This window comes from Balaenoptera borealis (genome assembly GCF_965194805.1).
Source record: "Balaenoptera borealis genome assembly, chromosome: 6".
NCBI classification, from domain to species: Eukaryota; Metazoa; Chordata; class Mammalia; order Artiodactyla; family Balaenopteridae; genus Balaenoptera; species Balaenoptera borealis.
In genome coordinates this window covers 98,019,251-98,163,429 of record NC_138863.1, presented here as the reverse complement: position 1 = coordinate 98,163,429, position 144,179 = coordinate 98,019,251, and positions in this window count along the sequence as shown.

Here is a 144,179-nt window from a genome sequence, read left to right as displayed (position 1 = left end):
GAAAATTTCTGGGGTCAAAAATCGACCAAAAAATTCAGAAGAGGGCAACCTTCGAAGAAGACAATTTCAAGAGCTGTATTGTACTCACGGTTTTTTCTTTTAAGAGAAAAGAAAAAGGCATAGGAATATGATGAATTTTAAAAATTTTCATGACATGCATACCCATATTACAAAACCCTATCAGCTCACAGCAGTCAGAATGGCCATTAGGAAAAATGCTGCAAAAAATAAACGGTGAAGGGAGTGTGGAGAAATGCGTACCCTCGGTTGTAAGGGGGGGGCATGTAAAGAGCCACTAATGAAAACACAATGTAGGTGCTTTGAAAAGGGAAACATTGAACTACCAGTCCATCAATCACAACCACTGCTTGGCCTATCACCTGAGAAAATGAGAATCAAAAAGTCACAGGCTGGGAAACCTGTATGCCAGCAATATTTACCATAGCCAGCACTTGGAAGAAATGAAAATGTCCATCAACCGAGGAATGCACCAAGAAGAAGTGGTCCACGTACACAATGGAATATTACTCTAATAATAAATATAAATTAAATTTAAAAACAAACAAAAGCAAGGAGACATCAACATTTGTGGGTTTATCCGGGCACATTGCACTCTAATTTATAACCGAAAAACACCACTGGCCGGTAGGTCTGTTTCCCTAGTACCAGCAAGGGGAACGTAGAAAGGCTGTCGCTCTCTGGCCGTTACCTGCAAAAGCAGGTTTAAAGCCTGAGCTAATGGTCACTTCATATGAACAAGTACTGCAGGGCTGTAAATGAAACCTGCCCTCAAAATGTCTTGAGGGAGATAATGGCCAAAATATTTCAAATGGTGACACATACTTTAAGAAAACACTTTGAAGAAATAGGCTCTCATCACAGCTGGAAAAATAAAAAGGACATGTCTTACAGCTCAATTTCAACGCATTATGAGACACATGCAAATTCAACCACAAAGAGGTATCAGCTCACACCACTCAGAATAACCATCAGCAAAAACTACAAAGAATAAATGCTGAAGGTGCTGGGAAGAAATGCATACCCTCCGCTTTAAGTGGGACGTAACCTGGAAAGAGCCACTAAAGAGAACAGAATAGAGGTGCCTTTAAAAGGTAAACATTGAGCTACCATATGATCCAGCAGACCTATTCCTGGACCTATAACCTAAGAAGACAGAATTGGAAGGACACAGGTACGCAAATCTGCATTGCATAGTATAACAATCGCCAAGATATGGAAGTAACCAAAAAGTCCAACGACAGATGGGTGGACAATGAAGAACTGCTACATGTACAGATGGAATATGAGCTAGTGAAAAAATGAAACAATGCCATTTGCAGCACCATAGATGAGTCTAGAAGTAATCACGCAACTTGGTGTAAGTGAGAAAGCGAAAGACACATATCCTATCATATCACATATAGGTGTTACCTAAAAAATGATACAAACAAAGGTATTTCCACAGAGAAACACTATCATAGATTCATTAAAAAAACTTATGGTTCACCAAATGGAAAGATGTGAGGATTGGATACATTACCGTATTGAGGTTAACAGAGTGATACAAACATATGTGAAATATATAATCACCAAAGACCTACGCAATACCAAGAGAAGACTACTCAACATTGTGTCGTAACCTACATGGGAAAAGGATCCGAAGAAAAATAGATATATGTATATGTGTGAAAGAACCACATCTTGCACACCTAGAACAAACAAAACATTGTAATCAAGTTTGCTGTGATAAAAAATAAAAATTAAGTTAAAGATACCAACAAGAAGTAATGAGACATAAACTTAAAGGGCTTTTTCCTCGCACATTCCATTCTAATTTACAACCTAGAACACCACTTCCAGTAAGGCTCTGTTGCCCTAGTAACCAGATTTGGTAAAGGAGAAATGCTGCCGCCTTGTGGCCGATTCCCGCAACAGCAGCTTTTAACCCACAGCTAATGGTCACTTACCATTCACAAGGACTCAGGGCTGTAAAGGACACCTGCCCTCAAAATTGTGCTGAGGTAGGGAATGGATAAAAAAAATTCAAAACAGGCAAAATGTTCACGAAGCTAGTATGAAGAGGTAAGTTGTACTCACTCTCTTTTTAAAGAAAGGAAAATGGATAAAAGCTCAACCTCAGGAAGTATTAGACTCATGCAATCTAATCTACAAAAAGTTTTCAACTCACACCCGTCGACTGACCATTGGCAAAAAGTCTACAAACAATCAATGCTGAAGAGGTTTTAGAGAACTGTGTACCCTCTAGCTGCTGGTGAGATGTAAAAGGGTTAAACGCTAATAATGAGAACAGAAAGGAGCTGCATTGAAAAGGAAAAATTGAGGTACCATTCAATCCAGCAGGCGCACCAATGGGCCTCTCACCTGAGAAGACCAGAATGAAGAAGACCCGGGCTGCAAAAGCTGCACTGCAGCCTTATTCACAATAGACAAGACAGTGAAGCAACCAAAATGTCCATCAACAGATGAAAGGAAAAAGCAGAAGCGGCCCATGTACACAATGAATACTAGCCATGGAAAACAATGAAACACTGCTCTTTGAGACACCATAGATGATCTTGGAGATAATCACAGAACATGAGGTAAGTCGGAAAGCAAAAGTCCTATATCCTATGATATCACTTATACGCGTTCTCTAATAACTGACACAAATGAACATATTTCCACTGAGAAAGTCAATCACAGACTTATTAAAAAAAACTATGCTTATCTACAAGGAAAGGTGGGGGGAATGGATACATGAAGATTAGCGTTACCATATGTATACAAATACATATTATATACATATATCAAAAAGACCAACCATATAGCAAGGAAGGTTTACGGAACACTGTGTAACAATTTACACGGGAAGAGGATCTCTACATAAATAGGTATATAGAATATGTAGATGAACCAGAGTATGTACACCTTGGACAAGCAACATTCTAACCATTACCCCAATTGAAAAAATTAAAACAACCAACTAGGAGTAATGAGACATAAACTTATGGGGGGTTCTCCTGGCACATTCCATTCAAATTTACAACCTAGGCAAACGACTTCCAGAACGGCTCTGCTGCCCTAGTACCCAGATTTGGGAATGGAGAAATGCTGCATCCTTGTGGCCATTTCCCACAACAGCAGCTTTAAACCCACTGCAAAAGGTCGCTAAATATTCACCAATTGCAGGTCTGTAAATGACACCTGCACCCAAAAAATACTGAGGTCGAAAATCGACCAAAATATTCTAGAGTGCAACCTTCCAAAAAGAAAATTTGAAGAGGTATATTATACTCACACTTTTTTTTCTTTTTTCTTTTAACAGAAAAGAAAAAGGCGTGGAAAAATGATGAATTGTAGGAATTTTTACAGACATGTAAACCCAAATTACAAAAACCTATCAGCTCACACCAGTCAGAATGGCCATCAACAAAAATGCTGCAAACAAGAAATGCTGACGTGATTGTGGAGAAATGCGTACCCTCGATTCTAAGGGGGACGTGGTAAGAGCCACTAATGAAAGCACAATTGAGGTGCCTTGAAAAGGTAAACGTTGAGCTACCATACCAGTCAATCAATCATACCCACTGCTGGGTCTATCACCTGAGAAAATGAAAATCAAAAATCGCAGGCTGGCAATCCTGCACTCCAGCAATATTTACCATAGGCAACACTTGGAAGCAACGAAAATGTCCATCAACAGAGGAATGCACCAAGAAGAAGTGGTCCATGTACACAATGGAATATTAGCCATGGAAAACATTGAAGCACTGCTCTTTGAGGCACCATAGATGAGCCTGGAGATAATCACAAAACATGAAGGAGGTCGGAAAGCAAAAGACCTATATCTTATATTATCACGTATGGCATTATCTAATAACTGACACAGATGAACATATTTCCAAAGAGAAAGACACTCACAGGCGTAGAAAACAAACTATGCTCATCTAAAAGGAAAGGAGGGGGGAAATTGAGAAATGAAGATTAGTGTTACTATACATATTCAAATACATATTATATACATGTATCAAAAAGATCGAACATATAGCAAGGGAGGTCGACGGAACACTGTAATATTTTATATGGGAAGAGGATCTGTACATTAATAGACATACATAATGTCCAAATGAACTAGATTGTGTACACCTAGGACAAACAATATTCTAAACTTTACCCAGATTTAAAAAATTTTAAAAACCAAGAAGAAGTAATGAGACATAAACTTATGGGGATTTCTCCAGGCAAATTCCATTCTAATTTACAACCTGGACAATGACTTCCAGAAAGGCTCTGCTGCCCTAGAACCCAGATTGGGGAATGGAGAAATGCTACCTCCTTGTGGACGTTTCCCACAACAGCAGCTTTGAACTCACTGCAAAAGGTCACTAAATTTTCACCAACTTGCAGTTCTGTAAATTGCGCCTGGCCTCCAGAAAATTTCTGGGGTCAAAAATCGACCAAAAAATTCAGAAGAGGGCAACCTTCGAAGAAGACAATTTCAAGAGCTGTATTGTACTCACGGTTTTTTCTTTTAAGAGAAAAGAAAAAGGCATAGGAATATGATGAATTTTAAAAATTTTCATGACATGCATACCCATATTACAAAACCCTATCAGCTCACAGCAGTCAGAATGGCCATTAGGAAAAATGCTGCAAAAAATAAACGGTGAAGGGAGTGTGGAGAAATGCGTACCCTCGGTTGTAAGGGGGGGGCATGTAAAGAGCCACTAATGAAAACACAATGTAGGTGCTTTGAAAAGGGAAACATTGAACTACCAGTCCATCAATCACAACCACTGCTTGGCCTATCACCTGAGAAAATGAGAATCAAAAAGTCACAGGCTGGGAAACCTGTATGCCAGCAATATTTACCATAGCCAGCACTTGGAAGAAATGAAAATGTCCATCAACCGAGGAATGCACCAAGAAGAAGTGGTCCACGTACACAATGGAATATTACTCTAATAATAAATATAAATTAAATTTAAAAACAAACAAAAGCAAGGAGACATCAACATTTGTGGGTTTATCCGGGCACATTGCACTCTAATTTATAACCGAAAAACACCACTGGCCGGTAGGTCTGTTTCCCTAGTACCAGCAAGGGGAACGTAGAAAGGCTGTCGCTCTCTGGCCGTTACCTGCAAAAGCAGGTTTAAAGCCTGAGCTAATGGTCACTTCATATGAACAAGTACTGCAGGGCTGTAAATGAAACCTGCCCTCAAAATGTCTTGAGGGAGATAATGGCCAAAATATTTCAAATGGTGACACATACTTTAAGAAAACACTTTGAAGAAATAGGCTCTCATCACAGCTGGAAAAATAAAAAGGACATGTCTTACAGCTCAATTTCAACGCATTATGAGACACATGCAAATTCAACCACAAAGAGGTATCAGCTCACACCACTCAGAATAACCATCAGCAAAAACTACAAAGAATAAATGCTGAAGGTGCTGGGAAGAAATGCATACCCTCCGCTTTAAGTGGGACGTAACCTGGAAAGAGCCACTAAAGAGAACAGAATAGAGGTGCCTTTAAAAGGTAAACATTGAGCTACCATATGATCCAGCAGACCTATTCCTGGACCTATAACCTAAGAAGACAGAATTGGAAGGACACAGGTACGCAAATCTGCATTGCATAGTATAACAATCGCCAAGATATGGAAGTAACCAAAAAGTCCAACGACAGATGGGTGGACAATGAAGAACTGCTACATGTACAGATGGAATATGAGCTAGTGAAAAAATGAAACAATGCCATTTGCAGCACCATAGATGAGTCTACAAGTAATCACGCAACTTGGTGTAAGTGAGAAAGCGAAAGACACATATCCTATCATATCACATATAGGTGTTACCTAAAAAATGATACAAACAAAGGTATTTCCACAGAGAAACACTATCATAGATTCATTAAAAAAACTTATGGTTCACCAAATGGAAAGATGTGAGGATTGGATACATTACCGTATTGAGGTTAACAGAGTGATACAAACATATGTGAAATATATAATCACCAAAGACCTACGCAATACCAAGAGAAGACTACTCAACATTGTGTCGTAACCTACATGGGAAAAGGATCCGAAGAAAAATAGATATATGTATATGTGTGAAAGAACCACATCTTGCACACCTAGAACAAACAAAACATTGTAATCAAGTTTGCTGTGATAAAAAATAAAAATTAAGTTAAAGATACCAACAAGAAGTAATGAGACATAAACTTAAAGGGCTTTTTCCTCGCACATTCCATTCTAATTTACAACCTAGAACACCACTTCCAGTAAGGCTCTGTTGCCCTAGTAACCAGATTTGGTAAAGGAGAAATGCTGCCGCCTTGTGGCCGATTCCCGCAACAGCAGCTTTTAACCCACAGCTAATGGTCACTTACCATTCACAAGGACTCAGGGCTGTAAAGGACACCTGCCCTCAAAATTGTGCTGAGGTAGGGAATGGATAAAAAAAATTCAAAACAGGCAAAATGTTCACGAAGCTAGTATGAAGAGGTAAGTTGTACTCATTCTCTTTTTAAAGAAAGGAAAATGGATAAAAGCTCAACCTCAGGAAGTATTAGACTCATGCAATCTAATCTACAAAAAGTTTTCAACTCACACCCGTCGACTGACCATTGGCAAAAAGTCTACAAACAATCAACGCTGAAGAGGTTTTAGAGAACTGTGTACCCTCTAGCTGCTGGTGAGATGTAAAAGGGTTAAACGCTAATAATGAGAACAGAAAGGAGCTGCATTGAAAAGGAAAAATTGAGGTACCATTCAATCCAGCAGGCGCACCAATGGGCCTCTCACCTGAGAAGACCAGAATGAAGAAGACCCGGGCTGCAAAAGCTGCACTGCAGCCTTATTCACAATAGACAAGACAGTGAAGCAACCAACATGTCCATCAACAGATGAAAGGAAAAAGAAGAAGCGGCCCATGTACACAATGAATACTAGCCATGGAAAACAATGAAACACTGCTCTTTGAGACACCATAGATGATCTTGGAGATAATCACAGAACATGAGGTAAGTCGGAAAGCAAAAGTCCTATATCCTATGATATCACTTATACGCGTTCTCTAATAACTGACACAAATGAACATATTTCCACTGAGAAAGTCAATCACAGACTTATTAAAAAAAACTATGCTTATCTACAAGGAAAGGTGGGGGGAATGGATACATGAAGATTAGCGTTACCATATGTATACAAATACATATTATATACACATATCAAAAAGACCGACCATATAGCAAGGAAGGTTTACGGAACACTGTGTAATAATTTACACGGGAAGAGGATCTCTACATAAATAGGTATATAGAATATGTAGATGAACCAGAGTATGTACACCTTGGACAAGCAACATTCTAACCATTACCCCAATTGAAAAAATTAAAACAACCAACTAGGAGTAATGAGACATAAACTTATGGGGGGTTCTCCTGGCACATTCCATTCAAATTTACAACCTAGGCAAACGACTTCCAGAACGGCTCTGCTGCCCTAGTACCCAGATTTGGGAATGGAGAAATGCTGCATCCTTGTGGCCATTTCCCACAACAGCAGCTTTAAACCCACTGCAAAAGGTCGCTAAATATTCACCAATTGCAGGTCTGTAAATGACACCTGCACCCAAAAAATACTGAGGTCGAAAATCGACCAAAATATTCTAGAGTGCAACCTTCCAAAAAGAAAATTTGAAGAGGTATATTATACTCACACTTTTTTTTCTTTTTTCTTTTAACAGAAAAGAAAAAGGCGTGGAAAAATGATGAATTGTAGGAATTTTTACAGACATGTAAACCCAAATTACAAAAACCTATCAGCTCACACCAGTCAGAATGGCCATCAACAAAAATGCTGCAAACAAGAAATGCTGACGTGATTGTGGAGAAATGCGTACCCTCGATTCTAAGGGGGACGTGGTAAGAGCCACTAATGAAAGCACAATTGAGGTGCCTTGAAAAGGTAAACGTTGAGCTACCATACCAGTCAATCAATCATACCCACTGCTGGGTCTATCACCTGAGAAAATGAAAATCAAAAATCGCAGGCTGGCAATCCTGCACTCCAGCAATATTTACCATAGGCAACACTTGGAAGCAACGAAAATGTCCATCAACAGAGGAATGCACCAAGAAGAAGTGGTCCATGTACACAATGGAATATTAGCCATGGAAAACATTGAAGCACTGCTCTTTGAGGCACCATAGATGAGCCTGGAGATAATCACAAAACATGAAGGAGGTCGGAAAGCAAAAGACCTATATCTTATATTATCACGTATGGCATTATCTAATAACTGACACAGATGAACATATTTCCAAAGAGAAAGACACTCACAGGCGTAGAAAACAAACTATGCTCATCTAAAAGGAAAGGAGGGGGGAAATTGAGAAATGAAGATTAGTGTTACTATACATATTCAAATACATATTATATACATGTATCAAAAAGATCGAACATATAGCAAGGGAGGTCGACGGAACACTGTAATATTTTATATGGGAAGAGGATCTGTACATTAATAGACATACATAATGTCCAAATGAACTAGATTGTGTACACCTAGGACAAACAATATTCTAAACTTTACCCAGATTTAAAAAATTTTAAAAACCAAGAAGAAGTAATGAGACATAAACTTATGGGGATTTCTCCAGGCAAATTCCATTCTAATTTACAACCTGGACAATGACTTCCAGAAAGGCTCTGCTGCCCTAGAACCCAGATTGGGGAATGGAGAAATGCTACCTCCTTGTGGACGTTTCCCACAACAGCAGCTTTGAACTCACTGCAAAACGTCACTAAATTTTCACCAACTTGCAGTTCTGTAAATTGCGCCTGGCCTCCAGAAAATTTCTGGGGTCAAAAATCGACCAAAAAATTCAGAAGAGGGCAACCTTCGAAGAAGACAATTTCAAGAGCTGTATTGTACTCACGGTTTTTTCTTTTAAGAGAAAAGAAAAAGGCATAGGAATATGATGAATTTTAAAAATTTTCATGACATGCATACCCATATTACAAAACCCTATCAGCTCACAGCAGTCAGAATGGCCATTAGGAAAAATGCTGCAAAAAATAAACGGTGAAGGGAGTGTGGAGAAATGCGTACCCTCGGTTGTAAGGGGGGGGCATGTAAAGAGCCACTAATGAAAACACAATGTAGGTGCTTTGAAAAGGGAAACATTGAACTACCAGTCCATCAATCACAACCACTGCTTGGCCTATCACCTGAGAAAATGAGAATCAAAAAGTCACAGGCTGGGAAACCTGTATGCCAGCAATATTTACCATAGCCAGCACTTGGAAGAAATGAAAATGTCCATCAACCGAGGAATGCACCAAGAAGAAGTGGTCCACGTACACAATGGAATATTACTCTAATAATAAATATAAATTAAATTTAAAAACAAACAAAAGCAAGGAGACATCAACATTTGTGGGTTTATCCGGGCACATTGCACTCTAATTTATAACCGAAAAACACCACTGGCCGGTAGGTCTGTTTCCCTAGTACCAGCAAGGGGAACGTAGAAAGGCTGTCGCTCTCTGGCCGTTACCTGCAAAAGCAGGTTTAAAGCCTGAGCTAATGGTCACTTCATATGAACAAGTACTGCAGGGCTGTAAATGAAACCTGCCCTCAAAATGTCTTGAGGGAGATAATGGCCAAAATATTTCAAATGGTGACACATACTTTAAGAAAACACTTTGAAGAAATAGGCTCTCATCACAGCTGGAAAAATAAAAAGGACATGTCTTACAGCTCAATTTCAACGCATTATGAGACACATGCAAATTCAACCACAAAGAGGTATCAGCTCACACCACTCAGAATAACCATCAGCAAAAACTACAAAGAATAAATGCTGAAGGTGCTGGGAAGAAATGCATACCCTCCGCTTTAAGTGGGACGTAACCTGGAAAGAGCCACTAAAGAGAACAGAATAGAGGTGCCTTTAAAAGGTAAACATTGAGCTACCATATGATCCAGCAGACCTATTCCTGGACCTATAACCTAAGAAGACAGAATTGGAAGGACACAGGTACGCAAATCTGCATTGCATAGTATAACAATCGCCAAGATATGGAAGTAACCAAAAAGTCCAACGACAGATGGGTGGACAATGAAGAACTGCTACATGTACAGATGGAATATGAGCTAGTGAAAAAATGAAACAATGCCATTTGCAGCACCATAGATGAGTCTAGAAGTAATCACGCAACTTGGTGTAAGTGAGAAAGCGAAAGACACATATCCTATCATATCACATATAGGTGTTACCTAAAAAATGATACAAACAAAGGTATTTCCACAGAGAAACACTATCATAGATTCATTAAAAAAACTTATGGTTCACCAAATGGAAAGATGTGAGGATTGGATACATTACCGTATTGAGGTTAACAGAGTGATACAAACATATGTGAAATATATAATCACCAAAGACCTACGCAATACCAAGAGAAGACTACTCAACATTGTGTCGTAACCTACATGGGAAAAGGATCCGAAGAAAAATAGATATATGTATATGTGTGAAAGAACCACATCTTGCACACCTAGAACAAACAAAACATTGTAATCAAGTTTGCTGTGATAAAAAATAAAAATTAAGTTAAAGATACCAACAAGAAGTAATGAGACATAAACTTAAAGGGCTTTTTCCTCGCACATTCCATTCTAATTTACAACCTAGAACACCACTTCCAGTAAGGCTCTGTTGCCCTAGTAACCAGATTTGGTAAAGGAGAAATGCTGCCGCCTTGTGGCCGATTCCCGCAACAGCAGCTTTTAACCCACAGCTAATGGTCACTTACCATTCACAAGGACTCAGGGCTGTAAAGGACACCTGCCCTCAAAATTGTGCTGAGGTAGGGAATGGATAAAAAAAATTCAAAACAGGCAAAATGTTCACGAAGCTAGTATGAAGAGGTAAGTTGTACTCACTCTCTTTTTAAAGAAAGGAAAATGGATAAAAGCTCAACCTCAGGAAGTATTAGACTCATGCAATCTAATCTACAAAAAGTTTTCAACTCACACCCGTCGACTGACCATTGGCAAAAAGTCTACAAACAATCAATGCTGAAGAGGTTTTAGAGAACTGTGTACCCTCTAGCTGCTGGTGAGATGTAAAAGGGTTAAACGCTAATAATGAGAACAGAAAGGAGCTGCGTTGAAAAGGAAAAATTGAGGTACCATTCAATCCAGCAGGCGCACCAATGGGCCTCTCACCTGAGAAGACCAGAATGAAGAAGACCCGGGCTGCAAAAGCTGCACTGCAGCCTTATTCACAATAGACAAGACAGTGAAGCAACCAAAATGTCCATCAACAGATGAAAGGAAAAAGAAGAAGCGGCCCATGTACACAATGAATACTAGCCATGGAAAACAATGAAACACTGCTCTTTGAGACACCATAGATGATCTTGGAGATAATCACAGAACATGAGGTAAGTCGGAAAGCAAAAGTCCTATATCCTATGATATCACTTATACGCGTTCTCTAATAACTGACACAAATGAACATATTTCCACTGAGAAAGTCAATCACAGACTTATTAAAAAAACTATGCTTATCTACAAGGAAAGGTGGGGGGAATGGATACATGAAGATTAGCGTTACCATATGTATACAAATACATATTATATACATATATCAAAAAAGACCGACCATATAGCAAGGAAGGTTTACGGAACACTGTGTAACAATTTACACGGGAAGAGGATCTCTACATAAATAGGTATATAGAATATGTAGATGAACCAGAGTATGTACACCTTGGACAAGCAACATTCTAACCATTACCCCAATTGAAAAAATTAAAACAACCAACTAGGAGTAATGAGACATAAACTTATGGGGGGTTCTCCTGGCACATTCCATTCAAATTTACAACCTAGGCAAACGACTTCCAGAACGGCTCTGCTGCCCTAGTACCCAGATTTGGGAATGGAGAAATGCTGCATCCTTGTGGCCATTTCCCACAACAGCAGCTTTAAACCCACTGCAAAAGGTCGCTAAATATTCACCAATTGCAGGTCTGTAAATGACACCTGCACCCAAAAAATACTGAGGTCGAAAATCGACCAAAATATTCTAGAGTGCAACCTTCCAAAAAGAAAATTTGAAGAGGTATATTATACTCACACTTTTTTTTCTTTTTTCTTTTAACAGAAAAGAAAAAGGCGTGGAAAAATGATGAATTGTAGGAATTTTTACAGACATGTAAACCCAAATTACAAAAACCTATCAGCTCACACCAGTCAGAATGGCCATCAACAAAAATGCTGCAAACAAGAAATGCTGACGTGATTGTGGAGAAATGCGTACCCTCGATTCTAAGGGGGACGTGGTAAGAGCCACTAATGAAAGCACAATTGAGGTGCCTTGAAAAGGTAAACGTTGAGCTACCATACCAGTCAATCAATCATACCCACTGCTGGGTCTATCACCTGAGAAAATGAAAATCAAAAATCGCAGGCTGGCAATCCTGCACTCCAGCAATATTTACCATAGGCAACACTTGGAAGCAACGAAAATGTCCATCAACAGAGGAATGCACCAAGAAGAAGTGGTCCATGTACACAATGGAATATTAGCCATGGAAAACATTGAAGCACTGCTCTTTGAGGCACCATAGATGAGCCTGGAGATAATCACAAAACATGAAGGAGGTCGGAAAGCAAAAGACCTATATCTTATATTATCACTTATGGCATTATCTAATAACTGACACAGATGAACATATTTCCAAAGAGAAAGACACTCACAGGCGTAGAAAACAAACTATGCTCATCAAAAAGGAAAGGAGGGGGGAAATTGAGAAATGAAGATTAGTGTTACTATACATATTCAAATACATATTATATACATGTATCAAAAAGATCGAACATATAGCAAGGGAGGTCGATGGAACACTGTAATATTTTATATGGGAAGAGGATCTGTACATTAATAGACATACATAATGTCCAAATGAACTAGATTGTGTACACCTAGGACAAACAATATTCTAAACTTTACCCAGATTTAAAAAATTTTAAAAACCAAGAAGAAGTAATGAGACATAAACTTATGGGGATTTCTCCAGGCAAATTCCATTCTAATTTACAACCTGGACAATGACTTCCAGAAAGGCTCTGCTGCCCTAGAACCCAGATTGGGGAATGGAGAAATGCTACCTCCTTGTGGACGTTTCCCACAACAGCAGCTTTGAACTCACTGCAAAACGTCACTAAATTTTCACCAACTTGCAGTTCTGTAAATTGCGCCTGGCCTCCAGAAAATTTCTGGGGTCAAAAATCGACCAAAAAATTCAGAAGAGGGCAACCTTCGAAGAAGACAATTTCAAGAGCTATATTGTACTCACGGTTTTTTCTTTTAAGAGAAAAGAAAAAGGCATAGGAATATGATGAATTTTAAAAATTTTCATGACATGCATACCCATATTACAAAACCCTATCAGCTCACAGCAGTCAGAATGGCCATTAGGAAAAATGCTGCAAAAAGTAAACGGTGAAGGGAGTGTGGAGAAATGCGTACCCTCGGTTGTAAGGGGGGGCATGTAAAGAGCCACTAATGAAAACACAATGTAGGTGCTTTGAAAAGGGAAACAATGAACTACCAGTCCATCAATCACAACCACTGCTTGGCCTATCACCTGAGAAAATGAGAATCAAAAAGTCACAGGCTGGGAAACCTGTATGCCAGCAATATTTACCATAGGCAGCGCTTGGAAGAAATGAAAATGTCCATCAACCGAGGAATGCACCAAGAAGAAGTGGTCCACGTACACAATGGAATATTACTCTAATAATAAATATAAATTAAATTTAAAAACAAACAAAAGCAAGGAGACATCAACATTTGTGGGTTTATCCGGGCACATTGCACTCTAATTTATAACCGAAAAACAACACTGGCCGGTAGGTCTGTTTCCCTAGTACCAGCAAGGGGAACGTAGAAAGGCTGTCGCTCTCTGGCCGTTACCTGCAAAAGCAGGTTTAAAGCCTGAGCTAATGGTCACTTCATATGAACAAGTACTGCAGGGCTGTAAATGAAACCTGCCCTCAAAATGTCTTGAGGGAGATAATGGCCAAAATATTTCAAATGGTGACACATACTTTAAGAAAACACTTTGAAGAAATAGGCTCTCATCACAGCTGGAAAAATAAAAAGGACATGTCTTACAGCTCAATTTCAACGCATTATGAGACACATGCAAATTCAACCACAAAGAGGTATCAGCTCACACCACTCAGAATAACCATCAGCAAAAACTACAAAGAATAAATGCTGAAGGTGCTGGGAAGAAATGCATACCCTCCGCTTTAAGTGGGACGTAACCTGGAAAGAGCCACTAAAGAGAACAGAATAGAGGTGCCTTTAAAAGGTAAACATTGAGCTACCATATGATCCAGCAGACCTATTCCTGGACCTATAACCTAAGAAGACAGAATTGGAAGGACACAGGTACGCAAATCTGCATTGCATAGTATAACAATCGCCAAGATATGGAAGTAACCAAAAAGTCCAACGACAGATGGGTGGACAATGAAGAACTGCTACATGTACAGATGGAATATGAGCTAGTGAAAAAATGAAACAATGCCATTTGCAGCACCATAGATGAGTCTAGAAGTAATCACGCAACTTGGTGTAAGTGAGAAAGCGAAAGACACATATCCTATCATATCACATATAGGTGTTACCTAAAAAATGATACAAACAAAGGTATTTCCACAGAGAAACACTATCATAGATTCATTAAAAAAACTTATGGTTCACCAAATGGAAAGATGTGAGGATTGGATACATTACCGTATTGAGGTTAACAGAGTGATACAAACATATGTGAAATATATAATCACCAAAGACCTACGCAATACCAAGAGAAGACTACTCAACATTGTGTCGTAACCTACATGGGAAAAGGATCCGAAGAAAAATAGATATATGTATATGTGTGAAAGAACCACATCTTGCACACCTAGAACAAACAAAACATTGTAATCAAGTTTGCTGTGATAAAAAATAAAAATTAAGTTAAAGATACCAACAAGAAGTAATGAGACATAAACTTAAAGGGCTTTTTCCTCGCACATTCCATTCTAATTTACAACCTAGAACACCACTTCCAGTAAGGCTCTGTTGCCCTAGTAACCAGATTTGGTAAAGGAGAAATGCTGCCGCCTTGTGGCCGATTCCCGCAACAGCAGCTTTTAACCCACAGCTAATGGTCACTTACCATTCACAAGGACTCAGGGCTGTAAAGGACACCTGCCCTCAAAATTGTGCTGAGGTAGGGAATGGATAAAAAAAATTCAAAACAGGCAAAATGTTCACGAAGCTAGTATGAAGAGGTAAGTTGTACTCATTCTCTTTTTAAAGAAAGGAAAATGGATAAAAGCTCAACCTCAGGAAGTATTAGACTCATGCAATCTAATCTACAAAAAGTTTTCAACTCACACCCGTCGACTGACCATTGGCAAAAAGTCTACAAACAATCAACGCTGAAGAGGTTTTAGAGAACTGTGTACCCTCTAGCTGCTGGTGAGATGTAAAAGGGTTAAACGCTAATAATGAGAACAGAAAGGAGCTGCATTGAAAAGGAAAAATTGAGGTACCATTCAATCCAGCAGGCGCACCAATGGGCCTCTCACCTGAGAAGACCAGAATGAAGAAGACCCGGGCTGCAAAAGCTGCACTGCAGCCTTATTCACAATAGACAAGACAGTGAAGCAACCAACATGTCCATCAACAGATGAAAGGAAAAAGAAGAAGCGGCCCATGTACACAATGAATACTAGCCATGGAAAACAATGAAACACTGCTCTTTGAGACACCATAGATGATCTTGGAGATAATCACAGAACATGAGGTAAGTCGGAAAGCAAAAGTCCTATATCCTATGATATCACTTATACGCGTTCTCTAATAACTGACACAAATGAACATATTTCCACTGAGAAAGTCAATCACAGACTTATTAAAAAAACTATGCTTATCTACAAGGAAAGGTGGGGGGAATGGATACATGAAGATTAGCGTTACCATATGTATACAAATACATATTATATACATATATCAAAAAAGACCGACCATATAGCAAGGAAGGTTTACGGAACACTGTGTAACAATTTACACGGGAAGAGGATCTCTACATAAATAGGTATATAGAATATGTAGATGAACCAGAGTATGTACACCTTGGACAAGCAACATTCTAACCATTACCCCAATTGAAAAAATTAAAACAACCAACTAGGAGTAATGAGACATAAACTTATGGGGGGTTCTCCTGGCACATTCCATTCAAATTTACAACCTAGGCAAACGACTTCCAGAACGGCTCTGCTGCCCTAGTACCCAGATTTGGGAATGGAGAAATGCTGCATCCTTGTGGCCATTTCCCACAACAGCAGCTTTAAACCCACTGCAAAAGGTCGCTAAATATTCACCAATTGCAGGTCTGTAAATGACACCTGCACCCAAAAAATACTGAGGTCGAAAATCGACCAAAATATTCTAGAGTGCAACCTTCCAAAAAGAAAATTTGAAGAGGTATATTATACTCACACTTTTTTTTCTTTTTTCTTTTAACAGAAAAGAAAAAGGCGTGGAAAAATGATGAATTGTAGGAATTTTTACAGACATGTAAACCCAAATTACAAAAACCTATCAGCTCACACCAGTCAGAATGGCCATCAACAAAAATGCTGCAAACAAGAAATGCTGACGTGATTGTGGAGAAATGCGTACCCTCGATTCTAAGGGGGACGTGGTAAGAGCCACTAATGAAAGCACAATTGAGGTGCCTTGAAAAGGTAAACGTTGAGCTACCATACCAGTCAATCAATCATACCCACTGCTGGGTCTATCACCTGAGAAAATGAAAATCAAAAATCGCAGGCTGGCAATCCTGCACTCCAGCAATATTTACCATAGGCAACACTTGGAAGCAACGAAAATGTCCATCAACAGAGGAATGCACCAAGAAGAAGTGGTCCATGTACACAATGGAATATTAGCCATGGAAAACATTGAAGCACTGCTCTTTGAGGCACCATAGATGAGCCTGGAGATAATCACAAAACATGAAGGAGGTCGGAAAGCAAAAGACCTATATCTTATATTATCACTTATGGCATTATCTAATAACTGACACAGATGAACATATTTCCAAAGAGAAAGACACTCACAGGCGTAGAAAACAAACTATGCTCATCTAAAAGGAAAGGAGGGGGGAAATTGAGAAATGAAGATTAGTGTTACTATACATATTCAAATACATATTATATACATGTATCAAAAAGATCGAACATATAGCAAGGGAGGTCGATGGAACACTGTAATATTTTATATGGGAAGAGGATCTGTACATTAATAGACATACATAATGTCCAAATGAACTAGATTGTGTACACCTAGGACAAACAATATTCTAAACTTTACCCAGATTTAAAAAATTTTAAAAACCAAGAAGAAGTAATGAGACATAAACTTATGGGGATTTCTCCAGGCAAATTCCATTCTAATTTACAACCTGGACAATGACTTCCAGAAAGGCTCTGCTGCCCTAGAACCCAGATTGGGGAATGGAGAAATGCTACCTCCTTGTGGACGTTTCCCACAACAGCAGCTTTGAACTCACTGCAAAACGTCACTAAATTTTCACCAACTTGCAGTTCTGTAAATTGCGCCTGGCCTCCAGAAAATTTCTGGGGTCAAAAATCGACCAAAAAATTCAGAAGAGGGCAACCTTCGAAGAAGACAATTTCAAGAGCTATATTGTACTCACGGTTTTTTCTTTTAAGAGAAAAGAAAAAGGCATAGGAATATGATGAATTTTAAAAATTTTCATGACATGCATACCCATATTACAAAACCCTATCAGCTCACAGCAGTCAGAATGGCCATTAGGAAAAATGCTGCAAAAAGTAAACGGTGAAGGGAGTGTGGAGAAATGCGTACCCTCGGTTGTAAGGGGGGGCATGTAAAGAGCCACTAATGAAAACACAATGTAGGTGCTTTGAAAAGGGAAACAATGAACTACCAGTCCATCAATCACAACCACTGCTTGGCCTATCACCTGAGAAAATGAGAATCAAAAAGTCACAGGCTGGGAAACCTGTATGCCAGCAATATTTACCATAGGCAGCGCTTGGAAGAAATGAAAATGTCCATCAACCGAGGAATGCACCAAGAAGAAGTGGTCCACGTACACAATGGAATATTACTCTAATAATAAATATAAATTAAATTTAAAAACAAACAAAAGCAAGGAGACATCAACATTTGTGGGTTTATCCGGGCACATTGCACTCTAATTTATAACCGAAAAACAACACTGGCCGGTAGGTCTGTTTCCCTAGTACCAGCAAGGGGAACGTAGAAAGGCTGTCGCTCTCTGGCCGTTACCTGCAAAAGCAGGTTTAAAGCCTGAGCTAATGGTCACTTCATATGAACAAGTACTGCAGGGCTGTAAATGAAACCTGCCCTCAAAATGTCTTGAGGGAGATAATGGCCAAAATATTTCAAATGGTGACACATACTTTAAGAAAACACTTTGAAGAAATAAGCTCTCATCACAGCTGGAAAAATAAAAAGGACATGTCTTACAGCTCAATTTCAACGCATTATGAGACACATGCAAATTCAACCACAAAGAGGTATCAGCTCACACCACTCAGAATAACCATCAGCAAAAACTACAAAGAATAAATGCTGAAGGTGCTGGGAAGAAATGCATACCCTCCACTTTAAGTGGGACGTAACCTGGAAAGAGCCACTAAAGAGAACAGAATAGAGGTGCCTTTAAAAGGTAAACATTGAGCTACCATATGATCCAGCAGACCTATTCCTGGACCTATAACCTAAGAAGACAGAACTGGAAGGACACAGGTACGCAAATCTGCATTGCATAGTATAACAATCGCCAAGATATGGAAGTAACCAAAAAGTCCAACGACAGATGGGTGGACAATGAAGAACTGCTACATGTACAGATGGAATATGAGCTAGTGAAAAAATGAAACAATGCCATTTGCAGCACCATAGATGAGTCTAGAAGTAATCACGCAACTTGGTGTAAGTGAGAAAGCGAAAGACACATATCCTATCATATCACATATAGGTGTTACCTAAAAAATGATACAAACAAAGGTATTTCCACAGAGAAACACTATCATAGATTCATTAAAAAAACTTATGGTTCACCAAATGGAAAGGTGTGAGGATTGAATACATTACCATATTGAGGTTAACAGAGAGATACAAACACATGTGAAATATATAATCACCAAAGACCTACGCAATACCAAGAGAAGACTACTCAACATTGTGTCGTAACCTACATGGGAAAAGGATCCGAAGAAAAATAGATATATGTATATGTGTGAAAGAACCACATCTTGCACACCTAGAACAAACAAAACATTGTAATCAAGTTTGCTGTGATAAAAAATAAAAATTAAGTTCAAAATACCAACAAGAAGTAATGAGACATAAACTTAACGGGATTTTTCCTCACACATTCCATTCTAATTTACAACCTGGAACACCACTTCCAGTAAGGCTCTGTTGCTCTAGTAACCAGATTTGGTAAAGGAGAAATGCTGCCGCCTTGTGGCCGATTCCCGCAACAGCAGCTTTTAACCCACAGCTAATGGTCACTTACCATTCACAAGGACTCAGGGCTGTAAAGGACACCTGCCCTCAAAATTGTGCTGAGGTAGGGAATGGATAAAAAAAATTCAAAACAGGCAAAATGTTCACGAAGCTAGTATGAAGAGGTAAGTTGTACTCACTCTCTTTTTAAAGAAAGGAAAATGGATAAAAGCTCAACCTCAGGAAGTATTAGACTCATGCAATCTAATCTACAAAAAGTTTTCAACTCACACCCGTCGACTGACCATTGGCAAAAAGTCTACAAACAATCAACGCTGAAGAGGTTTTAGAGAACTGTGTACCCTCTAGCTGCTGGTGAGATGTAAAAGGGTTAAACGCTAATAATGAGAACAGAAAGGAGCTGCATTGAAAAGGAAAAATTGAGGTACCATTCAATCCAGCAGGCGCACCAATGGGCCTCTCACCTGAGAAGACCAGAATGAAGAAGACCCGGGCTGCAAAAGCTGCACTGCAGCCTTATTCACAATAGACAAGACAGTGAAGCAACCAACATGTCCATCAACAGATGAAAGGAAAAAGAAGAAGCGGCCCATGTACACAATGAATACTAGCCATGGAAAACAATGAAACACTGCTCTTTGAGACACCATAGATGATCTTGGAGATAATCACAGAACATGAGGTAAGTCGGAAAGCAAAAGTCCTATATCCTATGATATCACTTATACGCGTTCTCTAATAACTGACACAAATGAACATATTTCCACTGAGAAAGTCAATCACAGACTTATTAAAAAAAACTATGCTTATCTACAAGGAAAGGTGGGGGGAATGGATACATGAAGATTAGCGTTACCATATGTATACAAATACATATTATATACACATATCAAAAAGACCGACCATATAGCAAGGAAGGTTTACGGAACACTGTGTAACAATTTACACGGGAAGAGGATCTCTACATAAATAGGTATATAGAATATGTAGATGAACCAGAGTATGTACACCTTGGACAAGCAACATTCTAACCATTACCCCAATTGAAAAAATTAAAACAACCAACTAGGAGTAATGAGACATAAACTTATGGGGGGTTCTCCTGGCACATTCCATTCAAATTTACAACCTAGGCAAACGACTTCCAGAACGGCTCTGCTGCCCTAGTACCCAGATTTGGGAATGGAGAAATGCTGCATCCTTGTGGCCATTTCCCACAACAGCAGCTTTAAACCCACTGCAAAAGGTCGCTAAATATTCACCAATTGCAGGTCTGTAAATGACACCTGCACCCAAAAAATACTGAGGTCGAAAATCGACCAAAATATTCTAGAGTGCAACCTTCCAAAAAGAAAATTTGAAGAGGTATATTATACTCACACTTTTTTTTCTTTTTTCTTTTAACAGAAAAGAAAAAGGCGTGGAAAAATGATGAATTGTAGGAATTTTTACAGACATGTAAACCCAAATTACAAAAACCTATCAGCTCACACCAGTCAGAATGGCCATCAACAAAAATGCTGCAAACAAGAAATGCTGACGTGATTGTGGAGAAATGCGTACCCTCGATTCTAAGGGGGACGTGGTAAGAGCCACTAATGAAAGCACAATTGAGGTGCCTTGAAAAGGTAAACGTTGAGCTACCATACCAGTCAATCAATCATACCCACTGCTGGGTCTATCACCTGAGAAAATGAAAATCAAAAATCGCAGGCTGGCAATCCTGCACTCCAGCAATATTTACCATAGGCAACACTTGGAAGCAACGAAAATGTCCATCAACAGAGGAATGCACCAAGAAGAAGTGGTCCATGTACACAATGGAATATTAGCCATGGAAAACATTGAAGCACTGCTCTTTGAGGCACCATAGATGAGCCTGGAGATAATCACAAAACATGAAGGAGGTCGGAAAGCAAAAGACCTATATCTTATATTATCACGTATGGCATTATCTAATAACTGACACAGATGAACATATTTCCAAAGAGAAAGACACTCACAGGCGTAGAAAACAAACTATGCTCATCTAAAAGGAAAGGAGGGGGGAAATTGAGAAATGAAGATTAGTGTTACTATACATATTCAAATACATATTATATACATGTATCAAAAAGATCGAACATATAGCAAGGGAGGTCGACGGAACACTGTAATATTTTATATGGGAAGAGGATCTGTACATTAATAGACATACATAATGTCCAAATGAACTAGATTGTGTACACCTAGGACAAACAATATTCTAAACTTTACCCAGATTTAAAAAATTTTAAAAACCAAGAAGAAGTAATGAGACATAAACTTATGGGGATTTCTCCAGGCAAATTCCATTCTAATTTACAACCTGGACAATGACTTCCAGAAAGGCTCTGCTGCCCTAGAACCCAGATTGGGGAATGGAGAAATGCTACCTCCTTGTGGACGTTTCCCACAACAGCAGCTTTGAACTCACTGCAAAACGTCACTAAATTTTCACCAACTTGCAGTTCTGTAAATTGCGCCTGGCCTCCAGAAAATTTCTGGGGTCAAAAATCGACCAAAAAATTCAGAAGAGGGCAACCTTCGAAGAAGACAATTTCAAGAGCTGTATTGTACTCACGGTTTTTTCTTTTAAGAGAAAAGAAAAAGGCATAGGAATATGATGAATTTTAAAAATTTTCATGACATGCATACCCATATTACAAAACCCTATCAGCTCACAGCAGTCAGAATGGCCATTAGGAAAAATGCTGCAAAAAATAAACGGTGAAGGGAGTGTGGAGAAATGCGTACCCTCGGTTGTAAGGGGGGGGCATGTAAAGAGCCACTAATGAAAACACAATGTAGGTGCTTTGAAAAGGGAAACATTGAACTACCAGTCCATCAATCACAACCACTGCTTGGCCTATCACCTGAGAAAATGAGAATCAAAAAGTCACAGGCTGGGAAACCTGTATGCCAGCAATATTTACCATAGCCAGCACTTGGAAGAAATGAAAATGTCCATCAACCGAGGAATGCACCAAGAAGAAGTGGTCCACGTACACAATGGAATATTACTCTAATAATAAATATAAATTAAATTTAAAAACAAACAAAAGCAAGGAGACATCAACATTTGTGGGTTTATCCGGGCACATTGCACTCTAATTTATAACCGAAAAACACCACTGGCCGGTAGGTCTGTTTCCCTAGTACCAGCAAGGGGAACGTAGAAAGGCTGTCGCTCTCTGGCCGTTACCTGCAAAAGCAGGTTTAAAGCCTGAGCTAATGGTCACTTCATATGAACAAGTACTGCAGGGCTGTAAATGAAACCTGCCCTCAAAATGTCTTGAGGGAGATAATGGCCAAAATATTTCAAATGGTGACACATACTTTAAGAAAACACTTTGAAGAAATAGGCTCTCATCACAGCTGGAAAAATAAAAAGGACATGTCTTACAGCTCAATTTCAACGCATTATGAGACACATGCAAATTCAACCACAAAGAGGTATCAGCTCACACCACTCAGAATAACCATCAGCAAAAACTACAAAGAATAAATGCTGAAGGTGCTGGGAAGAAATGCATACCCTCCGCTTTAAGTGGGACGTAACCTGGAAAGAGCCACTAAAGAGAACAGAATAGAGGTGCCTTTAAAAGGTAAACATTGAGCTACCATATGATCCAGCAGACCTATTCCTGGACCTATAACTTAAGAAGACAGAATTGGAAGGACACAGGTACGCAAATCTGCATTGCATAGTATAACAATCGCCAAGATATGGAAGTAACCAAAAAGTCCAACGACAGATGGGTGGACAATGAAGAACTGCTACATGTACAGATGGAATATGAGCTAGTGAAAAAATGAAACAATGCCATTTGCAGCACCATAGATGAGTCTAGAAGTAATCACGCAACTTGGTGTAAGTGAGAAAGCGAAAGACACATATCCTATCATATCACATATAGGTGTTACCTAAAAAATGATACAAACAAAGGTATTTCCACAGAGAAACACTATCATAGATTCATTAAAAAAACTTATGGTTCACCAAATGGAAAGATGAGAGGATTGGATACATTACCGTATTGAGGTTAACAGAGTGATACAAACATATGTGAAATATATAATCACCAAAGACCTACGCAATACCAAGAGAAGACTACTCAACATTGTGTCGTAACCTACATGGGAAAAGGATCCGAAGAAAAATAGATATATGTATATGTGTGAAAGAACCACATCTTGCACACCTAGAACAAACAAAACATTGTAATCAAGTTTGCTGTGATAAAAAATAAAAATTAAGTTAAAGATACCAACAAGAAGTAATGAGACATAAACTTAAAGGGCTTTTTCCTCGCACATTCCATTCTAATTTACAACCTAGAACACCACTTCCAGTAAGGCTCTGTTGCCCTAGTAACCAGATTTGGTAAAGGAGAAATGCTGCCGCCTTGTGGCCGATTCCCGCAACAGCAGCTTTTAACCCACAGCTAATGGTCACTTACCATTCACAAGGACTCAGGGCTGTAAAGGACACCTGCCCTCAAAATTGTGCTGAGGTAGGGAATGGATAAAAAAAATTCAAAACAGGCAAAATGTTCACGAAGCTAGTATGAAGAGGTAAGTTGTACTCACTCTCTTTTTAAAGAAAGGAAAATGGATAAAAGCTCAACCTCAGGAAGTATTAGACTCATGCAATCTAATCTACAAAAAGTTTTCAACTCACACCCGTCGACTGACCATTGGCAAAAAGTCTACAAACAATCAACGCTGAAGAGGTTTTAGAGAACTGTGTACCCTCTAGCTGCTGGTGAGATGTAAAAGGGTTAAACGCTAATAATGAGAACAGAAAGGAGCTGCATTGAAAAGGAAAAATTGAGGTACCATTCAATCCAGCAGGCGCACCAATGGGCCTCTCACCTGAGAAGACCAGAATGAAGAAGACCCGGGCTGCAAAAGCTGCACTGCAGCCTTATTCACAATAGACAAGACAGTGAAGCAACCAACATGTCCATCAACAGATGAAAGGAAAAAGAAGAAGCGGCCCATGTACACAATGAATACTAGCCATGGAAAACAATGAAACACTGCTCTTTGAGACACCATAGATGATCTTGGAGATAATCACAAAACATGAGGTATGTCGGAAAGCAAAAGACCTATACCCTATGATATCACTTATGGTGTTATCTAATAACTGACAGAAATGGACATATTTCCAAAGAGAAAGACACTCACGTGCTTAGAAATCAAACTCTGCTCATGTAGAAGGAAAGGTGGGGGCAATGGATAAATGAAGATTAGTGTTACTATACATATATATATACATATTATATACATATATCAAAAAGCCAGACCATATATTAAGGGGGGTCTACGGAACACTCTGTAATATTTTACATGGGAAGAGGATCTGTACATGAATCGACGTATATAATGTATAAATGAACCCCACTGTGTACACTTAGGACAAACAATATTCTAATCTTAACACCGATTTAAAAAATTTAAAAAACGAAGAAGAAGTAATGAGACATAAACATATGGGGCTATCTCCTGGCACATTCCATTCTAATTTACAACCTAGGAACACGACTTCCAGAAAGGCTCGTGCCCTAGTACCCAGATTTGGGAATGGAGAAATGGTACCTCATTGTGGCCGTTTCCCACAACAGAAGCTTTAAACCCATTTCTTAAGGTCACTAAGTATTCAGATAACCATAGTCCTGTAAATGACACCTACCCTCCAAAACAATCCTGGGGTTGAAAATTGACCAAAAAATTCAAATGAGGGCAACGTTCCAAGAAGACACTTTCAAGAGGTATATTGTACTCACACTTTTTTCTTTTTTTTTAAACAGGAAATAAAAGGTGTGGAAAACTGATGAATTTTAGAAATTTTAATGACATGAACACCCATAGTACAAAAACCTATCAGCTCCCAGCAGTCAGAATGGCCATTAGGAAAAATGCTGCAAAAAATAAATGCTGAAGGGAGTGTGGAGAAATGCGTACCCTTGCTTGTAAGGGGGGGCATGTAAAGAGCCACTAATGAAAACACAATGTAGGTGCTTTGAAAAGGGAAACATTGAGCTACCAGTCAATCAGTCACAACCACTGCTGGGCCTATCACCTGAGAAAATGAAAATCATAAAGTCACAGGCTGGCAATCCCGCACTCCAGCACTATTTACCATAGCCAATACTTGGAAGCAACAAAAATGTCCATCAACCGAGGAATGCAAGACGAAGTGGTCCATGTACACAATGGAATATTACTCCAATAATAAATATAAATTAAATCTAAAAAACAAAACTAAAGTAAGGAAACATCAGCATTTGTGTGTTTTTCCGGGCACATTGCACTCTAATTTATAACCGAAGGCCACCAGTGGCCGGAAAGTGTGTTTCCCTAGTTACCAGAGTGGGGAACATAGAAAGGCTGCCGCCTTCTGGCTGTTACCTGCAAAAGCAGCTTTAAAGCCTGTGCTAATGGTCACTTCATGTGAACAAGTAATGCAGGGCTGTAAGTGAAACCTGCCCTGAAAATGTCTTGAGGGAGGTAATGGCCAAAAAAGGTCAAAATGTGACACATACTTTAAGTAAACACTTTGAAGAACTAAGCTGTAATCACAGTTTGATAAATAAAAAGGACATGCTTTAAAGCTCAGTTTCAACAGATTATGGGACACATGCAAGTTCAACCACAAAGAGGTCTCAGCTCGTACCTGTCAGAATAACCATCAGCAATAAAACTACAAACAATAAATACTGAAGGTGTTTTGGAGAAATGCATACCCTCAACTTTAAGTTGGACGTAACCTGGAAAGAGCCACTAATGAGAACTGAATGGTGGTGCCCTTAAAACGTACACCCTGAGCTACCGTATGATACAGCAAGCCCACTCTTTGGCCTATAACATAGGAAGATAGATCTGGAAAGACACAGGCAAGCAAATGTGCATTGCAGCAGTATTACAATAGCCAAGACATGGATGCAACCAATAAGTCCATCAAGAGTTGCGTGGCCAAAGAAGAACTGGTTCATGTACAGATGGAATATTAGCCAGGGAAAAAAATGAAACAATGCCATTTGCAGCACCATGTATGATTCTTGAGGTAATCAGGCAAATTGTACTAAGTCAGAAAACAAAAGACACATATCCTATAATATCACTTATAGGTCTTAGCTAAAAATTGATACCAATGAAGATATTTCCACAGAGAAATGCAATCACAGATTCATTAAGGAAACTTATGTTTCACCAAATGGAAAGGTGTGAGGATTGGATATATTAGGATATTGGGGTTAACATAGATATAGAAACACATGTGAAATATGTAATCACCAAAGACCTACATAATACCAAGAGAAGATTACTCAACATTGTGTCATAACCTACATGGGAAAATGATCCAAAGAAGAATAGATATATGTATATGTTTAAAAGAACCACATCTTGCACACCTAGAAGAAACAAAACATTTTAATCAAATTTGGTCTGATAAAAAATAAAAATTAAATTAAAAAAAGAACAAGAAGTAATGAGACATAAACTTAGGGGCTTTTTGCTGGCACATTGCATTCTACTTTACAACCAGAACATGACTTCCATTAAGGCTCTGTCATCACTAATAAAGCAGCTTTATAAGCAATGTTGAAGATAGCTTAACAGAAGTCTCACTAATTATTGATAGTAGCAAGAAAACAAAGTAAAGTAAAAATCTCACTGCAAAAAGTATACATAGAGTGAGGATAGTAGATCAAACACTTATTACACTTCTGTAAAGAATAAAAGACAACAATAGTATGTTTTTTTTAAAAAGAAAGGGCCCAAATAAATCTGAAATGAAAGAGATGATGTTACAACAGACACCACAGAAATACAAAGTATCCTAAGATACACACAGGGTAACTCAGGGCCCAGACTGGACAGAGTCCACTCTCCAGTCCCCTTTACATGACTTACAGGAGCCTCAGGAACTGAGGAGGGGGTCCCTGAGGAGAGGCTCAAGATAGAATATGGTAGGTATTAACATGGCTCCATTCATCTTAAACATGCCTGAACTACATTCACACGAGATGATTTTGTCCTGTATGTACATCGGCACCTCTAGTTGGAACTGCAGATCTTTGGCTTCATCACCTCTACTGAGAGCATTAGCTTCACCTGCTGTGGACCGTCTCCTATAGGATTTCTAGAACCACAAAACATCGAAGCTTCACAGGACCCAGAGTCTGTGCGACTCCACGCAGAGTCTCAGAGTCTCAACTCCACTCAGATACTCCACTCTTGGAGGACACACACAAAGTAGTGTGCACATCAGGGCCCAGGGGAAGGAGCAGTGACCCCGTAGGAGAATGACCAGAACTACCTGATAGTTTTAGAGGGTCTCGTGCAGAGGCAGGTGGTGGCTGTGGCTGTGGCTCACCGTGAGGACAACGACACTGGCAGCAGAAGTTCTGGGAAATACTCCTTGGTGTGAGCCCTCCCAGAGTCCGCTATTAGCCCCACCAAGAGCAAGGTAAGCTCCAGTGCTGGGTTGCCTCAGGCCAAACAACCAACAGGGAGGGAACCCAGCCCCATGGATCAGCAGACAAGCGGATTAAACTTTTTATTAAAGTTTTATTTAATCTGCAGACAAGCGGATTAAAGCTCTGCTCACCAAAGCAACACCCAGCTCTACCCACCACCAGTCCCTCCCATCAGGAAGCTTGCACAAGCCTCTAAGATAGACTCATCCACTGGAGAGCAGACAGCAGAAGGAAGAAGAACTACAATTCTGAAGCCTGTGGAAGGAAAACCACATTCACAGAAAGACAGACAAAATGAAAAGGCAGAGGACTTTATACCAGATCAAGGAACAAGATAAAACCCCAGGAAAAAAAAACGAAATGAGGTGGAGATAGGGAACCTTCCAGAAAAAGAATCAGAATAAAGATAGTGAAGATGATCCAAGACCTTGGCAAAAGAATGGAGGCAAAAACAAAAAGAATAAAATATCTAGGAATAAACCTACCTAAGGAGACAAAAGACCTGTATGCAGAAAATTATAGGACACTGATGGAAGAAATTAAAGATGATAAAATTGATGGAGAGAGATACCATGTTCTTGGATTGGAAGAATCAACATTGTGAAAATGACTCTACTACCCAAAGCAATCTACAGATTCAATGCAATCCCTATCAAATTACCACTGGCATTTTTCACAGAACTAGAACAAAAAATTTCACAATTTGTATGGAGACACAAAAGACCCCGAATAGCCAAAGCAATCTTGAGAATGAAAAATGGAGCTGGAGGAATCAGGCTCCCTGACTTCAGACTATATTACAAGGCTACAGTAATCAAGACAGTTTGGTACTGACACAAAAACAGAAATATAGATCAATGGAACAGGATAGAAAGCCCAGAGATAAACCCACACACATATGGTCACCTTATCTTTGATAAAGGAGGCAAGCATATACAGTGGAGAAAAGACAGCCTCTTCAATAAGTGGTGCTGGGAAAATTGGACAGGTACATGTAAAAGTATGAAATTAGAACGCTCCCTGACACCATACACAAAAAAAACTCAAAATGGATTAAAGACCTAAGTGTAAGGCCAGACACTATCAAACTCTTAGAGGAAAACATAGGCAGAACACTCTATGACATACATCACAGCAAGATCCTTTTTGACCCAGCTCCTAGAGAAATGGAAATAAAAACACAGATAAACAAATGGGACCTAATGAAACTAAAAGCTTTTGCACAGCAAAGGAAACCATAAACAAGACCAAAAGACAACCCTCATAATGGGAGAAAATATTTGCAAATGAAGCAAATGACAAAGGATTAATCTCCAAGATTTAGAAGCAGTTCATGCAGCTCAATAACAAAAAAAACAAACAACCCAATCCAAAAATGGGTAGAAGACCTAAATAGACATTTCTCCAAAGAAGATATACAGATGGCCAACAGACACATGAAAGAATGTTCAACATCATTAATCATTAGAGAAATGCAAACCAAAACTACAATGAGGTATCATCTCACACCGGTGAGAATGGCCATCATCAAAAAATCTAGAAACAATAAATGCTGGAGAGGGTGTGGAGAAAAGGGAACACTCTTGCACTGTTGGTGCAAATTGATACAGCCACTATGGAGAACAGTATGGAGGTTCCTTAAAAAACTAAAAATAGAACTACCATACGACCCAGCAATCCCACTACTGGGCATATACCCTGAGAAAACCATAATTCAAAAAGAGTCATGTACCAAAATGTTCATTGCAGCTCTATTTACAATAGCCAGGACATGGAAGCAACCTAAGTGTCCATCGTCGGATGAATGGATAAAGAAGACGTGGCACATATATACAATGGACTATTACTCAGCCATAAAAAGAAATGAAATGGAGGTATTTGTAATGAAGTGGATGGAGTTAGAGTCTGTCATACAGAGTGAAGTAAGTCAGAAAGAGAAGAACAAATACAGTATGCTAACACATGTATATGGAATCTAAGGAAAAAAATGTCATGAAGAACCTAGTGGCAAGATGGGAATAAAGACACAGACCTACTAAAGAATGGACTTGAGGATATGGGGAGGGGGAGGGGTGAGATGTGACAGGGTGACAGAGTGTCATGGACATATATACACTACCAAATGTAAAATAGATGGCTAGTGGGAAGCAGCCGCATAGCACAGTGAGATCAGCTCGGTGCTTTGTGACCGCCTGGGGGGGTGGGATGGGGAGGGTGGGAGGGAGGGAGATGCGGGAGGGAGGAGATATGGGAACGTGTGTATATGTGTAGCTGATTCACTTTGTTATAAAGCAGAAACTAACACACCATTGTGAAGCAATTATACTTCAATAAAGATGTTTAAAAAAAAACGTAAAAAAAAATTAAAAAAAAAAGAATGGAGGCAAAGATCGAGAAGATGCAAGAAATGCTTAACAAAGACCTAGAAGAATTAAGGAACAAACACCTAGAAGAATTAAAGAACAAACAAACAGAGGTGAATAATATAATAACTGAAATGAAAAATACACTAGAAAGAATCAGTAGCAGAATAACTGTGGCAGAAGAACGGATAAGTGACCTGGAAGACAGAAAGGTGGAAATCACTGCCATGGAACAGAATAAAGAAAAAGAATGAAAATAAATGAGGACACCCCAAGAGTCCTCTGGGACAACATTAAATGCAACAACATTCACATTATAGGGGTCCCAGAAGGCGAAGAGAGAGAGAAAGGACGCAAGAATATATTTGAAGAGATTATAGTCAAAAACTTCCCTAGCATGGGAAAAGAAATAGCCACCCAAGTCCAGGAAGCGCAGAGAGTCCCAGGCAGGATAAATCAAAGGAGAGAAATGCAAAGACACATAGTAACCAAATTGACAAAAATTAAAGACAAAGAAAAATTATTGAAAGCAACAAGGGAAAAATGACAAATAACATAAAAGGGAACTCCCATAACAGCTGATTTCTCAGCAGAAAATCTACAAGCCAGAAGGGAGTGGCATGATAAATTTAAAGTGATGAAAGGGAAGAACCAACAACCAAGAGTACTCCACCCAGCAAGGATCTCTTTCAGATTTCACAGAGAAATCAAAAGTCCTACAGACAAGCAAAAGCTAAGAGAATTCAGCACCATGAAACCAGCTCTACACCAAATGCTAAAGGAAATTCTCTAAGTGGGAAACACAAGAGAAGAAAAGGACCCAACAAGACAAACCCGTAACAATTAAGAAAATAGTAATATGCATATCAATAATTACCTTAAACATGAATGGACTAAATGTTCCAACCAAAAGACACAGCCTCTCTGAATGGATACAAAAACAAGACCTATATATATGCGGTCTACAAGAGACCCATTTCAGACCTAGGGACACATACAGACTGAAAGTGAGGCGATGGAAAAATATATTCTATGCAAATGCAAATCAAAAGAAAGCTGGAGTAGCAATACTCATATCAGATAAAATAGACTTTAAAATAAAGAATGTTACAAGAGACAAGGAAAGACACTACATAACGGTCAAGGGATCAACCCAAGAAGAAGATATAACAATTATAAATATATATGTACCCAACATAGGAGCACCTCAATATATAAGGCAACTGCTAACAGCTATAAAAGAGGAAATCGACAGTAACACAATAATAGTGGGGGACTTTAACAGCTCACTTACACCAGTGGAGATCATCCAGACAGAAAATTAATAAGGAAACACAAGCTTTAAATGACACAATAGACCAGATAGAGTTAACTGATATTTATAGGATATTCCATCCAAAAACAGCAGATTACACGTTCTTCTCAACTGCACACAGAACATTCTCCAGGATAGATCACATCTCGGGTCACAAAAAAGCCTCAGTAAATTAAAGAAAGCTGAAATCATATCAAGCAGCTGTTCCGACCACAATGCTATGAGATTAGAAATCAATTACAGGGAAAAATCCGTAAAAAACAAAAAAAACATGGAGGCTAAACAATACGTTACTAAATAACCAAGAGATCACTGAAGAAATAAAAGAGGAAATCAAAAACTACCTAGAGACAAATGACAACAAAAACACGATGATCCAAAACCAATGGGATGCAGCAAAAGCAGTTCTAAGAGGGAAGTTTATAGCAATACAAGCCTACCTCAAGAAACAAGAAAAATCTCAAATAAACAATCTAACCTTACACCTAGAGGAACTAGAGAAAGAAGAACAAAACCCAAAGTTAGTAGAAGGGAAGGAATCATAAAGATCAGAGCAGAAATAAATGGAATAGAAACAAAGAAAATGAAAGCAAAGATCAATAAAACTAAAAGCTGGTTCTTTGAGAAGATAAACAAAAATGATAAGCCTTTAGCCAGACCCAAGAAAAAGAGGGAGAGGATTCAAATCAACAAAATTAGAAGTGAAAAAGGAGAAGTTACAACAGACACCACAGGAATACAAAGCATCCTAAGAGACTAGTACAAGCAACTCTATGCCAATAAAATGGACAACCTGGAAGAAATGGACAAATTCTTAGAAAGGGATAACTTTCCAAGACTGAATCAGGAAGAAATAGAGAATATGAACAAACCTATCACAAGCAATGAAATTGAAACTGTGATTAAAAATCTTCCAACAAACAAAAGTCCAGAACCAGATGGCATCACAGGTGAATTCTATCAAATATTTAGAGAAGAGCTAGCACCCAACCTTCTCAAATTCTTCAAAACAATTGCAGGGGAAGGAACACTCCCAAACTCATTCTATGAGACCACCATCACCCTGATACCAAAACCAGACAAAGATACTACAAGGAAAGAAAATTATAGACCAATATCACTGATGAATATAGATGTAAAAATCCTCAACAAAATACTAGCAACCAGAATCGAACAACACGTTAAAAGGATCATACACCATGATCAAGTGGGGTTTATCCCAGGGATGCAAGGATTCTTCAATATACACAAATCAATGTGATACACCATATTAACAAATTGTAGAATAAAACCATATGATCATCTCAATAGATGCAGGAAAAGATTTTGAGAAAATTCAACATTCATTTATGTTAAAAACTCTGCAGAGTGTGGGCATAGAGGGAAACTACTTCAAGGTTATAAAGGCCATATATGACAAACCCACAGCAAACATCATTCTCAATGGTGAAAAACTGAAAGCGTTTCCTCTAAGATCAGGAACAAGACGAGGATATCCACTCTCACCACTACTATTCAACATAGTTTTGGAAGTCCTAGCCATGGCAATCAGAGAAGAAAAAGAAATAAAAGGAATACAAAAAGGAAAAGAAGTAAAATTGTCACTGTTTGCAGAAGACATCATATCATAGATAGAGAATCCTAAAGATGCCACCAGAAAACCACTGGAGCTAATCAATGAATTTGGTAAAGTTGCAGGATACAAAATTAATGCACAGAAATTGCTTGCATTCCTATACACTAACAATGAAAGAACAGAAAGAGAAATTAAGGAAACAATACCATTACCACTGCAACAAAAAGAATAAACTACCTAGGAATAAACCTACCTAAGGAAGTAAAAGACCTGTACTCAGAAAACTATAAGACACTGATGAAAGAAATCAAAGATGATATAAACAGATGGAGACATATACCATGTTCTTGGATTAGAAGAATCAATATTGTGAAAATGACTATACTACCCAAAGCAATCTACAGATTCAATGCAATCCCTATCAAAATACCTTTGGCATTTTCTACAGAACTAGAAAAAAAAATCTTAAAATTTGTAGGGAGACACAAAAGACCCTGGATAGCCAAAGCAGCCTTGAGGGGGAAAAAAAAGCACTGGAGGAATCAGACTTCCAGACTTCAGACTATATTACAAAGCTACAGTAATCAAGATGATATGGTACTGACACAAAAACAGAAATATAGATCGATAGAACAGGATAGAAAGCACAGAGATAAACCCACGTACCTATGGTTAACTAATCTATGACAAAGGAGGCAAGGGTATACAATGGAGAAAAGACAGTGTCTTCAGTAAGTGGTGCTGGGAAAACTGGACAGCTACATGTAAAAGAATGAAATTAGAATGCTCCCTAACACCATACACAAAAATAAACTCAAAATGGATTAGAGACCTAAATGTAAGACCAGCCACTATAAAACTCTTAGAGGAAAACATAAGCAGAACAGTCTATGACATAAATCACAGCAAGATCCTTTTTGACCCACCTCCTAGGGAAATGGAAATAAAAACAAAAATTAAAAAAAATGGGACCTAATGAAACTTAAAATCTTTTGCACAGCAAAGGAAAACATAAGCAAGATGAAAAGACAACCATCAGAATGGGAGAAAATATTTTCAAATGAAGCAAATGGCAAAGGATTAATCTCCAAAAAGCAGCTCATGTAGCTCAATATCACAAAACCAAACAACCCAATCCAAAAATGGGCAGAAGACCTAAATAGACATTTCTCCAAAGAAGATATACAGGTTGCCAACAAACACATGAAAGGATGCTGAACATCACTAATCATTAGAGAAATGCAAATCAAAACTACAGTGAGATATCACCTCACACCAGTCAGAATGGCCATCATCAAAAAATCTACAAACAATAAATGCTGGAGAGGCATTTATTGGAAAAAAAGGAACCCTCTTGCACTGTTGGTGGGAATGTAAATTGATATAGCTACTAGGGAGAACGGTATGGGGGTTCCTTAAAAACTAAAAATAGAACAACCGTACAACCCAGCAATCCCACTACTGGACATTTACCCTGAGAAAACCATAATTCAAAAAGAGTCATGTACCACAATGTTCATTGTAGCTCTATTTACAATAGCCAGGACATGGAAGCAACCTAAGTGTCCATCAACAGATAACTGGATAAAGAAGATGTGGCACATATATACAATGAAACATTATGCAGCCATAAAACGAAACGAAATTGAGTTATTTGTAGTGAGGTGGATGGATCTAGAGTCCGTCCTACAGAGTGAAGTAAGTCAGAAAGAGAAAAACAAATACCGTATGCTAACACATATATATGGAATCTAAAAGAAAAAAGTTTATGAAGAACCTAGGGGCAGGAAAGGATTAAGGACACAGATGTAGAGAAAGGACTTGAGGACACGGGGAGGGGGAAGGGTAAGCTGGGACAAAGTGAGAGAGTGGTATGGACATATATACACTACCAAATGTAAAATTGATAGCTACTGGGAAGCAGCCACATAGCACAGGGAGATCAGCTCGGTGCTTTGTGACCACCTAAAGGGGTGGGATAAGGGAGTGAGAGGGAAGTGCAAGAGGGAGGGGATATGGTGTTATATGTATACGTATAGCTGATTCACTTTTTCATACAGCAGAAACTAACACACAATTGTAAAGCAATTATACTCCAATAAAGATGTAAAAGAAAAAAAAAAGAAAGCCCAGAGACAAACCTACACACCTGTGGTCCACTAATCTATGACAAAGGAGGCAAGGATATACAATGGAGAAAAGACAGTCTCTTCAATAAGTGGTGCTGGGAAAAATGGACAGCTACATGTAAAAGAATGAAATTAGAACACTCCCTAACACCATACACAAAAAATAAACTCAAAATGGACTAGAGACCGAAATGTTAGACCGGACACTATAAAACTCTTAGAGGAAAACATAGGAAGAATACTCTTTGACATAAATCACAGCAAGATCTTTTTTGATCCACCTCCTAGAGTAATGGAATAAAAAACAAAAATAAACAAATGGGAGCAAATGAAACCTAAAAGCTTTTGGAAAGCAAAGGAAACTACAAAGACGACGAAAAGACAACCCTCAGAATGGGAGAAAATATTTGCAAACGAATCAATGGACAAAGGATTAATCTCCAATATATATCAACAGCTCATGCAGCTCAACAGTAAAAAAACAAACAACCCAATCCAAAAATGGGCAGATGACGTAAATAGACATTTGTCCCAAGAAGACATACAGATGGCCAAGAAGCACATGAAAAGCTGCTCAACATCACTAATTATTAGAGAAATATAAACCAAAACTACAATGAGGTATCACCTCACACCAGTTAGAATGGGCATCATCAGAAAATCTACAAACAACAAATGCTGGAGAGGGTGTGGAGAAAAGGGAACCCTCTTACACTATTTGTGGGAATGTAAATTGATACAGTCACTATGGAGAACAGTATGGAGGTGCCTTAAAAAACTAAAAATAGAATTATCATATGACCCAGCAATCCCACTACTGGGCATATACCCAGAGAAAACCATAATTCAAAAAGACACATTCACCACAATGTTCATTGCAGCACTATTTACAATAGCCAGGTCATGGAAGCAACCTAAATGCCCATAGATAGACAAATGGAAAAGATGTGGTACATATATACAATGGAATATTACTCAGCCATAAAAAGGAATGAAATTGGGTCATTTGTAGAGACGTGGATAGATCTAGAGACTGTCATACAGAGTGAAGTAAGTCAGAAAAAGAAAAACAAATATCGTATATTAACGCATACATGTGGAACCTAGAAAAATGGTACAGATGAACCGCTTTGCAAGGCAGAAATAGAGACACAGATGTAGAGAACAAATGTATGGTCACCAAGGGGGGAAAGTGGCAGGGTGGTGGTGGTGGGATGAATTGCGAGCCTGGGATTGACATATATACACTTATATGTATAAAATAGATAACCAATAAGAACCTGCTGTATAAAAAAATGAATAAAATAAAATTTAAAAATTAAAAAATAATATTTAAAAACAGAAAACAGAAAAACAAGTTCTGTCCTTCCCATAGATGTATTTATATGAATGAATTATTTCCATGCTTATATCTATAAATACAAAAAGAGGAATAAAACCTACCTTGAACCAAAAAAGAAAAAAAAAAAAACAGAACCCACTGGTCATACAGAGGAAAACCCTATCAGGGCACTTGCTCCAGTGGTAAACAATTCTGAAGTTGGTCAGAGGTGGGGAATCGTCTCCCATGCAGCCAGCAGCTCCCCCGCAAGGAGCGTCCTCATTGCAAAGCTGGGGGACCGTGAGGAGGCGTCTCTGAGTAAACGTGAGCTGAGCCCCAGGCCAGCTGCTGCTGAACTTTTCCCACCCTTCCCAGGTAAAACACCTGAATGTGTGCAAAGACTTTAAAGCCTAGAGGAAGGGGCTTGGAGTCACACCAGCGACAGCACGCAGGCCGACTTGGTGCCTGCAGGCCAGCCAGGACAGTCCTGGCCCCGGGCGCTCTTCTGGAAGCTTTCCATTTCCCTGCCTGAGGTACCCCTCCTGTCCCGGTGCCCACTGCTTTTTTCCTTCCTCACCTCTGCCTGGGGAGAAATTCCAGCAGCAGGTATGGGTGACACATCCTCTTCTTTAGCAGGTGGCAGCCCGGCAACTCCTGCAGAAAGTCCAGCAGAGCCCCACTCACACGGGGCCACTCATAGAGCCCTGGGCCCTACTCCCTCCCAGCAGCACAACCCCGAGACTGCTGACGGGGCAGAGAATATGGCGTCAGGCACAGCTGCAGAGGCTTTTGCTGCCTGGAGGGGTGTTTATATTGACCTCAACCCAGGCACACCTGGGAAGGGCTGGCCGGCCGGGTCAGGCTGCCCAGGTCAGCCAATCCTCGCCCCTCAGGGGCTCAGAGTTGCAGATAATGGGCCTTGCTGCACCGGCCAGATCCAAGGAACAGGTGTAGGGTCCCGAGAGTCAGGATAGACAAGGGGCGGCAGCCCTGGCTTGTTTTCTAATCATTTTATCTGGTCCATGAGTGGAAGACAACTTCAAGAAGACCCTCTTCTAATGAGAGGAACCCAGGAGTCAGGGAGAGGAGGGGTGGTGGGTGGAGACAGAGGCCTGGTGCCCCGGCTGCAGTGGAAGCCCCTGGAAGACCAGGTGGAAGGAGGCCACACAGAGTGAAGCCTAGGGTCACAGACATGTCGGAGCTGCTGTTTGTTAGTTCAAGCCCTGCTCTGAGGTGCTCTGTGTCAGCTCTGAGCGACAGGTGTGCTGGCGGTGCTCTGCGATGAGGGCTATGTGCAAGGTTCCTGTGTGCCCATCTCTGCCGGGTTACCTGTCCAAGGGAGCTCCATATCCAGGGAGGGGCCTGCCCACGAGAGCCCCGTGAGCTGCTGGGTACCTGCCCAGGTGAGCTCCATATCCTGGGAGGGGCCTGCCCACGAGAGCCCCGTGAGCTGCTGGGTACCTGCCCAGGTGAGCTCCATATCCTGGGAGGGGCCTGACCACGAGAGCCCCGTGGGCTGCTGGGTAGCTGCCCAGGTGAGCTCCATATCCTGGGAGGGGCCTGACAATGAGAGCCCCGTGGGCTGCTGGGTACCTGCACAGGTGAGCTCCATATCCTGGGAGGGGCTTAACCACGAGAGCCCCGTGGGCTGCTGGCTACCTGCACAGGTGAGCTCCATATCCTGGGAGGGGCCTGACCATGAGAGCCCCGTGGGCTGCTGGGGACCTGGTAAAGGACGCCAGGACAGTCAGTGAAGCCACAGAGGATATACATCCAGTAGTTCCTAATTCCTACACCCTGCTGGTCATTCTACCATCCACCAGGACATGGTATTCTGTATTAGACTTCAATGATGCCTTCTTCTGTATTCCATTAGTCTCAGAGTCACAAGAAATTTTGGCTGTGAGTGGCAGGACTCAACATACAACAAAAACAATACTGCTTGGCCGTCCTGCCCCAGGGGTTCAAAAATTCCCACACCATCTTCGGGGAAACGTTAGCTAAAACCCTAAAATATCTACCTCTGGAGAAGTGAACCCTCCTTCAATATGCAGACGACATTCTGGGCTTCCCTGATGGCGCAGTGGTTGAGAATCTGCCTGCCAATGCAGGGGACACAGGTTCGAGCCCTGGTCTGAGAAGATCCCATATTCTGCGGAGCAACTAGGCCCGTGAGCCACAATTACTGAGCCTGCGCTTCTGGAGCCTGTGCTCCACAATAAGAGAGGCTGCGATAGTGAGAGGCCCGCACACCACGATGAAGAGTGGCCCCCACTTGCCGCAACTAGAGAAAGCCCTTGCACAGAAACGAAGACCCAACACAGCCATAAATAATAAATAAATAAATTAAAAAAAAATATGCAGACGACATTCTGATCGCCAGCCCTACTAAGGAGGCCTCTGGACTACCTAGCCAATAAAAGATAGAAGGTGTCCAAGAAAAAGGCTCAAATATCACAGACTAAGGTGACCTGCCTGGGCTTCATTCTCACAGAAGATCGGAGAAGCCCATCCCAGGAAAGGGAAGAAGCCATTTGCAGCCTCACCCTTCCTAAAACTAGAAGACAGCTTAGGGGTTCCTGGGGAGACCGGGGTTTGCTGCATCTGGATCCCTAACTACAGTCATACCTGGGCCTCTATATGAAACACTGAAAGGAAAAGATGATGATCCTTTTGAATAGAATCCAGAAGCGGCCTTTCAAGAATGGAAAGAGCAGTCAATTCAGACCCTTGCCCTGGACCTCCCTAATTTAGCTAAACCCTTTGACCTTTACATTCCTGGTCGAAGGCGAATCGCCCTTGGAGTTTTAGTGCAAAAACTGGGACCACTTGAAATGGAACAACGCAAGAATGCCCTCCAGGCATTGGCCAGCCACCTCATCCGACCAGGATACTGGGGGTATCTAAAAACCTGGAAATGAGCAGCCCGCAAGGCCAGCTCCCTCCTAAGGGTAAAGGACGCCACTTGGTGATCCTAACCACCCACCATGCCCTGAAGTTGCAGGGATCGCTCCGTGGGCACAATGACCTCGAGTGAGGAGGCCCTCCAACTCCAACCTCCAGAGAGACAACCTGGGGCAACAGGCCCCCATGACGACTCGTGTGACCATCACTTGACCTGGAGCTTCTCTCAGAAAACCACAAGAGTGTGCCCCAAAAGAACAGACTATTGCTTGCAGGACTTACTGCACCCAGAGTGGAGCTAATAAACCTGGCAGGGGACCCGTAAATAACGCTGCCACCATAGAAAAGCCTACAGACATCACGGTGACGGCGGCCAATGAGACCAGATGTATTCCTGGTTACTTCAAAAGGGCGGTGACTGAGTGGCCGTCATGGTCCTGGATCACCACCGGCCCTGGACTGTCTGGGAGTTGAGCAGGCAGGGCTCTGACACCTGGTGCTGTTTGTACGTTAATTCAGTGGCCTAACTGAAGAAAGCGCAGACTACTGGTCAGAGCATCTAGGCTGGCAGAAACCGTCAGCCTAAGGGGGCCGAACCAATGTGGAGCAGGGTAAAACCGGCCCCCCCAGCGTCCCTGCGCATCTCTTTCCTGGACCCTTAAAGGTCTTTAGAATCTATAAAACTTCCAACGCTGGTGCTCAGGCAGACGAGCAGTGAGGGAGGAGGCCTGGGGACAATCAACCTCACCTGGAGGCTGCTGGGGAGAAGTCCTGCCCCTCCCCCCGGGTATGAGGACACCCAACTCAGCACGAAGCATTTACAGAAGAGGTGTCTGCACCCTCAGCGCACCAAGAATGTGGAATGGGACAAGAGGCAGAGGAGGGGTTTGTCACTGGCAAAGCCCATTAAAAATTCCTGGGAGATAAAAATAGAATCTGGGCAATAAAATAAAGTCTAACCTTTTTTTCCTTTGTGCTTTTTCTAATTTCACTTGTTCCTAGGTTTCCACAGGCAGAGGTCCCACACCTGGCACTTCAGACCCGATTTCCTAGTGCAAAATGGCTGGGCCGACACCTCAGCTCTCAGGGCCCCGTGCAGACTCCGCCACATAGAGCCTGAGCTCCAGCCAACCCGGCCCTCGAGAGCTCTGCCCCATCCCTCCCGCTGACGCTGACAGGATCCCTACACAGCAGCCCGGCCCACAGCCCGCGGGGGAGCGCACGCTCTCACCTCTCCATTCTCTGATCAAAATATAAAGTTTTCCTTTGCTTCTGAACCAAACTCAGTCTCAATCTGTTGGCTCCAATGACACTGGGCAGGGGGACCCTTGATGGGGCCCACTCTGCAGGATCAGTAACAGAATTTGAGAATATTGTAACTTCAATGAACAGATGTGTGAGCCAAATATTGTAACTTCAATGAACAGATGTGTGAGCCAAATATTGTAACTTCAATGAACAGATGTGTGAGCCAAATATTGTAACTTCAATGAACAGATGTGTGAGCCAAACTGTAATTAACATAGAGCAGTGTATAAGGCTCGTGTAAAATAAGGTATTTCAAACACTTCCATTTGATATTTCCATCACTTTATTATAAGCAAGTTCAGTGGAGGGGTTTGTCGTATTTGTCAGGTCAACATTAGAGAAATGCAGTGATTTCTTTCTAAGGATGTGGACCTACTAATCTTGGCTGAAGTTTCAATCTTGTTTTGAATGATTTTCCATTGAAAATGATACCTCTCTTTCAGCTCCTAGATTTCTGAGAAGTATAAAATCTTGTATTTTTTTATTACCAAAGGGGAAAGGTGGGAGGAGGGATAAATTAACAGTTTCGGATTAACATATACACACTGCTATGTATAAAATATATCATCAACAAGGAACTGCTGTATAGCAAAGGAACTATACTCAATATTTTGTAATAACCCTTAAGGGGAAATAATCTGAAAAACAATAGATATCTATATCGACATCATCTATCACCTACAGATAAAATGGAACATAAAGGAGGCCGATGGTGAGCGTTTCTGACCATGAAGATTTCAATCCTCTAAAGTTCGGACTCTGCCTACAGCCCAGTCCCTTAATGAACATACATGTACCAGTAGCTTAAAAATTCCCCAGATTGGGGTTCGGGGAGACACTGATTTGAAAAAATCCCTGGTGTTCTCCTTACATATATGGGACCTTTCCTACAGCTAAAATATGCCTGTGACACCCAGAAGATGGTACACGGTTGGATCAGGAAGATTTTCGAAAAGGCACCTCATCTCCTAATCCCCTGGTTGTCGGGTTCACCCCTCCACCCTCTTTCCTAACATTCTCCACACTTGAGGATGTCAGCACCTTCAACATCCTGTTGCACAGAGTTTGGAATTTGTCCAGAGGATGAAGGGGAAGGAGGAGAAACAATGAGAGACAAGCCCTAGATGTTCGGACAGGCAGAGGTCACTATAATTTCCCATCAAAAAGAAGAATTAACCACAGGCTCAGCCTGCCCCACGGAACCAGTATAGGGCCTAAAGCAATCCGGCAGTTTTGCAGCCAGCTCACAAAAAAGCGAGTTGAAAAATAGAGCTCAGGGGCACTGCAATTCAAAAACATGCAGAGTTATAAATGATCACTCTCGTCCAAAAATATATTGAGGGAAGGCAATGAAGACGATTTGAAAGCAAGGCAGAATTGCAGGAAACAAATTTCAGGAGGTAGATTCGAATCGCCTTTAAAGCACATGAAAAGCGGTAAAACTTCGACAATGATGCCCTTGGCCAAAGAGGGCGTGTACCCATTTTCCTGAATATATTCAGGAAAAAACGCATACGCCTTTTGTGGCCAACCAAGCAAGCCGGAAATGCAAATGAGGACTACAAAGAAGTCTCATTTCCCAGGGGTCAAAAGGGCCATTCTAAAAGAGTGTAAAACCCAGAAACGCAGGACAGGCCAGGGAGAAAAGGGAGCCTTGTTAGGCTGATGGGCGGGATGTAATTTGCGAACGGCCACTCTGGAGAAGTGTATGGTGTTTCCTAAAACATCTAAAAAACACAGCTAGAGAGCATAGGGCACTACCACTCATGGGCGTATAAAATGGGAAAAATAAAAATCAACAAGACACAGACACCACAAAGTTTAGGGCTGCTCTGTTTACAAGAACCTCCACTTCAGTACACCTTTAATATGCCAGGATACAGAAAAATGGATAAAGAAGTTGTGGTACTTATGTACAATGGAATATCACTGACCCATGAAATCAATGTCATACGGCTAGTAGCACCATTATGAGGGGATTTAGGTACAACGATTCTAAGTGAAATAAGTCACACAGAAAAAGACACTTATCATAAGATATCACTTATAGAGGGAATGTAAAAACCGCTACACTTGAACTGAATTACAAAACAGAACAGAGTCACACGTTTAGAAAACACACTATGGCTGCTTAAAGGGAAAGGTGAGGTGGGGTGATGCATAAACCAAGGGTTTCAAATTAGCTCAGATACCGTTCCATAAACCCAATATGTAATAGAAAAGACCTACACCTTGCTCAGTGAACTGGACTCAACACCCCCTATTCACCGCACAAGAATATATCTGACTAGTAAGAATCTTAAAACCTATGTATTCATATCTCTCTGTAAGTGAGTCAAGTGGCTGTAAAGCAGCATAAACACAGCAGTGAAAAGCAGCTAAACCCCATTATAAAAATCAATTACTTTTAAAAACCCGTGAAACAAAGACAGTGAAAGAGAGAGAAATTCATACAGAATTCGTTCAGGGGCTGGGATGCCGCCTTTATTGACCATCTCTAGACCCACAGCTGATTGAGACATAATGGTGGACACTCTTGGGGCTGAGAGGTTTGGTGAGGTTGGGTGAGCAAACGCAGACCCTTTAAAGTAATACTGCGTGGTACCCATCCCATGGGTCCAAAATCTCCAGGTTCAAGGGCATCTTCCTATATCGAAAACATGCATGAGAAACCCAGAAGATGGTACACCATGTGATCGGGAAAGGTTTCTAAAACGCACCTCATTTCTCATCTCCTTGTGCTCGGGCTCGCCATTCGAGCCGCTTTACCAGCAATCTCCCTACTTGAAGGATCAGCACCTTTAACCTACGGTTCCGAAAAGGTTGCAATTTGTCCTGAGGATGAACGGGAAGAGGGGGAACCAATGAGAGACTAGCTCTAGGTGTTGGGACAGGCACAGGTCACTCTATTTTCCCATCAGGAAGAAGAAATAACCACAGGCTCAGCCTGCCCCCCGGAACCAGAATAGGGCCTGAAGCAATCCTGCGCTTTTGCGGCCAGCTCCCAAGAAAAAGATTGAAAAATGGAGCTCAGGGGCACTGCAATTCACAAACCTGCAGAGTTAGAAATGATAACTCTCGTCCACAAATATATTGAGGGAAGGCAACGAAGAGGATTTGAAAGCAAGGCAGAATTGCAGGAAACAAATTTCAGGAGGTAGATTCGAATCCCCTTTAAAGCACAGGAAAAGCGGCAAAACCTCGACCATGATGCCCTTGGCCAAAAAGGGCGTCTGCGTTTTTTCCTGAATATATTCAGGAAAAAACGCATACGCCCTTTTGGCCAACCAAGCAACCTGGAAAGGCAAATCAGCGCTACAAAGAAGTCTCGCTTCCCATCGGTCAAAAGGGCCATGCTGAATAAAGTGTCAAAACCAGGAATGCAGGACAGGCCATGGAGAAACGGGAGCCTTGCTACGCTGATGGGTGGGATGTAAATTGCCAACAGCCACTCTGGAGAAGTGTACGGTGTGTCCTGAAACATCTAAAAAACTCAGCTTAGAGAGCATAGGGCACTTCCACTCATGGGCGTATAAATTGGGAAAACTAAAAATCAGCAAGACACAGGCACCCCAAAGTTTAGGGCTGCTCTGTTGACAAGAACCTCCACTTCATTACACCTTAAATATCCCAGGAAAGAGAAAAATGGATAAAGAAGTTGTGGTCCTTATGTACAATGGAATATCACTCAGGCATGAAATCAACGTCATAAGGCTAGTAGCAGCATGATGAGTGGATTTAGGTACGACGATTCTAAGTGAAATAAGTCACACAAAAAGACACTTATCGTAAGATATCACTTATAGAGGGAATGTAAAAACCGCTACACTTGAACTGAATTACAAAACAGAACAGAGTCCCACGTTTAGAAAACACACTATGGCTGCTTAACGGGAACGGTGAGGTTGGGTGATGCATAAAACAAGGGTTTCAAATTAGCTCAGATAGCGTTCCATAAACCCAATATGTAATAGACAAGATCTACTCCTTGCTCAGTGAACTGGACGAAAAAACCCCCTATTCACCGCCCAAGAATATATCTGACTAGGAAGAATCTTCAAAGCTATGTATTGATATCTCTCTGTAAGTGAGTCAAGTGGGTGTAAAGCACCATAAAAACAGCAGTGAAAAGCAGCTAAACCCCATTATAAAAATCAATTACTTTTAAAAACCCGTGAAACAAAGACAGTGAAAGAGAGAGAAATTCTTACAAAATTCGTTCAGGGGCTGTGATGCCACCTGGATTGACCATCTCTAGACCCACAGCTGATTGAGACATAAGGGTGGACACTCTTGGGGCTGAGAGGTTTGGTGAGGTTGGGTGAGCAAACGCAGACCCTTTAAAGTAATACTGCGTGGTACCCATCCCATAGGTCCCAAATCTCCAGCTTCAAGGGCATCTTCCTACATCGAAAACATGCATGAGAAACCCAGAAGATGGTACACCGTGTGATCGGGAAATGTTTCTAAAACGCACCTCATTTCTCATCTCCTTGTGCTCGGGCTCGCCATTACAGCCGCTTTACTAACAATCTCTCTCCTTGGAGAATGAGCACCTTTAACCTCCTGTTCCGTACAGGTTGCAAATTTGTCCTGAGGATGAACGGGAAGAGGGGGAACCAATGAGAGACTAGGTCTAGGTGTGGGGCTAGGCACAGGTCACTCTATTTTCCCATCAGGAAGAAGAATTAACCACAGGCTCAGCCTGCCACCCGGAACCACAATAGGGCCTGAAGCAATCCTGCGCTTTTGCAGCCAGCTCCCAAGAAAGCGAGTTGAAAAATGGAGCTCAGGGGCACTGCAATTCACAAACCTGCAGAGTTAGAAATGATAACTCTCGTCCACAAATATATTGAGGGAAGGCAACGAAGAGGATTTGAAAGCAAGGCAGAATTGCAGGAAACAGATTTCAGGAGGTAGATTCGAATCGCCTTTAAAGCACAGGAAAAGCGGCAAAACCTCGACCATGATGCCCTTGGCCAAAAAGGGCGTATGCGTTTTTTCCTGAATATATTCAGGAAAAAACGCATACGCCCTTTTTGGCCAACCAAGCAACCTGGAAAGGCAAATCAGCGCTACAAAGAAGTCTCGCTTCCCATCGGTCAAAAGGGCCATGCTGAATAAAGTGTCAAAACCAGAAATGCAGGACAGGCCATGGAGAAACGGGAGCCTTGCTACGCTGATGGGCGGGATGTAAAGTGCCAACAGACACTCTGGAGAAGTGTACAGTGTGTCCTGAAACATCTAAAAAACTCAGCTTAGAGAGCATAGGGCACTTCCACTCATGGGCGTATAAATTGGGAAAACTAAAAATCAGCAAGTCACAGGCACCCCAAAGTTTAGGGCTGCTCTGTTGACAAGAACCTCCACTTCATTACACCTTAAATATCCCAGGAAAGAGAAAAATGGATAAAGAAGTTGTGGTCCTTATGTACAATGGAATATCACTCAGGCATGAAATCAACGTCATAAGGCTACTAGCAGCATGATGAGTGGATTTAGGTACGACGATTCTAAGTGAAATAAGTCACACAGAAAGACACTTATCGTAAGATATCACTTATAGAGGGAATGTAAAAACCGCTACACTTGAAATGAATTACAAAACAGAACAGAGTCCCACGTTTAGAAAACACACTATGGCTGCTTAACGGGAACGGTGAGGTGGGGTGACGCATAAAACAAGGGTTTCCAATTAGCTCAGATAGCGTTCCATAAACCCAATATGTAATAGACAAGACCTACTCCTTGCTCAGTGAACTGGACGCAAAAACCCCCTATTCACCGCCCAAGAATATATCTGACTAGGAAGAATCTTCAAAGCTATGTATTGATATCTCTCTGTAAGTGAGTCAAGTGGGTGTAAAGCACCATAAAAACAGCAGTGAAAAGCAGCTAAACCCCATTATAAAAATCAATTACTTTTAAAAACCCGTGAAACAAAGACAGTGAAAGAGAGAGAAATTCTTACAAAATTCGTTCAGGGGCTGTGATGCCACCTGGATTGACCATATCTAGACCCACAGCTGATTGAGACATAAGGGTGGACACTCTTGGGGCTGAGAGGTTTGGTGAGGTTGGGTGAGCAAACGCAGACCCCTTAAAGTAATACTGCGTGGTACCCATCCCATAGGTCCCAAATCTCCAGCTTCAAGGGCATCTTCCTACATCGAAAACATGCATGAGAAACCCAGAAGATGGTACACCATGTGATCGGGAAATGTTTCTAAAACGCACCTCATTTCTCATCTCCTTGTGCTCGGGCTCGCCATTCCAGCGACTTTACTAGCAATCTCCCTCCTTGTAGAATGAGCACCTTTAACCTCCTGTTCCGTACAGGTTGCAATTTGTCCTGAGGATGAACGTGAATAGGGGGAACCAATGAGAGACTAGGTCTAGGTGTGGGGACAGGCACAGGTCACTCTATTTTCCCATCAGGAAGAAGAATTAACCACAGGCTCAGCCTGCCGCCCGGAACCACAATAGGGCCTGAAGCAATCCTGCGCTTTTGGGGCCAGCTCCCAAGAAAGCGAGTTGAAAAATGGAGCTCAGGGGCACTGCAATTCACAAACCTGCAGAGTTATAAATGATAACTCTCGTCCACAAATATATTGAGGGAAGGCAATGAAGAGGATTTGAAAGCAAGGCAGAATTGCAGGAAACAGATTTCAGGAGGTAGGTTCGAATCGCCTTTAAAGCACAGGAAAAGCGGCAAAACCTCGACCATGATGCCCTTGGCCAAAAAGGGCGTATGCGTTTTTTCCTGAATATATTCAGGAAAAAACGCATACGCCCTTTTTGGCCAACCAAGCAACCTGGAAAGGCAAATCAGCGCTACAAAGAAGTCTCGCTTCCCATCGGTCAAAAGGGCCATGCTGAATAAAGTGTCAAAACCAGAAATGCAGGACAGGCCATGGAGAAACGGGAGCCTTGCTACGCTGATGGGCGGGATGTAAATTGCCAACAGCCACTCTGGAGAAGTGTACGGTGTGTCCTGAAACATCTAAAAAACTCAGCTTAGAGAGCATAGGGCACTTCCACTCATGGGCGTATAAATTGGGAAAATTAAAAATCAGCAAGACACAGGCACCCCAAAGTTTAGGGCTGCTCTGTTGACAAGAACCTCCACTTCGTTACATCTTAAATATCCCAGGCAATAGAAAAATGGATAAAGAAGTTGTGGTCCATATGTATAATGGCATATCACTCAGCAATGAAATCAGCATCATAAGGCTAGTAGCAGCATGATGAGAAGATTTAGGTACGACGATTCTAAGTGAAATAAGTCACACAGAAAAAGGCACTTATCATAAGATATCACTAATACAGGGAATGTAAAAACCGCTACACTTGAACTGAATTACAAAACAGAACAGCGTCACACGTTTAGAAAACACATTATGGCTGCTTAACGGGAAAGGAGAGGAGGGGTGATGCATAAAACAAGGCTTCCAAATTAGCTCAGATACTGTTCCATAAACCCAATATGTAACAGACAAGACCTACTCCTTGCTCAGTGAACTGGATTCAACACCCCCTGTTCACTGCCCAAGAATATATCTGACTAGTAAGACTCTTAAAACCAATGTATTGATATCTCTCTGTAAGTGAGTCAAGTGGGTGTAAAGCGGCATAAACACAGCAGTGAAAAGCAGCTAAACCCCATTATAAAAATCAATTACTTTTAAAAACCCGTGAAACAAAGACAGTGAAAGAGAGAGAAATTCATAGAGAATTCGTTCAGGGGCTGGGATGCCACCTTTATTGACCATCTCTAGACCCACAGCTGATTGAGACATAAGGGTGGACACTCTTGGGGCTGAGAGGTTTCTTGAGGTTGGGTGAGCAAACGCAGACCCTTTAAAGTAATACTGCGTGGTACCCATCCCATAGGTCCCAAATCTCCAGCTTCAAGGGCATCTTCCTACATCGAAAACATGCATGAGAAACCCAGAAGATGGTACACCATGTGATCGGGAAAGGTTTCTAAAACGCACCTCATTTCTCATCTCCTTGTGCTCGGGTTCGCCATTCCAGCCGCTTTACTAGAAATCTCCCTCCTTGGAGAATGAGCACCTTTAACCTCCTGTTCCGTACAGGTTGCAATTTGTCCTGAGGATGAACGGGAAGAGGGGGAACCAATGAGAGACTAGGTCTAGGTGTGGGGACAGGCAAAGGTCACTCTATTTTCCTATCAGGAAGAAGAATTAACCACAGGCTCAGCCTGCCGCCCGGAACCAGAATAGGGCCTGAAGCAAACCTGCGCTTTTGGGGCCAGCTCCCAAGAAAGCGAGTTGAAAAATGGAGCTCAGGGGCACTGCAATTCACAAACCTGCAGAGTTAGAAACGATAACTCTCGTCCACAAATATATTGAGGGAAGGCAACGAAGAGGATTTGAAAGCAAAGCAGAATTGCAGGAAACAGATTTCAGGAGGTAGATTCGAATCGCCTTTAAAGCAGAGGAAAAGCGGGAAAACCTCGACCATGATGCCCTTGGCCAAAAAGGGCGTATGCGTTTTTTCCTGAATATATTCAGGAAAAAACGCATACGCCCTTTTTGGCCAACCAAGCAACCTGGAAAAGCAAATCAGCGCTACAAAGAAGTCTCGCTTCCCATCGGTCAAAAGGGCCATGCTGAATAAATTGTCAAAACCAGAAATGCAGGACAGGCCATGGAGAAACGGGAGCCTTGCTACGCTGATGGGCGGGATGTAAAGTGCCAACAGCCACTCTGGAGAAGTGTACGGTGTGTCCTGAAACATCTAAAAAACTCAGCTTAGAGAGCATAGGGCACTTCCACTCATGGGCGTATAAATTGGGAAAACTAAAAATCAGCAAGACACAGGCACCCCAAAGTTGAGGGCTGCTCTGTTGACAAGAACCTCCACTTCGTTACACCTTAAATATCCCAGGAAATAGAAAAATGGATAAAGAAGTTGTGCTCCATATGTATAATGGCATATCACTCAGCAATGAAATCAACATCTTAAGGCTAGTAGCAGCATGATGAGAAGATTTAGGTACGACGATTCTAAGTGAAATAAGTCACACAGAAAAAGGCACTTATCATAAGATATCACTTATAGAGGGAATGTAAAAACCGCTACACTTGAACTGAATTACAAAACAGAACAGCGTCACACGTTTAGAAAACACACTATGGCTGCTTAACGGGAACGGTGAGGTGGGGTGACGCATAAAACAAGGGTTTCCAATTAGCTCAGATAGTGTTCCATAAACCCAATATGTAACAGACAAGACCTACTCCTTGCTCAGTGAACTGGATTCAACACCCCCTGTTCACCGCCCAAAAATATATCTGACTAGTAAGACTCTTAAAACCAATGTATTGATATCTCTCTATAAGTGAGTCAAGTGGGTGTAAAGCGGCATAAACACAGCAGTGAAAAGCAGCTAAACCCCATTATAAAAATCAATTACTTTTAAAAACCCGTGAAACAAAGACAGTGAAAGAGAGAGAAATTCATAGAGAATTCGTTCAGGGGCTGGGATGCCACCTTTATTGACCATCTCTAGACCCCCAGCTGATTGAGACATAAGGGTGGACACTCTTCGGGCTGAGAGGTTTGGTGAGGTTGGGTGAGCAAACGCAGACCCTTTAAAGTAATACTGCGTGGTACTCATCCCATGGGTCCAAAATCTCCAGGTTCAAGGGCATCTTCCTACATCGAAAACATGCATGAGAAACCCAGAAGATGGTACACCATGTGATCGGGAAAGGTTTCTAAAACGCACCTCATTTCTCATCTCCTTGTGCTCGGGTTCGCCATTTCAGCCGCTTTACTAGCAATCTCCCTCCTTGGAGAATGAGCACCTTTAACCTCCTGTTCCGTACAGGTTGCAAATTTGTCCTGAGGATGAACGGGAAGAGGGGGAACCAATGAGAGACTAGGTCTAGGTGTGGGGAGAGGCACAGGTCACTTTATTTTCCCATCAGGAAGAAGAATTAACCACAGGCTCAGCCTGCCGCCCGGAACCACAATAGGGCCTGAAGCAATCCTGCGCTTTTGCGGCCAGCTCCCAAGAAAGCGAGTTGAAAAATGGAGCTCAGGGGCACTGCAATTCACAAACCTGCAGAGTTAGAAATGATAACTCTCGTCCACAAATATATTGAGGGAAGGCAACGAAGAGGATTTGAAAGCAAGGCAGAATTGCAGGAAACAGATTTCAGGAGGTAGATTCGAATCGCCTTTAAAGCACAGGAAAAGCGGCAAAACCTCGACCATGATGCCCTTGGCCAAAAAGGGCGTATGCGTTTTTTCCTGAATATATTCAGGAAAAAACGCATACGCCCTTTTAGGCCAACCAAGCAACCTGGAAAGGCAAATCAGCGCTACAAAGAAGTCTCGCTTCCCATCGGTCAAAAGGGCCATGCTGAATAAAGTGTCAAAACCAGAAATGCAGGACAGGCCATGGAGAAACGGGAGCCTTGCTACACTGATGGGCGGGATGTAAATTGCCAACAGCCACTCTGGAGAAGTGTACGGTGTGTCCTGAAACATCTAAAAAACTCAGCTTAGAGAGCATAGGGCACTTCCACTCATGGGTGTATAAATTGGGAAAACTAAAAATCAGCAAGACACAGGCACCCCAAAGTTTAGGGCTGCTCTGTTGACAAGAACCTCCACTTCATTACACCTTAAATATCCCAGGAAAGAGAAAAATGGATAAAGAAGTTGTGGTCCTTATGTACAATGGAATATCACTCAGGCATGAAATCAACGTCATAAGGCTAGTAGCAGCATGATGAGTGGATTTAGGTACGACGATTCTAAGTGAAATGAGTCACACAGAAACACACTTATCGTAAGATATCACTTATAGAGGGAATGTAAAAACCGCTACACTTGAACTGAATTACAAAACAGAACAGAGTCCCACGTTTAGAAAACACACTATGGCTGCTTAACGGGAACGGTGAGGTGGGGTGACGCATAAAACAAGGGTTTCCAATTAGCTCAGATACTGTTCCATAAACCCAATATGTAATAGACAAGACCTACTCCTTGCTCAGTGAACTGGACGCAAAAACCCCCTATTCACCGCCCAAGAATATATCTGACTAGGAAGAATCTTCAAAGCTATGTATTGATATCTCTCTGTAAGTGAGTCAAGTGGGTGTAAAGCACCATAAAAACAGAAGTGAAAAGCAGCTAAACCCCATTATAAAAATCAATTACTTTTAAAAACCCGTGAAACAAAGACAGTGAAAGAGAGAGAAATTCTTACAAAATTCGTTCAGGGGCTGTGATGCCACCTGGATGGACCATATCTAGACCCACAGCTGATTGAGACATAAGGGTGGACACTCTTGGGGCTGAGAGGTTTGGTGAGGTTGGGTGAGCAAACGCAGACCCTTTAAAGTAATACTGCGTGGTACCCATCCCATAGGTCCCAAATCTCCAGCTTCAAGGGCATCTTCCTACATGGAAAACATGCATGAGAAACCCAAAAGATGGTACACCATGTGATCGGGAAAGGTTTCTAAAACGCACCTCATTTCTCATCTCCTTGTGCTCGGGTTCGCCATTCCAGCCGCTTTACTAGAAATCTCCCTCCTTGGAGAATGAGCACCTTTAACCTCCTGTTCCGTACAGGTTGCAATTTGTCCTGAGGATGAACGGGAAGAGGGGGAACCAATGAGAGACTAGGTCTAGGTGTGGGGACAGGCACAGGTCACTCTATTTTCCCATCAGGAAGAAGAATTAACCACAGGCTCAGCCTGCCACCCGGAACCACAATAGGGCCTGAAGCAATCCTGCGCTTTTGGGGCCAGCTCCCAAGAAAGCGAGTTGAAAAATGGAGCTCAGGGGCACTGCAATTCACAAACCTGCAGAGTTAGAAATGTTAACTCTCGTCCACAAATATATTGAGGGAAGAAAACGAAGAGGATTTGAAAGCAAGGCAGAATTGCAGGAAACAGATTTCAGGAGGTAGATTCGAAGCGCCTTTAAAGCACAGGAAAAGCGGCAAAACCTCGACCATGATGCCCTTGGCCAAAAAGGGCGTATGCGTTTTTTCCTGAATATATTCAGGAAAAAACGCATACGCCCTTTTAGGCCAACCAAGCAACCTGGAAAGGCAAATCAGCGCTACAAAGAAGTCTCGCTTCCCATCGGTCAAAAGGGCCATGCTGAATAAAGTGTCAAAACCAGAAATGCAGGACAGGCCATGGAGAAACGGGAGCCTTGCTACACTGATGGGCGGGATGTAAATTGCCAACAGCCACTCTGGAGAAGTGTACGGTGTGTCCTGAAACATCTAAAAAACTCAGCTTAGAGAGCATAGGGCACTTCCACTCATGGGTGTATAAATTGGGAAAACTAAAAATCAGCAAGACACAGGCACCCCAAAGTTTAGGGCTGCTCTGTTGACAAGAACCTCCACTTCATTACACCTTAAATATCCCAGGAAAGAGAAAAATGGATAAAGAAGTTGTGGTCCTTATGTACAATGGAATATCACTCAGGCATGAAATCAACGTCATAAGGCTAGTAGCAGCATGATGAGTGGATTTAGGTACGACGATTCTAAGTGAAATGAGTCACACAGAAACACACTTATCATAAGATATCACTTATAGAGGGAATGTAAAAACCGCTACACTTGAACTGAATTACAAAACAGAACAGAGTCCCACGTTTAGAAAACACACTATGGCTGCTTAACGGGAACGGTGAGGTGGGGTGACGCATAAAACAAGGGTTTCCAATTAGCTCAGATACTGTTCCATAAACCCAATATGTAATAGACAAGACCTACTCCTTGCTCAGTGAACTGGACGCAAAAACCCCCTATTCACCGCCCAAGAATATATCTGACTAGGAAGAATCTTCAAAGCTATGTATTGATATCTCTCTGTAAGTGAGTCAAGTGGGTGTAAAGCACCATAAAAACAGAAGTGAAAAGCAGCTAAACCCCATTATAAAAATCAATTACTTTTAAAAACCCGTGAAACAAAGACAGTGAAAGAGAGAGAAATTCTTACAAAATTCGTTCAGGGGCTGTGATGCCACCTGGATTGACCATATCTAGACCCACAGCTGATTGAGACATAAGGGTGGACACTCTTGGGGCTGAGAGGTTTGGTGAGGTTGGGTGAGCAAACGCAGACCCTTTAAAGTAATACTGCGTGGTACCCATCCCATAGGTCCCAAATCTCCAGGTTCAAGGGCATCTTCCTACATCGAAAACATGCATGAGAAACCCAGAAGATGGTACACCATGTGATCGGGAAAGGTTTCTAAAACGCACCTCATTTCTCATCTCCTTGTGCTCGGGTTCGCCATTCCAGCCGCTTTACTAGAAATCTCCCTCCTTGGAGAATGAGCACCTTTAACCTCCTGTTCCGTACAGGTTGCAATTTGTCCTGAGGATGAACGGGAAGAGGGGGAACCAATGAGAGACTAGGTCTAGGTGTGGGGACAGGCACAGGTCACTCTATTTTCCCATCAGGAAGAAGAATTAACCACAGGCTCAGCCTGCCACCCGGAACCACAATAGGGCCTGAAGCAATCCTGCGCTTTTGGGGCCAGCTCCCAAGAAAGCGAGTTGAAAAATGGAGCTCAGGGGCACTGCAATTCACAAACCTGCAGAGTTAGAAACGATAACTCTCGTCCACAAATATATTGAGGGAAGGCAACGAAGAGGATTTGAAAGCAAGGCAGAATTGCAGGAAACAGATTTCAGGAGGTAGATTCGAATCGCCTTTAAAGCAGAGGAAAAGCGGGAAAACCTCGACCATGATGCCCTTGGCCAAAAAGGGCGTATGCGTTTTTTCCTGAATATATTCAGGAAAAAACGCATACGCCCTTTTTGGCCAACCAAGCAACCTGGAAAGGCAAATCAGCGCTACAAAGAAGTCTCGCTTCCCATCGGTCAAAAGGGCCATGCTGAATAAAGTGTCAAAACCAGAAATGCAGGACAGGCCATGGAGAAACGGGAGCCTTGCTACGCTGATGGGCGGGATGTAAAGTGCCAACAGCCACTCTGGAGAAGTGTACGGTGTGTCCTGAAACATCTAAAAAACTCAGCTTAGAGAGCATAGGGCACTTCCACTCATGGGCGTATAAATTGGGAAAACTAAAAATCAGCAAGACACAGGCACCCCAAAGTTGAGGGCTGCTCTGTTGACAAGAACCTCCACTTCGTTACACCTTAAATATCCCAGGAAATAGAAAAATGGATAAAGAAGTTGTGCTCCATATGTATAATGGCATATCACTCAGCAATGAAATCAACATCTTAAGGCTAGTAGCAGCATGATGAGAAGATTTAGGTACGACGATTCTAAGTGAAATAAGTCACACAGAAAAAGGCACTTATCATAAGATATCACTTATAGAGGGAATGTAAAAACCGCTACACTTGAACTGAATTACAAAACAGAACAGCGTCACACGTTTAGAAAACACACTATGGCTGCTTAACGGGAAAGGTGAGGTGGGGTGATGCATAAAACAAGGGTTTCAAATTAGCTCAGATACTGTTCCATAAACCCAATATGTAACAGACAAGACCTACTCCTTGCTCAGTGAACTGGATTCAACACCCCCTGTTCACCGCCCAAAAATATATCTGACTAGTAAGACTCTTAAAACCAATGTATTGATATCTCTCTATAAGTGAGTCAAGTGGGTGTAAAGCGGCATAAACACAGCAGTGAAAAGCAGCTAAACCCCATTATAAAAATCAATTACTTTTAAAAACCCGTGAAACAAAGACAGTGAAAGAGAGAGAAATTCATAGAGAATTCGTTCAGGGGCTGGGATGCCACCTTTATTGACCATCTCTAGACCCCCAGCTGATTGAGACATAAGGGTGGACACTCTTCGGGCTGAGAGGTTTGGTGAGGTTGGGTGAGCAAACGCAGACCCTTTAAAGTAATACTGCGTGGTACTCATCCCATGGGTCCAAAATCTCCAGGTTCAAGGGCATCTTCCTACATCGAAAACATGCATGAGAAACCCAGAAGATGGTACACCATGTGATCGGGAAAGGTTTCTAAAACGCACCTCATTTCTCATCTCCTTGTGCTCGGGTTCGCCATTCCAGCCGCTTTACTAGCAATCTCCCTCCTTGGAGAATGAGCACCTTTAACCTCCTGTTCCGTACAGGTTGCAAATTTGTCCTGAGGATGAACGGGAAGAGGGGGAACCAATGAGAGACTAGGTCTAGGTGTGGGGACAGGCACAGGTCACTTTATTTTCCCATCAGGAAGAAGAATTAACCACAGGCTCAGCCTGCCGCCCGGAACCACAATAGGGCCTGAAGCAATCCTGCGCTTTTGCGGCCAGCTCCCAAGAAAGCGAGTTGAAAAATGGAGCTCAGGGGCACTGCAATTCACAAACCTGCAGAGTTAGAAATGATAACTCTCGTCCACAAATATATTGAGGGAAGGCAACGAAGAGGATTTGAAAGCAAGGCAGAATTGCAGGAAACAGATTTCAGGAGGTAGATTCGAATCGCCTTTAAAGCACAGGAAAAGCGGCAAAACCTCGACCATGATGCCCTTGGCCAAAAAGGGCGTATGCGTTTTTTCCTGAATATATTCAGGAAAAAACGCATACGCCCTTTTAGGCCAACCAAGCAACCTGGAAAGGCAAATCAGCGCTACAAAGAAGTCTCGCTTCCCATCGGTCAAAAGGGCCATGCTGAATAAAGTGTCAAAACCAGAAATGCAGGATAGGCCATGGAGAAACGGGAGCCTTGCTACACTGATGGGCGGGATGTAAATTGCCAACAGCCACTCTGGAGAAGTGTACGGTGTGTCCTGAAACATCTAAAAAACTCAGCTTAGAGAGCATAGGGCACTTCCACTCATGGGTGTATAAATTGGGAAAACTAAAAATCAGCAAGACACAGGCACCCCAAAGTTTAGGGCTGCTCTGTTGACAAGAACCTCCACTTCATTACACCTTAAATATCCCAGGAAAGAGAAAAATGGATAAAGAAGTTGTGGTCCTTATGTACAATGGAATATCACTCAGGCATGAAATCAACGTCATAAGGCTAGTAGCAGCATGATGAGTGGATTTAGGTACGACGATTCTAAGTGAAATGAGTCACACAGAAACACACTTATCGTAAGATATCACTTATAGAGGGAATGTAAAAACCGCTACACTTGAACTGAATTACAAAACAGAACAGAGTCCCACGTTTAGAAAACACACTATGGCTGCTTAACGGGAACGGTGAGGTGGGGTGACGCATAAAACAAGGGTTTCCAATTAGCTCAGATACTGTTCCATAAACCCAATATGTAATAGACAAGACCTACTCCTTGCTCAGTGAACTGGACGCAAAAACCCCCTATTCACCGCCCAAGAATATATCTGACTAGGAAGAATCTTCAAAGCTATGTATTGATATCTCTCTGTAAGTGAGTCAAGTGGGTGTAAAGCACCATAAAAACAGAAGTGAAAAGCAGCTAAACCCCATTATAAAAATCAATTACTTTTAAAAACCCGTGAAACAAAGACAGTGAAAGAGAGAGAAATTCTTACAAAATTCGTTCAGGGGCTGTGATGCCACCTGGATTGACCATATCTAGACCCACAGCTGATTGAGACATAAGGGTGGACACTCTTGGGGCTGAGAGGTTTGGTGAGGTTGGGTGAGCAAACGCAGACCCTTTAAAGTAATACTGCGTGGTACCCATCCCATAGGTCCCAAATCTCCAGCTTCAAGGGCATCTTCCTACATCGAAAACATGCATGAGAAACCCAGAAGATGGTACACCATGTGATCGGGAAAGGTTTCTAAAACGCACCTCATTTCTCATCTCCTTGTGCTCGGGTTCGCCATTCCAGCCGCTTTACTAGAAATCTCCCTCCTTGGAGAATGAGCACCTTTAACCTCCTGTTCCGTACAGGTTGCAATTTGTCCTGAGGATGAACGGGAAGAGGGGGAACCAATGAGAGACTAGGTCTAGGTGTGGGGACAGGCACAGGTCACTCTATTTTCCCATCAGGAAGAAGAATTAACCACAGGCTCAGCCTGCCGCCCGGAACCACAATAGGGCCTGAAGCAATCCTGCGCTTTTGGGGCCAGCTCCCAAGAAAGCGAGTTGAAAAATGGAGCTCAGGGGCACTGCAATTCACAAACCTGCAGAGTTATAAATGTTAACTCTCGTCCACAAATATATTGAGGGAAGAAAACGAAGAGGATTTGAAAGCAAGGCAGAATTGCAGGAAACAGATTTCAGGAGGTAGATTCGAAGCGCCTTTAAAGCACAGGAAAAGCGGCAAAACCTCGACCATGATGCCCTTGGCCAAAAAGGGCGTATGCGTTTTTTCCTGAATATATTCAGGAAAAAACGCATACGCCCTTTTTGGCCAACCAAGCAACCTGGAAAGGCAAATCAGCGCTACAAAGAAGTCTCGCTTCCCATCGGTCAAAAGGGCCATGCTGAATAAAGTGTCAAAACCAGAAATGCAGGACAGGCCATGGAGAAACGGGAGCCTTGCTACACTGATGGGCGGCATGTAAATTGCCAACAGCCACTCTGGAGAAGTGTACGGTGTGTCCTGAAACATCTAAAAAACTCAGCTTAGAGAGCATAGGGCACTTCCACTCATGGGCGTATAAATTGGGAAAACTAAAAATCAGCAAGACACAGGCACCCCAAAGTTTAGGGCTGCTCTGTTGACAAGAACCTCCACTTCATTACACCTTAAATATCCCAGGAAAGAGAAAAATGGATAAAGAAGTTGTGGTCCTTATGTACAATGGAATATCACTCAGGCATGAAATCAACATCATAAGGCTAGTAGCAGCATGATGAGAAGATTTAGGTACGACGATTCTAAGTGAAATAAGTCACACAGAAAAAGGCACTTATCATAAGATATCACTTATAGAGGGAATGTAAAAACCGCTACACTTGAACTGAATTACAAAACAGAACAGCGTCACACGTTTAGAAAACACACTATGGCTGCTTAACGGGAAAGGTGAGGTGGGGTGACGCAGAAAACAAGGGTTTCAAATTAGCTCAGATACTGTTCCAGAAACCCAATATGTAACAGACAAGACCTACTCCTTGCTCAGTGAACTGGATTCAACACCCCCTGTTCACCGCCCAAGAATATATCTGACTAATAAGACTCTTAAAACCAATGTATTGATATCTCTCTGTAAGTGAGTCAAGTGGGTGTAAAGCGGCATAAACACAGCAGTGAAAAGCAGCTAAACCCCATTATAAAAATCAATTACTTTTAAAAACCCGTGAAACAAAGACAGTGAAAGAGAGAGAAATTCTTACAAAATTCGTTCAGGGGCTGTGATGCCACCTGGATTGACCATCTCTAGACCCACAGCTGATTGATTCATAAGGGTGGACACTCTTCGGGCTGAGAGGTTTGCTGAGGTTGGGTGAGAAAACGCAGACCCTTTAAAGTAATATTGCGTGGTACCCATCCCATGGGTCCAAAATCTCCAGGTTCAAGGGCATCTTCCTACATCGAAAACATGCATGAGAAACCCAGAAGATGGTACACCGTGTGATCGGGAAAGGTTTCTAAAACGCACCTCATTTCTCATCTCGTTGTGCTCGGGTTGGCCATTACAGCCGCTTTACTAGCAATCTCCCTCCTTGGAGAATCAGCCCCTTTAACCTTCTGTTCCGTACACGTTGCAATTTGTCCTGAGGGTGAACGGGAAGAGGGGGATCCAATGAGAGACTAGCTCTAGGTGTTGGGACAGCCACAGGTCACTCTATTTTCCCATCAGGAAGAAGAATTAACCACAGGCTCAGCCTGCCGCCCGGAACCACAATAGGGCCTGAAGCAATCCTGCGCTTTTGGGGCCAGCTCCCAAGAAAGCGAGTTGAAAAATGGAGCTCAGGGGCACTGCAATTCACAAACCTGCAGAGTTATAAATGATAACTCTCGTCCACAAATATATTGAGGGAAGGCAATGAAGAGGATTTGAAAGCAAGGCAGAATTGCAGGAAACAGATTTCAGGAGGTAGGTTCGAATCGCCTTTAAAGCACAGGAAAAGCGGCAAAACCTCGACCATGATGCCCTTGGCCAAAAAGGGCGTATGCGTTTTTTCCTGAATATATTCAGGAAAAAACGCATACGCCCTTTTTGGCCAACCAAGCAACCTGGAAAGGCAAATCAGCGCTACAAAGAAGTCTCGCTTCCCATCGGTCAAAAGGGCCATGCTGAATAAAGTGTCAAAACCAGAAATGCAGGACAGGCCATGGAGAAACGGGAGCCTTGCTACGCTGATGGGCAGGAGGTAAATTGCCAACAGCCACTCTGGAGAAGTGTACGGTGTGTCCTGAAACATCTAAAAAACTCAGCTTAGAGAGCATAGGGCACTTCCACTCATGGGCGTATAAATTGGGAAAATTAAAAATCAGCAAGACACAGGCACCCCAAAGTTTAGGGCTGCTCTGTTGACAAGAACCTCCACTTCGTTACACCTTAAATATCCCAGGCAATAGAAAAATGGATAAAGAAGTTGTGGTCCATATGTATAATGGCATATCACTCAGCAATGAAATCAACATCATAAGGCTAGTAGCAGCATGATGAGAAGATTTAGGTACGACGATTCTAAGTGAAATAAGTCACACAGAAAAAGGCACTTATCATAAGATATCACTAATACAGGGAATGTAAAAACCGCTACACTTGAACTGAATTACAAAACAGAACAGCTTCACACGTTTAGAAAACACATTATGGCTGCTTAACGGGAAAGGTGAGGAGGGGTGATGCATAAAACAAGGCTTCCAAATTAGCTCAGATACTGTTCCATAAACCCAATATGTAACAGACAAGACCTACTCCTTGCTCAGTGAACTGGATTCAACACCCCCTGTTCACCGCCCAAGAATATATCTGACTAGGAAGACTCTTAAAACCAATGTATTGATATCTCTCTGTAAGTGAGTCAAGTGGGTGTAAAGCGGCATAAACACAGCAGTGAAAAGCAGCTAAACCCCATTATAAAAATCAATTACTTTTAAAAACCCGTGAAACAAAGACAGTGAAAGAGAGAGAAATTCATAGAGAATTCGTTCAGGGGCTGGGATGCCACCTTTATTGACCATCTCTAGACCCACAGCTGATTGAGACATAAGGGTGGACACTATTGGGGCTGAGAGGTTTGGTGAGGTTGGGTGAGCAAACGCAGACCCTTTAAAGTAGTACTTCGTGGTACCCATCCCATGGGTCCAAAATCTCCAGGTTCAAGGGCATCTTCCTACATCGAAAACATGCATGAGAAACCCAGAAGACGGTACACCGTGTGATCGGGAAAGGTTTCTAAAACGCACCTCATTTCTCATCTCCTTGTGCTCGGGCTCACCATTACAGCCGCTTTACTAACAATCTCCCTCCTTGGAGAATGAGCACCTTTAACCTCCTGTTCCGTACAGGTTGCAAATTTGTCCTGAGGATGAACGGGAAGAGGGGGAACCAATGAGAGACTAGGTCTAGGTGTGGGGACAGGCACAGGTCACTCTATTTTCCCATCAGGAAGAAGAATTAACCACAGGCTCAGCCTGCCGCCCGGAACCACAATAGGGCCTGAAGCAATCCTGCGCTTTTGCGGCCAGCTCCCAAGAAAGCGAGTTGAAAAATGGAGCTCAGGGGCACTGCAATTCACAAACCTGCAGAGTTAGAAATGATAACTCTCGTCCACAAATATATTGAGGGAAGGCAACGAAGAGGATTTGAAAGCAAGGCAGAATTGCAGGAAACAGATTTCAGGAGGTAGATTCCAATCGCCTTTAAAGCACAGGAAAAGCGGCAAAACCTCGACCATGATGCCCTTGGCCAAAAAGGGCGTATGCGTTTTTTCCTGAATATATTCAGGAAAAAACGCATACGCCCTTTTTGGCCAACCAAGCAACCTGGAAAGGCAAATCAGCGCTACAAAGAAGTCTCGCTTCCCATCGGTCAAAAGGGCCATGCTGAATAAAGTGTCAAAACCAGAAATGCAGGACAGGCCATGGAGAAATGGGAGCCTTGCTATGCTGATGGGCGGCATGTAAATTGCCAACAGCACTCTGGAGAAGTGTACAGTGTGTCCTGAAACCTCTAAAAAACTCAGCTTAGAGAGCATAGGGCACTTCCACTCATGGGCGTATAAATTGGGAAAACTAAAAATCAGCAAGACACAGGCACCCCAAAGTTTAGGGCTGCTCTGTTGACAAGAACCTCCACTTCATTACACCTTAAATATCCCAGGAAAGAGAAAAATGGATAAAGAAGTTGTGGTCCTTATGTACAATGGAATATCACTCAGGCATGAAATCAACATCATAAGGCTAGTAGCAGCATGATGAGAAGATTTAGGTACGACGATTCTAAGTGAAATAACTCACACAGAAAAAGGCACTTATCATAAGATATCACTTATAGAGGGAATGTAAAAACAGCTACACATGAACTGAATTACAAAACAGAACAGCGTCACACGTTTAGAAAACACACTATGGCTGCTTAACGGGAAAGGTGAGGTGGGGTGATGCATAAAACAAGGGTTTCCAATTAGCTCAGATAGCGTTCCATAAACCCAATATGTAATAGACAAGACCTACTCCTTGCTCAGTGAACTGGACGCAAAAACCCCCTATTCACCGCCCAAGAATATATCTGACTAGGAAGAATCTTCAAAGCTATGTATTGATATCTCTCTGTAAGTGAGTCAAGTGGGTGTAAAGCACCATAAAAACAGAAGTGAAAAGCAGCTAAACCCCATTATAAAAATCAATTACTTTTAAAAACCCGTGAAACAAAGACAGTGAAAGAGAGAGAAATTCTTACAAAATTCGTTCAGGGGCTGTGATGCCACCTGGATTGACCATATCTAGACCCACAGCTGATTGAGACATAAGGGTGGACACTCTTGGGGCTGAGAGGTTTGGTGAGGTTGGGTGAGCAAACGCAGACCCTTTAAAGTAATACTGCGTGGTACCCATCCCATAGGTCCCAAATCTCCAGCTTCAAGGGCATCTTCCTACATCGAAAACATGCATGAGAAACCCAGAAGATGGTACACCATGTGATCGGGAAAGGTTTCTAAAACGCACCTCATTTCTCATCTCCTTGTGCTCGGGTTCGCCATTCCAGCCGCTTTACTAGAAATCTCCCTCCTTGGAGAATGAGCACCTTTAACCTCCTGTTCCGTACAGGTTGCAATTTGTCCTGAGGATGAACGGGAAGAGGGGGAACCAATGAGAGACTAGGTCTAGGTGTGGGGACAGGCACAGGTCACTCTATTTTCCCATCAGGAAGAAGAATTAACCACAGGCTCAGCCTGCCGCCCGGAACCACAATAGGGCCTGAAGCAATCCTGTGCTTTTGGGGCCAGCTCCCAAGAAAGCGAGTTGAAAAATGGAGCTCAGGGGCACTGCAATTCACAAACCTGCAGAGTTATAAATGTTAACTCTCGTCCACAAATATATTGAGGGAAGAAAACGAAGAGGATTTGAAAGCAAGGCAGAATTGCAGGAAACAGATTTCAGGAGGTAGATTCGAAGCGCCTTTAAAGCACAGGAAAAGCGGCAAAACCTCGACCATGATGCCCTTGGCCAAAAAGGGCGTATGCGTTTTTTCCTGAATATATTCAGGAAAAAACGCATACGCCCTTTTTGGCCAACCAAGCAACCTGGAAAGGCAAATCAGCGCTACAAAGAAGTCTCGCTTCCCATCGGTCAAAAGGGCCATGCTGAATAAAGTGTCAAAACCAGAAATGCAGGACAGGCCATGGAGAAACGGGAGCCTTGCTACGCTGATGGGCGGGATGTAAAGTGCCAACAGCCACTCTGGAGAAGTGTACGGTGTGTCCTGAAACATCTAAAAAACTCAGCTTAGAGAGCATAGGGCACTTCAACTCATGGGCGTATAAATTGGGAAAACTAAAAATCAGCAAGACACAGGCACCCCAAAGTTGAGGGCTGCTCTGTTGACAAGAACCTCCACTTCGTTACACCTTAAATATCCCAGGAAATAGAAAAATGGATAAAGAAGTTGTGGTCCATATGTATAATGGCATATCACTCAGCAATGAAATCAACATCTTAAGGCTAGTAGCAGCATGATGAGAAGATTTAGGTACGACGATTCTAAGTGAAATAAGTCACAAAGAAAAAGGCACTTATCATAAGATATCACTTATAGAGGGAATGTAAAAACCGCTACACTTGAACTGAATTACAAAACAGAACAGCGTCACACGTTTAGAAAACACACTATGGCTGCTTAACGGGAAAGGTGAGGTGGGGTGATGCATAAAACAAGGGTTTCAAATTAGCTCAGATACTGTTCCATAAACCCAATATGTAACAGACAAGACCTACTCCTTGCTCAGTGAACTGGATTCAACACCCCCTGTTCACCGCCCAAAAATATATCTGACTAGTAAGACTCTTAAAACCAATGTATTGATATCTCTCTGTAAGTGAGTCAAGTGGGTGTAAAGCGGCATAAACACAGCAGTGAAAAGCAGCTAAACCCCATTATAAAAATCAATTACTTTTAAAAACCCGTGAAACAAAGACAGTGAAAGAGAGAGAAATTCATAGAGAATTCGTTCAGGGGCTGGGATGCCACCTTTATTGACCATCTCTAGACCCCCAGCTGATTGAGACATAAGGGTGGACACTCTTCGGGCTGAGAGGTTTGGTGAGGTTGGGTGAGCAAACGCAGACCCTTTAAAGTAATACTGCGTGGTACTCATCCCATGGGTCCAAAATCTCCAGGTTCAAGGGCATCTTCCTACATCGAAAACATGCATGAGAAACCCAGAAGATGGTACACCATGTGATCGGGAAAGGTTTCTTAAACGCACCTCATTTCTCATCTCCTTGTGCTCGGGTTCGCCATTCCAGCCGCTTTACTAGCAATCTCCCTCCTTGGAGAATGAGCACCTTTAACCTCCTGTTCCGTACAGGTTGCAATTTGTCCTGAGGATGAACGGGAAGAGGGGGAACCAATGAGAGACTAGGTCTAGGTGTGGGGACAGGCACAGGTCACTCTATTTTCCCATCAGGAAGAAGAATTAACCACAGGCTCAGCCTGCCGCCCGGAACCACAATAGGGCCTGAAGCAATCCTGCGCTTTTGGGGCCAGCTCCCAAGAAAGCGAGTTGAAAAATCGAGCTCAGGGGCACTGCAATTCACAAACCTGCAGAGTTATAAATGTTAACTCTCGTCCACAAATATATTGAGGGAAGACAACGAAGAGGATTTGAAAGCAAGGCAGAATTGCAGGAAACAGATTTCAGGAGGTAGATTCGAAGCGCCTTTAAAGCACAGGAAAAGCGGCAAAACCTCGACCATGATGCCCTTGGCCAAAAAGGGCGTATGCGTTTTTTCCTGAATATATTCAGGAAAAAACGCATACGCCCTTTTTGGCCAACCAAGCAACCTGGAAAGGCAAATCAGCACTACAAAGAAGTCTCGCTTCCCATCGGTCAAAAGGGCCATGCTGAATAAAGTGTCAAAACCAGAAATGCAGGATAGGGCATGGAGAAACGGGAGCCTTGCTACGCTGATGGGCGGGATGTAAATTGCCAACAGCCACTCTGGAGAAGTGTACGGTGTGTCCTGAAACATCTAAAAAACTCAGCTTAGAGAGCATAGGGCACTTCCACTCATGGGCGTATAAATTGGGAAAACTAAAAATCAGCAAGACACAGGCACCCCAAAGTTTAGGGCTGCTCTGTTGACAAGAACCTCCACTTCGTTACACCTTAAATATCCCAGGAAATAGAAAAATGGAAAAAGAAGTTGTGGTCCATATGTATAATGGCATATCACTCAGCAATGAAATCAACATCATAAGGCTAGTAGCAGCATGATGAGAAGATTGAGGTACGACGATTCTAAGTGAAATAAGTCACAAAGAAAAAGGCACTTATCATAAGATATCACTTATAGAGGGAATGTAAAAACCTCTACACTTGAACTGAATTACAAAACAGAACAGCGTCACACGTTTAGAAAACACACTATGGCTGCTTAACGGGAAAGGTGAGGTGGGGTGATGCATAAAACAAGGGTTTCAAATTAGCTCAGATACTGTTCCATAAACCCAATATGTAACAGACAAGACCTACTCCTTGCTCAGTGAACTGGATTCAACACCCCCTGTTCACCGCCCAAGAATATATCTGACTAGTAAGACTCTTAAAACCAATGTATTGATATCTCTCTGTAAGTGAGTCAAGTGGGTGTAAAGCGGCATAAACACAGCAGTGAAAAGAAGCTAAACCCCATTATAAAAATCAATTACTTTTAAAAACCCGTGAAACAAAGACAGTGAAAGAGAGAGAAATTCATAGAGAATTCGTTCAGGGGCTGGGATGCCACCTTTATTGACCATCTCTAGACCCACAGCTGATTGAGACATAAGGGTGGACACTCTTGGGGCTGAGAGGTTTTGTGAGGTTGGGTGAGCAAACGCAGACCCTTTAAAGTAATACTGCGTGGTACCCATCCCATGGGTCCAAAATCTCCAGGTTCAAGGGCATCTTCCTACATCGAAAACATGCATGAGAAACCCAGAAGACGGTACACTGTGTGATCGGGAAAGGTTTCTAAAACGCACCTCATTTCTCATCTCCTTGTGCTCGGGTTCGCCATTCCAGCCGCGTTAGTAGCAATCTCCCTCCGTGGAGAATCAGCACCTTTAACCTCCTGTTCCGTACAGGTTGCAATTTGTCCTGAGGATGAACGGGAAGAGGGGGAACCAATGAGAAACTAGCTCTAGGTGTTGGGACAGGCACAGGTCACTCTATTTTCCCATCAGGAAGAAGAATTAACCACAGGCTCAGCCTGCCGCCCGGAACCACAATAGGGCCTGAAGCAATCCTGCGCTTTTGCGGCCAACTCCCAAGAAAGCGAGTTGAAAAATGGAGCTCAGGGGCACTGCAATTCACAAACCTGCAGAGTTAGAAACGATAACTCTCGTCCACAAATATATTGAGGGAAGGCAATGAAGAGGATTTGAAAGCAAGGCAGAATTGCAGCAAACAGATTTCAGGAGGTAGATTCGAATCGCCTTTAAAGCGCAGGAAAAGCGGGAAAACCTCGACCATGATGCCCTTGGCCAAAAAGGGCGTATGCGTTTTTTCCTGAATATATTCAGGAAAAAACGCATACGCCCTTTTTGGCCAACCAAGCAACCTGGAAAGGCAAATCAGCGCTACAAAGAAGTCTCACTTCCCATCGGTCAAAAGGGCCATGCTGAATAAAGTGTCAAAACCAGAAATGCAGGACAGGCCATGGAGAAACGGGAGCCTTGCTACGCTGATGGGCGGGATGTAAAGTGCCAACAGCCACTCTGGAGAAGTGTACGGTGTGTCCTGAAACATCTAAAAAACTCAGCTTAGAGAGCATAGGGCACTTCAACTCATGGGCGTATAAATTGGGAAAACTAAAAATCAGCAAGACACAGGCACCCCAAAGTTGAGGGCTGCTCTGTTGACAAGAACCTCCACTTCGTTACACCTTAAATATCCCAGGAAATAGAAAAATGGATAAAGAAGTTGTGGTCCATATGTATAATGGCATATCACTCAGCAATGAAATCAACATCTTAAGGCTAGTAGCAGCATGATGAGAAGATTTAGGTACGACGATTCTAAGTGAAATAAGTCACAAAGAAAAAGGCACTTATCATAAGATATCACTTATAGAGGGAATGTAAAAACCGCTACACTTGAACTGAATTACAAAACAGAACAGCGTCACACGTTTAGAAAACACACTATGGCTGCTTAACGGGAAAGGTGAGGTGGGGTGATGCATAAAACAAGGTTTTCAAATTAGCTCAGATACTGTTCCATAAACCCAATATGTAACAGACAACACCTACTCCTTGCTCAGTGAACTGGATTCAACACACCCTGTTCACCGCCCAAAAATATATCTGACTAGTAAGACTCTTAAAACCAATGTATTGATATCTCTCTGTAAGTGAGTCAAGTGGGTGTAAAGCGGCATAAACACAGCAGTGAAAAGCAGCTAAACCCCATTATAAAAATCAATTACTTTTAAAAACCCGTGAAACAAAGACAGTGAAAGAGAGAGAAATTCATAGAGAATTCGTTCAGGGGCTGGGATGCCACCTTTATTGACCATCTCTAGACCCCCAGCTGATTGAGACATAAGGGTGGACACTCTTGGGGCTGAGAGGTTTTGTGAGGTTGGGTGAGCAAACGCAGACCCTTTAAAGTAATACTGCGTGGTACTCATCCCATGGGTCCAAAATCTCCAGGTTCAAGGGCATCTTCCTACATCGAAAACATGCATGAGAAACCCAGAAGATGGTACACCATGTGATCGGGAAAGGTTTCTTAAACGCACCTCATTTCTCATCTCCTTGTGCTCGGGTTCGCCATTCCAGCCGCTTTACTAGCAATCTCCCTCCTTGGAGAATGAGCACCTTTAACCTCCTGTTCCGTACAGGTTGCAAATTTGTCCTGAGGATGAACGGGAAGAGGGGGAACCAATGAGAGACTAGGTCTAGGTGTGGGGACAGGCACAGGTCACTTTATTTTCCATCAGGAAGAAGAATTAACCACAGGCTCAGCCTGCCGCCCGGAACCACAATAGGGCCTGAAGCAATCCTGCGCTTTTGCGGCCAGCTCCCAAGAAAGCGAGTTGAAAAATGGAGCTCAGGGGCACTGCAATTCACAAACCTGCAGAGTTAGAAATGATAACTCTCGTCCACAAATATATTGAGGGAAGGCAACGAAGAGGATTTGAAAGCAAGGCAGAATTGCAGGAAACAGATTTCAGGAGGTAGATTCGAATCGCCTTTAAAGCACAGGAAAAGCGGCAAAACCTCGACCATGATGCCCTTGGCCAAAAAGGGCGTATGCGTTTTTTCCTGAATATATTCAGGAAAAAACGCATACGCCCTTTTAGGCCAACCAAGCAACCTGGAAAGGCAAATCAGCGCTACAAAGAAGTCTCACTTCCCATCGGTCAAAAGGGCCATGCTGAATAAAGTGTCAAAACCAGAAATGCAGGACAGGCCATGGAGAAACGGGAGCCTTGCTACACTGATGGGCGGGATGTAAATTGCCAACAGCCACTCTGGAGAAGTGTACGGTGTGTCCTGAAACATCTAAAAAACTCAGCTTAGAGAGCATAGGGCACTTCCACTCATGGGTGTATAAATTGGGAAAACTAAAAATCAGCAAGACACAGGCACCCCAAAGTTTAGGGCTGCTCTGTTGACAAGAACCTCCACTTCATTACACCTTAAATATCCCAGGAAAGAGAAAAATGGATAAAGAAGTTGTGGTCCTTATGTACAATGGAATATCACTCAGGCATGAAATCAACGTCATAAGGCTAGTAGCAGCATGATGAGTGGATTTAGGTACGACGATTCTAAGTGAAATGAGTCACACAGAAACACACTTATCGTAAGATATCACTTATAGAGGGAATGTAAAAACCGCTACACTTGAACTGAATTACAAAACAGAACAGAGTCCCACGTTTAGAAAACACACTATGGCTGCTTAACGGGAACGGTGAGGTGGGGTGACGCATAAAACAAGGGTTTCCAATTAGCTCAGATACTGTTCCATAAACCCAATATGTAATAGACAAGACCTACTCCTTGCTCAGTGAACTGGACGCAAAAACCCCCTATTCACCGCCCAAGAATATATCTGACTAGGAAGAATCTTCAAAGCTATGTATTGATATCTCTCTGTAAGTGAGTCAAGTGGGTGTAAAGCACCATAAAAACAGCAGTGAAAAGCAGCTAAACCCCATTATAAAAATCAATTACTTTTAAAAACCCGTGAAACAAAGACAGTGAAAGAGAGAGAAATTCTTACAAAATTCGTTCAGGGGCTGTGATGCCACCTGGATTGACCATATCTAGACCCACAGCTGATTGAGACATAAGGGTGGACACTCTTGGGGCTGAGAGGTTTGGTGAGGTTGGGTGAGCAAACGCAGACCCTTTAAAGTAATACTGCGTGGTACCCATCCCATAGGTCCCAAATCTCCAGCTTCAAGGGCATCTTCCTACATCGAAAACATGCATGAGAAACCCAGAAGATGGTACACCATGTGATCGGGAAAGGTTTCTAAAACGCACCTCATTTCTCATCTCCTTGTGCTCGGGTTCGCCATTCCAGCCGCTTTACTAGAAATCTCCCTCCTTGGAGAATGAGCACCTTTAACCTCCTGTTCCGTACAGATTGCAATTTGTCCTGAGGATGAACGGGAAGAGGGGGAACCAATGAGAGACTAGGTCTAGGTGTGGGGACAGGCACAGGTCACTCTATTTTCCCATCAGGAAGAAGAATTAACCACAGGCTCAGCCTGCCGCCCGGAACCACAATAGGGCCTGAAGCAATCCTGCCCTTTTGGGGCCAGCTCCCAAGAAAGCGAGTTGAAAAATGGAGCTCAGGGGCACTGCAATTCACAAACCTGCAGAGTTATAAATGTTAACTCTCGTCCACAAATATATTGAGGGAAGGCAACGAAGAGGATTTGAAAGCAAGGCAGAATTGCAGGAAACAGATTTCAGGAGGTAGATTCGAAGCGCCTTTAAAGCACAGGAAAAGCGGCAAAACCTCGACCATGATGCCCTTGGCCAAAAAGGGCGTATGCGTTTTTTCCTGAATATATTCAGGAAAAAACGCATACGCCCTTTTTGGCCAACCAAGCAACCTGGAAATGCAAATCAGCAAAACAAAGAAGTCTCGATTCCCATCGGTCAAAAGGGCCATGCTGAATAAAGTGTCAAAACCAGAAATGCAGGACAGGCCATGGAGAAACGGGAGCCTTGCTATGCTGATGGGCGGGATGTAAAGTGCCAACAGCCACTCTGGAGAAGTGTACGGTGTGTCCTGAAACATCTAAAAAACTCAGCTTAGAGAGCATAGGGCACTTCCACTCATGGGCGTATAAATTGGGAAAACTAAAAATCAGCAAGACACAGGCACCCCAAAGTTTAGGGCTGCTCTGTTGACAAGAACCTCCACTTCGTTACACCTTAAATATCCCAGGAAATAGAAAAATGGATAAAGAAGTTGTGGTCCATATGTATAATGGCATATCACTCAGCAATGAAATCAACATCATAAGGCTAGTAGCAGCATGATGAGAAGATTGAGGTACGACGATTCTAAGTGAAATAAGTCACAAAGAAAAAGGCACTTATCATAAGATATCACTTATAGAGGGAATGTAAAAACCTCTACACTTGAACTGAATTACAAAACAGAACAGCGTCACACGTTTAGAAAACACACTATGGCTGCTTAACGGGAAAGGTGAGGTGGGGTGATGCATAAAACAAGGGTTTCAAATTAGCTCAGATACTGTTCCATAAACCCAATATGTAACAGACAAGACCTACTCCTTGCTCAGTGAACTGGATTCAACACCCCCTGTTCACCGCCCAAAAATATATCTGACCAGTAAGACTCTTAAAACCAATGTATTGATATCTCTCTGTAAGTGAGTCAAGTGGGTGTAAAGCGGCATAAACACAGCAGTGAAAAGCAGCTAAACCCCATTATAAAAATCAATTACTTTTAAAAACCCGTGAAACAAAGACAGTGAAAGAGAGAGAAATTCATAGAGAATTCGTTCAGGGGCTGGGATGCCACCTTTATTGACCATCTCTAGACCCACAGCTGATTGAGACATAAGGGTGGACACTATTGGGGCTGAGAGGTTTGGTGAGGTTGGGTGAGCAAACGCAGACCCTTTAAAGTAATACTGCGTGGTACCCATCCCATGGGTCCAAAATCTCCAGGTTCAAGGGCATCTTCCTACATCGAAAACATGCATGAGAAACCCAGAAGACGGTACACTGTGTGATCGGGAAAGGTTTCTAAAACGCACCTCATTTCTCATCTCCTTGTGCTCGGGCTCGCCATTACAGCCGCCTTACTAGCAATCTCCCTCCTTGGAGAATGAGCACCTTTAACCTCCTGTTCCGTACAGGTTGCAAATTTGTCCTGAGGATGAACGGGAAGAGGGGGAACCAATGAGAGACTAGGTCTAGGTGTGGGGACAGGCACAGGTCACTCTATTTTCCCATCAGGAAGAAGAATTAACCACAGGCTCAGACTGCCGCCCGGAACCACAATAGGGCCTGAAGCAATCCTGCGCTTTTGCGGCCAGCTCCCAAGAAAGCGAGTTGAAAAATGGAGCTCAGGGGCACTGCAATTCACAAACCTGCAGAGTTAGAAATGATAACTCTCGTCCACAAATATATTGAGGGAAGGCAACGAAGAGGATTTGAAAGCAAGGCAGAATTGCAGGGAACAGATTTCAGGAGGTAGATTCGAATCGCCTTTAAAGCACAGGAAAAGCGGCAAAACCTCGACCATGATGCCCTTGGCCAAAAAGGGCGTATGCGTTTTTTCCTGAATATATTCAGGAAAAAACGCATACGCCCTTTTTGGCCAACCAAGCAACCTGGAAAGGCAAATCAGCGCTACAAAGAAGTCTCGCTTCCCATCAGTCAAAAGGGCCATGCTGAATAAAGTGTCAAAACCAGAAATGCAGGACAGGCCATGGAGAAACGGGAGCCTTGCTACGCTGATGGGCGGGATGTAAATTGCCAACAGCCACTCTGGAGAAGTGTACGGTGTGTCCTGAAACCTCTAAAAAACTCAGCTTAGAGAGCATAGGGCACTTCCACTCATGGGCATATAAATTGGGAAAACTAAAAATCAGCAAGACACAGGCACCCCAAAGTTTAGGGCTGCTCTGTTGACAAGAACCTCCACTTCGTTACACCTTCAATATCCCAGGAAAGAGAAAAATGGATAAAGAAGTTGTGGTCCTTATGTACAATGGAATATCACTCAGGCATGAAATCAACACCATAAGGCTAGTAGCAGCATGATGAGAAGATTTAGGTACGACGATTCTAAGTGAAATAAGTCACACAGAAAATGGCACTTATCATAAGATATCACTTATAGAGGGAATGTAAAAACCGCTACACTTGAACTGAATTACAAAACAGAACAGCGTCACACGTTTAGAAAACACACTATGGCTGCTTAACGGGAAAGGTGAGGTGGGGTGATGCATAAAACAAGGGTTTCAAATTAGCTCAGATACTGTTCCATAAACCCAATATGTAACAGACAAGACCTACTCCTTGCTCAGTGAACTGGATTCAACACCCCCTGTTCACCGCCCAAGAATATATCTGACTAGGAAGACTCTTAAAACCAATGTATTGATATCTCTCTGTAAGTGAGTCAAGTGGGTGTAAAGCGGCATAAACACAGCAGTGAAAAGCAGCTAAACCCCATTATAAAAATCAATTACTTTTAAAACCCGTGATACAAAGACAGTGAAAGAGAGAGAAATTCATACAGAATTCGTTCAGGGGCTGTGATGCCACCTTTATTGACCATCTCTAGACCCACAGCTGATTGAGACATAACGGTGGACACTCTTCGGGCTGAGAGGTTTGGTGAGGTTGGGTGAGCAAACGCAGACCCTTTAAAGTAATACTGCGTGGTACCCATCCCATGGGTCCAAAATCTCCAGGTTCAAGGGCATCTTCCTACATCGAAAACATGCATGAGAAACCCAGAAGATGGTACACCGTATGATCGGGAAAGGTTTCTAAAACGCACCTCATTTCTCATCTCCTTGTGCTCGGGCTCGCCATTACAGCCGCTTTACTAGCAATCTCCCTCCTTGGAGAATGAGCACCTTTAACCTCCTGTACTGTACAGGTTGCAAATTTGTCCTGAGGATGAACGGGAAGAGGGGGAACCAATGAGAGACTAGGTCTAGGTGTGGGGACAGGCACAGGTCACTCTATTTTCCCATCAGGAAGAAGAATTAACCACAGGCTCAGCCTGCCGCCCGGAACCACAATAGGGCCTGAAGCAATCCTGCGCTTTTGCGGCCAGCTCCCAAGAAAGCGAGTTGAAAAATGGAGCTCAGGGGCACTGAAATTCACAAACCTGCAGAGTTAGAAATGATAACTCTCGTCCACAAATATATTGAGGGAAGGCAACGAAGAGGATTTGAAAGCAAGGCAGAATTGCAGGAGACAGATTTCAGGAGGTAGATTCGAATCGCCTTTAAAGCACAGGAAAATCAGCAAAACCTCGACCATGATGCCCTTGGCCAAAAAGGGCGTATGCGTTTTTTCCTGAATATATTCAGGAAAAAACGCATACGCCCTTTTTGGCCAACCAAGCAACCTGGAAAGGCAAATCAGCGCTACAAAGAAGTCTCGCTTCCCATCGGTCAAAAGGGCCATGCTGAATAAAGTGTCAAAACCAGAAATGCAGGACAGGCCATGGAGAAACGGGAGGCTTGCTACGCTGATGGCGGGATGTTAATTGCCAACAGCCACTCTGGAGAAGTGTACGGTGTGTCCAGAAACACCTAAAAACCTCAGCTTAGAGAGCATAGGGCACTTCCACTCATGGGCGTATAAATTGGGAAAACTAAAAATCAGCAAGACACAGGCACCCCAAAGTTTAGGGCTGCTCTGTTGACAAGAACCTCCACTTCATTACACCTTCAATATCCCAGAAAAGAGAAAAATGGATAAAGAAGTTGTGGTCCTTATGTACAATGGAATATCACTCAGGCTTGAAATCAACATCATAAGGCTAGTAGCAGCATGATGAGAAGATTTAGGTACGACGATTCTAAGTGAAATAAGTCACACAGAAAAAGACACTTATCATAAGATATCACTTATAGAGGGAATGTAAAAACCGCTACACTTGAACTGAATTACAAAACAGAACAGCGTCACACGTTTAGAAAACACACTATGGCTGCTTAACGGGAAAGGTGAGGTGGGGTGATGCATAAAACAAGGGTTTCAAATTAGCTCAGATACTGTTCCATAAACCCAATATGTAACAGACAAGACCTACTCCTTGCTCAGTGAACTGGATTCAACACCCCCTGTTCACCGCCCAAGAATATATCTGACTAGTAAGACTCTTAAAACCAATGTATTGATATCTCTCTGTAAGTGAGTCAAGTGGGTGTAAAGCAGCATAAACACAGCAGTGAAAAGCAGCTAAGCCCCACTATAAAAATCAATTACTTTTAAAAACCCGTGAAACAAAGACAGTGAAAGAGAGAGAAATTCTAACAAAATTCGTTCAGGGGCTGTGATGCCACCTGGATTGACCATCTCTAGACCCACAGCTGATTGAGACATAAGGGTGGACACTCTTGGGGCTGAGAGGTTTGGTGAGGTTGGGTGAGCAAATGCAGACCCTTTAAAGTAATACTGCGTGGTACCCATCCCATAGGTCCCAAATCTCCAGCTTCAAGGGCATCTTCCTACATCGAAAACATGCATGAGAAACCCAAAACACGGTACACCATGTGATCGGGAAAGGTTTCTAAAACGCACCTCATTTCTCATCTCCTTGTGCTCGGGCTCGCCATTACAGCCGCTTTACTAGCAATCTCCCTCCTTGGAGAATGAGCACCTTTAACCTCCTGTTCCGTACACGTTGCAATTTGTCCTGAGGATGAACGGGAAGAGGGGGAACCAATGAGAGACTAGGTCTAGGTGTTGGGACAGGCACAGGTCACTCTATTTTCCCATCAGGAAGAAGAATTAACCACAGGCTCAGCCTGCTGCCCGGAACCACAATAGGGCCTGAAGCAATCCTGCGCTTTTGGGGCCAGCTCCCAAGAAAGCGAGTTGAAAAATGGAGCTCAGGGGCACTGCAATTCACAAACCTGCAGAGTTATAAATGTTAACTCTCGTCCACAAATATATTGAGGGAAGGCAACGAAGAGGATTTGAAAGCAAGGCAGAATTGCAGGAAACAGATTTCAGGAGGTAGATTCGAATCGCCTTTAAAGCACAGGAAAAGCGGCAAAACCTCGACCATGATGCCCTTGGCCAAAAAGGGCGTATGCGTTTTTTCCTGAATATATTCAGGAAAAAACGCATACGCCCTTTTTGGCCAACCAAGCAACCTGGAAAGGCAAATCAGCGCTACAAAGAAGTCTCGCTTCCCATCGGTCAAAAGGGCCATGCTGAATAAAGTGTCAAAACCAGAAATGCAGGACAGGCCATGGAGAAACGGGAGCCTTGCTACGCTGATGGGCGGGATGTAAATTGCCAACAGCCACTCTGGAGAAGTGTACGGTGTGTCCTGAAACATCTAAAAAACTCAGCTTAGAGAGCATAGGGCACTTCCACTCATGGGCGTATAAATTGGGAAAACTAAAAATCAGCAAGACACAGGCACCCCAAAGTTTAGGGCTGCTCTGTTGACAAGAAACTCCACTTCATTACACCTTAAATATCCCAGGAAAGAGAAAAATGGATAAAGAAGTTGTGGTCCTTATGTACAATGGAATATCACTCAGGCATGAAATCAACGTCATAAGGCTAGTAGCAGCATGATGAGTGGATTTAGGTACGACGATTCTAAGTGAAATAAGTCACACAGAAAGACACTTATCGTAAGATATCACTTATAGAGGGAATGTAAAAACCGCTACACTTGAACTGAATTACAAAACAGAACAGAGTCCCACGTTTAGAAAACACACTATGGCTGCTTAACGGGAACGGTGAGGTGGGGTGACGCATAAAACAAGGGTTTCACATTAGCTCAGATAGCGTTCCATAAACCCAATATGTAATAGACAAGACCTACTCCTTGCTCAGTGAACTGGACGCAAAAACACCCTATTCACCGCCCAAGAATATATCTGACTAGGAAGAATCTTCAAAGCTATGTATTGATATCTCTCTGTAAGTGAGTCAAGTGGGTGTAAAGCAGCATAAACACAGCAGTGAAAAGCAGCTAAGCCCCACTATAAAAATCAATTACTTTTAAAAACCCGTGAAACAAAGACAGTGAAAGAGAGAGAAATTCTTACAAAATTCGTTCAGGGGCTGTGATGCCACCTGGATTGACCATATCTAGACCAACAGCTGATTGAGACATAAGGGTGGACACTCTTGGGGCTGAGAGGTTTGGTGAGGTTGGGTGAGCAAATGCAGACCCTTTAAAGTAATACTGCGTGGTACCCATCCCATAGGTCCCAAATCTCCAGCTTCAAGGGCATCTTCCTACATCGAAAACATGCATGAGAAACCCAAAACACGGTACACCATGTGATCGGGAAAGGTTTCTAAAACGCACCTCATTTCTCATCTCCTTGTGCTCGGGCTCGCCATTACAGCCGCTTTACTAGCAATCTCCCTCCTTGGAGAATGAGCACCTTTAACCTCCTGTTCCGTACACGTTGCAATTTGTCCTGAGGATGAACGGGAAGAGGGGGAACCAATGAGAGACTAGGTCTAGGTGTTGCGACAGGCATAGGTCACTCTATTTTCCCATCAGGAAGAAGAATTAACCACAGGCTCAGCCTGCTGCCCGGAACCACAATAGGGCCTGAAGCAATCCTGCGCTTTTGGGGCCAGCTCCCAAGAAAGCGAGTTGAAAAATGGAGCTCAGGGGCACTGCAATTCACAAACCTGCAGAGTTATAAATGTTAACTCTCGTCCACAAATATATTGAGGGAAGGCAACGAAGAGGATTTGAAAGCAAGGCAGAATTGCAGGAAACAGATTTCAGGAGGTAGATTCGAATCGCCTTTAAAGCACAGGAAAAGCGGCAAAACCTCGACCATGATGCCCTTGGCCAAAAAGGGCGTATGCGTTTTTTCCTGAATATATTCAGGAAAAAACGCATACGCCCTTTTTGGCCAACCAAGCAACCTGGAAAGGCAAATCAGCGCTACAAAGAAGTCTCGCTTCCCATCGGTCAAAAGGGCCATGCTGAATAAAGTGTCAAAACCAGAAATGCAGGACAGGCCATGGAGAAACGGGAGCCTTGCTACGCTGATGGGCGGGATGTAAATTGCCAACAGCCACTCTGGAGAAGTGTACGGTGTGTCCTGAAACATCTAAAAAACTCAGCTTAGAGAGCATAGGGCACTTCCACTCATGGGCGTATAAATTGGGAAAACTAAAAATCAGCAAGACACAGGCACCCCAAAGTTTAGGGCTGCTCTGTTGACAAGAAACTCCACTTCATTACACCTTAAATATCCCAGGAAAGAGAAAAATGGATAAAGAAGTTGTGGTCCTTATGTACAATGGAATATCACTCAGGCATGAAATCAACGTCATAAGGCTAGTAGCAGCATGATGAGTGGATTTAGGTACGACGATTCTAAGTGAAATAAGTCACACAGAAAGACACTTATCGTAAGATATCACTTATAGAGGGAATGTAAAAACCGCTACACTTGAACTGAATTACAAAACAGAACAGAGTCCCACGTTTAGAAAACACACTATGGCTGCTTAACGGGAACGGTGAGGTGGGGTGACGCATAAAACAAGGGTTTCACATTAGCTCAGATAGCGTTCCATAAACCCAATATGTAATAGACAAGACCTACTCCTTGCTCAGTGAACTGGACGCAAAAACACCCTATTCACCGCCCAAGAATATATCTGACTAGGAAGAATCTTCAAAGCTATGTATTGATATCTCTCTGTAAGTGAGTCAAGTGGGTGTAAAGCAGCATAAACACAGCAGTGAAAAGCAGCTAAGCCCCACTATAAAAATCAATTACTTTTAAAAACCCGTGAAACAAAGACAGTGAAAGAGAGAGAAATTCTTACAAAATTCGTTCAGGGGCTGTGATGCCACCTGGATTGACCATATCTAGACCAACAGCTGATTGAGACATAAGGGTGGACACTCTTGGGGCTGAGAGGTTTGGTGAGGTTGGGTGAGCAAACGCAGATCCTTTAAAGTAATACTGCGTGGTACCCATCCCATAGGTCCAAAATCTCCAGCTTCAAGGGCATCTTCCTACATCGAAAACATGCATGAGAAACCCAGAAGATGGTACACCATGTGATCGGGAAAGGTTTCTAAAACGCACCTCATTTCTCATCTCCTTGTGCTCGGGTTCACCATTCCAGCCGCTTTACTAGCAATCTCCCTCCTTGGAGAATGAGCACCTTTAACCTCCTGTTCCGTACAGGTTGCAATTTGTCCTGAGGATGAACGGGAAGAGGGGGAACCAATGAGAGAGTAGGTCTAGGTGTGGGGACAGGCACAGGTCACTCTATTTTCCCATCAGGAAGAAGAATTAACCACAGGCTCAGCCTGCCGCCCGGAACCACAATAGGGCCTGAAGCAATCCTGCGCTTTTGCGGTCAGCTCCCAAGAAAGCGAGTTGAAAAATGGAGCTCAGGGGCAGTGCAATTCACAAACCTGCAGAGTTATAAATGTTAACTCTCGTCCACAAATATATTGAGGGAAGGCAACGAAGAGGATTTGAAAGCAAGGCAGAATTGCAGGAAACAGATTTCAGGAGGTAGATTCGAATCGCCTTTAAAGCACAGGAAAAGCGGCAAAACCTTGACCATGATGCCCTTGGCCAAAAAGGGCGTATGCGTTTTTTCCTGAATATATTCAGGAAAAAACGCATACGCCCTTTTTAGCCAACCAAGCAACCTGGAAAGGCAAATCAGCGCTACAAAGAAGTCTCGCTTCCCATCGGTCAAAAGGGCCATGCTGAATAAAGTGTCAAAACCAGAAATGCAGGACAGGCCATGGAGAAACGGGAGCCTTGCTACGCTGATGGGCGGGATGTTAATTGCCAACAGCCACTCTGGAGAAGTGTACGGTGTGTCCTGAAACACCTAAAAAACTCAGCTTAGAGAGCATAGGGCACTTCCACTCATGGGCATATAAATTGGGAAAACTAAAAATCAGCAAGACACAGGCACCCCAAAGTCTAGGGCTGCTCTGTTGACAAGAACCTCCACTTCATTACACCTTCAATATCCCAGGAAAGAGAAAATTGGATAAAGAAGTTGTGGTCCTTATGTACAATGGAATATCACTCAGGCTTGAAATCAACATCATAAGGCTAGTAGCAGCATGATGAGAAGATTTAGGTACGACGATTCTAAGTGAAATAAGTCACACAGAAAAAGGCACTTATCGTAAGATATCACTTATAGAGGGAATGTAAAAACCTCTACACTTGAACTGAATTACAAAACAGAACAGCGTCACACGTTTAGAAAACACACTATGGCTGCTTAACGGGAAAGGTGAGGTGGGGTGATGCATAAAACAAGGGTTTCAAATTAGCTCAGATACTGTTCCATAAACCTAATATGTAACAGACAAGACCTACTCCTTGCTCAGTGAACTGGACGCAAAAACCCCCTGTTCACCGCCCAAGAATATATCTGACTAGGAAGACTCTTAAAACCAATGTATTGATATCTCTCTGTAAGTGAGTCAAGTGGGTGTAAAGCGGCATAAACACAGCACTGAAAAGCAGCTAAACCCCATTATAAAAATCAATTACTTTTAAAAACCCGTGAAACAAAGACAGTGAAAGAGAGAGAAATTCATACAGAATTCGTTCAGGGGCTGTGATGCCACCTGGATTGACCATCTCTAGACCCACAGCTGATTGAGACATAAGGGTGGACACTCTTGGGGCTGAGAGGTTTGGTGAGGTTGGGTGAGCAAACGCAGACCCTTTAAAGTAATACTGCGTGGTACCCATCCCATAGGTCCCAAATCTCCAGCTTCAAGGGCATCTTCCTACATCGAAAACATGCATGAGAAACCCAGAAGATGGTACACCATGTGATCGGGAAAGGTTTCTAAAACGCACCTCATTTCTCATCTCCTTGTGCTCGGGTTCGCCATTCCAGCCGCTTTACTAGCAATCTCCCTCCTTGGAGAATGAGCACCTTTAACCTCATGTTCCGTACACGTTGCAATTTGTCCTGAGGATGAACGGGAAGAGGGGGAACCAATGAGAGACTAGGTCTAGGTGTTGGGACAGGCACAGGTCACTCTATTTTCCCATCAGGAAGAAGAATTAACCACAGGCTCAGCCTGCCGCCCGGAACCACAATAGGGCCTGAAGCAATCCTGCGCTTTTGGGGCCAGCTCCCAAGAAAGCGAGTTGAAAAATGCAGCTCAGGGGCACTGCAATTCACAAACCTGCAGAGTTATAAATGTTAACTCTCGTCCACAAATATATTGAGGGAAGGCAACGAAGAGGATTTGAAAGCAAGGCAGAATTGCAGGAAACAGATTTCAGGAGGTAGATTCGAATCGCCTTTAAAGCACAGGAAAAGCGGCAAAACCTCGACCATGATGCCCTTGGCCAAAAAGGGCGTATGCGTTTTTTCCTGAATATATTCAGGAAAAAACGCATACGCCCTTTTTGGCCAACCAAGCAACCTGGAAAGGCAAATCAGCGCTACAAAGAAGTCTCGCTTCCCATCGGTCAAAAGGGCCATGCTGAATAAAGTGTCAAAACCAGAAATGCAGGACAGGCCATGGAGAAACGGGAGGCTTGCTATGCTGATGGGTGTGATGTTAATTGCCAACAGCCACTCTGGAGAAGTGTACGGTGTGTCCTGAAACACCTAAAAAACTCAGCTTAGAGAGCATAGGGAACTTCCACTCATGGGCGTATAAATTGGGAAAACTAAAAATCAGCAAGACACAGGCACCCCAAAGTTTAGGGCTGCTCTGTTGACAAGAACCTCCACTTCATTACACCTTCAATATCCCAGGAAAGAGAAAATTGGATAAAGAAGTTGTGGTCCTTATGTACAATGGAATATCACTCAGGCTTGAAATCAACATCATAAGGCTAGTAGCAGCATGATGAGAAGATTTAGGTACGACGATTCTAAGTGAAATAAGTCACACAGAAAAAGGCACTTATCATAAGATATCACTTATAGAGGGAATGTAAAAACCTCTACACTTGAACTGAATTACAAAACAGAACAGCGTCACACGTTTAGAAAACACACTATGGCTGCTTAACGGGAAAGGTGAGGTGGGGTGATGCATAAAACAAGGGTTTCAAATTAGCGCAGATACTGTTCCATAAACCCAATATGTAACAGACAAGACCTACTCCTTGCTCAGTGAACTGGATTCAACAACCCCTGTTCACCGCCCAAGAATATATCTGACTAGGAAGACTCTTAAAACCAATGTATTGATATCTCTCTGTAAGTGAGTCAAGTGGGTGTAAAGCGGCATAAACACAGCAGTGAAAAACAGCTAAACCCCATTATAAAAATCAATTACTTTTAAAACCCGTGATACAAAGACAGTGAAAGAGAGAGAAATTCATACAGAATTCGTTCAGGGGCTGTGATGCCACCTTTATTGACCATCTCTAGACCCACAGCTGATTGAGACATAACGGTGGACACTCTTCGGGCTGAGAGGTTTGGTGAGGTTGGGTGAGCAAACGCAGACCCTTTAAAGTAATACTGCGTGGTACCCATCCCATGGGTCCAAAATCTCCAGGTTCAAGGGCATCTTCCTACATCGAAAACATGCATGAGAAACCCAGAAGATGGTACACCGTATGATCGGGAAAGGTTTCTAAAACGCACCTCATTTCTCATCTCCTTGTGCTCGGGCTCGCCATTACAGCCGCTTTACTAGCAATCTCCCTCCTTGGAGAATGAGCACCTTTAACCTCCTGTACTGTACAGGTTGCAAATTTGTCCTGAGGATGAACGGGAAGAGGGGGAACCAATGAGAGACTAGGTCTAGGTGTGGGGACAGGCACAGGTCACTCTATTTTCCCATCAGGAAGAAGAATTAACCACAGGCTCAGACTGCCGCCCGGAACCACAATAGGGCCTGAAGCAATCCTGCGCTTTTGCGGCCAGCTCCCAAGAAAGCGAGTTGAAAAATGGAGCTCAGGGGCACTGAAATTCACAAACCTGCAGAGTTATAAATGATAACTCTCGTCCACAAATATATTGAGGGAAGGCAACGAAGAGGATTTGAAAGCAAGGCAGAATTGCAGGAGACAGATTTCAGGAGGTAGATTCGAATCGCCTTTAAAGCACAGGAAAATCAGCAAAACCTCGACCATGATGCCCTTGGCCAAAAAGGGCGTATGCGTTTTTTCCTGAATATATTCAGGAAAAAACGCATACGCCCTTTTTGGCCAACCAAGCAACCTGGAAAGGCAAATCAGCGCTACAAATAAGTCTCGCTTCCCATCGGTCAAAAGGGCCATGCTGAATAAAGTGTCAAAACCAGAAATGCAGGACAGGCCATGGAGAAACGGGAGGCTTGCTACGCTGATGGCGGGATGTTAATTGCCAACAGCCACTCTGGAGAAGTGTACGGTGTGTCCTGAAACACCTAAAAACCTCAGCTTAGAGAGCATAGGGCACTTCCACTCATGGGCGTATAAATTGGGAAAACTAAAAATCAGCAAGACACAGGCACCCCAAAGTTTAGGGCTGCTCTGTTGACAAGAACCTCCACTTCATTACACCTTCAATATCCCAGAAAAGAGAAAAATGGATAAAGAAGTTGTGGTCCTTATGTACAATGGAATATCACTCAGGCTTGAAATCAACATCCTAAGGCTAGTAGCAGCATGATGAGAAGATTTAGGTACGACGATTCTAAGTGAAATAAGTCACACAGAAAAAGACACTTATCATAAGATATCACTTATAGAGGGAATGTAAAAACCGCTACACTTGAACTGAATTACAAAACAGAACAGCGTCACACGTTTAGAAAACACACTATGGCTGCTTAACGGGAAAGGTGAGGTGGGGTGATGCATAAAACAAGGGTTTCAAATTAGCTCAGATACTGTTCCATAAACCCAATATGTAACAGACAAGACCTACTCCTTGCTCAGTGAACTGGATTCAACACCCCCTGTTCACCGCCCAAGAATGTATCTGACTAGTAAGACTCTTAAAACCAATGTATTGATATCTCTCTGTAAGTGAGTCAAGTGGGTGTAAAGCGGCATAAACACAGCAGTGAAAAGCAGCTAAACCCCATTATAAAAATCAATTACTTTTAAAAACCCGTGAAACAAAGACAGTGAAAGAGAGAGAAATTCATAGAGAATTCGTTCAGGGGCTGGGATGCCACCTTTATTGACCATCTCTAGACCCACAGCTGATTGAGACATAAGGGTGGACACTCTTCGGGCTGAGAGGTTTGGTGAGGTTGGGTGAGCAAACGCAGACCCTTTAAAGTAATACTGCGTGGTACCCATCCCATAGGTCCCAAATCTCCAGCTTCAAGGGCATCTTCCTACATCAAAAACATGCATGAGAAACCCAGAAGATGGTACACCATGTGATCAGGAAAGGTTTCTAAAACGCACCTCATTTCTCATCTCCTTGTGCTCGGGCTCGCCATCACAGCCGCTTTACTAGCAATCTCCCTCCTTGGAGAATGAGCACCTTTAACCTCCTGTTCCGTACAGGTTGCAAATTTGTCCTGAGGATGAACGGGAAGAGGGGGAACCAATGAGAGACTAGGTCTAGGTGTGGGGACAGGCACAGGTCACTCTATTTTCCCATCAGGAAGAAGAATTAACCACAGGCTCAGCCTGCTGCCCGGAACCACAATAGGGCCTGAAGCAATCCTGCGCTTTTGCGGGCAACTCCCAAGAAAGCGAGTTGAAAAATGGAGCTCAGGGGCACTGCAGTTCACAAACCTGCAGAGTTATAAATGATAACTCTCGTCCACAAATATATTGAGGGAAGGCAACGAAGAGGATTTGAAAGCAAGGCAGAATTGCAGGAAACAGATTTCAGGAGGTAGATTCGAATCGCCTTTAAAGCACAGGAAAAGCGGCAAAACCTCGACCATGATGCCCTTGGCCAAAAAGGGCGTATGCGTTTTTTCCTGAATATATTCAGGAAAAAACGCATACGCCCTTTTTGGCCAACCAAGCAACCTGGAAAGGCAAATCAGCGCTACAAAGAAGTCTCGCTTCCCATCGGTCAAAAGGGCCATGCTGAATAAAGTGTCAAAACCAGAAATGCAGGACAGGCCATGGAGAAACGGGAGGCTTGCTACGCTGATGGCGGGATGTTAATTGCCAACAGCCACTCTGGAGAAGTGTACGGTGTGTCCTGAAACACCTAAAAAACTCAGCTTAGAGAGCATAGGGCACTTCCACTCATGGGCGTATAAATTGGGAAAACTAAAAATCAGCAAGACACAGGCACCCCAAAGTTTAGGGCTGCTCTGTTGACAAGAACCTCCACTTCATTACACCTTCAATATCCCAGGAAAGAGAAAAATGGATAAAGAAGTTGTGGTCCTTATGTACAATGGAATATCACTCAGGCTTGAAATCAACATCATAAGGCTAGTAGCAGCATGATGAGAAGATTTAGGTACGACGATTCTAAGTGAAATAAGTCACACAGAAAAAGACACTTATCATAAGATATCACTTATAGAGGGAATGTAAAAACCGCTACACTTGAACTGAATTACAAAACAGAACAGCGTCACACGTTTAGAAAACACACTATGGCTGCTTAACGGGAAAGGTGAGGTGGGGTGATGCATAAAACAAGGGTTTCAAATTAGCTCAGATACTGTTCCATAAACCTAATATGTAACAGACAAGACCTACTCCTTGCTCAGTGAACTGGACGCAAAAACCCCCTGTTCACCGCCCAAGAATATATCTGACTAGGAAGACTCTTAAAACCAATGTATTGATATCTCTCTGTAAGTGAGTCAAGTGGGTGTAAAGCGACATAAACACAGCACTGAAAAGCAGCTAAACCCCATTATAAAAATCAATTTCTTTTAAAAACCCGTGAAACAAAGACAGTGAAAGAGAGAGAAATTCATACAGAATTCGTTCAGAGGCTGTGATGCCACCTGGATTGACCATCTCTAGACCCACAGCTGATTGAGACATAAGGGTGGACACTCTTCGGGCTGAGAGGTTTGGTGAGGTTGGGTGAGCAAACGCAGACCCTTTAAAGTAATACTGCGTGGTACCCATCCCATAGGTCCCAAATCTCCAGCTTCAAGGGCATCTTCCTACATCGAAAACATGCATGAGAAACCCAGAAGATGGTACACCATGTGATCGGGAAAGGTTTCTAAAACGCACCTCATTTCTCATCTCCTTGTGCTCGGGTTCGCCATTCCAGCCGCTTTACTAGCAATCTCCCTCCTTGGAGAATGAGCACCTTTAACCTCCTGTTCCGTACACGTTGCAATTTGTCCTGAGGATGAACGGGAAGAGGGGGAACCAATGAGAGACTAGGTCTAGGTGTTGGGACAGGCACAGGTCACTCTATTTTCCCATCAGGAAGAAGAATTAACCACAGGCTCAGCCTGCCGCCCGGAACCACAATAGGGCCTGAAGCAATCCTGCGCTTTTGGGGCCAGCTCCCAAGAAAGCGAGTTGAAAAATGCAGCTCAGGGGCACTGCAATTCACAAACCTGCAGAGGTAGAAATGTTAACTCTCGTCCACAAATATATTGAGGGAAGGCAACGAAGAGGATTTGAAAGCAAGGCAGAATTGCAGGAAACAGATTTCAGGAGGTAGATTCGAATCGCCTTTAAAGCACAGGAAAAGCGGCAAAACCTCGACCATGATGCCCTTGGCCAAAAAGGGCGTATGCGTTTTTTCCTGAATATATTCAGGAAAAAACGCATACGCCCTTTTTGGCCAACCAAGCAACCTGGAAAGGCAAATCAGCGCTACAAAGAAGTCTCGCTTCCCATCGGTCAAAAGGGCCATGCTGAATAAAGTGTCAAAACCAGAAATGCAGGACAGGCCATGGAGAAACGGGAGGCTTGCTACGCTGATGGGTGGGATGTTAACTGCCAACAGCCACTCTGCTGAAGTGTACGGTGTGTCCTGAAACACCTAAAAAACTCAGCTTAGAGAGCATAGGGCACTTCCACTCATGGGCGTATAAATTGGGAAAACTAAAAATCAGCAAGACACAGGCACCCCAAAGTTTAGGGCTGCTCTGTTGACAAGAACCTCCACTTCATTACACCTTCAATATCCCAGGAAAGAGAAAAATGGATAAAGAAGTTGTGGTCCTTATGTACAATGGAATATCACTCAGGCTTGAAATCAACATCATAAGGCTAGTAGCAGCATGATGAGAAGATTTAGGTACGACGATTCTAAGTGAAATAAGTCACACAGAAAGACACTTATCGTAAGATATCACTTATAGAGGGAATGTAAAAACCTCTACACTTGAACTGAATTACAAAACAGAACAGAGTCCCACGTTTAGAAAACACACTATGGCTGCTTAACGGGAACGGTGAGGTGGGGTGACGCATAAAACAAGGGTTTCAAATTAGCTCAGATAGCGTTCCATAAACCCAATATGTAATAGACAAGACGTACTCCTTGCTCAGTGAACTGGACGCAAAAACCCCCTATTCACCGCCCAAGAATATATCTGACTAGGAAGAATCTTCAAAGCTATGTATTGATATCTCTCTGTAAGTGAGTCAAGTGGGTGTAAAGCAGCATAATCACAGCAGTGAAAAGCAGCTAAACCCCATTATAAAAATCAGTTACTTTTAAAAACCCATGAAACAAAGACAGTGAAAGAGAGAGAAATTCTTACAAAATTCGTTCATGGGCTGTGATGCCACCTGGATTGACCATCTCTAGACCCACAGCTGATTGAGACATAAGGGTGGACACTCTTGGGGCTGAGAGGTTTGGTGAGGTTGGGTGAGCAAATGCAGACCCTTTAAAGTAATACTGCGTGGTACCCATCCCATAGGTCCCAAATCTCCAGCTTCAAGGGCATCTTCCTACATCGAAAACATGCATGAGAAACCCAGAAGATGGTACACCATGTGATCAGGAAAGGTTTCAAAAACGAACCTCATTTCTCATCTCCTTGTGCTCGGGTTCGCCATTCCAGCCGCTTTACTAGCAATCTCCCTCCTTGGAGAATGAGCACCTTTAACCTCATGTTCCGTACACGTTGCAATTTGTCCTGAGGATGAACGGGAAGAGGGGGAACCAATGAGAGACTAGGTCTAGGTGTTGGGACAGGCACAGGTCACTCTATTTTCCCATCAGGAAGAAGAATTAACCACAGGCTCAGCCTACCACCCGGAACCACAATAGGGCCTGAAGCAATCCTGCCCTTTTGGGGCCAGCTCCCAAGAAAGCGAGTTGAAAAATGCAGCTCAGGGGCACTGCAATTCACAAACCTGCAGAGTTATAAATGTTAACTCTCGTCCACAAATATATTGAGGGAAGGCAACGAAGAGGATTTGAAAGCAAGGCAGAATTGCAGGAAACAGATTTCAGGAGGTAGATTCGAATCGCCTTTAAAGCACAGGAAAAGCGGCAAAACCTCGACCATGATGCCCTTGGCCAAAAAGGGCGTATGCGTTTTTTCCTGAATATATTCAGGAAAAAACGCATACGCCCTTTTTGGCCAACCAAGCAACCTGGAAAGTCAAATCAGCGCTACAAAGAAGTCTCGCTTCCCATCGGTCAAAAGGGCCATGCTGAATAAAGTGTCAAAACCAGAAATGCAGGACAGGCCATGGAGAAACGGGAGCCTTGCTACGCTGATGGGCGGGATGTAAATTGCCAACAGCCACTCTGGAGAAGTGTACGGTGTGTCCTGAAACATCTAAAAAACTCAGCTTAGAGAGCATAGGGCACTTCCACTCATGGGCGTAGAAATTGGGAAAACTAAAAATCAGCAAGACACAGGCACCCCAAAGTTTAGGGCTGCTCTGTTGACAAGAACCTCCACTTCATTACACCTTAAATATCCCAGGAAAGAGAAAAATGGATAAAGAAGTTGTGGTCCTTATGTACAATGGAATATCACTCAGGCATGAAATCAACGTCATAAGGCTAGTAGCAGCATGATGAGTGGATTTAGGTACGACGATTCTAAGTGAAATAAGTCACACAGAAAGACACTTATCGTAAGATATCACTTATAGAGGGAATGTAAAAACCGCTACACTTGAACTGAATTACAAAACAGAACAGAGTCCCACGTTTAGAAAACACACTATGGCTGCTTAACGGGAACGGTGAGGTGGGGTGACGCATAAAACAAGGGTTTCAACTTAGCTCAGATAGCGTTCCATAAACCCAATATGTAATAGACAAGACCTACTCCTTGCTCAGTGAACTGGACGCAAAAACACCCTATTCACCGCCCAAGAATATATCTGACTAGGAAGAATCTTCAAAGCTATGTATTGATATCTCTCTGTAAGTGAGTCAAGTGGGTGTAAAGCAGCATAAACACAGCAGTGAAAAGCAGCTAAGCCCCACTATAAAAATCAATTACTTTTAAAAACCCGTGAAACAAAGACAGTGAAAGAGAGAGAAATTCTAACAAAATTCGTTCAGGGGCTGTGATGCCACCTGGATTGACCATCTCTAGACCCACAGCTGATTGAGACATAAGGGTGGACACTCTTGGGGCTGAGAGGTTTGGTGAGGTTGGGTGAGCAAATGCAGACCCTTTAAAGTAATACTGCGTGGTACCCATCCCATAGGTCCCAAATCTCCAGCTTCAAGGGCATCTTCCTACATCGAAAACATGCATGAGAAACCCAGAAGATGGTACACCATGTGATCGGGAAAGGTTTCTAAAACGCACCTCATTTCTCATCTCCTTGTGCTCGGGTTCGCCATTCCAGCCGCTTTACTAGCAATCTCCCTCCTTGGAGAATGAGCACCTTTAACCTCCTGTTCCGTACACGTTGCAATTTGTCCTGAGGATGAACGGGAAGAGGGGGAACCAATGAGAGACTAGGTCTAGGTGTTGGGACAGGCACAGGTCACTCTATTTTCCCATCAGGAAGAAGAATTAACCACAGGCTCAGCCTGCCGCCCGGAACCACAATAGGGCCTGAAGCAATCCTGCGCTTTTGGGGCCAGCTCCCAAGAAAGCGAGTTGAAAAATGCAGCTCAGGGGCACTGCAATTCACAAACCTGCAGAGGTAGAAATGTTAACTCTCGTCCACAAATATATTGAGGGAAGGCAACGAAGAGGATTTGAAAGCAAGGCAGAATTGCAGGAAACAGATTTCAGGAGGTAGATTCGAATCGCCTTTAAAGCACAGGAAAAGCGGCAAAACCTCGACCATGATGCCCTTGGCCAAAAAGGGCGTATGCGTTTTTTCCTGAATATATTCAGGAAAAAACGCATACGCCCTTTTTGGCCAACCAAGCAACCTGGAAAGGCAAATCAGCGCTACAAAGAAGTCTCGCTTCCCATCGGTCAAAAGGGCCATGCTGAATAAAGTGTCAAAACCAGAAATGCAGGACAGGCCATGGAGAAACGGGAGGCTTGCTACGCTGATGGGTGGGATGTTAACTGCCAACAGCCACTCTGCTGAAGTGTACGGTGTGTCCTGAAACACCTAAAAAACTCAGCTTAGAGAGCATAGGGCACTTCCACTCATGGGCGTATAAATTGGGAAAACTAAAAATCAGCAAGACACAGGCACCCCAAAGTTTAGGGCTGCTCTGTTGACAAGAACCTCCACTTCATTACACCTTCAATATCCCAGGAAAGAGAAAAATGGATAAAGAAGTTGTGGTCCTTATGTACAATGGAATATCACTCAGGCTTGAAATCAACATCATAAGGCTAGTAGCAGCATGATGAGAAGATTTAGGTACGACGATTCTAAGTGAAATAAGTCACACAGAAAGACACTTATCGTAAGATATCACTTATAGAGGGAATGTAAAAACCTCTACACTTGAACTGAATTACAAAACAGAACAGAGTCCCACGTTTAGAAAACACACTATGGCTGCTTAACGGGAACGGTGAGGTGGGGTGACGCATAAAACAAGGGTTTCAAATTAGCTCAGATAGCGTTCCATAAACCCAATATGTAATAGACAAGACGTACTCCTTGCTCAGTGAACTGGACGCAAAAACCCCCTATTCACCGCCCAAGAATATATCTGACTAGGAAGAATCTTCAAAGCTATGTATTGATATCTCTCTGTAAGTGAGTCAAGTGGGTGTAAAGCAGCATAATCACAGCAGTGAAAAGCAGCTAAACCCCATTATAAAAATCAGTTACTTTTAAAAACCCATGAAACAAAGACAGTGAAAGAGAGAGAAATTCTTACAAAATTCGTTCATGGGCTGTGATGCCACCTGGATTGACCATCTCTAGACCCACAGCTGATTGAGACATAAGGGTGGACACTCTTGGGGCTGAGAGGTTTGGTGAGGTTGGGTGAGCAAATGCAGACCCTTTAAAGTAATACTGCGTGGTACCCATCCCATAGGTCCCAAATCTCCAGCTTCAAGGGCATCTTCCTACATCGAAAACATGCATGAGAAACCCAGAAGATGGTACACCATGTGATCAGGAAAGGTTTCAAAAACGAACCTCATTTCTCATCTCCTTGTGCTCGGGTTCGCCATTCCAGCCGCTTTACTAGCAATCTCCCTCCTTGGAGAATGAGCACCTTTAACCTCATGTTCCGTACACGTTGCAATTTGTCCTGAGGATGAACGGGAAGAGGGGGAACCAATGAGAGACTAGGTCTAGGTGTTGGGACAGGCACAGGTCACTCTATTTTCCCATCAGGAAGAAGAATTAACCACAGGCTCAGCCTACCACCCGGAACCACAATAGGGCCTGAAGCAATCCTGCGCTTTTGGGGCCAGCTCCCAAGAAAGCGAGTTGAAAAATGCAGCTCAGGGGCACTGCAATTCACAAACCTGCAGAGTTATAAATGTTAACTCTCGTCCACAAATATATTGAGGGAAGGCAACGAAGAGGATTTGAAAGCAAGGCAGAATTGCAGGAAACAGATTTCAGGAGGTAGATTCGAATCGCCTTTAAAGCACAGGAAAAGCGGCAAAACCTCGACCATGATGCCCTTGGCCAAAAAGGGCGTATGCGTTTTTTCCTGAATATATTCAGGAAAAAACGCATACGCCCTTTTTGGCCAACCAAGCAACCTGGAAAGTCAAATCAGCGCTACAAAGAAGTCTCGCTTCCCATCGGTCAAAAGGGCCATGCTGAATAAAGTGTCAAAACCAGAAATGCAGGACAGGCCATGGAGAAACGGGAGCCTTGCTACGCTGATGGGCGGGATGTAAATTGCCAACAGCCACTCTGGAGAAGTGTACGGTGTGTCCTGAAACATCTAAAAAACTCAGCTTAGAGAGCATAGGGCACTTCCACTCATGGGCGTAGAAATTGGGAAAACTAAAAATCAGCAAGACACAGGCACCCCAAAGTTTAGGGCTGCTCTGTTGACAAGAACCTCCACTTCATTACACCTTAAATATCCCAGGAAAGAGAAAAATGGATAAAGAAGTTGTGGTCCTTATGTACAATGGAATATCACTCAGGCATGAAATCAACGTCATAAGGCTAGTAGCAGCATGATGAGTGGATTTAGGTACGACGATTCTAAGTGAAATAAGTCACACAGAAAGACACTTATCGTAAGATATCACTTATAGAGGGAATGTAAAAACCGCTACACTTGAACTGAATTACAAAACAGAACAGAGTCCCACGTTTAGAAAACACACTATGGCTGCTTAACGGGAACGGTGAGGTGGGGTGACGCATAAAACAAGGGTTTCAACTTAGCTCAGATAGCGTTCCATAAACCCAATATGTAATAGACAAGACCTACTCCTTGCTCAGTGAACTGGACGCAAAAACACCCTATTCACCGCCCAAGAATATATCTGACTAGGAAGAATCTTCAAAGCTATGTATTGATATCTCTCTGTAAGTGAGTCAAGTGGGTGTAAAGCAGCATAAACACAGCAGTGAAAAGCAGCTAAGCCCCACTATAAAAATCAATTACTTTTAAAAACCCGTGAAACAAAGACAGTGAAAGAGAGAGAAATTCTAACAAAATTCGTTCAGGGGCTGTGATGCCACCTGGATTGACCATCTCTAGACCCACAGCTGATTGAGACATAAGGGTGGACACTCTTGGGGCTGAGAGGTTTGGTGAGGTTGGGTGAGCAAATGCAGACCCTTTAAAGTAATACTGCGTGGTACCCATCCCATAGGTCCCAAATCTCCAGCTTCAAGGGCATCTTCCTACATCGAAAACATGCATGAGAAACCCAAAACACGGTACACCATGTGATCGGGAAAGGTTTCTAAAACGCACCTCATTTCTCATCTCCTTGTGCTCGGGCTCGCCATTACAGCCGCTTTACTAGCAATCTCCCTCCTTGGAGAATGAGCACCTTTAACCTCCTGTTCCGTACACGTTGCAATTTGTCCTGAGGATGAACGGGAAGAGGGGGAACCAATGAGAGACTAGGTCTAGGTGTTGGGACAGGCACAGGTCACTCTATTTTCCCATCAGGAAGAAGAATTAACCACAGGCTCAGCCTGCTGCCCGGAACCACAATAGGGCCTGAAGCAATCCTGCGCTTTTGGGGCCAGCTCCCAAGAAAGCGAGTTGAAAAATGGAGCTCAGGGGCACTGCAATTCACAAACCTGCAGAGTTATAAATGTTAACTCTCGTCCACAAATATATTGAGGGAAGGCAACGAAGAGGATTTGAAAGCAAGGCAGAATTGCAGGAAACAGATTTCAGGAGGTAGATTCGAATCGCCTTTAAAGCACAGGAAAAGCGGCAAAACCTCGACCATGATGCCCTTGGCCAAAAAGGGAGTATGCGTTTTTTCCTGAATATATTCAGGAAAAAACGCATACGCCCTTTTTGGCCAACCAAGCAACCTGGAAAGGCAAATCAGCGCTACAAAGAAGTCTCGCTTCCCATCGGTCAAAAGGGCCATGCTGAATAAAGTGTCAAAACCAGAAATGCAGGACAGGCCATGGAGAAACGGGAGCCTTGCTACGCTGATGGGCGGGATGTAAATTGCCAACAGCCACTCTGGAGAAGTGTACGGTGTGTCCTGAAACATCTAAAAAACTCAGCTTAGAGAGCATAGGGCACTTCCACTCATGGGCGTATAAATTGGGAAAACTAAAAATCAGCAAGACACAGGCACCCCAAAGTTTAGGGCTGCTCTGTTGACAAGAACCTCCACTTCATTACACCTTAAATATCCCAGGAAAGAGAAAAATGGATAAAGAAGTTGTGGTCCTTATGTACAATGGAATATCACTCAGGCATGAAATCAACGTCATAAGGCTAGTAGCAGCATGATGAGTGGATTTAGGTACGACGATTCTAAGTGAAATAAGTCACACAGAAAGACACTTATCGTAAGATATCACTTATAGAGGGAATGTAAAAACCGCTACACTTGAACTGAATTACAAAACAGAACAGAGTCCCACGTTTAGAAAACACACTATGGCTGCTTAACGGGAACGGTGAGGTGGGGTGACGCATAAAACAAGGGTTTCACATTAGCTCAGATAGCGTTCCATAAACCCAATATGTAATAGACAAGACCTACTCCTTGCTCAGTGAACTGGACGCAAAAACACCCTATTCACCGCCCAAGAATATATCTGACTAGGAAGAATCTTCAAAGCTATGTATTGATATCTCTCTGTAAGTGAGTCAAGTGGGTGTAAAGCAGCATAAACACAGCAGTGAAAAGCAGCTAAGCCCCACTATAAAAATCAATTACTTTTAAAAACCCGTGAAACAAAGACAGTGAAAGAGAGAGAAATTCATACAGAATTCGTTCAGGGGCTGTGATGCCACCTGGATTGACCATATCTAGACCAACAGCTGATTGAGACATAAGGGTGGACACTCTTGGGGCTGAGAGGTTTGGTGAGGTTGGGTGAGCAAACGCAGATCCTTTAAAGTAATACTGCGTGGTACCCATCCCATAGGTCCAAAATCTCCAGCTTCAAGGGCATCTTCCTACATCGAAAACATGCATGAGAAACCCAGAAGATGGTACACCATGTGATCGGGAAAGGTTTCTAAAACGCACCTCATTTCTCATCTCCTTGTGCTCGGGTTCACCATTCCAGCCGCTGTACTAGCAATCTCCCTCCTTGGAGAATGAGCACCTTTAACCTCCTGTTCCGTACAGGTTGCAATTTGTCCTGAGGATGAACGGGAAGAGGGGGAACCAATGAGAGAGTAGGTCTAGGTGTGGGGACAGGCACAGGTCACTCTATTTCCCATCAGGAAGAAGAATTAACCACAGGCTCAGCCTGCCGCCCGGAACCACAATAGGGCCTGAAGCAATCCTGCGCTTTTGCGGTCAGCTCCCAAGAAAGCGAGTTGAAAAATGGAGCTCAGGGGCAGTGCAATTCACAAACCTGCAGAGTTATAAATGTTAACTCTAGTCCACAAATATATTGAGGGAAGGCAACGAAGAGGATTTGAAAGCAAGGCAGAATTGCAGGAAACAGATTTCAGGAGGTAGAGTCGAATCGCCTTTAAAGCACAGGAAAAGCGGCAAAACCTTGACCATGATGCCCTTGGCCAAAAAGGGCGTATGCGTTTTTTCCTGAATATATTCAGGAAAAAACGCATACGCCCTTTTTAGCCAACCAAGCAACCTGGAAAGGCAAATCAGCGCTACAAAGAAGTCTCGCTTCCCATCGGTCAAAAGGGCCATGCTGAATAAAGTGTCAAAACCAGAAATGCAGGACAGGCCATGGAGAAACGGGAGCCTTGCTACGCTGATGGGCGGGATGTTAATTGCCAACAGCCACTCTGGAGAAGTGTACGGTGTGTCCTGAAACACCTAAAAAACTCAGCTTAGAGAGCATAGGGCACTTCCACTCATGGGCATATAAATTGGGAAAACTAAAAATCAGCAAGACACAGGCACCCCAAAGTCTAGGGCTGCTCTGTTGACAAGAACCTCTACTTCATTACACCTTCAATATCCCAGGAAAGAGAAAATTGGATAAAGAAGTTGTGGTCCTTATGTACAATGGAATATCACTCAGGCTTGAAATCAACATCATAAGGCTAGTAGCAGCATGATGAGAAGATTTAGGTACGACGATTCTAAGTGAAATAAGTCACACAGAAAAAGGCACTTATCGTAAGATATCACTTATAGAGGGAATGTAAAAACCTCTACACTTGAACTGAATTACAAAACAGAACAGCGTCACACGTTTAGAAAACACACTATGGCTGCTTAACGGGAAAGGTGAGGTGGGGTGATGCATAAAACAAGGGTTTCAAATTAGCTCAGATACTGTTCCATAAACCTAATATGTAACAGACAAGACCTACTCCTTGCTCAGTGAACTGGACGCAAAAACCCCCTGTTCACCGCCCAAGAATATATCTGACTAGGAAGACTCTTAAAACCAATGTATTGATATCTCTCTGTAAGTGAGTCAAGTGGGTGTAAAGCGGCATAAACACAGCACTGAAAAGCAGCTAAACCCCATTATAAAAATCAATTACTTTTAAAAACCCGTGAAACAAAGACAGTGAAAGAGAGAGAAATTCATACAGAATTCGTTCAGGGGCTGTGATGCCACCTGGATTGACCATCCCTAGACCCACAGCTGATTGAGACATAAGGGTGGACACTCTTGGGGCTCAGAGGTTTGGTGAGGTTGGGTGAGCAAACGCAGACCCTTTAAAGTAATACTGTGTGGTACCCATCCCATAGGTCCCAAATCTCCAGCTTCAAGGGCATCTTCCTACATCGAAAACATGCATGAGAAACCCAGAAGATGGTACACCATGTGATCGGGAAAGGTTTCTAAAACGCACCTCATTTCTCATCTCCTTGTGCTCGGGTTCGCCATTCCAGCCGCTTTACTAGCAATCTCCCTCCTTGGAGAATGAGCACCTTTAACCTCATGTTCCGTACACGTTGCAATTTGTCCTGAGGATGAACGGGAAGAGGGGGAACCAATGAGAGACTAGGTCTAGGTGTTGGGACAGGCACAGGTCACTCTATTTTCCCATCAGGAAGAAGAATTAACCACAGGCTCAGCCTGCCGCCCGGAACCACAATAGGGCCTGAAGCAATCCTGCGCTTTTTGGGCCAGCTCCCAAGAAAGCGAGTTGAAAAATGCAGCTCAGGGGCACTGCAATTCACAAACCTGAAGAGTTATAAATGTTAACTCTCGTCCACAAATATATTGAGGGAAGGCAACGAAGAGGATTTGAAAGCAAGGCAGAATTGCAGGAAACAGATTTCAGGAGGTAGATTCGAATCGCCTTTAAAGCACAGGAAAAGCGGCAAAACCTCGACCATGATGCCCTTGGCCAAAAAGGGCGTATGCGTTTTTTCCTGAATATATTCAGGAAAAAACGCATACGCCCTTTTTGGCCAACCAAGCAACCTGGAAAGGCAAATCAGCGCTACAAAGAAGTCTCGCTTCCCATCGGTCAAAAGGGCCATGCTGAATAAAGTGTCAAAACCAGAAATGCAGGACAGGCCATGGAGAAACGGGAGGCTTGCTATGCTGATGGGTGTGATGTAAATTGCCAACAGCCACTCTGGAGAAGTGTACGGTGTGTCCTGAAACACCTAAAAAACTCAGCTTAGAGAGCATAGGGCACTTCCACTCATGGGCGTATAAATTGGGAAAACTAAAAATCAGCAAGACACAGGCACCCCAAAGTTTAGGGCTGCTCTGTTGACAAGAACCTCCACTTCATTACACCTTCAATATCCCAGGAAAGAGAAAATTGGATAAAGAAGTTGTGGTCCTTATGTACAATGGAATATCACTCAGGCTTGAAATCAACATCATAAGGCTAGTAGCAGCATGATGAGAAGATTTAGGTACGACGATTCTAAGTGAAATAAGTCACACAGAAAAAGGCACTTATCATAAGATATCACTTATAGAGGGAATGTAAAAACCTCTACACTTGAACTGAATTACAAAACAGAACAGCGTCACACGTTTAGAAAACACACTATGGCTGCTTAACGGGAAAGGTGAGGTGGGGTGATGCATAAAACAAGGGTTTCAAATTAGCTCAGATACTGTTCCATAAACCCAATATGTAACAGACAAGACCTACTCCTTGCTCAGTGAACTGGATTCAACACCCCCTGTTTACCGCCCAAGAATATATCTGACTAGTAAGTCTCTTAAAACCAATGTATTGATATCTCTCTGTAAGTGAGTCAAGTGGGTGTAAAGCGGCATAAACACAGCACTGAAAAGCAGCTAAACCCCATTATAAAAATCAATTACTTTTAAAAACCCGTGAAACAAAGACAGTGAAAGAGAGAGAAATTCATACAGAATTCGTTCAGGGGCTGTGATGCCACCTGGATTGACCATCCCTAGACCCACAGCTGATTGAGACATAAGGGTGGACACTCTTGGGGCTCAGAGGTTTGGTGAGGTTGGGTGAGCAAACGCAGACCCTTTAAAGTAATACTGTGTGGTACCCATCCCATAGGTCCCAAATCTCCAGCTTCAAGGGCATCTTCCTACATCGAAAACATGCATGAGAAACCCAGAAGATGGTACACCATGTGATCGGGAAAGGTTTCTAAAACGCACCTCATTTCTCATCTCCTTGTGCTCGGGTTCGCCATTCCAGCCGCTTTACTAGCAATCTCCCTCCTTGGAGAATGAGCACCTTTAACCTCATGTTCCGTACACGTTGCAATTTGTCCTGAGGATGAACGGGAAGAGGGGGAACCAATGAGAGACTAGGTCTAGGTGTTGGGACAGGCACAGGTCACTCTATTTTCCCATCAGGAAGAAGAATTAACCACAGGCTCAGCCTGCCGCCCGGAACCACAATAGGGCCTGAAGCAATCCTGCGCTTTTTGGGCCAGCTCCCAAGAAAGCGAGTTGAAAAATGCAGCTCAGGGGCACTGCAATTCACAAACCTGAAGAGTTATAAATGTTAACTCTCGTCCACAAATATATTGAGGGAAGGCAACGAAGAGGATTTGAAAGCAAGGCAGAATTGCAGGAAACAGATTTCAGGAGGTAGATTCGAATCGCCTTTAAAGCACAGGAAAAGCGGCAAAACCTCGACCATGATGCCCTTGGCCAAAAAGGGCGTATGCGTTTTTTCCTGAATATATTCAGGAAAAAACGCATACGCCCTTTTTGGCCAACCAAGCAACCTGGAAAGGCAAATCAGCGCTACAAAGAAGTCTCGCTTCCCATCGGTCAAAAGGGCCATGCTGAATAAAGTGTCAAAACCAGAAATGCAGGACAGGCCATGGAGAAACGGGAGGCTTGCTATGCTGATGGGTGTGATGTAAATTGCCAACAGCCACTCTGGAGAAGTGTACGGTGTGTCCTGAAACACCTAAAAAACTCAGCTTAGAGAGCATAGGGCACTTCCACTCATGGGCGTATAAATTGGGAAAACTAAAAATCAGCAAGACACAGGCACCCCAAAGTTTAGGGCTGCTCTGTTGACAAGAACCTCCACTTCATTACACCTTCAATATCCCAGGAAAGAGAAAATTGGATAAAGAAGTTGTGGTCCTTATGTACAATGGAATATCACTCAGGCTTGAAATCAACATCATAAGGCTAGTAGCAGCATGATGAGAAGATTTAGGTACGACGATTCTAAGTGAAATAAGTCACACAGAAAAAGGCACTTATCATAAGATATCACTTATAGAGGGAATGTAAAAACCTCTACACTTGAACTGAATTACAAAACAGAACAGCGTCACACGTTTAGAAAACACACTATGGCTGCTTAACGGGAAAGGTGAGGTGGGGTGATGCATAAAACAAGGGTTTCAAATTAGCTCAGATACTGTTCCATAAACCCAATATGTAACAGACAAGACCTACTCCTTGCTCAGTGAACTGGATTCAACACCCCCTGTTTACCGCCCAAGAATATATCTGACTAGTAAGTCTCTTAAAACCAATGTATTGATATCTCTCTGTAAGTGAGTCAAGTGGGTGTAAAGCGGCATAAACACAGCAGTGAAAAGCAGCTAAACCCCATTATAAAAATCAATTACTTTTAAAAACCCGTGAAACAAAGACAGTGAAAGAGAGAGAAATTCATACAGAATTCGTTCAGGGGCTGGGATGCCACCTTTATTGACCATCTCTAGACCCACAGCTGATTGAGACATAAGGGTGGACACTCTTCGGGCTGAGAGGTTTGGTGAGGTTGGGTGAGCAAACGCAGACCCTTTAAAGTAATACTGCGTGGTACCCATCCCATAGGTCCCAAATCTCCAGCTTCAAGGGCATCTTCCTACATCGAAAACATGCATGAGAAACCCAGAAGATGGTACACCATGTGATCGGGAAAGGTTTCTAAAACGCACCTCATTTCTCATCTCCTTGTGCTCGGGTTCGCCATTCCAGCCGCTTTACTAGCAATCTCCCTCCTTGGAGAATGAGCACCTTTAACCTCCTGTTCCGTACACGTTGCAATTTGTCCTGAGGATGAACGGGAAGAGGGGGAACCAATGAGAGACTAGGTCTAGGTGTTGGGAGAGGCAGAGGTCACTCTATTTTCCCATCAGGAAGAAGAATTAACCACAGGCTCAGCCTGCCGCCCGGAACCACAATAGGGCCTGAAGCAATTCTGCGCTTTTGGGGCCAGCTCCCAAGAAAGCGAGTTGAAAAATGCAACTCAGAGGCACTGCAATTCACAAACCTGCAGTGGTAGAAATGTTAACTCTCGTCCACAAATATATTGAGGGAAGGCAACGAAGAGGATTTGAAAACAAGGCAGAATTGCAGGAAACAGATTTCAGGAGGTAGATTCGAATTGCCTTTAAAGCACAGGAAAAGCGGCAAAACCTTGACCATGATGCCCTTGGCCAAAAAGGGCGTATGCGTTTTTTCCTGAATATATTCAGGAAAAAACGCATACGCCCTTTTTGGCCAACCAAGCAACCTGGAAAGGCAAATCAGCGCTACAAAGAAGTCTCGCTTCCCATCGGTCAAAAGGGCCATGCTGAATAAAGTGTCAAAACCAGAAATGCAGGACAGGCCATGGAGAAATGGGAGGCTTGCTACGCTGATGGGTGGGATGTTAATTGCCAACAGCCACTCTGGAGAAGTGTACGGTGTGTCCTGAAACACCTAAAAAACTCAGCTTAGAGAGCATAGGGCACTTCCACTCATGGGCGTATAAATTGGGAAAACTAAAAATCAGCAAGACACAGGCACCCCAAAGTTTAGGGCTGCTCTGTTGACAAGAACCTCCACTTCATTACACCTTCAATATCCCAGGAAAGAGAAAATTGGATAAAGAAGTTGTGGTCCTTATGTACAATGGAATATCACTCAGGCTTGAAATCAACATCATAAGGCTAGTAGCAGCATGATGAGAAGATTTAGGTACGACGATTCTAAGTGAAATAAGTCACACAGAAAAAGGCACTTATCATAAGATATCACTTATAGAGGGAATGTAAAAACCTCTACACTTGAACTGAATTACAAAACAGAACAGCGTCACATGTTTAGAAAACACACTATGGCTGCTTAACGGGAAAGGTGAGGTGGGGTGATGCATAAAACAAGGGTTTCAAATTAGCTCAGATACTGTTCCATAAACCCAATATGTAACAGACAAGACCTACTCCTTGCTCAGTGAACTGGATTCAACACCCCCTGTTCAGCGCCCAAGAATATATCTGACTAGTAAGACTCTTAAAACCAATGTATTGATATCTCTCTGTAAGTGAGTCAAGTGGGTGTAAAGCGGCATAAACACAGCAGTGAAAAGCAGCTAAACCCCATTATAAAAATCAATTACTTTTAAAAACCCGTGAAACAAAGACAGTGAAAGAGAGAGAAATTCTAACAAAATTCGTTCAGGGGCTGTGATGCCACCTGGATTGACCATCTCTAGACCCACAGCTGATTGAGACATAAGGGTGGACACTCTTGGGGCTGAGAGGTTTGGTGAGGTTGGGTGAGCAAATGCAGACCCTTTAAAGTAATACTGCGTGGTACCCATCCCATAGGTCCCAAATCTCCAGCTTCAAGGGCATCTTCCTACATCGAAAACATGCATGAGAAACCCAAAACACGGTACACCATGTGATCGGGAAAGGTTTCTAAAACGCACCTCATTTCTCATCTCCTTGTGCTCGGGCTCGCCATTACAGCCGCTTTACTAGCAATCTCCCTCCTTGGAGAATGAGCACCTTTAACCTCCTGTTCCGTACACGTTGCAATTTGTCCTGAGGATGAACGGGAAGAGGGGGAACCAATGAGAGACTAGGTCTAGGTGTGGGGACAGGCACAGGTCACTCTATTTTCCCATCAGGAAGAAGAATTAACCACAGGCTCAGCCTGCTGCCCGGAACCACAATAGGGCCTGAAGCAATCCTGCGCTTTTGGGGCCAGCTCCCAAGAAAGCGAGTTGAAAAATGGAGCTCAGGGGCACTGCAATTCACAAACCTGCAGAGTTATAAATGTTAACTCTCGTCCACAAATATATTGAGGGAAGGCAACGAAGAGGATTTGAAAGCAAGGCAGAATTGCAGGAAACAGATTTCAGGAGGTAGATTCGAATCGCCTTTAAAGCACAGGAAAAGCGGCAAAACCTCGACCATGATGCCCTTGGCCAAAAAGGGCGTATGCGTTTTTTCCTGAATATATTCAGGAAAAAACGCATACGCCCTTTTTGGCCAACCAAGCAACCTGGAAAGGCAAATCAGCGCTACAAAGAAGTCTCGCTTCCCATCGGTCAAAAGGGCCATGCTGAATAAAGTGTCAAAACCAGAAATGCAGGACAGGCCATGGAGAAACGGGAGCCTTGCTACGCTGATGGGCGGGATGTAAATTGCCAACAGCCACTCTGGAGAAGTGTACGGTGTGTCCTGAAACATCTAAAAAACTCAGCTTAGAGAGCATAGGGCACTTCCAATCATGGGCGTATAAATTGGGAAAACTAAAAATCAGCAAGACACAGGCACCCCAAAGTTTAGGGCTGCTCTGTTGACAAGAACCTCCACTTCATTACACCTTAAATATCCCAGGAAAGAGAAAAATGGATAAAGAAGTTGTGGTCCTTATGTACAATGGAATATCACTCAGGCATGAAATCAACGTCATAAGGCTAGTAGCAGCATGATGAGTGGATTTAGGTACGACGATTCTAAGTGAAATAAGTCACACAGAAAAAGGCACTTATCGTAAGATATCACTTATAGAGGGAATGTAAAAACCGCTACACTTGAACTGAATTACAAAACAGAACAGAGTCCCACGTTTAGAAAACACACTATGGCTGCTTAACGGGAACGGTGAGGTGGGGTGACGCATAAAACAAGGGTTTCACATTAGCTCAGATAGCGTTCCATAAACCCAATATGTAATAGACAAGACCTACTCCTTGCTCAGTGAACTGGACGCAAAAACACCCTATTCACCGCCCAAGAATATATCTGACTAGGAAGAATCTTCAAAGCTATGTATTGATATCTCTCTGTAAGTGAGTCAAGTGGGTGTAAAGCAGCATAAACACAGCAGTGAAAAGCAGCTAAGCCCCACTATAAAAATCAATTACTTTTAAAAACCCGTGAAACAAAGACAGTGAAAGAGAGAGAAATTCTTACAAAATTCGTTCAGGGGCTGTGATGCCACCTGGATTGACCATATCTAGACCAACAGCTGATTGAGACATAAGGGTGGACACTCTTGGGGCTGAGAGGTTTGGTGAGGTTGGGTGAGCAAACGCAGATCCTTTAAAGTAATACTGCGTGGTACCCATCCCATAGGTCCAAAATCTCCAGCTTCAAGGGCATCTTCCTACATCGAAAACATGCATGAGAAACCCAGAAGATGGTACACCATGTGATCGGGAAAGGTTTCTAAAACGCACCTCATTTCTCATCTCCTTGTGCTCGGGTTCACCATTCCAGCCGCTTTACTAGCAATCTCCCTCCTTGGAGAATGAGCACCTTTAACCTCCTGTTCCGTACAGGTTGCAATTTGTCCTGAGGATGAACGGGAAGAGGGGGAACCAATGAGAGAGTAGGTCTAGGTGTGGGGACAGGCACAGGTCACTCTATTTTCCCATCAGGAAGAAGAATTAACCACAGGCTCAGCCTGCCGCCCGGAACCACAATAGGGCCTGAAGCAATCCTGCGCTTTTGCGGTCAGCTCCCAAGAAAGCGAGTTGAAAAATGGAGCTCAGGGGCAGTGCAATTCACAAACCTGCAGAGTTATAAATGTTAACTCTCGTCCACAAATATATTGAGGGAAGGCAACGAAGAGGATTTGAAAGCAAGGCAGAATTGCAGGAAACAGATTTCAGGAGGTAGATTCGAATCGCCTTTAAAGCACAGGAAAAGCGGCAAAACCTTGACCATGATGCCCTTGGCCAAAAAGGGCGTATGCGTTTTTTCCTGAATATATTCAGGAAAAAACGCATACGCCCTTTTTAGCCAACCAAGCAACCTGGAAAGGCAAATCAGCGCTACAAAGAAGTCTCGCTTCCCATCGGTCAAAAGGGCCATGCTGAATAAAGTGTCAAAACCAGAAATGCAGGACAGGCCATGGAGAAACGGGAGCCTTGCTACGCTGATGGGCGGGATGTTAATTGCCAACAGCCACTCTGGAGAAGTGTACGGTGTGTCCTGAAACACCTAAAAAACTCAGCTTAGAGAGCATAGGGCACTTCCACTCATGGGCATATAAATTGGGAAAACTAAAAATCAGCAAGACACAGGCACCCCAAAGTCTAGGGCTGCTCTGTTGACAAGAACCTCCACTTCATTACACCTTCAATATCCCAGGAAAGAGAAAATTGGATAAAGAAGTTGTGGTCCTTATGTACAATGGAATATCACTCAGGCTTGAAATCAACATCATAAGGCTAGTAGCAGCATGATGAGAAGATTTAGGTACGACGATTCTAAGTGAAATAAGTCACACAGAAAAAGGCACTTATCATAAGATATCACTTATAGAGGGAATGTAAAAACCTCTACACTTGAACTGAATTACAAAACAGAACAGCGTCACACGTTTAGAAAACACACTATGGCTGCTTAACGGGAAAGGTGAGGTGGGGTGATGCATAAAACAAGGGTTTCAAATTAGCTCAGATACTGTTCCATAAACCCAATATGTAACAGACAAGACCTACTCCTTGCTCAGTGAACTGGATTCAACACCCCCTGTTTACCGCCCAAGAATATATCTGACTAGTAAGTCTCTTAAAACCAATGTATTGATATCTCTCTGTAAGTGAGTCAAGTGGGTGTAAAGCGGCATAAACACAGCAGTGAAAAGCAGCTAAACCCCATTATAAAAATCAATTACTTTTAAAAACCCGTGAAACAAAGACAGTGAAAGAGAGAGAAATTCATACAGAATTCGTTCAGGGGCTGTGATGCCACCTGGATTGACCATCTCTAGACCCACAGCTGATTGAGACATAAGGGTGGACACTCTTGGGGCTGAGAGGTTTGGTGAGGTTGGGTGAGCAAACGCAGACCCTTTAAAGTAATACTGCGTGGTACCCATCCCATAGGTCCCAAATCTCCAGCTTCAAGGGCATCTTCCTACATCGAAAACATGCATGAGAAACCCAGAAGATGGTACACCATGTGATCGGGAAAGGTTTCTAAAACGCACCTCATTTCTCATCTCCTTGTGCTCGGGTTCGCCATTCCAGCCGCTTTACTAGCAATCTCCCTCCTTGGAGAATGAGCACCTTTAACCTCCTGTTCCGTACACGTTGCAATTTGTCCTGAGGATGAACGGGAAGAGGGGGAACCAATGAGAGACTAGGTCTAGGTGTTGGGACAGGCACAGGTCACTCTATTTTCCCATCAGGAAGAAGAATTAACCACAGGCTCAGCCTGCCGCCCAGAACCACAATAGGGCCTGAAGCAATCCTGCGCTTTTGGGGCCAGCTCCCAAGAAAGCGAGTTGAAAAATGCAGCTCAGAGGCACTGCAATTCACAAACCTGCAGTGGTAGAAATGTTAACTCTCGTCCACAAATATATTGAGGGAAGGCAACGAAGAGGATTTGAAAACAAGGCAGAATTGCAGGAAACAGATTTCAGGAGGTAGATTCGAATTGCCTTTAAAGCACAGGAAAAGCGGCAAAACCTTGACCATGATGCCCTTGGCCAAAAAGGGCGTATGCGTTTTTTCCTGAATATATTCAGGAAAAAACGCATACGCCCTTTTTGGCCAACCAAGCAACCTGGAAAGGCAAATCAGCGCTACAAAGAAGTCTCGCTTCCCATCGGTCAAAAGGGCCATGCTGAATAAAGTGTCAAAACCAGAAATGCAGGACAGGCCATGGAGAAAAGGGAGGCTTGCTACGCTGATGGGTGGGATGTTAATTGCCAACAGCCACTCTGGAGAAGTGTACGGTGTGTCCTGAAACACCTAAAAAACTCAGCTTAGAGAGCATAGGGCACTTCCACTCATGGGCGTATAAATTGGGAAAACTAAAAATCAGCAAGACACAGGCACCCCAAAGTTTAGGGCTGCTCTGTTGACAAGAACCTCCACTTCATTACACCTTCAATATCCCAGGAAAGAGAAAATTGGATAAAGAAGTTGTGGTCCTTATGTACAATGGAATATCACTCAGGCTTGAAATCAACATCATAAGGCTAGTAGCAGCATGATGAGAAGATTTAGGTACGACGATTCTAAGTGAAATAAGTCACACAGAAAAAGGCACTTATCATAAGATATCACTTATAGAGGGAATGTAAAAACCTCTACACTTGAACTGAATTACAAAACAGAACAGCGTCACATGTTTAGAAAACACACTATGGCTGCTTAACGGGAAAGGTGAGGTGGGGTGATGCATAAAACAAGGGTTTCAAATTAGCTCAGATACTGTTCCATAAACCCAATATGTAACAGACAAGACCTACTCCTTGCTCAGTGAACTGGATTCAACACCCCCTGTTCAGCGCCCAAGAATATATCTGACTAGTAAGACTCTTAAAACCAATGTATTGATATCTCTCTGTAAGTGAGTCAAGTGGGTGTAAAGCGGCATAAACACAGCAGTGAAAAGCAGCTAAGCCCCACTATAAAAATCAATTACTTTTAAAAACCCGTGAAACAAAGACAGTGAAAGAGAGAGAAATTCTAACAAAATTCGTTCAGGGGCTGTGATGCCACCTGGATTGACCATCTCTAGACCCACAGCTGATTGAGACATAAGGGTGGACACTCTTGGGGCTGAGAGGTTTGGTGAGGTTGGGTGAGCAAATGCAGACCCTTTAAAGTAATACTGCGTGGTACCCATCCCATGGGTCCAAAATCTCCAGGTTCAAGGGCATCTTCCTACATCGAAAACATGCATGAGAAACCCAGAAGATGGTACACCATGTGATCGGGAAAGGTTTCTAAAACGCACCTCATTTCTCATCTCCTTGTGCTCGGGTTCGCCATTCCAGCCGCTTTACTAGCAATCTCCCTCCTTGGAGAATGAGCACCTTTAACCTCCTGTTCCGTACACGTTGCAATTTGTCCTGAGGATGAACGGGAAGAGGGGGAACCAATGAGAGACTAGGTCTAGGTGTTGGGAGAGGCACAGGTCACTCTATTTTCCCATCAGGAAGAAGAATTAACCACAGGCTCAGCCTGCCGCCCGGAACCACAATAGGGCCTGAAGCAATCCTGCGCTTTTGGGGCCAGCTCCCAAGAAAGCGAGTTGAAAAATGCAGCTCAGAGGCACTGCAATTCACAAACCTGCAGTGGTAGAAATGTTAACTCTCGTCCACAAATATATTGAGGGAAGGCAACGAAGAGGATTTGAAAACAAGGCAGAATTGCAGGAAACAGATTTCAGGAGGTAGATTCGAATTGCCTTTAAAGCACAGGAAAAGCGGCAAAACCTTGACCATGATGCCCTTGGCCAAAAAGGGCGTATGCGTTTTTTCCTGAATATATTCAGGAAAAAACGCATACGCCCTTTTTGGCCAACCAAGCAACCTGGAAAGGCAAATCAGCGCTACAAAGAAGTCTCGCTTCCCATCGGTCAAAAGGGCCATGCTGAATAAAGTGTCAAAACCAGAAATGCAGGACAGGCCATGGAGAAAAGGGAGGCTTGCTACGCTGATGGGTGGGATGTTAATTGCCAACAGCCACTCTGGAGAAGTGTACGGTGTGTCCTGAAACACCTAAAAAACTCAGCTTAGAGAGCATAGGGCACTTCCACTCATGGGCGTATAAATTGGGAAAACTAAAAATCAGCAAGACACAGGCACCCCAAAGTTTAGGGCTGCTCTGTTGACAAGAACCTCCACTTCATTACACCTTCAATATCCCAGGAAAGAGAAAATTGGATAAAGAAGTTGTGGTCCTTATGTACAATGGAATATCACTCAGGCTTGAAATCAACATCATAAGGCTAGTAGCAGCATGATGAGAAGATTTAGGTACGACGATTCTAAGTGAAATAAGTCACACAGAAAAAGGCACTTATCATAAGATATCACTTATAGAGGGAATGTAAAAACCTCTACACTTGAACTGAATTACAAAACAGAACAGCGTCACATGTTTAGAAAACACACTATGGCTGCTTAACGGGAAAGGTGAGGTGGGGTGATGCATAAAACAAGGGTTTCAAATTAGCTCAGATACTGTTCCATAAACCTACTATGTAACAGACAAGACCTACTCCTTGCTCAGTGAACTGGACGCAAAAACCCCCTGTTCACCGCCCAAGAATATATCTGACTAGGAAGACTCTTAAAACCAATGTATTGATATCTCTCTGTAAGTGAGTCAAGTGGGTGTAAAGCGGCATAAACACAGCACTGAAAAGCAGCTAAACCCCATTATAAAAATCAATTACTTTTAAAAACCCGTGAAACAAAGACAGTGAAAGAGAGAGAAATTCATACAGAATTCGTTCAGGGGCTGGGATGCCACCTGGATTGACCATCTCTAGACCCACAGCTGATTGAGACATAAGGGTGGACACTCTTGGGGCTGAGAGGTTTGGTGAGGTTGGGTGAGCAAACGCAGACCCTTTAAAGTAATACTGCGTGGTACCCATCCCATAGGTCCCAAATCTCCAGCTTCAAGGGCATCTTCCTACATCGAAAACATGCATGAGAAACCCAGAAGATGGTACACCATGTGATCGGGAAAGGTTTCTAAAACGCACCTCATTTCTCATCTCCTTGTGCTCGGGTTCGCCATTCCAGCCGCTTTACTAGCAATCTCCCTCCTTGGAGAATGAGCACCTTTAACCTCCTGTTCCGTACACGTTGCAATTTGTCCTGAGGATGAACGGGAAGAGGGGGAACCAATGAGAGACTAGGTCTAGGTGTTGGGACAGGCACAGGTCACTCTATTTTCCCATCAGGAAGAAGAATTAACCACAGGCTCAGCCTGCCGCCCGGAACCACAATAGGGCCTGAAGCAATCCTGCGCTTTTGGGGCCAGCTCCCAAGAAAGCGAGTTGAAAAATGCAGCTCAGGGGCACTGCAATTCACAAACCTGCAGAGTTATAAATGTTAACTCTCGTCCACAAATATATTGAGGGAAGGCAACGAAGAGGATTTGAAAGCAAGGCAGAATTGCAGGAAACAGATTTCAGGAGGTAGATTCGAATCGCCTTTAAAGCACAGGAAAAGCGGCAAAACCTCGACCATGATGCCCTTGGCCAAAAAGGGCGTATGCGTTTTTTCCTGAATATATTCAGGAAAAAACGCATACGCCCTTTTTGGCCAACCAAGCAACCTGGAAAGGCAAATCAGCGCTACAAAGAAGTCTCGCTTCCCATCGGTCAAAAGGGCCATGCTGAATAAAGTGTCAAAACCAGAAATGCAGGACAGGCCATGGAGAAACGGGAGGCTTGCTATGCTGATGGGTGTGATGTTAATTGCCAACAGCCACTCTGGAGAAGTGTACGGTGTGTCCTGAAACACCTAAAAAAGTCAGCTTAGAGAGCATAGGGCACTTCCACTCATGGGCGTATAAATTGGGAAAACTAAAAATCAGCAAGACACAGGCACCCCAAAGTTTAGGGCTGCTCTGTTGACAAGAACCTCCACTTCATTACACCTTCAATATCCCAGGAAAGAGAAAATTGGATAAAGAAGTTGTGGTCCTTATGTACAATGGAATATCACTCAGGCTTGAAATCAACATCATAAGGCTAGTAGCAGCATGATGAGAAGATTTAGGTACGACGATTCTAAGTGAAATAAGTCACACAGAAGAAGGCACTTATCATAAGATATCACTTATAGAGGGAATGTAAAAACCTCTACACTTGAACTGAATTACAAAACAGAACAGCGTCACACGTTTAGAAAACACACTATGGCTGCTTAACGGGAAAGGTGAGGTGGGCTGATGCATAAAACAAGGGTTTCAAATTAGCTCAGATACTGTTCCATAAACCTAATATGTAACAGACAAGACCTACTCCTTGCTCAGTGAACTGGACGCAAAAACCCCCTGTTCACCGCCCAAGAATATATCTGACTAGGAAGACTCTTAAAACCAATGTATTGATATCTCTCTGTAAGTGAGTCAAGTGGGTGTAAAGCGGCATAAACACAGCACTGAAAAGCAGCTAAACCCCATTATAAAAATCAATTACTTTTAAAAACCCGTGAAACAAAGACAGTGAAAGAGAGAGAAATTCATACAGAATTCGTTCAGGGGCTGTGATGCCACCTGGATTGACCATCTCTAGACCCACAGCTGATTGAGACATAAGGGTGGACACTCTTGGGGCTGAGAGGTTTGGTGAGGTTGGGTGAGCAAACGCAGACCCTTTAAAGTAATACTGCGTGGTACCCATCCCATAGGTCCCAAATCTCCAGCTTCAAGGGCATCTTCCTACATCGAAAACATGCATGAGAAACCCAGAAGATGGTACACCATGTGATCGGGAAACGTTTCTAAAACGCACCTCATTTCTCATCTCCTTGTGCTCGGGTTCACCATTCCAGCCGCTTTACTAGCAATCTCCCTCCTTGGAGAATGAGCACCTTTAACCTCCTGTTCCGTACAGGTTGCAATTTGTCCTGAGGATGAACGGGAAGAGGGGGAACCAATGAGAGAGTAGGTCTAGGTGTGGGGACAGGCACAGGTCACTCTATTTTCCCATCAGGAAGAAGAATTAACCACAGGCTCAGCCTGCCGCCCGGAACCACAATAGGGCCTGAAGCAATCCTGCGCTTTTGCGGTCAGCTCCCAAGAAAGCGAGTTGAAAAATGGAGCTCAGGGGCAGTGCAATTCACAAACCTGCAGAGTTATAAATGTTAACTCTCGTCCACAAATATATTGAGGGAAGGCAACGAAGAGGATTTGAAAGCAAGGCAGAATTGCAGGAAACAGATTTCAGGAGGTAGATTCGAATCGCCTTTAAAGCACAGGAAAAGCGGCAAAACCTTGACCATGATGCCCTTGGCCAAAAAGGGCGTATGCGTTTTTTCCTGAATATATTCAGGAAAAAACGCATACGCCCTTTTTAGCCAACCAAGCAACCTGGAAAGGCAAATCAGCGCTACAAAGAAGTCTCGCTTCCCATCGGTCAAAAGGGCCATGCTGAATAAAGTGTCAAAACCAGAAATGCAGGACAGGCCATGGAGAAACGGGAGCCTTGCTACGCTGATGGGCGGGATGTTAATTGCCAACAGCCACTCTGGAGAAGTGTACGGTGTGTCCTGAAACACCTAAAAAACTCAGCTTAGAGAGCATAGGGCACTTCCACTCATGGGCATATAAATTGGGAAAACTAAAAATCAGCAAGACACAGGCACCCCAAAGTCTAGGGCTGCTCTGTTGACAAGAACCTCCACTTCATTACACCTTCAATATCCCAGGAAAGAGAAAATTGGATAAAGAAGTTGTGGTCCTTATGTACAATGGAATATCACTCAGGCTTGAAATCAACATCATAAGGCTAGTAGCAGCATGATGAGAAGATTTAGGTACGACGATTCTAAGTGAAATAAGTCACACAGAAAAAGGCACTTATCGTAAGATATCACTTATAGAGGGAATGTAAAAACCTCTACACTTGAACTGAATTACAAAACAGAACAGCGTCACACGTTTAGAAAACACACTATGGCTGCTTAACGGGAAAGGTGAGGTGGGGTGATGCATAAAACAAGGGTTTCAAATTAGCTCAGATACTGTTCCATAAACCTACTATGTAACAGACAAGACCTACTCCTTGCTCAGTGAACTGGACGCAAAAACCCCCTGTTCACCGCCCAAGAATATATCTGACTAGGAAGACTCTTAAAACCAATGTATTGATATCTCTCTGTAAGTGAGTCAAGTGGGTGTAAAGCGGCATAAACACAGCACTGAAAAGCAGCTAAACCCCATTATAAAAATCAATTACTTTTAAAAACCCGTGAAACAAAGACAGTGAAAGAGAGAGAAATTCATACAGAATTCGTTCAGGGGCTGGGATGCCACCTGGATTGACCATCTCTAGACCCACAGCTGATTGAGACATAAGGGTGGACACTCTTGGGGCTGAGAGGTTTGGTGAGGTTGGGTGAGCAAACGCAGACCCTTTAAAGTAATACTGCGTGGTACCCATCCCATAGGTCCCAAATCTCCAGCTTCAAGGGCATCTTCCTACATCGAAAACATGCATGAGAAACCCAGAAGATGGTACACCATGTGATCGGGAAAGGTTTCTAAAACGCACCTCATTTCTCATCTCCTTGTGCTCGGGTTCGCCATTCCAGCCGCTTTACTAGCAATCTCCCTCCTTGGAGAATGAGCACCTTTAACCTCATGTTCCGTACACGTTGCAATTTGTCCTGAGGATGAACGGGAAGAGGGGGAACCAATGAGAGACTAGGTCTAGGTGTTGGGAGAGGCACAGGTCACTCTATTTTCCCATCAGGAAGAAGAATTAACCACAGGCTCAGCCTGCCGCCCGGAACCACAATAGGGCCTGAAGCAATCCTGCGCTTTTGGGGCCAGCTCCCAAGAAAGCGAGTTGAAAAATGCAGCTCAGGGGCACTGCAATTCACAAACCTGCAGAGTTATAAATGTTAACTCTCGTCCACAAATATATTGAGGGAAGGCAACGAAGAGGATTTGAAAGCAAGGCAGAATTGCAGGAAACAGATTTCAGGAGGTAGATTCGAATCGCCTTTAAAGCACAGGAAAAGCGGCAAAACCTCGACCATGATGCCCTTGGCCAAAAAGGGCGTATGCGTTTTTTCCTGAATATATTCAGGAAAAAACGCATACGCCCTTTTTGGCCAACCAAGCAACCTGGAAAGGCAAATCAGCGCTACAAAGAAGTCTCGCTTCCCATCGGTCAAAAGGGCCATGCTGAATAAAGTGTCAAAACCAGAAATGCAGGACAGGCCATGGAGAAACGGGAGGCTTGCTATGCTGATGGGTGTGATGTTAATTGCCAACAGCCACTCTGGAGAAGTGTACGGTGTGTCCTGAAACACCTAAAAAACTCAGCTTAGAGAGCATAGGGCACTTCCACTCATGGGCGTATAAATTGGGAAAACTAAAAATCAGCAAGACACAGGCACCCCAAAGTTTAGGGCTGCTCTGTTGACAAGAACCTCCACTTCATTACACCTTCAATATCCCAGGAAAGAGAAAATTGGATAAAGAAGTTGTGGTCGTTATGTACAATGGAATATCACTCAGGCTTGAAATCAACATCATAAGGCTAGTAGCAGCATGATGAGAAGATTTAGGTACGACGATTCTAAGTGAAATAAGTCACACAGAAGAAGGCACTTATCATAAGATATCACTTATAGAGGGAATGTAAAAACCTCTACACTTGAACTGAATTACAAAACAGAACAGCGTCACACGTTTAGAAAACACACTATGGCTGCTTAACGGGAAAGGTGAGGTGGGGTGATGCATAAAACAAGGGTTTCAAATTAGCTCAGATACTGTTCCATAAACCCAATATGTAACAGACAAGACCTACTCCTTGCTCAGTGAACTGGATTCAACACCCCCTGTTTACCGCCCAAGAATATATCTGACTAGTAAGTCTCTTAAAACCAATGTATTGATATCTCTCTGTAAGTGAGTCAAGTGGGTGTAAAGCGGCATAAACACAGCAGTGAAAAGCAGCTAAACCCCATTATAAAAATCAATTACTTTTAAAAACCCGTGAAACAAAGACAGTGAAAGAGAGAGAAATTCATACAGAATTCGTTCAGGGGCTGGGATGCCACCTTTATTGACCATCTCTAGACCCACAGCTGATTGAGACATAAGGGTGGACACTCTTCGGGCTGAGAGGTTTGGTGAGGTTGGGTGAGCAAACGCAGACCCTTTAAAGTAATACTGCGTGGTACCCATCCCATAGGTCCCAAATCTCCAGCTTCAAGGGCATCTTCCTACATCGAAAACATGCATGAGAAACCCAGAAGATGGTACACCATGTGATCGGGAAAGGTTTCTAAAACGCACCTCATTTCTCATCTCCTTGTGCTCGGGTTCGCCATTCCAGCCGCTTTACTAGCAATCTCCCTCCTTGGAGAATGAGCACCTTTAACCTCCTGTTCCGTACACGTTGCAATTTGTCCTGAGGATGAACGGGAAGAGGGGGAACCAATGAGAGACTAGGTCTAGGTGTTGGGAGAGGCACAGGTCACTCTATTTTCCCATCAGGAAGAAGAATTAACCACAGGCTCAGCCTGCCGCCCGGAACCACAATAGGGCCTGAAGCAATCCTGCGCTTTTGGGGCCAGCTCCCAAGAAAGCGAGTTGAAAAATGCAGCTCAGAGGCACTGCAATTCACAAACCTGCAGTGGTAGAAATGTTAACTCTCGTCCACAAATATATTGAGGGAAGGCAACGAAGAGGATTTGAAAGCAAGGCAGAATTGCAGGAAACAGATTTCAGGAGGTAGATTCGAATTGCCTTTAAAGCACAGGAAAAGCGGCAAAACCTTGACCATGATGCCCTTGGCCAAAAAGGGCGTATGCGTTTTTTCCTGAATATATTCAGGAAAAAACGCATACGCCCTTTTTGGCCAACCAAGCAACCTGGAAAGGCAAATCAGCGCTACAAAGAAGTGTCGTTTCCCATCGGTCAAAAGGGCCATGCTGAATAAAGTGTCAAAACCAGAAATACAGGACAGGCCATGGAGAAACGGGAGCCTTGCTACGCTGATGGGCGGGATGTTAATTGCCAACAGCCACTCTGGAGAAGTGTACGGTGTGTCCTGAAACACCTAAAAAAGTCAGCTTAGAGAGCATAGGGCACTTCCACTCATGGGCGTATAAATTGGGAAAACTAAAAATCAGCAAGACACAGGCACCCCAAAGTTTAGGGCTGCTCTGTTGATAAGAACCTCCACTTCATTACACCTTCAATATCCCAGGAAAGAGAAAAATGGATAAAGAAGTTGTGGTCCTTATGTACAATGGAATATCACTCAGGCTTGAAATCAACATCATAAGGCTAGTAGCAGCATGATGAGAAGATTTAGGTACGACGATTCTAAGTGAAAGAAGTCACACAGAAAAAGGCACTTATCGTAAGATATCACTTATAGAAGGAATGTAAAAACCTCTACACTTGAACTGAATTACAAAACAGAACAGCGTCACACGTTTAGAAAACACACTATGGCTGCTTAACGGGAAAGGTGAGGTGGGCTGATGCATAAAACAAGGGTTTCAAATTAGCTCAGATACTGTTCCATAAACCTAATATGTAACAGACAAGACCCACTCCTTGCTCAGTGAACTGGACGCAAAAACCCCCTGTTCACCGCCCAAGAATATATCTGACTAGGAAGACTCTTAAAACCAATGTATTGATATCTCTCTGTAAGTGAGTCAAGTGGGTGTAAAGCGGCATAAACACAGCACTGAAAAGCAGCTAAACCCCATTATAAAAATCAATTACTTTTAAAAACCCGTGAAACAAAGACAGTGAAAGAGAGAGAAATTCATACAGAATTCGTTCAGGGGCTGTGATGCCACCTGGATTGACCATCTCTAGACCCACAGCTGATTGAGACATAAGGGTGGACACTCTTGGGGCTGAGAGGTTTGGTGAGGTTGGGTGAGCAAACGCAGACCCTTTAAAGTAATACTGCGTGGTACCCATCCCATAGGTCCCAAATCTCCAGCTTCAAGGGCATCTTCCTACATCGAAAACATGCATGAGAAACCCAGAAGATGGTACACCATGTGATCGGGAAACGTTTCTAAAACGCACCTCATTTCTCATCTCCTTGTGCTCGGGTTCGCCATTCCAGCCGCTTTACTAGCAATCTCCCTCCTTGGAGAATGAGCACCTTTAACCTCCTGTTCCGTACACGTTGCAATTTGTCCTGAGGATGAACGGGAAGAGGGGGAACCAATGAGAGACTAGGTCTAGGTGTTGGGACAGGCACAGGTCACTCTATTTTCCCATCAGGAAGAAGAATTAACCACAGGCTCAGCCTGCCGCCCGGAACCACAATAGGGCCTGAAGCAATCCTGCGCTTTTGGGGCCAGCTCCCAAGAAAGCGAGTTGAAAAATGCAGCTCAGGGGCACTGCAATTCACAAACCTGCAGAGGTAGAAATGTTAACTCACGTCCACAAATATATTGAGGGAAGGCAACGAAGAGGATTTGAAAGCAAGGCAGAATTGCAGGAAACAGATTTCAGGAGGTAGATTCGAATTGCCTTTAAAGCACAGGAAAAGCGGCAAAACCTTGACCATGATGCCCTTGGCCAAAAAGGGCGTATGCGTTTTTTCCTGAATATATTTAGGAAAAAACGCATACGCCCTTTTTGGCCAACCAAGCAACCTGGAAAGGCAAATCAGCGCTACAAAGAAGTCTCGCTTCCCATCGGTCAAAAGGGCCATGCTGAATAAAGTGTCAAAACCAGAAATGCAGGACAGGCCATGGAGAAATGGGAGGCTTGCTACGCTGATGGGTGGGATGTTAATTGCCAACAGCCACTCTGGAGAAGTGTACGGTGTGTCCTGAAACACCTAAAAAACTCAGCTTAGAGAGCATAGGGCACTTCCACTCATGGGCGTATAAATTGGGAAAACTAAAAATCAGCAAGACACAGGCACCCCAAAGTTTAGGGCTGCTCTGTTGACAAGAACCTCCACTTCATTACACCTTCAATATCCCAGGAAAGAGAAAATTGGATAAAGAAGTTGTGGTCCTTATGTACAATGGAATATCACTCAGGCTTGAAATCAACATCATAAGGCTAGTAGCAGCATGATGAGAAGATTTAGGTACGACGATTCTAAGTGAAATAAGTCACACAGAAAAAGGCACTTATCATAAGATATCACTTATAGAGGGAATGTAAAAACCTCTACACTTGAACTGAATTACAAAACAGAACAGCGTCACATGTTTAGAAAACACACTATGGCTGCTTAACGGGAAAGGTGAGGTGGGGTGATGCATAAAACAAGGGTTTCAAATTAGCTCAGATACTGTTCCATAAACCCAATATGTAACAGACAAGACCTACTCCTTGCTCAGTGAACTGGATTCAACACCCCCTGTTCAGCGCCCAAGAATATATCTGACTAGTAAGACTCTTAAAACTAATGTATTGATATCTCTCTGTAAGTGAGTCAAGTGGGTGTAAAGCGGCATAAACACAGCAGTGAAAAGCAGCTAAACCCCATTATAAAAGTCAATTACTTTTAAAAACCCATGAAACAAAGACAGTGAAAGAGAGAGAAATTCATACAGAATTCGTTCAGGGGCTGGGATGCCACCTTTATTGACCATCTCTAGAACCACAGCTGATGGAGACATAAGGGTGGACACTCTTCGGGCTGAGAGGTTTGGTGAGGTTGGGTGAGCAAACGCAGACCCTTTAAAGTAATACTGCGTGGTACCCATCCCATGGGTCCAAAATCTCCAGGTTCAAGGGCATCTTCCTACATCGAAAACATGCATGAGAAACCCAGAAGATGGTACACCGTGTGATCGGGAAAGGTTTCTAAAACGCACCTCATTTCTCATCTCCTTGTGCTCGGGCTCGCCATCACAGCCGCTTTACTAGCAATCTCCCTCCTTGGAGAATGAGCACCTTTAACCTCCTGTTCCGTACAGGTTGCAAATTTGTCCTGAGGATGAACGGGAAGAGGGGGAACCAATGAGAGACTAGGTCTAGGTGTGGGGACAGGCACAGGTCACTCTATTTTCCCATCAGGAAGAAGAATTAACCACAGGCTCAGCCTGCCGCCCGGAACCACAATAGGGCCTGAAGCAATCCTGCGCTTTTGCGGCCAGCTCCCAAGAAAGCGAGTTGAAAAATGGAGCTCAGGGGCACTGCAATTCACAAACCTGCAGAGTTATAAACGATAACTCTCGTCCACAAATATATTGAGGGAAGGCAACGAAGAGGATTTGAAAGCAAGGCAGAATTGCAGGAAACAGATTTCAGGAGGTAGATTCGAATCGCCTTTAAAGCACAGGAAAAGCGGCAAAACCTCGACCATGATGCCCTTGGCCAAAAAGGGCGTATGCGTTTTTTCCTGAATATATTCAGGAAAAAACGCATACGCCCTTTTTGGCCAACCAAGCAACCTGGAAAGGCAAATCAGCGCTACAAAGAAGTGTCGTTTCCCATCGGTCAAAAGGGCCATGCTGAATAAAGTGTCAAAACCAGAAATACAGGACAGGCCATGGAGAAACGGGAGCCTTGCTACGCTGATGGGCGGGATGTTAATTGCCAACAGCCACTCTGGAGAAGTGTACGGTGTGTCCTGAAACACCTAAAAAAGTCAGCTTAGAGAGCATAGGGCACTTCCACTCATGGGCGTATAAATTGGGAAAACTAAAAATCAGCAAGACACAGGCACCCCAAAGTTTAGGGCTGCTCTGTTGATAAGAACCTCCACTTCATTACACCTTCAATATCCCAGGAAAGAGAAAAATGGATAAAGAAGTTGTGGTCCTTATGTACAATGGAATATCACTCAGGCTTGAAATCAACATCATAAGGCTAGTAGCAGCATGATGAGAAGATTTAGGTACGACGATTCTAAGTGAAAGAAGTCACACAGAAAAAGGCACTTATCGTAAGATATCACTTATAGAAGGAATGTAAAAACCTCTACACTTGAACTGAATTACAAAACAGAACAGCGTCACACGTTTAGAAAACACACTATGGCTGCTTAACGGGAAAGGTGAGGTGGGGTGATGCATAAAACAAGGGTTTCAAATTAGCTCAGATACTGTTCCATAAACCTAATATGTAACAGACAAGACCTACTCCTTGCTCAGTGAACTGGACGCAAAAACCCCCTGTTCACCGCCCAAGAATATATCTGACTAGGAAGACTCTTAAAACCAATGTATTGATATCTCTCTGTAAATGAGTCAAGTGGGTGTAAAGCGGCATAAACACAGCACTGAAAAGCAGCTAAACCCCATTATAAAAATCAATTACTTTTAAAAACCCGTGAAACAAAGACAGTGAAAGAGAGAGAAATTCATACAGAATTCGTTCAGGGGCTGTGATGCCACCTGGATTGACCATCTCTAGACCCACAGCTGATTGAGACATAAGGGTGGACACTCTTGGGGCTGAGAGGTTTGGTGAGGTTGGGTGAGCAAACGCAGACCCTTTAAAGTAATACTGCGTGGTACCCATCCCATAGGTCCCAAATCTCCAGCTTCAAGGGCATCTTCCTACATCGAAAACATGCATGAGAAACCCAGAAGATGGTACACCATGTGATCGGGAAACGTTTCTAAAACGCACCTCATTTCTCATCTCCTTGTGCTCGGGTTCGCCATTCCAGCCGCTTTACTAGCAATCTCCCTCCTTGGAGAATGAGCACCTTTAACCTCCTGTTCCGTACACGTTGCAATTTGTCCTGAGGATGAACGGGAAGAGGGGGAACCAATGAGAGACTAGGTCTAGGTGTTGGGACAGGCACAGGTCACTCTATTTTCCCATCAGGAAGAAGAATTAACCACAGGCTCAGCCTGCCGCCCGGAACCACAATAGGGCCTGAAGCAATCCTGCGCTTTTGGGGCCAGCTCCCAAGAAAGCGAGTTGAAAAATGCAGCTCAGGGGCACTGCAATTCACAAACCTGCAGAGGTAGAAATGTTAACTCACGTCCACAAATATATTGAGGGAAGGCAACGAAGAGGATTTGAAAGCAAGGCAGAATTGCAGGAAACAGATTTCAGGAGGTAGATTCGAATTGCCTTTAAAGCACAGGAAAAGCGGCAAAACCTTGACCATGATGCCCTTGGCCAAAAAGGGCGTATGCGTTTTTTCCTGAATATATTTAGGAAAAAACGCATACGCCCTTTTTGGCCAACCAAGCAACCTGGAAAGGCAAATCAGCGCTACAAAGAAGTCTCGCTTCCCATCGGTCAAAAGGGCCATGCTGAATAAAGTGTCAAAACCAGAAATGCAGGACAGGCCATGGAGAAATGGGAGGCTTGCTACGCTGATGGGTGGGATGTTAATTGCCAACAGCCACTCTGGAGAAGTGTACGGTGTGTCCTGAAACACCTAAAAAACTCAGCTTAGAGAGCATAGGGCACTTCCACTCATGGGCGTATAAATTGGGAAAACTAAAAATCAGCAAGACACAGGCACCCCAAAGTTTAGGGCTGCTCTGTTGACAAGAACCTCCACTTCATTACACCTTCAATATCCCAGGAAAGAGAAAATTGGATAAAGAAGTTGTGGTCCTTATGTACAATGGAATATCACTCAGGCTTGAAATCAACATCATAAGGCTAGTAGCAGCATGATGAGAAGATTTAGGTACGACGATTCTAAGTGAAATAAGTCACACAGAAAAAGGCACTTATCATAAGATATCACTTATAGAGGGAATGTAAAAACCTCTACACTTGAACTGAATTACAAAACAGAACAGCGTCACATGTTTAGAAAACACACTATGGCTGCTTAACGGGAAAGGTGAGGTGGGGTGATGCATAAAACAAGGGTTTCAAATTAGCTCAGATACTGTTCCATAAACCCAATATGTAACAGACAAGACCTACTCCTTGCTCAGTGAACTGGATTCAACACCCCCTGTTCAGCGCCCAAGAATATATCTGACTAGTAAGACTCTTAAAACTAATGTATTGATATCTCTCTGTAAGTGAGTCAAGTGGGTGTAAAGCGGCATAAACACAGCAGTGAAAAGCAGCTAAACCCCATTATAAAAGTCAATTACTTTTAAAAACCCATGAAACAAAGACAGTGAAAGAGAGAGAAATTCATACAGAATTCGTTCAGGGGCTGGGATGCCACCTTTATTGACCATCTCTAGAACCACAGCTGATGGAGACATAAGGGTGGACACTCTTCGGGCTGAGAGGTTTGGTGAGGTTGGGTGAGCAAACGCAGACCCTTTAAAGTAATACTGCGTGGTACCCATCCCATGGGTCCAAAATCTCCAGGTTCAAGGGCATCTTCCTACATCGAAAACATGCATGAGAAACCCAGAAGATGGTACACCGTGTGATCGGGAAAGGTTTCTAAAACGCACCTCATTTCTCATCTCCTTGTGCTCGGGCTCGCCATCACAGCCGCTTTACTAGCAATCTCCCTCCTTGGAGAATGAGCACCTTTAACCTCCTGTTCCGTACAGGTTGCAAATTTGTCCTGAGGATGAACGGGAAGAGGGGGAACCAATGAGAGACTAGGTCTAGGTGTGGGGACAGGCACAGGTCACTCTATTTTCCCATCAGGAAGAAGAATTAACCACAGGCTCAGCCTGCCGCCCGGAACCACAATAGGGCCTGAAGCAATCCTGCGCTTTTGCGGCCAGCTCCCAAGAAAGCGAGTTGAAAAATGGAGCTCAGGGGCACTGCAATTCACAAACCTGCAGAGTTATAAACGATAACTCTCGTCCACAAATATATTGAGGGAAGGCAACGAAGAGGATTTGAAAGCAAGGCAGAATTGCAGGAAACAGATTTCAGGAGGTAGATTCGAATCGCCTTTAAAGCACAGGAAAAGCGGCAAAACCTCGACCATGATGCCCTTGGCCAAAAAGGGCGTATGCGTTTTTTCCTGAATATATTCAGGAAAAAACGCATACGCCCTTTTTGGCCAACCAAGCAACCTGGAAAGGCAAATCAGCGCTACAAAGAAGTGTCGTTTCCCATCGGTCAAAAGGGCCATGCTGAATAAAGTGTCAAAACCAGAAATACAGGACAGGCCATGGAGAAACGGGAGCCTTGCTACGCTGATGGGCGGGATGTTAATTGCCAACAGCCACTCTGGAGAAGTGTACGGTGTGTCCTGAAACACCTAAAAAAGTCAGCTTAGAGAGCATAGGGCACTTCCACTCATGGGCGTATAAATTGGGAAAACTAAAAATCAGCAAGACACAGGCACCCGAAAGTTTAGGGCTGCTCTGTTGATAAGAACCTCCACTTCATTACACCTTCAATATCCCAGGAAAGAGAAAAATGGATAAAGAAGTTGTGGTCCTTATGTACAATGGAATATCACTCAGGCTTGAAATCAACATCATAAGGCTAGTAGCAGCATGATGAGAAGATTTAGGTACGACGATTCTAAGTGAAAGAAGTCACACAGAAAAAGGCACTTATCGTAAGATATCACTTATAGAAGGAATGTAAAAACCTCTACACTTGAACTGAATTACAAAACAGAACAGCGTCACACGTTTAGAAAACACACTATGGCTGCTTAACGGGAAAGGTGAGGTGGGCTGATGCATAAAACAAGGGTTTCAAATTAGCTCAGATACTGTTCCATAAACCTAATATGTAACAGACAAGACCTACTCCTTGCTCAGTGAACTGGACGCAAAAACCCCCTGTTCACCGCCCAAGAATATATCTGACTAGGAAGACTCTTAAAACCAGTGTATTGATATCTCTCTGTAAGTGAGTCAAGTGGGTGTAAAGCGGCATAAACACAGCACTGAAAAGCAGCTAAACCCCATTATAAAAATCAATTAATTTTAAAAACCCGTGAAACAAAGACAGTGAAAGAGAGAGAAATTCATACAGAATTCGTTCAGGGGCTGTGATGCCACCTGGATTGACCATCTCTAGACCCACAGCTGATTGAGACATAAGGGTGGACACTCTTGGGGCTGAGAGGTTTGGTGAGGTTGGGTGAGCAAACGCAGACCCTTTAAAGTAATACTGCGTGGTACCCATCCCATAGGTCCCAAATCTCCAGCTTCAAGGGCATCTTCCTACATCGAAAACATGCATGAGAAACCCAGAAGATGGTACACCATGTGATCGGGAAACGTTTCTAAAACGCACCTCATTTCTCATCTCCTTGTGCTCGGGTTCGCCATTCCAGCCGCTTTACTAGCAATCTCCCTCCTTGGAGAATGAGCACCTTTAACCTCCTGTTCCGTACACGTTGCAATTTGTCCTGAGGATGAACGGGAAGAGGGGGAACCAATGAGAGACTAGGTCTAGGTGTTGGGACAGGCACAGGTCACTCTATTTTCCCATCAGGAAGAAGAATTAACCACAGGCTCAGCCTGCCGCCCGGAACCACAATAGGGCCTGAAGCAATCCTGCGCTTTTGGGGCCAGCTCCCAAGAAAGCGAGTTGAAAAATGCAGCTCAGGGGCACTGCAATTCACAAACCTGCAGAGTTATAAATGTTAACTCTCGTCCACAAATATATTGAAAGAAGGCAACGAAGAGGATTTGAAAGCAAGGCAGAATTGCAGGAAACAGATTTCAGGAGGTAGATTCGAATCGCCTTTAAAGCACAGGAAAAGCGGCAAAACCTCGACCATGATGCCCTTGGCCAAAAAGGGCGTATGCGTTTTTCCCTGAATATATTCAGGAAAAAACGCATACGCCCTTTTTGGCCAACCAAGCAACCTGGAAAGGCAAATCAGCGCTACAAAGAAGTCTCGCTTCCCATCGGTCAAAAGGGCCATGCTGAATAAAGTGTCAAAACCAGAAATGCAGGACAGGCCATGGAGAAATGGGAGGCTTGCTACGCTGATGGGTGGGATGTTAATTGCCAACAGCCACTCTGGAGAAGTGTACGGTGTGTCCTGAAACACCTAAAAAACTCAGCTTAGAGAGCATAGGGCACTTCCACTCATGGGCGTATAAATTGGGAAAACTAAAAATCAGCAAGACACAGGCACCCCAAAGTTTAGGGCTGCTCTGTTGACAAGAACCTCCACTTCATTACACCTTCAATATCCCAGGAAAGAGAAAATTGGATAAAGAAGTTGTGGTCCTTATGTACAATGGAATATCACTCAGGCTTGAAATCAACATCATAAGGCTAGTAGCAGCATGATGAGAAGATTTAGGTACGACGATTCTAAGTGAAATAAGTCACACAGAAAAAGGCACTTATCATAAGATATCACTTATAGAGGGAATGTAAAAACCTCTACACTTGAACTGAATTACAAAACAGAACAGCGTCACATGTTTAGAAAACACACTATGGCTGCTTAACGGGAAAGGTGAGGTGGGGTGATGCATAAAACAAGGGTTTCAAATTAGCTCAGATACTGTTCCATAAACCCAATATGTAACAGACAAGACCTACTCCTTGCTCAGTGAACTGGATTCAACACCCCCTGTTCAGCGCCCAAGAATATATCTGACTAGTAAGACTCTTAAAACCAATGTATTGATATCTCTCTGTAAGTGAGTCAAGTGGGTGTAAAGCGGCATAAACACAGCAGTGAAAAGCAGCTAAGCCCCACTATAAAAATCAATTACTTTTAAAAACCCGTGAAACAAAGACAGTGAAAGAGAGAGAAATTCATACAGAATTCGTTCAGGGGCTGTGATGCCACCTGGATTGACCATCTCTAGACCCACAGCTGATTGAGACATAAGGGTGGACACTCTTGGGGCTGAGAGGTTTGGTGAGGTTGGGTGAGCAAATGCAGACCCTTTAAAGTAATACTGCGTGGTACCCATCCCATGGGTCCAAAATCTCCAGGTTCAAGGGCATCTTCCTACATCGAAAACATGCATGAGAAACCCAAAACACGGTACACCATGTGATCGGGAAAGGTTTCTAAAACGCACCTCATTTCTCATCTCCTTGTGCTCGGGCTCGCCATTACAGCCGCTTTACTAGCAATCTCCCTCCTTGGAGAATGAGCACCTTTAACCTCCTGTTCCGTACATGTTGCAATTTGTCCTGAGGATGAACGGGAAGAGGGGGAACCAATGAGAGACTAGGTCTAGGTGTTGGGACAGGCACAGGTCACTCTATTTTCCCATCAGGAAGAAGAATTAACCACAGGCTCAGCCTGCTGCCCGGAACCACAATAGGGCCTGAAGCAATCCTGCGCTTTTGGGGCCAGCTCCCAAGAAAGCGAGTTGAAAAATGGAGCTCAGGGGCACTGCAATTCACAAACCTGCAGAGTTATAAATGTTAACTCTCGTCCACAAATATATTGAGGGAAGGCAACGAAGAGGATTTGAAAGCAAGGCAGAATTGCAGGAAACAGATTTCAGGAGGTAGATTCGAATCGCCTTTAAAGCACAGGAAAAGCGGCAAAACCTCGACCATGATGCCCTTGGCCAAAAAGGGCGTATGCGTTTTTTCCTGAATATATTCAGGAAAAAACGCATACGCCCTTTTTGGCCAACCAAGCAACCTGGAAAGGCAAATCAGCGCTACAAAGAAGTCTCGCTTCCCATCGGTCAAAAGGGCCATGCTGAATAAAGTGTCAAAACCAGAAATGCAGGACAGGCCATGGAGAAACGGGAGCCTTGCTACGCTGATGGGCGGGATGTAAATTGCCAACAGCCACTCTGGAGAAGTGTACGGTGTGTCCTGAAACATCTAAAAAACTCAGCTTAGAGAGCATAGGGCACTTCCACTCATGGGCGTATAAATTGGGAAAACTAAAAATCAGCAAGACACAGGCACCCCAAAGTTTAGGGCTGCTCTGTTGACAAGAACCTCCACTTCATTACACCTTAAATATCCCAGGAAAGAGAAAAATGGATAAAGAAGTTGTGGTCCTTATGTACAATGGAATATCACTCAGGCATGAAATCAACGTCATAAGGCTAGTAGCAGCATGATGAGTGGATTTAGGTACGACGATTCTAAGTGAAATAAGTCACACAGAAAGACACTTATCGTAAGATATCACTTATAGAGGGAATGTAAAAACCGCTACACTTGAACTGAATTACAAAACAGAACAGAGTCCCACGTTTAGAAAACACACTATGGCTGCTTAACGGGAACGGTGAGGTGGGGTGACGCATAAAACAAGGGTTTCACATTAGCTCAGATAGCGTTCCATAAACCCAATATGTAATAGACAAGACCTACTCCTTGCTCAGTGAACTGGACGCAAAAACACCCTATTCACCGCCCAAGAATATATCTGACTAGGAAGAATCTTCAAAGCTATGTATTGATATCTCTCTGTAAGTGAGTCAAGTGGGTGTAAAGCAGCATAAACACAGCAGTGAAAAGCAGCTAAGCCCCACTATAAAAATCAATTACTTTTAAAAACCCGTGAAACAAAGACAGTGAAAGAGAGAGAAATTCTTACAAAATTCGTTCAGGGGCTGTGATGCCACCTGGATTGACCATATCTAGACCAACAGCTGATTGAGACATAAGGGTGGACACTCTTGGGGCTGAGAGGTTTGGTGAGGTTGGGTGAGCAAACGCAGATCCTTTAAAGTAATACTGCGTGGTACCCATCCCATAGGTCCAAAATCTCCAGCTTCAAGGGCATCTTCCTACATCGAAAGCATGCATGAGAAACCCAGAAGATGGTACACCATGTGATCGGGAAAGGTTTCTAAAACGCACCTCATTTCTCATCTCCTTGTGCTCGGGTTCACCATTCCAGCCGCTTTACTAGCAATCTCCCTCCTTGGAGAATGAGCACCTTTAACCTCCTGTTCCGTACAGGTTGCAATTTGTCCTGAGGATGAACGGGAAGAGGGGGAACCAATGAGAGAGTAGGTCTAGGTGTGGGGACAGGCACAGGTCACTCTATTTTCCCATCAGGAAGAAGAATTAACCACAGGCTCAGCCTGCCGCCCGGAACCACAATAGGGCCTGAAGCAATCCTGCGCTTTTGCGGTCAGCTCCCAAGAAAGCGAGTTGAAAAATGGAGCTCAGGGGCAGTGCAATTCACAAACCTGCAGAGTTATAAATGTTAACTCTCGTCCACAAATATATTGAGGGAAGGCAACGAAGAGGATTTGAAAGCAAGGCAGAATTGCAGGAAACAGATTTCAGGAGGTAGATTCGAATCGCCTTTAAAGCACAGGAAAAGCGGCAAAACCTTGACCATGATGCCCTTGGCCAAAAAGGGCGTATGCGTGTTTTCCTGAATATATTCAGGAAAAAACGCATACGCCCTTTTTAGCCAACCAAGCAACCTGGAAAGGCAAATCAGCGCTACAAAGAAGTCTCGCTTCCCATCGGTCAAAAGGGCCATGCTGAATAAAGTGTCAAAACCAGAAATGCAGGACAGGCCATGGAGAAACGGGAGCCTTGCTACGCTGATGGGCGGGATGTTAATTGCCAACAGCCACTCTGGAGAAGTGTACGGTGTGTCCTGAAACACCTAAAAAACTCAGCTTAGAGAGCATAGGGCACTTCCACTCATGGGCATATAAATTGGGAAAACTAAAAATCAGCAAGACACAGGCACCCCAAAGTCTAGGGCTGCTCTGTTGACAAGAACCTCCACTTCATTACACCTTCAATATCCCAGGAAAGAGAAAATTGGATAAAGAAGTTGTGGTCCTTATGTACAATGGAATATCACTCAGGCTTGAAATCAACATCATAAGGCTAGTAGCAGCATGATGAGAAGATTTAGGTACGACGATTCTAAGTGAAATAAGTCACACAGAAAAAGGCACTTATCGTAAGATATCACTTATAGAGGGAATGTAAAAACCTCTACACTTGAACTGAATTACAAAACAGAACAGCGTCACACGTTTAGAAAACACACTATGGCTGCTTAACGGGAAAGGTGAGGTGGGGTGATGCATAAAACAAGGGTTTCAAATTAGCTCAGATACTGTTCCATAAACCTACTATGTAACAGACAAGACCTACTCCTTGCTCAGTGAACTGGACGCAAAAACCCCCTGTTCACCGCCCAAGAATATATCTGACTAGGAAGACTCTTAAAACCAATGTATTGATATCTCTCTGTAAGTGAGTCAAGTGGGTGTAAAGCGGCATAAACACAGCACTGAAAAGCAGCTAAACCCCATTATAAAAATCAATTACTTTTAAAAACCCGTGAAACAAAGACAGTGAAAGAGAGAGAAATTCATACAGAATTCGTTCAGGGGCTGTGATGCCACCTGGATTGACCATCTCTAGACCCACAGCTGATTGAGACATAAGGGTGGACACTCTTGGGGCTGAGAGGTTTGGTGAGGTTGGGTGAGCAAACGCAGACCCTTTAAAGTAATACTGCGTGGTACCCATCCCATAGGTCCCAAATCTCCAGCTTCAAGGGCATCTTCCTACATCGAAAACATGCATGAGAAACCCAGAAGATGGTACACCATGTGATCGGGAAAGGTTTCTAAAACGCACCTCATTTCTCATCTCCTTGTGCTCGGGTTCGCCATTCCAGCCGCTTTACTAGCAATCTCCCTCCTTGGAGAATGAGCACCTTTAACCTCCTGTTCCGTACACGTTGCAATTTGTCCTGAGGATGAACGGGAAGAGGGGGAACCAATGAGAGACTAGGTCTAGGTGTTGGGAGAGGCACAGGTCACTCTATTTTCCCATCAGGAAGAAGAATTAACCACAGGCTCAGCCTGCCGCCCGGAACCACAATAGGGCCTGAAGCAATCCTGCGCTTTTGGGGCCAGCTCCCAAGAAAGCGAGTTGAAAAATGCAGCTCAGGGGCACTGCAATTCACAAACCTGCAGAGTTATAAATGTTAACTCTCGTCCACAAATATATTGAGGGAAGGCAACGAAGAGGATTTGAAAGCAAGGCAGAATTGCAGGAAACAGATTTCAGGAGGTAGATTCGAATCGCCTTTAAAGCACAGGAAAAGCGGCAAAACCTCGACCATGATGCCCTTGGCCAAAAAGGGCGTATGCGTTTTTTCCTGAATATATACAGGAAAAAACGCATACGCCCTTTTTGGCCAACCAAGCAACCTGGAAAGGCAAATCAGCGCTACAAAGAAGTCTCGCTTCCCATCGGTCAAAAGGGCCATGCTGAATAAAGTGTCAAAACCAGAAATGCAGGACAGGCCATGGAGAAACGGGAGGCTTGCTATGCTGATGGGTGTGATGTTAATTGCCAACAGCCACTCTGGAGAAGTGTACGGTGTGTCCTGAAACACCTAAAAAACTCAGCTTAGAGAGCATAGGGCACTTCCACTCATGGGCGTATAAATTGGGAAAACTAAAAATCAGCAAGACACAGGCACCCCAAAGTTTAGGGCTGCTCTGTTGACAAGAACCTCCACTTCATTACACCTTCAATATCCCAGGAAAGAGAAAATTGGATAAAGAAGTTGTGGTCCTTATGTACAATGGAATATCACTCAGGCTTGAAATCAACATCATAAGGCTAGTAGCAGCATGATGAGAAGATTTAGGTACGACGATTCTAAGTGAAATAAGTCACACAGAAAAAGGCACTTATCATAAGATATCACTTATAGAGGGAATGTAAAAACCTCTACACTTGAACTGAATTACAAAACAGAACAGCGTCACACGTTTAGAAAACACACTATGGCTGCTTAACGGGAAAGGTGAGGTGGGGTGATGCATAAAACAAGGGTTTCAAATTAGCTCAGATACTGTTCCATAAACCCAATATGTAACAGACAAGACCTACTCCTTGCTCAGTGAACTGGATTCAACACCCCCTGTTTACCGCCCAAGAATATATCTGACTAGTAAGTCTCTTAAAACCAATGTATTGATATCTCTCTGTAAGTGAGTCAAGTGGGTGTAAAGCGGCATAAACACAGCAGTGAAAAGAAGCTAAACCCCATTATAAAAATCAATTACTTTTAAAAACCCGTGAAACAAAGACAGTGAAAGAGAGAGAAATTCATACAGAATTCGTTCAGGGGCTGGGATGCCACCTTTATTGACCATCTCTAGACCCACAGCTGATTGAGACATAAGGGTGGACACTCTTCGGGCTGAGAGGTTTGGTGAGGTTGGGTGAGCAAACGCAGACCCTTTAAAGTAATACTGCGTGGTACCCATCCCATAGGTCCCAAATCTCCAGCTTCAAGGGCATCTTCCTACATCGAAAACATGCATGAGAAACCCAGAAGATGGTACACCATGTGATCGGGAAAGGTTTCTAAAACGCACCTCATTTCTCATCTCCTTGTGCTCGGGCTCGCCATTCCAGCCGCTTTACTAGCAATCTCCCTCCTTGGAGAATGAGCACCTTTAACCTCCTGTTCCGTACACGTTGCAATTTGTCCTGAGGATGAACGGGAAGAGGGGGAACCAATGAGAGACTAGGTCTAGGTGTTGGGACAGGCACAGGTCACTCTATTTTCCCATCAGGAAGAAGAATTAACCACAGGCTCAGCCTGCCGCCCGGAACCACAATAGGGCCTGAAGCAATCCTGCGCTTTTGGGGCCAGCTCCCAAGAAAGCGAGTTGAAAAATGCAGCTCAGAGGCACTGCAATTCACAAACCTGCAGTGGTAGAAATGTTAACTCTCGTCCACAAATATATTGAGGGAAGGCAACGAAGAGGATTTGAAAACAAGGCAGAATTGCAGGAAACAGATTTCAGGAGGTAGATTCGAATTGCCTTTAAAGCACAGGAAAAGCGGCAAAACCTTGACCATGATGCCCTTGGCCAAAAAGGGCGTATGCGTTTTTTCCTGAATATATTCAGGAAAAAACGCATACGCCCTTTTTGGCCAACCAAGCAACCTGGAAAGGCAAATCAGCGCTACAAAGAAGTCTCGCTTCCCATCGGTCAAAAGGGCCATGCTGAATAAAGTGTCAAAACCAGAAATGCAGGACAGGCCATGGAGAAACGGGAGGCTTGCTACGCTGATGGGTGGGATATTAATTGCCAACAGCCACTCTGGAGAAGTGTACGGTGTGTCCTGAAACACCTAAAAAACTCAGCTTAGAGAGCATAGGGCACTTCCACTCATGGGCGTATAAATTGGGAAAACTAAAAATCAGCAAGACACAGGCACCCCAAAGTTTAGGGCTGCTCTGTTGACAAGAACCTCCACTTCATTACACCTTCAATATCCCAGGAAAGAGAAAATTGGATAAAGAAGTTGTGGTCCTTATGTACAATGGAATATCACTCAGGCTTGAAATCAACATCATAAGGCTAGTAGCAGCATGATGAGAAGATTTAGGTACGACGATTCTAAGTGAAATAAGTCACACAGAAAAAGGCACTTATCATAAGATATCACTTATAGAGGGAATGTAAAAACCTCTACACTTGAACTGAATTACAAAACAGAACAGCGTCACATGTTTAGAAAACACACTATGGCTGCTTAACGGGAAAGGTGAGGTGGGGTGATGCATAAAACAAGGGTTTCAAATTAGCTCAGATACTGTTCCATAAACCCAATATGTAACAGACAAGACCTACTCCTTGCTCAGTGAACTGGATTCAACACCCCCTGTTCAGCGCCCAAGAATATATCTGACTAGTAAGACTCTTAAAACCAATGTATTGATATCTCTCTGTAAGTGAGTCAAGTGGGTGTAAAGCAGCATAAACACAGCAGTGAAAAGCAGCTAAGCCCCACTATAAAAATCAATTACTTTTAAAAACCCGTGAAACAAAGACAGTGAAAGAGAGAGAAATTCTAACAAAATTCGTTCAGGGGCTGTGATGCCACCTGGATTGACCATCTCTAGACCCACAGCTGATTGAGACATAAGGGTGGACACTCTTGGGGCTGAGAGGTTTGGTGAGGTTGGGTGAGCAAATGCAGACCCTTTAAAGTAATACTGCGTGGTACCCATCCCATAGGTCCCAAATCTCCAGCTTCAAGGGCATCTTCCTACATCGAAAACATGCATGAGAAACCCAAAACACGGTACACCATGTGATCGGGAAAGGTTTCTAAAACGCACCTCATTTCTCATCTCCTTGTGCTCGGGCTCGCCATTACAGCCGCTTTACTAGCAATCTCCCTCCTTGGAGAATGAGCACCTTTAACCTCCTGTTCCGTACATGTTGCAATTTGTCCTGAGGATGAACGGGAAGAGGGGGAACCAATGAGAGACTAGGTCTAGGTGTTGGGACAGGCACAGGTCACTCTATTTTCCCATCAGGAAGAAGAATTAACCACAGGCTCAGCCTGCTGCCCGGAACCACAATAGGGCCTGAAGCAATCCTGCGCTTTTGGGGCCAGCTCCCAAGAAAGCGAGTTGAAAAATGGAGCTCAGGGGCACTGCAATTCACAAACCTGCAGAGTTATAAATGTTAACTCTCGTCCACAAATATATTGAGGGAAGGCAACGAAGAGGATTTGAAAGCAAGGCAGAATTGCAGGAAACAGATTTCAGGAGGTAGATTCGAATCGCCTTTAAAGCACAGGAAAAGCGGCAAAACCTCGACCATGATGCCCTTGGCCAAAAAGGGCGTATGCGTTTTTTCCTGAATATATTCAGGAAAAAACGCATACGCCCTTTTTGGCCAACCAAGCAACCTGGAAAGGCAAATCAGCGCTACAAAGAAGTCTCGCTTCCCATCGGTCAAAAGGGCCATGCTGAATAAAGTGTCAAAACCAGAAATGCAGGACAGGCCATGGAGAAACGGGAGCCTTGCTACGCTGATGGGCGGGATGTAAATTGCCAACAGCCACTCTGGAGAAGTGTACGGTGTGTCCTGAAACATCTAAAAAACTCAGCTTAGAGAGCATAGGGCACTTCCACTCATGGGCGTATAAATTGGGAAAACTAAAAATCAGCAAGACACAGGCACCCCAAAGTTTAGGGCTGCTCTGTTGAGAAGAACCTCCACTTCATTACACCTTAAATATCCCAGGAAAGAGAAAAATGGATAAAGAAGTTGTGGTCCTTATGTACAATGGAATATCACTGAGGCATGAAATCAACGTCATAAGGCTAGTAGCAGCATGATGAGTGGATTTAGGTACGACGATTCTAAGTGAAATAAGTCACACAGAAAGACACTTATCGTAAGATATCACTTATAGAGGGAATGTAAAAACCGCTACACTTGAACTGAATTACAAAACAGAACAGAGTCCCACGTTTAGAAAACACACTATGGCTGCTTAACGGGAACGGTGAGGTGGGGTGACGCATAAAACAAGGGTTTCACATTAGCTCAGATAGCGTTCCATAAACCCAATATGTAATAGACAAGACCTACTCCTTGCTCAGTGAACTGGACGCAAAAACACCCTATTCACCGCCCAAGAATATATCTGACTAGGAAGAATCTTCAAAGCTATGTATTGATATCTCTCTGTAAGTGAGTCAAGTGGGTGTAAAGCAGCATAAACACAGCAGTGAAAAGCAGCTAAGCCCCACTATAAAAATCAATTACTTTTAAAAACCCGTGAAACAAAGACAGTGAAAGAGAGAGAAATTCTTACAAAATTCGTTCAGGGGCTGTGATGCCACCTGGATTGACCATATCTAGACCAACAGCTGATTGAGACATAAGGGTGGACACTCTTGGGGCTGAGAGGTTTGGTGAGGTTGGGTGAGCAAACGCAGATCCTTTAAAGTAATACTGCGTGGTACCCATCCCATAGGTCCAAAATCTCCAGCTTCAAGGGCATCTTCCTACATCGAAAACATGCATGAGAAACCCAGAAGATGGTACACCATGTGATCGGGAAAGGTTTCTAAAACGCACCTCATTTCTCATCTCCTTGTGCTCGGGTTCACCATTCCAGCCGCTTTACTAGCAATCTCCCTCCTTGGAGAATGAGCACCTTTAACCTCCTGTTCCGTACAGGTTGCAATTTGTCCTGAGGATGAACGGGAAGAGGGGGAACCAATGAGAGAGTAGGTCTAGGTGTGGGGACAGGCACAGGTCACTCTATTTTCCCATCAGGAAGAAGAATTAACCACAGGCTCAGCCTGCCGCCCGGAACCACAATAGGGCCTGAAGCAATCCTGCGCTTTTGCGGTCAGCTCCCAAGAAAGCGAGTTGAAAAATGGAGCTCAGGGGCAGTGCAATTCACAAACCTGCAGAGTTATAAATGTTAACTCTCGTCCACAAATATATTGAGGGAAGGCAACGAAGAGGATTTGAAAGCAAGGCAGAATTGCAGGAAACAGATTTCAGGAGGTAGATTCGAATCGCCTTTAAAGCACAGGAAAAGCGGCAAAACCTCGACCATGATGCCCTTGGCCAAAAAGGGCGTATGCGTGTTTTCCTGAATATATTCAGGAAAAAACGCATACGCCCTTTTTAGCCAACCAAGCAACCTGGAAAGGCAAATCAGCGCTACAAAGAAGTCTCGCTTCCCATCGGTCAAAAGGGCCATGCTGAATAAAGTGTCAAAACCAGAAATGCAGGACAGGCCATGGAGAAACGGGAGCCTTGCTACGCTGATGGGCGGGATGTTAATTGCCAACAGCCACTCTGGAGAAGTGTACGGTGTGTCCTGAAACACCTAAAAAACTCAGCTTAGAGAGCATAGGGCACTTCCACTCATGGGCATATAAATTGGGAAAACTAAAAATCAGCAAGACACAGGCATCCCAAAGTCTAGGGCTGCTCTGTTGACAAGAACCTCCACTTCATTACACCTTCAATATCCCAGGAAAGAGAAAATTGGATAAAGAAGTTGTGGTCCTTATGTACAATGGAATATCACTCAGGCTTGAAATCAACATCATAAGGCTAGTAGCAGCATGATGAGAAGATTTAGGTACGACGATTCTAAGTGAAATAAGTCACACAGAAAAAGGCACTTATCGTAAGATATCACTTATAGAGGGAATGTAAAAACCTCTACACTTGAACTGAATTACAAAACAGAACAGCGTCACACGTTTAGAAAACACACTATGGCTGCTTAACGGGAAAGGTGAGGTGGGGTGATGCATAAAACAAGGGTTTCAAATTAGCTCAGATACTGTTCCATAAACCTACTATGTCACAGACAAGACCTACTCCTTGCTCAGTGAACTGGACGCAAAAACCCCCTGTTCACCGCCCAAGAATATATCTGACTAGGAAGACTCTTAAAACCAATGTATTGATATCTCTCTGTAAGTGAGTCAAGTGGGTGTAAAGCGGCATAAACACAGCACTGAAAAGCAGCTAAACCCCATTATAAAAATCAATTACTTTTAAAAACCCGTGAAACAAAGACAGTGAAAGAGAGAGAAATTCATACAGAATTCGTTCAGGGGCTGGGATGCCACCTTTATTGACCATCTCTAGACCCACAGCTGATTGAGACATAAGGGTGGACACTCTTCGGGCTGAGAGGTTTGGTGAGGTTGGGTGAGCAAACGCAGACCCTTTAAAGTAATACTGCGTGGTACCCATCCCATAGGTCCCAAATCTCCAGCTTCAAGGGCATCTTCCTACATCGAAAACATGCATGAGAAACCCAGAAGATGGTACACCATGTGATCGGGAAAGGTTTCTAAAACGCACCTCATTTCTCATCTCCTTGTGCTCGGGTTCGCCATTCCAGCCGCTTTACTAGCAATCTCCCTCCTTGGAGAATGAGCACCTTTAACCTCCTGTTCCGTACACGTTGCAATTTGTCCTGAGGATGAACGGGAAGAGGGGGAACCAATGAGAGACTAGGTCTAGGTGTTGGGAGAGGCACAGGTCACTCTATTTTCCCATCAGGAAGAAGAATTAACCACAGGCTCAGCCTGCCGCCCGGAACCACAATAGGGCCTGAAGCAATCCTGCGCTTTTGGGGCCAGCTCCCAAGAAAGCGAGTTGAAAAATGCAGCTCAGAGGCACTGCAATTCACAAACCTGCAGTGGTAGAAATGTTAACTCTCGTCCACAAATATATTGAGGGAAGGCAACGAAGAGGATTTGAAAGCAAGGCAGAATTGCAGGAAACAGATTTCAGGAGGTAGATTCGAATTGCCTTTAAAGCACAGGAAAAGCGGCAAAACCTTGACCATGATGCCCTTGGCCAAAAAGGGCGTATGCGTTTTTCCCTGAATATATTCAGGAAAAAACGCATACGCCCTTTTTGGCCAACCAAGCAACCTGGAAAGGCAAATCAGCGCTACAAAGAAGTCTCGCTTCCCATCGGTCAAAAGGGCCATGCTGAATAAAGTGTCAAAACCAGAAATGCAGGACAGGCCATGGAGAAACGGGAGGCTTGCTACGCTGATGGGTGGGATGTTAATTGCCAACAGCCACTCTGGAGAAGTGTACGGTGTGTCCTGAAACACCTAAAAAACTCAGCTTAGAGAGCATAGGGCACTTCCACTCATGGGCGTATAAATTGGGAAAACTAAAAATCAGCAAGACACAGGCACCCCAAAGTTTAGGGCTGCTCTGTTGACAAGAACCTCCACTTCATTACACCTTCAATATCCCAGGAAAGAGAAAATTGGATAAAGAAGTTGTGGTCCTTATGTACAATGGAATATCACTCAGGCTTGAAATCAACATCATAAGGCTAGTAGCAGCATGATGAGAAGATTTAGGTACGACGATTCTAAGTGAAATAAGTCACACAGAAAAAGGCACTTATCATAAGATATCACTTATAGAGGGAATGTAAAAACCTCTACACTTGAACTGAATTACAAAACAGAACAGCGTCACATGTTTAGAAAACACACTATGGCTGCTTAACGGGAAAGGTGAGGTGGGGTGATGCATAAAACAAGGGTTTCAAATTAGCTCAGATACTGTTCCATAAACCCAATATGTAACAGACAAGACCTACTCCTTGCTCAGTGAACTGGATTCAACACCCCCTGTTCAGCGCCCAAGAATATATCTGACTAGTAAGACTCTTAAAACCAATGTATTGATATCTCTCTGTAAGTGAGTCAAGTGGGTGTAAAGCGGCATAAACACAGCAGTGAAAAGCAGCTAAACCCCATTATAAAAGTCAATTACTTTTAAAAACCCATGAAACAAAGACAGTGAAAGAGAGAGAAATTCATACAGAATTCGTTCAGGGGCTGGGATGCCACCTTTATTGACCATCTCTAGAACCACAGCTGATGGAGACATAAGGGTGGACACTCTTCGGGCTGAGAGGTTTGGTGAGGTTGGGTGAGCAAACGCAGACCCTTTAAAGTAATACTGCGTGGTACCCATCCCATGGGTCCAAAATCTCCAGGTTCAAGGGCATCTTCCTACATCGAAAACATGCATGAGAAACCCAGAAGATGGTACACCGTGTGATCGGGAAAGGTTTCTAAAACGCACCTCATTTCTCATCTCCTTGTGCTCGGGCTCGCCATCACAGCCGCTTTAATAGCAATCTCCCTCCTTGGAGAATGAGCACCTTTAACCTCCTGTTCCGTACAGGTTGCAAATTTGTCCTGAGGATGAACGGGAAGAGGGGGAACCAATGAGAGACTAGGTCTAGGTGTGGGGACAGGCACAGGTCACTCTATTTTCCCATCAGGAAGAAGAATTAACCACAGGCTCAGCCTGCCGCCCGGAACCACAATAGGGCCTGAAGCAATCCTGCGCTTTTGCGGCCAGCTCCCAAGAAAGCGAGTTGAAAAATGGAGCTCAGGGGCACTGCAATTCACAAACCTGCAGAGTTAGAAATGATAACTCTCGTCCACAAGTTTATTGAGGGCAGGCAACGAAGAGGATTTGAAAGCAAGGCAGAATTGCAGGAAACAGATTTCAGGAGGTAGATTCGAATCGCCTTTAAAGCACAGGAAAAGCGGCAAAACCTCGACCATGATGCCCTTGGCCAAAAAGGGCGTATGCGTTTTTTCCTGAATATATTCAGGAAAAAACGCATACGCCCTTTTTGGCCAACCAAGCAACCTGGAAAGGCAAATCAGCGCTACAAAGAAGTCTCGCTTCCCATAGGTCAAAAGGGCCATGTTGAATAAAGTGTCAAAACCAGAAATGCAGGACAGGCCATGGAGAAACGGGAGCCTTGCTACGCTGATGGGCGGGATGTAAACTGGCAACAGCCACTCTGGAGAAGTGTACGGTGTGTCCTGAAACATCTAAAAAACTCAGCTTAGAGAGCATAGGGCACTTCCACTCATGGGCGTAGAAATTGGGAAAACTAAAAATCAGCAAGACACAGGCACCCCAAAGTTTAGGGCTGCTCTGTTGACAAGAACCTCCACTTCGTTACACCTTAAATATCCCAGGAAAGAGAAAAATGGATAAGGAAGTTGTGGTCCTTATGTACAATGGAATATCACTCAGCCATGAAATTAACGTCATAAGGCTGGTAGCAGCATGATGAGAGGATTTAGGTACGACGATTCTAAGTGAAATAAGTCACACAGAAAGACACTTATCGTAAGATATCACTTATAGAGGGAATGTAAAAACCGCTACACTTGAAATGAATTACAAAAGAGAACAGAGTCCCACGTTTAGAAAACACACTATGGCTGCTGAACGGGAACGGTGAGGTGGGGTGACGCATAAAACAAGGGTTTCAAATTAGCTCAGATAGCGTTCCATAAACCCAATATGTAATAGACAAGACCTACTCCTTGCTCAGTGAACTGGACGCAAAAACCCCCTATTCACCGCCCAAGAATATATCTGACTAGGAAGAATCTTCAAAGCTATGTATTGATATCTCTCTGTAAGTGAGTCAAGTGGGTGTAAAGCAGCATAAACACAGCAGTGAAAAGCAGCTAAACCCCATTATAAAAATCAATTACTTTTAAAAACCCATGAAACAAAGACAGTGAAAGAGAGAGAAATTCTTACAAAATTCGTTCAGGGGCTGTGATGCCACCTGGATTGACCATATCTAGACCCACAGCTGATTGAGACATAAGGGTGGACACTCTTGGGGCTGAGAGGTTTGGTGAGGTTGGGTGAGCAAACGCAGACCCTTTAAAGTAATACTGCGTGGTACCCATCCCATGGGTCCAAAATCTCCAGGTTCAAGGGCATCTTCCTACATCGAAAACATGCATGAGAAACCCAAAACACGGTACACCGTGTGATCGGGAAAGGTTTCTAAAACGCACCTCATTTCTCATCTCCTTGTGCTCGGGCTCGCCATTACAGCCGCTTTACTAGCAATCTCCCTCCTTGGAGAATGAGCACCTTTAACCTCCTGTTCCGTACAGGTTGCAAATTTGTCCTGAGGATGAATGGGAAGAGGGGGAACCAATGAGAGACTAGGTCTAGGTGTGGGGACAGGCACAGGTCACTCTATTTTCCCATCAGGAAGAAGAATTAACCACAGGCTCAGCCTGCCGCCCGGAACCACAATAGGGCCTGAAGCAATCCTGCGCTTTTGCGGCCAGCTCCCAAGAAAGCAAGTTGAAAAATGGAGCTCAGGGGCACTGCAATTCACAAACCTGCAGAGTTAGAAATGATAACTCTCGTCCACAAATATATTGAGGGAAGGCAACGAAGAGGATTTGAAAGCAAGGCAGAATTGCAGGAAACAGATTTCAGGAGGTAGATTCGAATCGCCTTTAAAGCACAGGAAAAGCGGCAAAACCTCGACCATGATGCCCTTGGCCAAAAAGGGCGTATGCGTTTTTTCCTGAATATATTCAGGAAAAAACGCATACGCCCTTTTTGGCCAACCAAGCAACCTGGAAAGGCAAATCAGCGCTACAAAGAAGTCTCGCTTCCCATCGGTCAAAAGGGCCATGCAGAATAAAGTGTCAAAACCAGAAATGCAGGACAGGCCATGGAGAAACGGGAGCCTTGCTACGCTGATGGGCGGGATGTAAATTGCCAACAGCCACTCTGGAGAAGTGTAAGGTGTGACCTGAAACATCTAAAAAACTCAGCTTAGAGAGCATAGGGCACTTCCACTCATGGGCGTATAAATTGGGAAAACTAAAAATCAACAAGACACAGGCACCCCAAAGTTTAGGGCTGCTCTGTTGACAAGAACCTCCACTTCGTTACACCTTAAATATCCCAGGAAATAGAAAAATGGATAAAGAAGTTGTGGTCCATATGTATAATCGCATATCACTCAGCAATGAAATCAACATCATAAGGCTAGTAGCAGCATGATGAGAAGACTTAGGTACGACGATTCTAAGTGAAATAAGTCACACAGAAAAATGCACTTATCATAAGATATCACTTATAGAGGGAATGTAAAAACCGCTACACTTGAACTGAATTACAAAACAGAACAGCGTCACACGTTTAGAAAACACACTATGGCTGCTTAACGGGAAAGGTGAGGTGGGGTGATGCATAAAACAAGGGTTTCAAATTAGCTCAGATACTGTTCCATAAACCCAATATGTAACAGACAAGACCTACTCCTTGCTCAGTGAACTGGATTCAACACCCCCTGTTCACCGCCCAAGAATATATCTGACTAGTAAGACTCTTAAAACCAATGTATTGATATCTCTCTGTAAGTGAGTCAAGTGGGTGTAAAGCGGCATAAACACAGCAGTGAAAAGCAGCTAAACCCCATTATAAAAATCAATTACTTTTAAAAACCCGTGAAACAAAGACAGTGAAAGAGAGAGAAATTCATAGAGAATTCGTTCAGGGGCTGGGATGCCACCTTTATTGACCATCTCTAGACCCACAGCTGATTGAGACATAAGGGTGGACACTCTTGGGGCTGAGAGGTTTGGTGAGGTTGGGTGAGCAAACGCAGACCCTTTAAAGTAATACTGCGTGGTACCCATCCCATAGGTCCCAAATCTCCAGCTTCAAGGGCATCTTCCTACATCAAAAACATGCATGAGAAACCCAGAAGATGGTACACCATGTGATCAGGAAAGGTTTCTAAAACGCACCTCATTTCTCATCTCCTTGTGCTCGGGCTCGCCATCACAGCCGCTTTACTAGCAATCTCCCTCCTTGGAGAATGAGCACCTTTAACCTCCTGTTCCGTACAGGTTGCAAATTTGTCCTGAGGATGAACGGGAAGAAGGGGAACCAATGAGAGACTAGGTCTAGGTGTGGTGACAGGCACAGGTCACTCTATTTTCCCATCAGGAAGAATAATTAACCACAGGCTCAGCCTGCTGCCCGGAACCACAATAGGGCCTGAAGCAATCCTGCGCTTTTGCGGGCAGCTCCCAAGAAAGCGAGTTGAAAAATGGAGCTCAGGGGCACTGCAATTCACAAACCTGCAGAGTTATAAACGATAACTCTCGTCCACAAATATATTGAGGGAAGGCAACGAAGAGGATTTGAAAGCAAGGCAGAATTGCAGGAAACAGATTTCAGGAGGTAGATTCGAATCGCCTTTAAAGCACAGGAAAAGCGGCAAAACCTCGACCATGATGCCCTTGGCCAAAAAGGGCGTATGCGTTTTTTCCTGAATATTTTCAGGAAAAAACGCATACGCCCTTTTTGGCCAACCAAGCAACCTGGAAAGGCAAATCAGCGCTACAAAGAAGTGTCGTTTCCCATCGGTCAAAAGGGCCATGCTGAATAAAGTGTCAAAACCAGAAATACAGGACAGGCCATGGAGAAACGGGAGCCTTGCTACGCTGATGGGCGGGATGTTAATTGCCAACAGCCACTCTGGAGAAGTGTACGGTGTGTCCTGAAACACCTAAAAAAGTCAGCTTAGAGAGCATAGGGCACTTCCACTCATGGGCGTATAAATTGGGAAAACTAAAAATCAGCAAGACACAGGCACCCCAAAGTTTAGGGCTGCTCTGTTGATAAGAACCTCCACTTCATTACACCTTCAATATCCCAGGAAAGAGAAAAATGGATAAAGAAGTTGTGGTCCTTATGTACAATGGAATATCACTCAGGCTTGAAATCAACATCATAAGGCTAGTAGCAGCATGATGAGAAGATTTAGGTACGACGATTCTAAGTGAAAGAAGTCACACAGAAAAAGGCACTTATCGTAAGATATCACTTATAGAAGGAATGTAAAAACCTCTACACTTGAACTGAATTACAAAACAGAACAGCGTCACACGTTTAGAAAACACACTATGGCTGCTTAACGGGAAAGGTGAGGTGGGGTGATGCATAAAACAAGGGTTTCAAATTAGCTCAGATACTGTTCCATAAACCTAATATGTAACAGACAAGACCTACTCCTTGCTCAGTGAACTGGACGCAAAAACCCCCTGTTCACCGCCCAAGAATATATCTGACTAGGAAGACTCTTAAAACCAATGTATTGATATCTCTCTGTAAGTGAGTCAAGTGGGTGTAAAGCGGCATAAACACAGCACTGAAAAGCAGCTAAACCCCATTATAAAAATCAATTACTTTTAAAAACCCGTGAAACAAAGACAGTGAAAGAGAGAGAAATTCATACAGAATTCGTTCAGGGGCTGTGATGCCACCTGGATTGACCATCTCTAGACCCACAGCTGATTGAGACATAAGGGTGGACACTCTTGGGGCTGAGAGGTTTGGTGAGGTTGGGTGAGCAAACGCAGACCCTTTAAAGTAATACTGCGTGGTACCCATCCCATAGGTCCCAAATCTCCAGCTTCAAGGGCATCTTCCTACATCGAAAACATGCATGAGAAACCCAGAAGATGGTACACCATGTGATCGGGAAACGTTTCTAAAACGCACCTCATTTCTCATCTCCTTGTGCTCGGGTTCGCCATTCCAGCCGCTTTACTAGCAATCTCCCTCCTTGGAGAATGAGCACCTTTAACCTCCTGTTCCGTACACGTTGCAATTTGTCCTGAGGATGAACGGGAAGAGGGGGAACCAATGAGAGACTAGGTCTAGGTGTTGGGACAGGCACAGGTCACTCTATTTTCCCATCAGGAGGAAGAATTAACCACAGGCTCAGCCTGCCGCCCGGAACCACAATAGGGCCTGAAGCAATCCTGCGCTTTTGGGGCCAGCTCCCAAGAAAGCGAGTTGAAAAATGCAGCTCAGGGGCACTGCAATTCACAAACCTGCAGAGGTAGAAATGTTAACTCACGTCCACAAATATATTGAGGGAAGGCAACGAAGAGGATTTGAAAGCAAGGCAGAATTGCAGGAAACAGATTTCAGGAGGTAGATTCGAATCGCCTTTAAAGCACAGGAAAAGCGGCAAAACCTTGACCATGATGCCCTTGGCCAAAAAGGGCGTATGCGTTTTTCCCTGAATATATTCAGGAAAAAACGCATACGCCCTTTTTGGCCAACCAAGCAACCTGGAAAGGCAAATCAGCGCTACAAAGAAGTCTCGCTTCCCATCGGTCAAAAGGGCCATGCTGAATAAAGTGTCAAAACCAGAAATGCAGGACAGGCCATGGAGAAATGGGAGGCTTGCTACGCTGATGGGTGGGATGTTAATTGCCAACAGCCACTCTGGAGAAGTGTACGGTGTGTCCTGAAACACCTAAAAAACTCAGCTTAGAGAGCATAGGGCACTTCCACTCATGGGCGTATAAATTGGGAAAACTAAAAATCAGCAAGACACAGGCACCCCAAAGTTTAGGGCTGCTCTGTTGACAAGAACCTCCACTTCATTACACCTTCAATATCCCAGGAAAGAGAAAATTGGATAAAGAAGTTGTGGTCCTTATGTACAATGGAATATCACTCAGGCTTGAAATCAACATCGTAAGGCTAGTAGCAACATGATGAGAAGATTTAGGTACGACGATTCTACGTGAAATAAGTCACACAGAAAGACACTTATCGTAAGATATCACTTATAGAGGGAATGTAAAAACCGCTACACTTGAAATGAATTACAAAACAGAACAGAGTCCCACATTTAGAAAACACACTATGGCTGCTTAACGGGAACGGTGAGGTGGGGTGACACATAAAACAAGGGTTTCAAATTAGCTCAGATAGCGTTCCATAAACCCAATATGTAATAGACAAGACCTACTCCTTGCTCAGTGAACTGGACGCAAAAACCCCCTATTCACCGCCCAAGAATATATCTGACTAGGAAGAATCTTCAAAGCTATGTATTGATATCTCTCTGTAAGTGAGTCAAGTGGGTGTAAAGCAGCATAAACACAGCAGTGAAAAGCAGCTAAACCCCATTATAAAAATCAATTACTTTTAAAATCCCATGAAACAAAGACAGTGAAAGAGAGAGAAATTCTTACAAAATTCGTTCAGGGGCTGTGATGCCACCTGGATTGACCATATCTAGACCCACAGCTGATTGAGACATAAGGGTGGACACTCTTGGGGCTGAGAGGTTTGGTGAGGTTGGGTGAGCAAACGCAGACCCTTTAAAGTAATACTGCGTGGTACCCATCCCATGGGTCCAAAATCTCCAGGTTCAAGGGCATCTTCCTACATCGAAAACATGCATGAGAAACCCAAAACACGGTACACCGTGTGATCGGGAAAGGTTTCTAAAACGCACCTCATTTCTCATCTCCTTGTGCTCGGGCTCGCCATTACAGCCGCTTTACTAGCAATCTCCCTCCTTGG